The sequence below is a fragment of the Galleria mellonella genome, unplaced genomic scaffold, assembly GCF_026898425.1.
Source record: "Galleria mellonella isolate WM207_F2 unplaced genomic scaffold, CSIRO_AGI_GalMel_v1 utg33, whole genome shotgun sequence".
Taxonomy (NCBI): Eukaryota; Metazoa; Arthropoda; class Insecta; order Lepidoptera; family Pyralidae; genus Galleria; species Galleria mellonella.
This window is the reverse complement of record NW_026442079.1, coordinates 14,038,943-14,183,121: the sequence shown is the minus strand read 5'-3', so window position 1 is coordinate 14,183,121 and position 144,179 is coordinate 14,038,943. Positions and strand designations below refer to the sequence as shown.

General features: G+C 35.7%; 2 protein-coding genes across 14 annotated transcripts in view; one reads left to right on the top strand and one right to left on the bottom strand.

The window, feature by feature from the left end:
* Positions 1-39,162: 39,162 nt before the first annotated feature.
* LOC113518684 (thyrotroph embryonic factor) lies at positions 39,163-113,120 on the top strand. 10 transcript variants are annotated; one of them, XM_052896680.1, is made up of 8 exons: positions 39,163-39,311; positions 45,545-45,583; positions 99,008-99,144; positions 99,545-99,752; positions 99,887-99,990; positions 108,685-108,876; positions 109,788-109,921; positions 110,536-113,120. In XM_052896680.1, exons 1-7 carry the CDS (start codon positions 39,299-39,301, stop codon positions 109,872-109,874), a joined length of 780 nt encoding a protein of 259 aa, XP_052752640.1. In that variant the 5' UTR covers positions 39,163-39,298; the 3' UTR covers positions 109,875-109,921; positions 110,536-113,120. The 10 variants fall into 10 exon arrangements, with proteins under 10 accessions (XP_052752640.1, XP_031767257.2, XP_031767258.2 ...); XM_031911397.2 differs by lacking the exons at positions 39,163-39,311; positions 45,545-45,583 and adding an exon at positions 52,739-53,081; XM_031911398.2 differs by lacking the exons at positions 39,163-39,311; positions 45,545-45,583 and adding an exon at positions 52,759-53,081 and having other exon boundaries at positions 99,887-99,999; positions 108,739-108,876.
* A 3,745-nt stretch (positions 113,121-116,865) lies between these two features.
* LOC113522579 (proton-coupled amino acid transporter-like protein CG1139) overlaps positions 116,866-144,179 on the bottom strand; it is a 43,378-nt gene continuing 16,064 nt past the window's right edge. For 3 of the 4 annotated variants that reach the window (XM_052896618.1, XM_052896620.1, XM_052896619.1), the window contains exons 2-9: positions 136,752-136,831; positions 135,442-135,504; positions 134,358-134,508; positions 131,647-131,853; positions 128,865-129,134; positions 127,547-127,722; positions 124,012-124,193; positions 116,866-123,084 (exon numbers count right to left, since the gene is read on the bottom strand). In XM_052896618.1, the coding sequence (XP_052752578.1) occupies positions 122,810-123,084; positions 124,012-124,193; positions 127,547-127,722; positions 128,865-129,134; positions 131,647-131,853; positions 134,358-134,508; positions 135,442-135,504; positions 136,752-136,831 (1,404 nt within the window). In that variant the 3' untranslated portion in view covers positions 116,866-122,809. Of the gene's footprint in view, positions 123,085-124,011; positions 124,194-127,546; positions 127,723-128,864; positions 129,135-131,646; positions 131,854-134,357; positions 134,509-135,441; positions 135,505-136,751; positions 136,832-139,227; positions 139,402-144,179 lie in introns of those variants that run through there. The other variant, XM_052896621.1, reaches the window with a different exon arrangement.

Here is a 144,179-nt window from a genome sequence, read left to right as displayed (position 1 = left end):
TATAATACCTACATAGATACTATATTATTATGTCTTACAAGTTTCAAGAATCCAATTCGGTTTATATTAATTATAACAATATTGTTATTGTTTACATTAATTTAATGATATTCTGTTACCTTTCAGTACCTGTTTAGTTTAACTACATTTCCATTATCACAACAATACCCGTCGTCAACAATTCCGTACACCAACCAGTAGGTGTCACTCGTGACCTGCCTAAAATGTGAATCATGTGATTTGGCACCAATGTTGGTACCAATACTACGTCAAAGTTACCGGTTATTTTTGACGCCAATTGTACGCTTGGCAACTATATAAACATTCGGTTTGTTTTGCTCGCGCTAGGCCTACTGGCATAGCTCGGCCTGACATGCAGCAGTGCAGGTGGGGGGCGAGGGGGGAGGGGTCTTTAATAGCTACTCATTACAGACAAGTAGTCTATGAATAGAGGTCGCTATTCACCAATTAATGCAGTCCCTTTAGTACACAATATAAACTACTATTTATTTTGTATGTTACCTTAGCAGGTTAACGTAGATATTGCTATTATTATATTTCTCTCAGCTATATATTTATATGTTTTTAATTCTTATGTAGTTATATATGTATATAATAGAATATATGTATATATAGTAACAATATTTATACATATTTTAGTATTAAATGTACCGCCTACTTCATTTTTTGAATTAGAATGAGTCATCCGGCATTGCTATCTCATTCTATCTCACGGACTCGCTAGCTATGTCGATTCCATCGACGAATTCGCTTGCCACTTGTCTAGAGGCCCTGCTTTCATTGCCATCTATCATCCCTCACTGGTGTCCCACCAGCGTATACCGATAGGTGGGATTTCCATTCCATTATCACCCATTAAAAAAAATCTAGATATGTAATAGAGAGAAACGCAAAAGCAGAAGATCGTTTACAATGACAAATCATTAAGAAATACATATGTCCAGATACTGCAATGATAGATAGATAGATAGCCTTTATTGTTACCTCCAAAAGATTACAATAGTAAACTTATTATAAATATAAATAATTACAAGAAATAATCACAGTGAGAAAACAATGGGCGGCCTTATCGCTAAGAGCGATCTCTTCCAGGCAACCTTTGGATGGAGAGGAGTAATTATAAACAATTTGGTGGGAGGCACGATGAAAAATTTTAATAGTTCTAGATATGGGAGATGTAATACATATAATAATATAAAAATTATTCCTACTCATTATATATATATATATATATATATATATACATACACACATGATAATGATGTTTTACTCATATTGTAATAGAACTAATCACAGAGGCTTATATGGGACACAGTTATATGGAGCGTGCGTGCCATTGCTGAACTGCCAACCTTGATGTTGTGAAACTTTGTTTATGGACAATAAACCCCACCCGCATTAAACTCTTCCAAAAATAGCACCAGTAATGTTCCTATTGTCAATAGTGTTTTTGTTTTATACAACTTAAAATGGCAAACAAACTGACGGCCCACCTGATGGAAAGTGGTAACAGTCGCCTATAGACATGAGCAGTACCATGGACATAACAGTACACACACATACTATTTCGCCCATAATACCTCCCATGCGTTGCCATTTCTTAGGACTCAGGTGTTATTCCTCTGTACCCAGTAAATTCACGCCATATCCCACCCTTCAAACCGAAACACGGCCATGCAAACACAACTGCTTTACGGTTGAAACACGAATGGGACAGAGATACCCAAGCAATCGACTTTTGTACAAAATCTCCTGATTGGTTATTTAATAAACATTGATAAACTAAAATATAATGAGATTTTATTAAACTATTACAAGAATTTTGGATTTTCATGACAAAAATACATTATATCCATATTGTTCTATAATTTAGTTCCACTAGACGAACTAAAAAAATCCATTTCATGAGTAAAATATAAAATTTTGTATCATTCTAATGTCTGTACACATTTTAAACGCTCAATCAGAGATGTTGAAAGTTGTTCAATTGTTTTTGAAAATTGACAATTAATTCCGACGTTGCCGCTCTTCGGTAAACTTCGGCAATCTACGACGAGAACGTTGCTAACTGCAATAATAGAATTGTAGTTTACTAGTAAAATTTATTGTTCCGTCTTCACTAATGAAACATGGCCTTTATTTATTTGCACCGATGTCTATTATTTTCAGCAGCGTTCATAATAAATTTAGTGTAATGCCCATATATAATGGCCTATATTATAATTTAGCGTAGCGTAGCACAATACTGTACGCTTTTACCGTCACGATATAATAAGAGAGCAAATTAAATAAAAAGAAAATAAAAAATATTCAAATAAAGTTTATTCTATTTTTGAATAGTTATTTTTTTTATATAAATCTACTACTGCCCAGTATTCAGTTGTTTAGAATTTTTTTTTTACGTGTGTAACCACGAATTAATAATTATATCGTGATACGTTTTACTTCTATATTATATTGCGACGGTATACTCCTAAGATACTGTATACCTAACTAATATTATTATCAGTATTAAAGCGAGTGAAGCTGCGGGTAATAGCTAGTTATAAAACAGTGAATTGTAGATGAAAAAATGGCTGTGTGGTCCTGGGATAGAATAGGCCACCCCTTCCTTTCTAGTGGGTATCGTGAGAGGCGACTAAGGAAGGGCGAAGGATTGGCAGCAGCGCCCCACTTCATCTCCATTAGAACATTCCCAAAGCCTACTGTGGTTGCAAATCCGCCTGCCAAGCGTGGCAACTACTGGCAACTGTACGTCATTACCATATCATACATCGTCACTAATATTATAAATCTGAAAATGATAAAAATATAAATTTGTTATATACTTACTATATGAAAGGAAGATGGATGTAGGCTACTTTTATCCTGCCCAGTGAATATATCCCGGTCATGTGAACGAAGTCACGGGTAAAAGTTAGTCAATATCTATCTATATTAGTACGTGAAGCAAAAAAATTGTACCCGTTTTGTAAGGAACATTGTGCAGACGGAGGAATATGAAAATAACCACACTTATAACAAGAAGTACAGAATGCTAATATTTTTTTTTAAACTTATACATAAAAAATACATTAAACCAATAAAAAAAAATACACACACTACCATGTATTTGACACACACACGCATATATTCTCTCTTTTATTTATTGTTAAAGTCTGTGGTCAAATTGAGTATAGATTAATATTGTTAATTTTTAATATTATTTGTCTATAGTCTCACTGAATGTCTAACATAACCATAATAAAATAATATATTACAATATTTGATATGGAATTTCTACCACGAGGCAACCACTAGTATAAAAAAAAAAGCTGAAAAAGTATTTTCTTTCCACGCAGAGCCGACAACAAAGGACTAAGACCTCATATAGCCGAGGACGATAATTTATTAAAAGAACGTTTGATTTTCTATAATCTCTGACATCGTGATATTGATCGTTCATAGTAAAATGCCACTCATGTCTATTATTGAAATGACCGGCCGCATCGTCTTGTTGTGTACTAGTACAATATGCATCAAAGTGCATTGCATTTTTCCATTTTCAAAAACTATTATTAGAACTATTTTCCTTACAAATTAAACTTTTTTTTAAATGATAATTTATTTTCACAATCCATGTGGTTACCTCCCTTGTTGGTTCCATATTCAATTTCTTAATAATTGAAACTGGTATGTTTCTTTTTACGAAAAAAAAACTGCCAGTTGCCAAGCGAATTCTATTTGAAGACACGTTTCCGCGTTCTAAATTAAAAACTTGTCGTACATAGGTGAGTTTAGTTCGTTTCAAAATAAGAACGGTGAATTTACTGGTTAATTTTTTTTTTTTAAGATAGAAATAGTTCATTTTAGTTTATGCTGCAACACTTATTAATAAAATATATTATTTATACCTTATAATATATGTATGTATGTATGTATATAATAGAATTTTGATTCTGTATACTGAACTGGTCATATTGGGGCACTCTGAGTTCGTTGCACGCGTCCGTGTAGCCTGACTGTAAATTAGTGCTTTGTTTTTAGGCAAAACTATCATTGACTTTGTTACCTATTTGGGTCATTGTGACACACATGGCGGAAACATATTTTTTTTTATCTTTCGTATTTTATTGTTATAATTATGTTATAGTCATAGATGACTTAAATAAAGTTTTTATCTATTTAATATTTAAAAAAATATAACCTTCAAAATTGGCGTGATATATTATAATTTATAGGCAGGTTCTGTAATAAATAAGATCCTACCGCTAGAGTATAAAATAGTAAAAATGTAAACAAATGCATTGGCCTGACCATAAGAGGGACATCGAACAGTAGTACAAATCCTAAATTGATTTTTTACAAGTATATTTGTGATCATTACAATCAAACTTATTTTTTTTTTTGACTAGTGGTCGCTCCGTGGGCGAAATTCGACCATAACATATATTGTAATAAATTAATTTATTATGGTTATGTTTGACATTCAGTAAGACTATAGACAAATAATATTAAATACAAACAATATTAATCTAAACTCAATTTGACCACAGACTTTAACAATAAACAAAAGAGTATATATGCATATGTGTGTAAAATACATGGTAGTGTGTGTAATTTTGTTCATTGATTTATTGCTTTTTTTATGAATAATTTAAAAGAAATTGATTAGCATTCTTTACTCCTTCTCTATATGAACTATAAGTGTGCCAAATTTCATACTTCTCCGTCTACGCAATTTTCGTAAAAAGGGGTACGAAGTTTTTGCTTCACGTATTAATACATAGGTATCTCTAAAGCCTCTGTCCACTACCGTTTCTTCATTTACTCCTCGTAAATCACTAAACAAATTTTGATAGAGGTTTCTCTGTCATTTAGATATATTATTTGACAATTTAACAACATTAGTCATCATTAGGTCCACATTCGTGTTTCTACCGTGAAGCAGTTGTGTTTGCATGGCTGTGTTTCGGTTTGGAGGGTGGGATATGGCGTGAATTTACAGAGTACAGAGGAATAACACCTGAGTCCTCAGGAATGGCAACGTATGGGGGGTATCATGGGCGAAACAGTATACTCTGTTATGTCCATGGTACTGCTCATGTCTATAGGCGACGGTTACCATTTACCATCAGGTGGGCCGTCAGCTTGTTTGCCATTCTAACTTGTATAAAAAAAAGAATTATATCTTTAGTTTTATAATTAAACTTCTATGTACGATATACAAAAAAAATTGATCCTTAAAAATCTAGTTTGAATACCAAAGACCTTCTCGACCTCAATCTCGAATGCGTAGTAACGGATAAGTGACGGATAGGTGCTTTAGATAGTAAATATTTATTACAAGAGATGGATGATAATCCTCCTAAACTATTGACGGAGTATCATAGTCCGCCATGAGTTATTAGGATTGGTATCCACCCTCTCCCAATCCATCCTTCTTGTCACAGATATACTGGGGCTGGATGATCAAAAGGGATATTATTATTGCTGTATTACTTTGTAATCGAATCCGTTTTATTTTGTCCCTCGATTTTTATGTCATCATATTCGTTTATATTTCTAGCTTATATATAGTTTCTAGTTTCTATTCTAAAATGTGTTTTATGTTTTGTTCCAATGTTTTGGATTTTGATAAACACTTTATGCAATATTAAGACCGCCACGGCGCAGTGGTAGATGCGGTGCTACGCCTAAAAGAGATCGTTGTTTCGATTCCCTGTCGAGCCAGTATAGGAAACGGAGTTTTCAGACTTTTGCTCGGACCTGGCTATTAGGCTGTAGTTCAGGATATTCGCCTGATTTCTCGTAATACCCCCTGTATCTTAGCTTGAAAATGAGGCGACTGCTGTGATTGTGAGGCACTCGCCCTCCTTTAGTCGCCCTCCTTTACTCGCAAAGTTTTTGCGCCCGCCAGATTTATATTTTATGTTGAAACAGTAAATAGCTGAGTTACGATGCTTTCATATTAGTTCAAAGTTGTAAATATAGTTTGGAATTTGAAATTGCATTCATTTTATGGAATAAAAATAGAATTTTAAAAAATCTCTTCACTGAATATAAAAACTGAATGAATTTGACTGTGTATGTAATATAAAAATTGCTCCAAAAATATTCTTTGAAAATAGGCAATGAATTATTGCTTAAAAATATAGACGAATTTGGAATCACTTTCTTTTTGTCGTCGCCTAAAGATTTGTGTTTTTTTTTTTTTTTTTTTTTTATGCAACTTAGAATGACAAACAAGCTGACGGCCCACCTGATGGAAAGTGGTAACCGTCGCCTATAGACATGAGCAGTACCATGGACATAGCAGACTATACTGTTTCACCCATGATACCCCCCATGCGTTGCCATTTCTGAGGACTCAGGTGTTATTCCTCTGTACCCTGTAAATTCACGCCAAAACCAAGACCTGTGTGTGTAAGACCAAGAAGTAAGTAAACTGTTTAATTTAAAAAGGAATCATTCTTTCCCTTCAGATTAAGTTCAGAAATATCGAAGATATCGCGAACACAAACAGACACACAAAATACAATCAGCTGAGGGCCTATATATTTTTCTAGTCAAATAAAAAAATGTGACCCGACCAATCAGAGCGAGCAATCAGAGAACGATTGTCCATTTTCAAGTTGCACAATTTCGGTTGGAACTTTTCGAATTTTCGAGAACAAAGTTGCATATTTTTCATTGATATATATGTATAAATATATACCAGTATTATATTTATAGGCCATAGCAATAATGATTGTTTGGCAATTAGATATAGTAGTGTTACTAGCGATGAAGTCTTTTTGGGCAATTGAAATGGCAACTTCGCTTGTTCTAATGCTATATGCTAGCGAGACAACAGTGCTAACAATGGGCAGTTAGACTTCATTATTAACAATCCCTTTCCGTCTTCCGCGGGGAGGTTGACCTGATAGAGCAAAGTGCTGGCAATGGGACTGGTAGTCCCCATTACTATCCCTTTCTCCTTCCGTTCCTTATGTACTTATTAGATTCATTAGTAAATTACTCACGGTCCATCGTTTATAATTGTTTATGGTAGTTTCATTTTTATTCTGAACGCAGTAAGCTGATAGCTCGCCTAATGGAAAGTGGCATCGCGGAAAAGGCGCAATCATCATGGATTCACGACACCTTCGTGCATTTGTGGCGACGTGAGGGCGTTATGTTTTTTTTTTTTATGTGACATAAAATACAATTTTAAATATTATTTCGGTAAAAATAAAATAATACATGAGTAATTATTAATACAACATTAGTATAAATTGTTGGTCAGTTACTGTAATTATTTTAAGAGTGACTGTTTAGTTTCTTTATAATTATTTTTTTTTATCTTAAATCTTATTTTATAATTATATATTTAAATTATTTAAATATTATAAAATTAAAGTATTATGGTGAATAAATTAAAAAATCAAACGGTTTTTGAGTTTAAGCGAGTCTAATGATCGGCTATATATATATATATATATATATATATATATATATATATATATATATATATATATATAAAATAAAAAAAAATTATATATAAAATAAATATTTTTAATCAGAAATAATTTTTATCAACATGGTTAATCCTTGCTTATATTACTGATGTGCAAATGAGTTTGTTTGTTTGTTTGTTTGTTTTTCATTTATTATACACATACTATGTACGATGAAGAAGGATATAGTCAACTTTTTATCCCGGTCACGGCCACGGTACAATAATAAAATATTCATTTGTTGTGATGTTTTACATGAAAAACAACTCTGTGCACGACGGTCACGCGAGTTCAGTGCTTTTTCCCCCATCCCATAAGGGAGCCCAACGTATGTTAAGACGCTTTCATTCCAATTATTTAAAATTATATTTCACAAGAAAAAAAAAACAATTTCAAATGTGGCAATACTGGTTATTATGTTTTTAAAACTATTCTATTTTGTGTACATATAATAAAAATTTCATTGGAACCTTTCAGTAAGATGGAATTCGACAAAATTTCTGACCCCAGTCCTTTCAATTTAAAAAAGAATTTTCCAAATCGCTTTAGATCAGTTCGTAGTTAAGAGGTAACAAAAAAAGTCGGTCCAGTACAAGTCGGACACGAGCAACTAGGGTTCCGTACAAAATCTTTAATTTTTTTAAAGATAATTAACGTTAATTCTGTTTTTGTGAAGTAACCACAAATTTAGGGTTTTAGGATTTTTTTCTTTACTTGTACCCCATGACATTGCGTCTTACCAAATTTCATGATATCAAGTCAAAGGGAAGTTGACTATAGGTTTTGATTCCCTTTGCGAATGTCAAAATATGCGATATAAATGGAACATAAACGGCCGTATCTTTCGATTGTATCGATTTAGAAGCTCGATTTTTTTCACTGCATTAAGAGATTGCAAACCTGAGCATATGATATTATATTTCAACTCGATACCTCCACGCATTCCAAAGTAAAAGCGTCTTGAGAGGCGGACGGATTGGCAGACGGACAATGAAGTGATCCTATAAGGATTCTGTTTTTTCCTTAGCGGTACGGAACCCTAAAAATACAACACGACCGAGCACTTCCTTCATGTTAAAGTCGATTCGAAAGTCAGACGACTCACGAACCTGGTTGCGGAAGTCACTTAGAAAATATGTTTCATCATACATACACGTATATACCGATGTACAATCTTGGATGGGGCACAAATAGATTTTGTTTGCGAGTACTTAACATGCGCGACGGAGCTACGTATTTGTCTATTTACATACAGAGAGACGTCTCCTTTGTCTGCACCGCTCGTATATAGACTATCACGGGCAGTGCTCCCAAGTTTAACCTAATATCGCACCCCGGACGCCTTGTACAAAAGAGGCAACATTCATAGTTGTCGCTACTGCGTAATTAAATGAGGCTTGTATCTGCGCGCGTGTGTGTGCGTGCGTGTGTGTGCGTGCGTGTGTGCGTGCGTGCGTGTGTGTGCGTTTTTTTTTACAACACAGGGGGCAAACGAGCATGCGGCTCACCTGATGGTAAGTGACTACCGCCGCCCATGGTCACCCACAACACCTACGGCATTGCAGGTGTGCTGCCGGCCTTTTAAAAAGGAATATGCTCTTTTCTTGAAGGTTATGTTGTCGTATCGGTTCGGAAATACTGCTGCTGGAAGTTGATTCCAAAGAGTGGTTGTGCGTGGGAGAAAGTGCCTTGAAAAACGCACGGTGGATGACCGCCACTCGTCCAGATGGTTGGGATGAAATTTTAGTTTATGGCGGGTTGTACGATGGTGAAAATTTGCAGCGGGTATCAATCCCAACAATTCTTCAGAGCACTCCCCATTATAAATTCGGTAGAAGATGCACAAAGATGCAACATCTCTACGTAGTTTCAGTGGGTCGAGCCGGACAGTAAGACGCCGATCGTCAACAATTCGAGCTGCCCGACTTGCGTTGTGCATGTGTGTGTATGTGTGTATTTCAAGCTGAAGCTGTCTTACGCACCCTCATTGTAATAATATCGGCCTAAATCAAAAGTGAGTGTTGATGGAATACCAAAAATAAATGAAGTTTGTGTGTTTTACAAAAAAAAAAAAAAACTTAAATTGTGGCAGTACCAGTTATGTTGGTTTAAAACTAAACTGTTGAATCGATTTTGATAAAATTTCTATGGGATTACCTTAAAAATTTATTTCATTTAAGACATTTCATTTATACAGGGATTCCATCCTCACACGCTTGAACCTAAATGGTCACGTACAGTGCGGTTCTAGATATATTTTCTTTCACAAACGCTCAGGCTGTGGAATGAGCAATACGCACGTGACACCCCTAGTGTTGTAGGCGTTCATAGGCTACAGTGACCGTTTACCATCAGACGAGCTATATGCTTGTTTGCCACCTTTGTGGTATAAAAAAAATACATACTTGTAGGTCTACAGTGATCATAAAAATCCCATTATATAATGAGTAAATTGATGGTATACCTGATAGAAAGTAGAAACCGGTTTATATATATATATATAAACAACACCATAAACAGATTACACTGTAATACCCATGGGTACCCCTCATACGTCGTCATTTCTGCGAACTAAGGTGTTTTACGTCCCGGTAATTCTCTCCCTTATCCAACCGACGCGACCCCTCATATGAATAACACTTCCTGTTTTAAGATTCTATTAATTTAAACAATTGTTATATATACCTACCTATATACGACAGTTAGTATAATAATACTCTACCGATGTATGTAAACTAAGGCAAAATATTATAATTAGAAATGCCTACAAATAAATTAATACAGAATTCAATTAAAAAAAAAAACGGTCAACTGTAAATTGAACTCATTCGCCAAGAATTCCTTGCTTAAAATAATCTCTAAAAAAGTAGTTGTTAAAATTGGAATCCTTATATATTATTGTTGATGGAAGATATGTCTGGAAAGCAATATTAACTGAGTAACTTGAGGTTACAAAAAAATATGTGAATGAATCTGACGTTCACATTTTTTTATGCAACTTAGAATGGCAAACAAGTTGACGGCCCACCTGATGGAAAGTGTTAACCGTCGCCTACAGACATAAGGAACACCATGGACATAACAGAGTATACTGTTTCGCCTATGATACCTCCCATGCGTTGCCATTCCTGAGGACTCAGGTGTTATTCCTCTGTACCATGTAAATTCATTGTCTTATCCCCAAGCCTTTCGAACCGAAACACAACCATGCAAACACAACTGTTTCACGGTTGAAACACGAATAGGATAGAGGTGCCCAAGCAATCTTTTGTACAAAGTCTCCCTCTGGTAAAATATTGACACAAACAGCAATCTATCTGTATTTACTGTACAGTATTCCTAAACATAGCAATGTTAATTCAAATAAAACACTTTAATAATCGTTTAGATTTTGCTAAGACAGATTACTGCTTATGTTCTTCTGCAAAAGACATTGGTCCGTATCAAAGAATTGGGACACAATTATAAATTGGATTGGCAAACGCCTCCAAATTATACAACATTAAATGATACAGACGGATGCCATCGCTGACATATGACTAATTTTAAGCTTTGATGAGGTTATTTTTGTTAGGGCAACACAACTACATTGAATAGTTGATATTGTTGTTAAAAATCTATCAGACACACAGTCTAAATTGTTTCAATTAAATCACAGCTTTCACTGTGAAAATGTTCGGCCCTGATTTTTAAATAAAGATTTTTATATTTCAGCCGATTTTTGTGTCACATTTTACGTTCATATAGTCTATGTATTCTCACTTCCTTGTATTAATATTGTAAATATAAAATTCTGCTTATTTGCCGTCTCTTGTCGTTTTAATGGCATATCGTTACGATTTTTAATATATTTTTTTTAAATTTTCATTTATATATTTTATTTTGATACACTAAAATGCAATTTAATTAAAGTTAACAATGACATATATATATATATATATATATATATATATATATATATATATATATATATATATATATATATATATATATATATAAAAGAAAGATAGACCTCTATAAAATTAGAAACAGTATTAAAATAGAGGGCCTAAACTACTTTTAATTAATTGGAGCTAGTCTTATATGTATAAATACTAGCAGTATACAATAGCTTCACTTGTAAGTCCTTGAATCAGTAACTCTCTTGAGTGAATTACATGGGCCTTCGAGACGGCGACCTTGGTTTTTATGAATAGTAACATGTGAAAGATATGAGACACAGACACGACAGTATACACTGTGACGTCTATGTGAACCATCAACTCACCATTTCTGGATCAATAACAAATTCTTTATTAGATGTTTACTTTAACAAATAATAAAACAGATCCTTTTCTCTACATGATAGGCTCAGACAAGTCTTGGAATCGCGTAGGAATGCAAAATTTTGTAGTTATACAAATATACTTTGATAATAAATACATTTTTATATTTTATATTTATTTTATATAAAATTTCACATCATATTTCTACCACCATCTATTTCGATAACGGGTTACGCTGTCAGTACTCTGTAATAATTAACTTAATATTGAATTATACTTAATATTAAAGCAACAACCTTTAGAGAAGCCAATCGTGCTTAGATATCTAAACAGTCGCCCACCGCGCAAACGCAGCTCTCCCCGTAATTTCTATTCTGTGTGTAGCCTCAGGGGTGCCAACAACCCCACCCCACCCGTCCCGGGGTGCAGTGAACCGGCCCCGTAATCAGCTGTTACGGAAAATGGTAGCATCCAAACATACCGCCTTACGTTAAATGACGCGATTCCGATATAAGTGAGCTTACTACAATACTTTGGCGTTCCATTGTTTCTGCCTACCCTAATGGGAGACAGGCGTGACAGATATGTATGTATGTATGTACTACAATACTATGTGAGCCATCGTTTCTCAACCGTGGAGTCGTATCCAGTGCGATAAGGGGTATCGCTATGTATTTAATTTCACATTAATTATATTTGTATTTTTAAATAAAGATTAAGGGTTTTAAAATTTTTTAATTTAGTAATTAAGTTTTTTTTTTTTGTAATAGCCTAAAAAACGATTTTATACAATAGTCGATTTTGTTTTTAATTTAAATGTTTATTGTAATAGACTATTTAAATATTTAGTTACAACTATGGTAAAATTTACCAGAGGGAGACTTTGTACAAAAGTCAATTGCTTGAGTACCTCTGTCCTATTCGTGTTTCAACCGTGAAGCAGTTGTGTTTGCGTGGCTGTGTTTCGGTTTGAAGGGTGGGATATAGCATGAAATTACTGGGTACAGAGGAATATCATCTGAGTCCTCAGGAATGACAACGCATGGGGGGTGTAATGGGCGAAACAGTATACTCTGTTATGTACATGGTACTGCTCATGTCTATAGGCGACGGTTACCACTTTCTATTAGGTGGACCGTCAGCTTGTTTGCCATTCTAAGTTGTATAAAAAAAAGGTTAATAGATTTTGGTGATTACAATAATCCTTACTAATATTATAAATGAGAAAGTAAATATGTTTGTTTGTTTACTCTCTCACGCCTAAACTACTGAATCGAATATGATGACTTTTAGTATAAAGATAGATGTGATCCTGAAGATGGTAGTAAACTATTTTTTTTAATATATTAGAAGGCGGGATATGGGAGGGGTAATTTTAATTTTTGTATGACTCTTTTTAATACTTAATTTTTTTTTAATTACTTCATAAAGGGAGTAAAATGGGGGTAGCAAAATTTATATGGAAAAATCGTACTCAAATGATTATTACGTTTACCTAGTTTAACTCTATCCGTTTACGCTGTTAAAATGTCAAATATTTGATCATTTTATATTTGGTATAAATTCTTATCTGAATTAATTCTATGTTATTAAAATTGTAATTTACAATTGTTCATATTGTTTTGTTTCTACCCATACCAAAAAACGTAAACAAACAGCCCTCTTATAACTAGAGATCTAAAGCCTCACTGCGGCTGCCAACCCGCCTGCCAAGCGTAGCAACTACTGGCAAAACCCCCCAAGGGGGAAGCTTATATTTAGCAGTGAACAGTTAAAGGCTGATATGATATAACAAACAAACAGAATTGTTGGACAAAATCAATATTAATGCGCGTGAAGCTGTAAGTAAAAACTAGTAATAAATAAGACAATCAAAACATTTTTCGTTAAACTACTATTCATATTTAGTTGATTGTGATATTAAAGAGGTTGGGAAATGACTTAAGGACATTACTATTGAAACAGATGCAATCGCATATATTTTGATGCAGTTTTTAATAAAAAATAGACAAATATTAAGCCAAAATATGGCAATTATTATTCGTAAACCTTGTTCATTTTATGTAAAGTGATAGCTGTCGTCTATAGGCATAAACAGTACTGTGGATAAATGCGATACCCCGATACTACTCATGTGTTGCTATTCCTGATAACTAAGGTGTTATTCCCCCTGTAATTTCGCTGCCATAACGGTTTGAAGGGTGGGACCCTTCCCGTCGGAACACGGCCGTGCTAGCTTAACTTTTTGGCAACAGAAACACAAGGGGGCTGTACGCAGTTGCAGACGACATTTTCAAAATTCTAATTCGAAACATTTATTGTACGTTTATGGGTATGTACATTAGAAAAAAATATTTTTTTCTCAAACATGCTTGGAAATATGAGCATTATTTTGACAATCTTCTTCGAGATAAATCAAAATTGCCGTACTGGCCAGATACATGCGGGCAGCGGCCGGCAAATGTTGTATGTAAATCCATATCTGTCGTGTTTTGCGGCCAGATAAATTACTATGTAAACTCATATCTGTCCTGCATTTAAAAATGGAATGACCTTTTACTTCGAAATATGGCTACCAAGGAGGCAACTAAGAAAAGGTTTTATTTAAATTTCGAACTAGCTTGCAAATAGAAAGCTGTTTATTGAAAAAAAAAAAACAAAGGAACATTATGGCGCGTGAAAAATTATTATTGTTCGTTATTCGTCATTGAACTTAAAAAGTAAAATTGTATTTTTGATTTCCGCGCATAGTTTGAGAAAAGTACTATTCTTGAAACTATATTTTTAAATTACAGGACAGATATGAGTTTACATAGTAATTTATCTGGCCGTAAAACACGACAGATATGGATTTTCATACAACTTTTGCCGGCCGCTGCCCGCATGTATCTGGCCAGTACGGCAATTTTGATTTATCTCGAAGAAGATTGTCAAAATAATGTTCGCATTTCCAAGCATGTGTGAGAAAAATATATTTCGTGTTATCTAGTTAACACAAATAGTGTTAACTATGCAACACCTCGTCTCTGCGTACGATATAAACAGTCTCGAACTAATAAGGACGGTGTACGCGAGGTAATCCTCGTGATACTGCAACGACTTACGCGGTACACTTTACTAAATCTCATTAGTTAAGGATACGTAGTCTGAGTGGACTTTGTAACACTAGTCTTAAGGGGGGAAAAGGGATTGTTAGTAATGGAGACTAAGAATCCCATTGCTAGCAATGTGCCTTATTAGGTCGGCCTCCACATGGTTCCTTCTGCAAACCATCGTGAACAATTCTTGTTGAATTCGTCACGATGGACTAACTGACCTACTTCATCCTCACCTATCATCCTTCACTGGTGCCCCTCCGGTGTATACCGTTAGCACAGGCGGGGTTCCATTTTCACCTATCAAAAAAAAAACACTAGCTATAATGTCCCACGTTTCGAGAAATTTCATTTTATTTATAATTATGCATCTTCCGAGATGTTATTCATCATCATCATCATCATATCAGGCCTTTAACTGTCTACTGCTGAATATAAACCTGCCTTGGTTTTGTCAGCAGTTGCCACGTTTGGCAGGCGAATTGGCAACCGCATTTAAGCTTTGGAGATGATCTAAGAAGGGCACTGCTACCCATTCCTAGCCCTGCCTTAGTCGCCTCTTCCGGCACCTATGAGAAAAGAAGGGGTAGCCTATTCTATGCCTGGACCATACGGCAATTAATGTCACTATTATAGGCATTAACGGTTGCACCATTCGTTATGAAATTTGATACCATATGAGAAGGAGAAGGACGTAGGCTGTTCATCTCAGTCATTCGGCATATCGCCGAAGAAGTCGCTATTTGCCAGTTCGTAATATTTGAAGACAGTTGGTCCACCCGCACGTATCATATCAAATAGTCCCGTGTCCCGATAGACTGCGTCGGTTTAAGGAAACTATTACAAGGACCACGGCGTCGAGTCGGCGACACGGCGTCTCGCGTGCCCGACGCCGGCGCGGCGCCGCCGCCGCCGCCGCCCCCCTCACCACCACTTCCTAGGGAGCCAACAAAATAACTTAATTTATACCTACCTATATCAGATCATTGGTCGCGATTAAGCGCTCGTTTGTAAGCTGCCTTTTGTTTCAAATGATATTGTTTAGCATTGATTAGCAAACGATTTAACGTTTAACGAAATTTCGAGTCGGTTAATTAAGTTTATAATATTCACGCCTATAAACAAATGCTGTTGAGATAGCTCGGTTTATCTTGATGCTCTTATTAAAATCCGTGTTGACTTTGTGTCCTTGCTCGCTTCATTTAATACTAGCTTTGACTCGCGGCTTTACTCGCATGAATCAAGGTAAAAGATATATAAGCTAGTATAGTGTTATATTATCTGTGATTTTTTTTTGATGGGTTTAAATTTTTTTTTTTTACAACACAAATACAAATGGTACGGTAACCCCGCCTGCGCTAACGGGATACACCGGCGAAGCACCAGTGAAAGGTGATAGATGAGAATGAAAACAGGCCAGTTAACCCATCATGATGTATTCATCAGGAATTAACCATGATAGTTACCAGGGGGAACCGCGAGGAGGTCGACATGGTTGGGTATATTGCTAGCAATGGGATTCTCAGTCTCCATTATTAACAATCCCTTTCCCCCTCCCCCCCCTGTAATCTCTGTGATATCAGTAAAATTAAACTTTGGTACAGTGCCTCTATGGATGTACTGTACGAAGAATCAATATTGAATCCAAGCATTGAAGTTCCATTGTTCTACGAGTATTGACTGTATCTTATTCGCTGTTTATCTGTCTATCTGTACGGCCTAGATCATCATTTTAACTTAATTTACATTATCACTACATAGTATAAAACAAAGTCGCTGTCGCCGTCTGTCCGTCCCTATGTATGCTTAAATCTTTAAAACTACAAAACGGATTTTGAAGCGGTTGCTTTTAATAGATAGAGTGATTCAAGAGGAAGGTTTATATGTATAATAGATGCGTAATATTGTAGAGAAACATTGATAAATTTAGAGGTTTCCAATATTGATGTCGTAAATAAATACATTTTTTTGCGCTTACATTGCAAACACTGGCTGAACCCCATGAGATAAATCAAAATAATGTGTATATGTGTATGTATATATATAATTATATAATATATATAAATTTAATAATTAAATAATGAATAATAATAATAAGAAAATACGTACCTATCGCGATATAATTTCAATGACTGGATAATATTGTAACAGATCCTTAGACTATTTCTAAAGTGAAAAAAAGTATTGTTCATAATTGAAATGTTATCTAATAATTACATTATGGAATGCAATAAGAAATAAATAAATAAAACAATATTATACATTGTTTATAGCAGCACCCACGGTGAATTATACAGCTTTTGGTCCTTCGAGCCGGATGTACCAGTACCCTATAAATTTGTTGTTACATTCCTTCGAAAAGACAATTATTCCTTCATACTCCTCCCGTTTTATTCTTCCTAGTGATTAATTTCGTTGTAAGATTTATAAGACAGCCTTAGCCTTCCCCTGGGAGTCCAGCAAGCTCGTGTAAGGGCTTACTTCTCCGCTCGTTGCGTCAGAGATTGCTGCTGTAAATTTTAACTTACATTACCTACTAGATAAGTGGCAAATGAATCTATCGATATATGGTATAGCACATCTCTGTTTAACATAAGAGATAAAAAGAGATAGCAATGTCGGATGTTTTGTTCATTTATATTAGATTCGTTTGGTTCTTGTTTAAGGTAGCAAGAGACACGATGTCGTGACAGTAACGAGTCCCTTAAAACAAATAATATAAATTCAACCAACAGGGATTGTTACTGCTAGAAATAGGAATTGGGGTCCTTATTGCTAGCAGTATATTTTATCAAACGATTAATTTCCAAATAAATTGGTCACAATGGATCAAATCCTCTTAAAATCTTTCATACTATCCTGCTAACATTAATGTACAACAGCAGTGCATATTATTCTCAATATCGTGTATAATATAGTATATATCATATATGTGTAAGTATATTTGTTATTCATATATATTTATTCGTTTATATATGTAATTTTAGTAAGTATTTCAATAATTAGTAGTACCGCATTCGAATATTCTGACACTTCCCTATTGTTGACTGGGAGAGAATGCTTTTAGCATTAAGTCCGCCATGTACACATATTTGTACTAATGAATAAATAAATAAATGTATGTGCGACTGCCAATATTTATGGATTGACTTCTATTAGATTATTAACATACGTAAGCCACTAAAAAGTAACTAGCATGTGCTGAGACAAAATTTGCATGCATTTAGATAAGGCGAAATGTGTAACTCAGTTACCATTTATGACCATTTGTACCACATTTCGAGCAAATAAATTATTATTATTTTTTAAACTTTACAAAAATTCACAACTCCTCTCTTAAGGAGAGGAGATGGCAACTAACCCCCGGCAGAAGCACAGTCGGCCGGGGTTCAGGGCCCCAGGGAGAGAAACCGGCGTATTATTTGTATTAATGTATACCAATAGTGCAAGCGAGGTTGCAGGGTTACTGTACACATTTTTTAGGATTAAAAGCCTTAAAAGTGTTTACATAAAGTTCACTGTCTTGATATCAATACTTTTCCGCGATATTTCAATTTGTTTTATTTTCAAGTAAGTAATAATAGTTAGCAAGAATTTTAAAACAGTGGTACCTAATGTTTGAAAGCTCTTGTGCAATGCCAATAAAGAGCTCGTACTGTGAGTGTCTCCAATTATATAAGTAGGTGTTATCGCAGAATGTAATGTAACATTATTATAGTACTTGCAAACAATGGGCGAAACAGTATACTCTGTTATGTCCATGGTACTGCTTATGTCTATAGGCGATGGTTACCACTTTCCATCAGGTGGGCCGTCAGCTTGTTTGCCATTCTAAGTTGCATAAAAAAACCATGGGGTATACTGATATATCTATTGAATATGTAGGCAGTATTATTAAAGGGAAAATTAACTAGTGACTGAAACCACAGAAAAGTAAAAGAACTGTAGCAATGAATATTAGAAAAGGAAATAAATAGAAACGAAGTAAGTAGATTAGGAAAGCTTTATAAGATCTTGGAACTAGATTATTATAAGTGATCCAATCAAATCGTTTAAAATATGATATTAAAATACGAGAAAAAACAAATTCCTAGAAATGTGACGTAAATAAATTAGAAGGTAAAGTTAAGAATGAAATACGGAAACATTTATATTTTTATTACGACAACCTGTTTATAAAGTATATTGAAGTGAAGTGCAATTGTTAAATATAAGTTAAGGTTGTCGCTCTTTCCACTCAAATTGGAACGAAACGTGCCTCCCACCAAATTGTTTATAATTACTCCTCTCCATCCAAAGGTTGCCTGCAAGAGATCGCTCTTAGCGATAAGGTCGCCCATTGTTTTCTCACTGTAATTATTTCTTGTAATTGTTTATATTTATAATAAGTATACTATTGTAATATTTTGGAGGAAACAATAAAGAGTATCTATCTATCTATCTATAAAATGTAAAAATTTTCGACTCACGTTTATTTTTAATGTGATTTGTTGTAAAAATTTTTTGGATCCTTTTTATTGTCTTAAAAGTTTGACAATTTTAGCGTTTTTTGCAATATTTATATGTTATATTTTAACTGTATATATATATATATATATATATATATATATATATATATATATATATATATATATATATATATATATATATATATATATATATATATATATATATATATACAGTTAAAATATAACCTTTTTTTTATATACAATTTAGAATGGCAAACAAGCAGACGGCCCACCTGATGGAAAGTGGTAACAGTCGCCTATAGACATGAGCAGTACCATGGACATAACAGAGTATAATACTGTTTCGCCCATGATATCCCCCATGCGTTGCCATTCCTGAGGACTCAGGTGTTATTCCTCTGTACCCAGTAAATTCACGCCATATCCCACCCTTCAAACCGAAACACAGCCATGCAAACACAACTGCTTCACGGTTGAAACACGAATGGGACAGAGGTACCCAAGCAATCGACTTTTGTACAAAGTCTCCGTCAATTGAGTGCGATTGAATAACAAATCTTTGCGATAACTCTCATTTGTATGTTACGGACATTTTCGAAATTACATTTTGTATTTTCGAATTCGAAACGGATTTGACGTTAGGGAGATCTGAACGCAAATAATTACGAAGGTTAATTGCAAACCATGCGTGTGTAATTAAAAACATTGTTTGTAAATAAAGCGGCTGAATTTGTCCCGGCCTGCATTCATTAGACTTTGGCACATAAATATATGATAGAATTTTAAATTGTGCGCGCACGACCCACGCGTGAGTACCGCACCTGATCTAAACACAGCTTGGGAATGACGATTCCACTTTTCAATTCTTTCATTATTATTATTTTTTTTAATTTTATTACTTTAATATACCGTTTAATAATAGTATTTAAAAAAAACGTTCATACTCCCTTTTTTATTTCATCTGAGCAGTAAGTACTTTATATTATTCTCAATTTCGTGTATAATATAGTATAATTTATATATGTGTAAGTATATTTGTTATTTATATATATTTATTCGTTTATATATGTAATTTTAGTATGTATGTATATCAATAATTACTAGTACCGCATTCGAGTATTTTGACATTTCCCTACGGTTGACTGGGAGAGAATGCTTTTAGCATTAAGTCCGCCATGTACTCGTACACATATATGTACTAATGAATAAATAAATAAATCCTATATTGTTAACAATGGGACTATTGGATCTAATTATATACAATCTCATATCCCCTGGAAGATGAGCAATATAGGATTGTAGCAGTAGATTCCGATAAACGAGTCCCAGATTCGATTCCTAAAAGGGTTTATTTAGAAAACGATATTTTCTAATTTGTACGCAGATTCTATATTGGCCAATTATAAACATAATATTTAAAATATCATCGTTAAATTATTTCTGTAAACATCATCTGTAATCGAATGGAGTGTGGATGTTTTTTTTTTCCGAGCGGCCACGTATCTCTCTGCGGTCGAGATAGCATCTCTGATAATAGACGATTCCAGCCGCCGGATCGCTACTGACAGAACAGTATGACGAAACATTGTACGTATATCATTAATAAAATAAAATAAATCATACAAATACAAGGAAATTGTACGTAAAGGATATCTGTAACGTGGAGTTTTTATTTATTGTACCATCTTTTAACTGCTTAAGATAAGCTTTCCCCATTAAGGGAGTTTCGCCAGTAGTTTGCCACGCTTGGTAGACGGGTTAGCATCCGCAGTTTTTCTTTTATGGGTAAAAATGGAATGGTTACCCCGCCTGCGCTAACGGGATACGCTGGCGGAGCACCAGTGAAGGGTGATAGATGAGAATGAAAACAGGCCAGTTAGCCCATCATGATGAATTCATCAGGAATTAACCATGATAGTTTCCAGGGGAAACCGCGACCTGGTTGGGTATATTGCTAGCAACGGGATTTTTAGTCTCCATTACTAACAATCCCTTTCCCCCCAGCATCTGCAGTTAGGCTTTTAGAGATGCTTTAAGGGAGACGCTGCTGCCCATCTCTCGTTCTCCCTTAGTCGACTCTTATGACACCCACGGGAAAGGAAAGAGGTAGAATGGGCCACGCCGGGACACACGCGGCCGTACTAATATTATAAAGAGCTTGTTTGTTTGTTTGTTTGTAATGAATAAAAAACTGCTCAACTAATTTTAAAAATTCTTTCACCTATAAAAAGCAATATTGTCAATGAGGTACATAGACTATATGTTATATGATTTTCGAAAACTGATTTTCGAAAACCCGTGCGAAGTCCGGCCGCATCGCTAGCGACCAATATTGAAAATGCGAAGTACACAGGAATTATTTCCAGAGTTACACACGCTAGCCCGCCCCAGAAATGTTCGGTATTTCAGGCACTGCGAACGTTTTATCGTGCATCCTTTGGTTCATGTTTAAAGCTTTTAAATGTTAGGAATGAGTAAAACAGACTTTGTATCTTATAGATCGTAGCAAGTACTGTAAATACTCCCCAAGGGGGAGGGGGGCTTATGTTCAGCAGTGAACAGTTAAAGGCTAATAGTGATGATGATGATGATGTATATTAGTATAGATAATTACCAGAAGGAAACTTTGTACAGAAGTCGTTTGCTTGGGTACCTCTGTCCCATTCGTGTTTCAACCGTGAATCAGTTGTGTTTGCATGGCTGTGTTTCGGTTTGAAGGGTGCGATTTTGCAGGGACATTACAGGGTACAGAGGAATAACACCTGAGTCCTCAGGAATGGTAACGCAAGGAAGGTATCATGGCTGAAACAGTATACTCTGTTATGTCCATGGTACTGCTCATGTCTATAGGCGACGGTTACCGCTTTTCATCAGGTGGGCCGTCAGCTTGTTTGCCATTCTAAGTTGTATAAAAAAAATATCCTAACTTCGTATATGTATTTTACTTTTTTATCTATATAGTATGTACTGACATATCTGATATTATAAATAAGTAAGTGAGTGTTATTTCTTTCCTCTAAGTATCTTAACGGCTTAACCAATTGTCTTGTAATCATTGAAGTACACATACTATACGTATGTGATGAAGAAGAACATACCATAGACTACTGGGGGTCTACCATGAAATGAAGTTCCGAATTTTCGGACTCAATTTCGTGTTTCTGTTCGCACCAAAATCGACCCTATAAATGGAGCTTAACATTTCGTTTGTCATAAATCCTACCATAAAAGTAAAAAGGAACGATACTTTAGCATTTTTAATATTTTTAAACGGTATGTATCAAGTAATTTTAACATCAAATTTTTGTTTCGTTCGGATGCGAAATTTCGGAAAACATTTCATGGTAGGCCCTCTGTTTATTTTGATCGTTCAATTTATCCCAATAACGTGGACGAAGCCACGGGTAAAAGCTAGCTAGATAGTAATTTACTGCAGTCTGTAGGTACATTGTGCCAATAGTTGTCTTCCAAACAATACTTTGTTGAGCCTTAAAAAGGCTACCTGTCGTTTTTATACAATATACGGTGAATTCCTGCCTTAAAGGCACAATAATGTTAAGCCTAGTACACACATTTATTTTTGTATATAATTTTTTTACACATTGCAAGATGAACCAAAGTATGTAAGAATTATTCACACATATTAGATGTCTCTCATAAAGAGGGGTATTTTTTTTGATGGGTGAAAATGGTATGGTAACCCCGCCTGCGCTAACGGGATACGCTGGCGGAGCACCAGTGAAGGGTGATAGGTGAGAATGAAAACAGGCCAGTTAGCCCATCATGATGAATTCATCAGGAATTAACCGTGATAGTTCCCAGGGGGAACCGCGAGGAGGTCGACCTGGTTGGGTATATTGCTAGCAATGGGATTCTCAGTCTCCTTTACTAACAATCCCTTTACCCCCATAAAGAGAGTTTTGATAATAGTTGCTATGCTTGGCAGGTGTTTTGGCAACCGCAGTTAGGGTTTAGAGATGTTTAAGAGGGACGCTGTTGCCCATCTCTCGACAATAAAATTCCACTGCTCGCCTCATAAGACGTCCACGAAAAAAAAGGGGAGTCTCATGCCGGTACCACACTGCAATCTTCATACTGTATAGTAATGAATTATGTTTACTATGTTTTAAGTTTTATAAGTTTACTATTGTAATCTTTTGGAGGTAACAATAAAGAGTATCTATTTATCTTTTTCTTGTCGGCATTACTCGCATTTTAATTCGGTATTACCCGATTAGTTTCGAATTTAATGGGAGTCCGAATTTACGATTTGAATAAAATCAACGTAAATTAATTATAATTATAATGGTTTTTTTTTATACAACTTAGAATGGCAAACAAGCTGACGGCCCACCTGATGGAAAGTGGTAACCGTCGCCTATAGACATGAGCAGTACCATGGACATAACAGAGTATACTGTTTCGCCCATGATACCCCCATACGTTGCTATTCCTGAGGACTCAGGTGTTATTCCTCTGTACCCAGTAAATTCACTGCCATATCCCACCCTTCAAACCGAAACACAGCCATGCAAACAACTGTTTCACGGTTGAAACACGAATGGGACAGAGGTACCCAAGCAATCGACTTTTGTACAAAGTCTCCCTCTGGTATTTTTTTGTAAATGGTCATAGACTTCATGCCTCTATTTTCGTATTATAATAAAAATGAGTAAATACTGAATACTGGTAATAGTTGCCTGTCAATTTCACTGCTACATCCCACCATTCAAACCGCACAACTATGTAAACACAGCTGCAAAAAGATAGAAAAATAAATAAATAACCTGTGGACATTTAACACAGATCAAATTAAGCAAAACTTGTACTATAAATGACAGAAATACTATCTTTTTTTTATAAATAGATACATATTATATTATAGATAGAGAATACCTAAACCAATAGAAACAAACAGGGGGGAAAGGGATTGTTAGTAATGGAGACTAAGAATACCATTGCTAGCAATATCCCTAACCAGGTCGACCTCCACGCGGATCCCCCGGGAATCTATCATGGTTAATTCCTGATGGATTTATCATGATGGGCTAACTGGCCTGTTTTCATTCTCATCGATCACCCTTCACTGGTGCTCCGCCTGCGTATTCCGCTAGCGCAGGCGGGGTTAGAATACCATCTTCACCCATATAAAAAAAATACAATCAAACATATATTCACATGAATATAAATTATTGTGTTCTGTAACATTGAATTTGGGACTATTGGAAGATAAGGCGTTATGGTACACCTACAACACTGAGGTCAAGCAGGAAACAAGAATCGAATGGGAGAGATGTACAAAGAAACAAGTTTTGCATGAAGTTTTCCTTGTGCACACATTTAAATTTGTGTAAACTAACCCTTAGACATGACTCAGGAGCCCCTTGACGCTTGCCGTCGCAGAGTATTCGAGCAAAGGGGAGGAAAATGAAAAAGGCACGCGATGCGAAAGAGTTGGACACACTACGTTATGTAGGTCACGTTCGGTGATGCCAACGTTCCACCCACGTATCTCTGGGACTTCTATTTAAGATTGTAATATAAGGATTAGGCGCATCGAATCTTTCCTTTATATATACGTTATAACGTCGTCGGTAAGCAGGGGTCAATATTTACGTAAAACGAAATTGGGATGCCCCAACTCTCTACGTATCCAACATTGGTCTTTTGAGACATCTATTGATTTATTCAATCGATCTTTTTAAATACATACAAATGTGATATAGATCGAAATTCATCACATTTATATATGTGTGTAAGTCACTTGTGGTTTTATTTTACTTTTAAGAAAAACAAAACCTATGTAGCACGGTAGATTTTCTTCGATATTGAATTAAACATGAATAATTTTTATGGGGGAAAATAAAATAATCGTTATCCGTAAAAATTTATTAACAAATCTTTTTTTTTTTATATATATATAATAAGCATGTACATAAAAGACAAAATCTCCCCGTGAAACACACTCCCGACTCGAAATGATTCATATATGGTAATCGATACATTCGCCCAAGAATGGACAAAGCCCCATCAAAGTGTGCTTTCTTCCCACAAAATCTCTCAGAAGCTCTATCAAACTGTTATTTGTTTATCATTATACCACTATTTTCTCGGAATGTTGTTATCTATTGTGAATGTACAAGAAACTCGACAGTTACCCTTTTAAAAGGGGTGTAGGTATGTGGGCAACTTTGTACGGATATAAAAATAACTCCTTATTCTTATAGTATGGAATTGTAGCGTAGTTTATACTTTGTAGGGGCCACTGTTAATTTTATTGTTACTTTGTAAAGTTTTTATTACGTTCCCTTTATTGTTGCGTTCTTTAATTTATTTATTTAACTTTAACAGGAAAACGTACAATACTTAAAACAAATAGATAATAAATACAGCAATATCTGTGAAGTTTTCATAATAAACTTACACATTATAACGGCAAGAGAAGATTGGCCGTGTGGTCCCGGCATAGAATAGGCCACCCCTTCTTTTCCCATGGGTGTCGTAAGAGGCGAATAAGGGAGGGCAAGGGATGGGTAGCAGTGTCCCTCTTAAAACATCTCTAAAGCCAGACTGCGGTTGCCAACCCATCTGCCAATAGTTGCCAAACGTGGCAACTATTGGCAAAACCCCCCAAGGGGGAGGCTTATGTTCAACAGTGGACAGTTAAAGGCTGATATGATGATAATGAGGTTCTAAAAATGTTAAATATTAATAAATATGTTGGTGTATAAATTTGTAAATTTTAAATCTCAAATCTAGTAATCTAAGCTCTAATCCTGTTTAGCTAAGTGGCCCCCATTTCGAAGGAAGGGGTGGCCTATTCTATGTCCGGGACCACACGAGCAATATATATTAAATATAATGTAATTAATTTAATTTCGTCTGTTTCAAAATTGTAACAATATTGTACACCGCTCTATCCGCTGACATTGATGCTCCTCTCCATTTTGGGTGTTGCTGGAACCTTAAGGTTGTCTTGAAAAGATTGCTCTCAGCAATAATACCGCCTGGGAGGAAAGGGATGGAATGGAGATTGACACCCCAATTGTTAGCAATACCCTATTAGGTCGATCTCCACGTGGTTCCCCCTGGAAACCATAGTGAACAATTCTTATTGAATTCGTCACGATGGGCCAACTGACCTGCTTCATTCTCACCTACCATCCTTCACTGGTGCCCCGCCGGTGTATATTGATAGTGTGGGTGGGGGTTACCATTCCGTTATCACCCATTAAAAAAAAAATAAGACCGCCTTACTGTACTTATACAATTGTATCGTTGTGTTTGTAAATTGTCTTGCTTATTTCCTATATTGTATAATGCAAGGTCACATACCTTATACTTTACTTATACTTAAACGAAAATCCATAAATGTAATAGTGCATTGAACTGTGTTAAAAAGTAAACTTAAATACGCAACACTGTGCCTCTGTAGTCTTGACTGGTATGATATTCATGGGCCGGCCGTGCCATATCTATTCCTATGGAAGTGCTTTCTAGCGAAGTCTTCACTTTGTTGTACAGTGTTCTTTAGTTCCATTGTTTTAAAAGTATTTAAGTAACAAAATTATTTAGCATACAGGTAGTTGGAAGAGGTATTTTTTTTAATGGGTGATAATGTAATAGTAACGGGGGGAAAGGGATTGTTAGTAATGAAGACTAAGAATCCCATTGCTAGCAATATACCCAACCAGGTCGATCTCCTCGCGGTTACCCCTGGAAACTATCATGGTTAATTCCTGATGAATTCATCATGATTGGCTAACTGACCTGTTTTCATTCTCATCGATCACCCTTCACTGGTGCCCCGCCAGCCTATCCCGCTAGCGCAGGCGGGGCTACCACTTCATTATTATCATTCACTAGCGGCCCGTCCCGGCGTCGCACGGGTGGACATTTTTACATTTTAAAAAGTGGCCATTAACACACGCGACGGAAGCTTAAAAATAGAGTAACTTCTCCCGTTTTCCCTACATTTTCCTTCACTGCTCTACTCCTATTGATAGTAGCGTGATGAAAAGTATCATAACCTGCCCAGGAGTATGTAAAATAATTGTACCAAGTTTCGTTAAAATCCGTCTAGTAGTTTTTGTTTCTATAACGAACATACAGACGGACAGACAAAAATTTTACTGATTGCATTTTTGGCATCAGTATCGATCACTAATCACCCGCTGATAGTTATTTTGGTAATATATTTCATGTACAGAATTGATCTCTCTACAGATTTATTAGAAGTATAGATTAAAAACCTATGAATCTTCGTAAAATTCAAAAATCATAATATATAAAATGCCCGCGTCATAATGTTCGTTCATGTTGATTCCTGAAACCTCTCAACCGTTTTCATGATATTTTCTAAATGTATATAACACTGTTCTGTAAGACACTATGAATGCATCCACTCTTTTATAAATTAAATTATCACATAGTCCTCTTTTCAAACATTCCCATTACGTTTCTGTAATTCGGCTGCTTTCTCAAATCTTACGTTGAAATTTTTTTATTCATATTTAATTTTAAAATAAAAAGAAAAATCTTTTACATTCAAGTGAACTTTATTATAAGCATTTTTGAATACTCATTTTTTACGATATATCTATCCTCCGATGCGGAATGCAATTACGGGAGAAAAGAACGGACAGAAAATTCAGATGTTGTTTTTTTTTTTTCAAATAAAAATTTGTGTCAACATTCCACTTTACATAATAATATGAAATGTTAATTTCTTTTTTTGTTGCCAACATACTCGGTTTTCTTTCTGCGTCTTCAGGTATTAGCGACTTTTTTTTTTATATAATACAGTATAATCTCGATTACCCAAATATTCGATTATCCGGACAAGATAGGACACATCGGATCCCATACAGTCGTTACAACTGAAGCACAGCAGGGATTTTACTTAGAATGTGGTGGCCGACAGCTTGTTTGCCATTCTAAGTTGTATAAAAAAAAAATGTCAAATAAACAAATATCGCACCCCGTTAAGGGATGAGATTATTAGTAATGCGGACTACCAGTCCCATTACTAGTCTACCCTGTCAGGTTAACCTCCACGTGGTCCCCCCTGGAAACCGACGTGCTGAATTTCAGGTGTATTAATTTTTTTTTAATGGGTGAAAATGAAATAAGGACCCAGCCTGAGCTATCGGTATACACTGGCGGGGCACCAGTGATAGATGATAGGTGAGCATGAAAGCAGGTCAGTTAGCCCACGTGACAAATTCACTAGAATTAACCACGATAGTATCCAGGGGGAACCGCATGGAGGTCGACCTCATAGGGTATATTGCTAGCAAAGGGGTTACTTGACCCCATTACTAACAATCCCTTCCCTCCCAGGTGTATTCATTACGATGGGCTAAAAATGTCCCATCTCGTACATATGGCAGATATGTTTATAAAAACGGAATAACATGCTGTTTGTATACACCAAGGCACCATAACCATACACCATAGCACCATAACCAGACACCATAGCTCCCAAACAAGTATTATTATAGATGGTATCCCATAATCGTAATCATAAACTCATCGTTGGGTCTTTTTTTTAATGGGTGGATAATGGAGTGGTAACCCCACCCGCGCTATCGGTATACACCGGCGGGGCACCAGTGAAGGATGATAGGTGAGGATGAAACAGGTCAGTTAGCCCGTCGTGAACAACAAGAATGTTCAACAAGAATTGTTCACGATGATTTCCAGGGGGAACCACGAGGAGGTCGACCTAATAGGGCATATTGCTAGCAATGGGACTGTCAAACTCCATTGCTAACAATTCCTTTTCCCCCTATAACCGTGGGCTCTTGTTATTTGTATACAGAAAATCTTAAATTCATAACCAATACAAATAAATTTATATAGTAAATGCCAAGTGTTTTTTTTGCGATGGGTGAAAATGGTATGGTAACCCCGCCTGCGCTAACGGAATACGCTGGCGGAGCATCAGTGAAGGGTAATAGATAAGAATGAAAACAGGCCAGTTAGCCCATCATGATAAATTCATCGGGAATTAACCATGATAGTTTCCAGGGGGAACCGCGAGGAGGTCGACCTGGTTGGGTATATTCCCTTTTCCCCCGCTTGCAAATGTGTACTGCATTTGAGAATATACAACGATTAATAGACTTGGAGAGTGGATATCGAATAGTTGCTTGTGTCGTGGTTAAAGAGTCAAGGTCATTACACTGGCGACCGCGGGTGTGCGTAAATATTGACATAATTCGATACGTAGGTGCATGGTACTGTGTCGATCATTACTTGCTCGGAATGGATATTTGTATAGCGTCCTCGTGGACACAAATAAATTCCCTATTAGTGTATTTTTTTTATAGATAATAGTGGAATGGTAACGCTTGCGCTAACGGTGTACGCTGGCGGGGCACCAGTGAAGGATGATAGGCGAGAATAGAATAGAATAGAATAGAAATCATTTATTCAAATAAACTTACATTGAAGCACTTTTGAAAAGTCATTACATTTTTTTTAATCTACCGCTCGTTCGGAAAGCTGTCTCATCACAAGAAGAACGAGCAAGAAACTTGCGTGTTGCTCTTTTAAATAATTTTACTATTACTTTACATTTTTAAGTTTAAGTGTGTGAATACAAACCACCAATTAGCACTAATTCAATTAAATACTCAAAAAGAATGAATGAGAATGAAAAGGCAAGTCAGTTAGCCCATCGTGATGAATACGTCTGGAATTCAGCACTCATTATATATATATATATAATAATGAGTAGGTAGGTAGTAGATAATATTTCATAATTTTTCATCGTGCCTCCCACTCTATTGTTTATAATTACTCCTCTCCATCCAAAGGTTGCCTGGAAGAGATCGCTCTCAGCGATAAGGTCGCCCATTGTTTTGTCATTGTAATTATTTCTTGTAATTATTTATATTTATAATAAGTACTGGTTTACAACTAACAATCTTATGTTAAACGCTAAAAAAACAAAATGTGTTAATTTCTCTCTGTCTAAAAGTTTTAATACTAATTGCAATATTAAATTAAATGACGAATCTCTCGAATTTATAGAATCTACTGTTTTTCTAGGAATCACACTAGATAATAAAACACAATGGGGTGCACAAATTCAAAGCCTTGCAGCGAAACTAAGTTCAGCAGCTTTTGCCGTGCGTAAAGTTAGACAGTACACTGATACTGATACTGCTAGATTAGTCTATTTTAGTTATTTTCATAGTTTACTGTCTTATGGAATATTACTATGGGGAAAAGCGGCAGATATTAAGAATATATTCATATTACAAAAACGTGCCGTTCGAGCGATCTACTGTATGAAGAGTCGTGACTCATTAAGAGAGAAATTCAAAGAGGCAAATATTCTCACCGTTGCTTCTCAATTTATATATTCAAATATCCTATATGTTCATAAAAATCTTGACTTATTTCCAAAAAATAGCAATATTCATAATATTAATACTAGATTTAAAGACAAACTTGCTGTCCCCAAGTATCGTTTAGAAAAAGTTAATAGGTCTTTTATGGGAATAGGTATAAAAATTTACAATAAGATACCAAAGGATATGTTGGAATTACCCTTAAATAAATTCAAAACATCTGTTAAATCATATTTACTGAGCAAAGCCTATTACTCACTAAACGATTACTTGAATGACGAGTGTGCATGGCAATAGTTGTTCATGCACTGAATTTTCATTTAATGTTAGACATAGACACCTATATAAATATACATTGTAAATAAACTGGCTTAAAAAAAAAAAGTAATTCAATTGAGTTTCTTGCCAGTTCTTCTCAATTGGATCTATATACCGAACTGGACGGTAGGGAAAATATAAAATTATAATGTAAAAATTTGACGTTCATAAGCGGCTAAAATGTCCTACATGAATAAATGATTTTTGAATTTTGAATTTTGAAAGTTTACTATTGTAATCTTTTGGAGGAAACAATAAAGAGTATCTATCTATCTATCTATGTTATCTCACTTTTTATATATATCTATATATGTTATAATTTGTGTGCTATAAGTAATGCAAATAAATTATCTATCTATCTATCTAAATGTATGAAAATTTAATGGTGTACCCGTCTATGCTAACGGTATACGATGGTGGGACACCAGTGGAAGGTGAAGCGATGAGAATGAAGTCAGATCACTTGACCCATCATAACGAATAATATAGTAATTAACCATTTGGGTTTTCTGATGGACTAAATGGAAATAGACCTGGCATAGTATATTACTAGCAATAGGAATTTATTAGTTTATTAGAATTGGACAGGCGAAGTTTACGATTCATTCTTGCATGCTATAAAGTCGCGTAGAGTAATACAGAAATTGTCACTAGATGTAAATTGTTATGTTCATTGTTATGTTTGTATTTTATTAAATGAAATAGATTTTTTTTTTAATTAAAAGTGTCAAACTGTTCACGCATGAGTAAATAGTTGAAGTGCAACCTATTGGTATTTTAAAATTGTTGCCTACATTTTTTGATATCGAAATTCGAAAATTGAAAAAGAGATATATTTTTTATATTATTTTAGTAAAAAATAATATAAATCTTATATATAAAATTCTCGTGTCACGGTGTTTGTTACCAAGCTACTCCGAAACAACTTCACAGATTTTTATGTAATTTTGTGTGTATATTGGGTAGGTCTAAGAATCGGCCAACATCTATTTTTCATACCCCTCAATGATAAGGGTGACCCTCCCCAAAAAAAAATTTATTTATTTTTTTGACAAATTTTTCTATTTTTATTTTATTATGATTTAGCATTGAAAAATACATACAACCTCAAATTTTCACCGTTTTACAATTAACTCCTGTTTTTTAATCGCGATTTTTATATGCTGCAATAGGGTTGCAAGATGGCAATCCAATATAATAATTGTAGTAGGATACATTTTCATGTATAGTTCAAAAAATAATGTATATGGTAAAACAACGTTTGCCGAGTCAGCTAGTATATATATAAAAAATATGCACACTATTTAAAAAAAATTATGATAAAATATTTTATCTCTCGCTTCGTTCGCTGTCGTAATTCTTCTCATGCATTCACGCCGTTTACGGAAATTTTTGTCTGTGTGTGAATAAAATTATTTGAATATGCTCCCAACACCCCATGGGGGTGTCAAAGGTGAATCGTTTATTTATATATTTTATACACTTATCCCATATATACTGCCTCCTTTTATGTCACTTTTCCATAAGTGAAATCTCATTTAACATCCTCATACCAGCCGTTAACTCTATCCACTGTTAAAAATTGGTCTCTTACATAAGAGGATTTTGCCAATAGTTGCCACGTTTGGTAACAGTAGTTTAACTTCGATGATATTTTTAAATGGGTCTCTGCTGCCCATCCATCAACCGTTAAACATATATCTAAGAAGCTTTATTAGTTAAATTTAATTACATAGGACAATTGACTGGGCGATGCTCTCTCACCATCTGTGCGCCGCGAAATATACCAATTTTGTAGTTACATTTGAAGTCAAGGGTTTATTCCAAAGTAGATGTCTGATGATATATAGTTTGTTTGCCTCTCTATCTTTATGAGGTAGGCAGAAGGAATCACAAGTGCCAACGGTTCCCATACATCTGTTGCCTCATCCACATTTACCGTTCATACATTCATCTCGGTTCTGTTAGTCTGACACGATCAAGAAAAAAACATCTCAACTCGTCTAGTCTCAAACTGAGCAGAGGTAGTACTGTGGATGTTAAACAGCTGATTTTTGTTGTATGTAGATATATAATTATATATGTAATCAGGTTATAGACTTCGCTCCCTGTCAAGGTTTCCCCAAGCATGGGGTTCTTCAAAAAAAGTGGTAAAGAGGTTTCTTTTAGGTCAGCAACGGTAATGTACCTGGTATTACAGGTGTTCTTATTCTATATATATATATATATATATATATATATATATATATATATATATATATATATATATATATATCACTGCTGAGCCTAAGCTTTCTCTTAGGGTGGTTTTGCCGTAGTTACCCCGCTTGACCCGTATTGGCAATCGCAGTTAGGCTTTGAAGATAATTTAAGAGGGACACTGCTGTCCTTCCCTCGCTCTCCTTTAGTCTCAGGTCAGGTCTTAAGGGGTGACCTATTCTACGCCGGGACCATATGGGAATATATTCCTGTATATGTATATTCCTAAATAACAATAAAAAGACTTAAAATCACTTTTTAAAATTTACGACTTCATTTAAATTTGTATTGTATAAACAAAGCGTACGTTGCTTGTTTTACATATTACTCCTCTTGAGACTTGCCTTGCAAGGGTTCGAGATTTGAGAAGAAAGCAGCGCACTCCCAACTTTCTAATCACAGGGGAATTTCCATTCTCGTACGGCCTTACAAAGACCTTATCGAGTACACTTCACCGAGTTTTCATAACAAAACTTAAATGGTATTTGGGTAAATCAATATATTTAATACAATCGTAACTGGTCGCTGTCTGTACGTGAAAGATAAATATTTAAAAAACTATTATAGGCTTTATAAACGTAATAGAAACTAAAACGACGATTTTTAGAATTTTTGTCTGTTTGTCTGACCATTTATGCTCGTTAATCTCAGTAACGGCTCGACCGATTTGAATGTGATTTTCATTTATTCATTGCAGTTTGCTCCACTTAATATTTTGTGTTTGTTTCATTTCAATCGGTTCATAATTAGAAAAGTTATATCAATCTAAAGAGTCACATATAAAATGCTATAAAATAACCTGATTCAACTAGAATTGGCTAAAACTTTTTTTGTTATATGTATTGGTTTTGGAAAATTCCGGCCACTCGTGCGAAGCCGGGACGGATCGCTAGTTTATAATAAATGTGCTGATATGCCGGATTTATGATAACTGATTTGTTTCAGATAAGTTATCGACAGATACGTGTATCACCATTTAACACTTCTGTAAACTCTTGAATGATTTTTTTTTTAAAATAAAATAACATTTATATATATATATATATATATATATATATATATATATATATATATATATATATTATGGGTGATAATGTAATGGTAACCCCACCCGCGCTATCGGTATACGGCGGCGGGGCACCAGTGAAGGATGATAGGTGTGGATGAAGTAGGTCAGTAAGCCCATCGTGACGAATTCAACAAGAATTGTTCACGATGGTTTCCAGGGGGAACCACGAGGAGGTTGACCTAATAAGGCATATTGCTAGCAATGGGGCTGTCAAACTCCATTGCTAACAATCCCTTCCCCCCTTCCCCACAACATTTATATTGTTACTGTTCTCCCTCATTTCAAAATAAAATAGCGTTTAGGTATGGGGATTAATCATTATTTTTCTTACAAGATTTTCAGGTTTAATTTTACAATCTGATTTAAAACCAATTCCTCTCAGTATTTTTTACTGTAATTTTACATATACTTTTATTTCTAATGTTAACACAAATGCAATTATATTCTTTGTTTTTTTATACAACTTAGAATGGCAAACAAGCTGAGGGCCCACCTGATGGAAAGTGGTAACCGTCGCCTATAGACATGAACAGTACCATGGACATAACAGAGTATGCTGTTTCGCCCATGATACTCCCCATGCGTTGCCATTCCTAAGGAGTCAGGTGTTATTCCTCTGTACCCTGTAAATTCACGCCATATCCCACCCTTCAAACCGAAACACAGTCATGCAAACACAACTGCTTTACGGTTGAAACACGAATAGGACAGAGGTGTTCAAGGAAACGACTTTTGTACAAAGTCTCCCTCTGGTAACTCTATTGTAGTTGTAAAAATCCAGACCAGTTACGATTTTATTATATGTAATGATTAACGCTTATTATTCGTAACTCTAACCACATTAAAATAAACTATCATGGTTAATCCTGATGAATTCATTATGATGGGCTAACTGACCTGTTTTCATTCTCATCTATCACCTTTCACTGGTGCTCCGCCAGCGTATCCTGTTAGTGCAGGCGGGGCTACCATACCATTTTCACTCATCAACCACATTAAAATCTAGAAACCTACAAACTTAATTTAGTACTTCAAAGACTCGGTTCAATTCTACCCAATGACCTTTAAACAATGACTCGAATAATCAAAAAACCAATTTCTTTTTCCGTCGAATATTTCACGTCCTTAAATAGATATATATGTATACGTAGAGCAGAGATAATTTGCCCTCGCAATATTTTTGTACACCCCCAGAACACCAACCCCCTCTTACTCGGCTCCCCCATAAATTACTGCTTTATATGAAAATGAAGCTAGGGGAAAACCAGTGACTGCGCCGAAAGTCAGATGGGCGGTTGCCAATCCCCAGTCTAGACATATCCTTGGCCAAATATTGAAAAAGCATCCTGGCACGTACGCCTTTGTGTGGAGGTAGTAACGCATTGCGTCTTTTTATCTGATAAGATAAATAAAAGAAAAATTATAATTATAAGTAAAGGATAAGTAAGCTGAAGTGGCAATGGGATGGTTACATAGCTCGAAGAACCGACAACCGTTGAGGAAAAAAGATTCTTGAGTGGCGACTCCGTACTGGCAAACGAATTGTAGATGGAGTGACGACCTCAAATACATTGCAGGGAGTCAGTGGATACAGTTGGCTCAGGGCCGTCTCTTATGGCAGTCTATGAAGAGACCTATGTCTGAAATAATGGCTGAAATTATCTGATAAGATATGTCCCGTTTCGTACTAACTTACATTGCTCCAACATTCTAATTACTCATTATGGGGGGTGGGGGGGGGGAGGTTGTTAATAATGCGCACTACCAAACTCATTGTTAGCAATATGCCCAAAAAGGTCAACCTCTACGTGGTCCCCCCTGGAAACCATCGTGCTGAATTTCAAGTGAATTCATCACGATGGGCTAATTGACCTGTTTTCATTCTCAACTATCACCCTTCACTGGTGCTCCGCCAGTATATATATATATATATATATATATATATATATATATATATATATATATATATACCATTATGTATTCACATTATTAGATTAATTAATAACGTAATTATAATCGATCACCAGAGGGAGACTGTACAAAAACCGTTTGCTTGGATACCTCTGTTCCATTCGTGTTTCAACCATAAAGTAATTGTGTTTGCATGACTGTTTCCGTTTGAAGCATGACTGCTCATGTCTATAGGCGTCGTTAACATTTTCCATCAGGGAGGTCGTCAGTTCCTTTGCCATTTGAAGTTGCATAAAAACAAACTTAGTACCATTTATTACACAAAATTTAGAGTTCATTCATAAAATGACAATTTGGTTACATAGTTTTATATAGTCTACAGCACAATATTTAATAACAATATTATAATAATATTTATGTATTTAAATGGTCAAAGTGGCAAAGTGTCACATTTCTTATCAATGCACAGGAGTTAAGTTTACTTTGATATCTTCACAATCACTAATGCCACAAGAATTAATGGCCAACACCCAAGGCCTGTATCAAGAGTTATCTCGTATCAGAACGTTAAATAAATATATTGCATTAAGTAAACAAATTCAGTAGTTTTGTCCTAGCGTCGAGGCGTCTATGTTATCACCTCAGGTTATCACATTTTTTTCTATTTAGAAAATAATTCTGCGCAGTTAGAAACCTTTTTTAATTCACCGTTTATTAGAACTAATAGTACAAGCTAAAAATAAAAATTACAAAGGTACCATACTGTACCATACCATGTCAGCCGTTAATTGTCCACTACTGAAAATAGGCTTCCCTCTATTTTAGTTGCTTCTGGTTGCCACGCTTGGCAAGCGGGTTTTAAGGCGGACGCTGCTACCCATACCTCGACCATTCAATTTCCTTAGTCGCTTCTTACGACACCCACGGAAAAGGAAGGGATGGCCTATTCTATGTATGCCGGGCCCACAAAGCGATAAGCGGTGAAATAAAGTTTAAATAAATACGATAAGATATCGAATTTAAAAAAATGTATACTGTAAAGTAGCTAGGCATTTATGATGTAGATAGTATATATTCTATTTGATATTTTGTACAAAGGCGTATTATAAATTGTTATAGAAAGATATTATTATTTTATTGTGTTTATACTTTTCTCTTGGTTGCATAGATTCATTTCTCAATTTCGTTTATTAAGGGACAGTGGCGGCTCTTAAATGGCACTGTGGTTATTAACCTACTCTGTGACTGGAACACAGAATAGGTATTTAAATATCTTTTTTTTTAAGAGACTAAGCTCAAAGATATAAAATGAAAGATTCTCGTATTTAGCTAATTAGCATGTGAAATTTTCATTTATATATCGTACGCACGTACATATATGTTATAAGAATAAATACCGTGCCTCTGCGAACGAGGAATTGTCGTCGCTAGAGCGTCGACCGTCGACGTCATTATATTACTACAGTGTATTTGTTATTGTGCCCTCGGCCTTCGCGTATTTCCCGCTTAGTTCCTGCAGAGCCGGTACTATACCAATTAATTTATTACTGTCAGTGTAATCCGAGTGTCCCGCTTCGCGATTAATTGCAGTTGCTTCAATTTCAACCCACTTTGAAAATATAGAGTTGCTCAATTATTTGACTGTATATTTTTGTATAGGTATAGTTTTTTTTTTTTTATGTTGGGTGAAAATGGTATGGTAACCCCGCCTGCGTTAACGGGATACGCTGGCGGAGCACCAGTGAAGGATGATCGATGAGAATGAAAACAGGCCAGTTAGCCCATCATGATGAATTCATCATGAAGAATTAATCATGTCAGTTTCCAGGGGGAACCGCATGGAGGTCGACCTGGTTAGGTATATTGCTAGCAATGGGATTTTTAGCCTCCATTACTAAAAATCCCTTTCCCTCTTATAGGTATAGTTACGCACTCTGTTTGGCAAGTTAGTAAAAAATTGAAATTAAATCAAATAATGGATTATTGTATATTTACTAATTACTATTGGACACCAGTAAACTGTTTTAAAGTCGAGCCAATTATCTCTTTGTTCATATTTTTATTGAGTTCCAATTAAAACAAAATATTTTATACTTTGACACTTGACAACTTATTACACAATTGCAAATGAATATAGGAATATTACTGAAATTGAAAATATGTAAAGCGAGCAGGAATCGAACCTATGCATCATACGGCCTGCCTTTTACCAGTCGTGCTACTGTATCACTAGAGCACTAGTCCTGGTATAGCATAAAAGGAGCGGATTCAAACTTATCTGCTCGGAAAATTATTGTCCATATGTCGTCATCATGACGATGACGATGAAAAGAGCTCTTATTTATTCCAAAATCCACTTTATAACATATTTTTTTTTTATTAATTTTTCTTACCACATATACTAAAATAACCTAGGAATTATAAAATGTAGGTAAACTGCACCAGATGTACCTATAATTCATGACAATGATCTTTCTATTTTCAACGAGTTACAAGAACTATAGTTATTACTAAAAATAGTTATAATATTATTATAACTATATAAGATTTAACAAAACAACAAAAGAAAAACAATTTTTAATATATATTTTGTGTCACTCCCAAAAAGACCAGCGACTCCCACTACGTTATACGCATTCACTGCCTATTACGTGAATTATGTCACTGCAGTGTAGTAACAGAGATATCTAATAATCTGTAGTATTTCGTAGAGTTAAATCCAACATTCGACTATGTGGCGCCATCTGTATAATGCTATGCGAGTTAAACGCAAGGCCTTCGCGTTCAGATATCACGTGCTAGCCTGTGCACTGCTTTATCAACATACAGTCTGGCAGCCAATCATAACACGTGCAGCTGCACCGACTCATCACCGTTCACCAATCGCACCAAACTCCGCTGCGGTCACAGTGCGCACATGTGACCGGCGCTATTTACAATTTTTAATAAGTACAAATTATCATTAATTTACTCCTTTACACATATATCGTAATTTGTATCGACACGCACTCTACGGACAACATTGTGAGTCATTTATTTAATAAGTGACAATGAGTAGAAACGGTAAGTTAGTGTAGATATTAGTCGTTTCCATATTTAGCAGCCGCGACCCTGGCGCCATCTTCGGAAATGTTATTTTACACTAGAACAAATAGTGCCACGATCTTCTTAAAGTTCAGAGTATTTGTAATAGATGGCGCTGTTCCTATATTTGTTATGTTTATTTATAATTTGACTCTGAGAGTCTGGTAAGATAAATAAAGATTTGTAGAGTATTTTTAGACACAATACCTATTTAAGAAAATATTATTCGATTTCTCGTTTATTCTGGAGACCTTTTGAATAAATTATGAAATCGACTTAACTTTTTAATAACATTATTCCAACCATTTTTAGAAGAAAAATAGGACTTCATCAAGATTCTAATAAGAAGTGTTTGAACAAATAATTATATATTGAACGTTTAAAAATAAAGTACTCGAATTAGGTAAAAAAAGATGTGATTAATCTGAAGTAATATTTACTTTTTAAGTTACTTGAATAGTTGCGAAACAAACTTTTGTGTTTTGTCACATGTTAATGTCTTATTAAGTTGATTCATTCGTAACTCGCATCTTATAAGATATAAATAATCAAAAAATTAAATTTATTAAACATTTGCATTTAAAATTTTGTTATTATTTGTAACAATATACTTTTTAATAATAAAGACTTTTCAACATCATACCGTTTTTTTTATGTGTAAAAATGGTATGGTAACCTCGCCTGCGCTAACGGGATACGCTGGCGGAGGACCAGTGAAGGGTGATAGATGAGAATGAAAACAGGCCAGTTAGCCCGTCATGATGAATTCATCAGGAATTAACCATGATAGTTTCCAGGGGGAACCGCGAGGAGTTCGACCTGGTTGGGTATATTGCTAACAATGGGATTCTCAGCCCTCATTACTAACAATCCCTTTCCTCCCCTCATCATACCGTTGTCTGTCAACTACTGAATGTTGACTTCTATCATAGACTGCTATAAGGAACCGTCCAGAGCCATCTTTATCCATTGACTCCACGCATTACATATGAAGTTGTTTCTCCATCTAGGAGTGTTGGGGGGGGGGGGGGTCGTCTTACACTGCGTTACGTGTACGGGGTAGCCACGCATAACCTTCGTTCCAAACTATCATGGTTAATTCCTGATGAATCCATCTTGATGGGCTAACTGGCCTGTTTTCATCCTCATCTATCACCCTTCACTGGTGCTCCGCCAGCGTATCCCGTTAACGCAGGCGGGGTAACCATACCATTTTCACCCATAAAAAAATACTTTTATTCTAATTTTGTATGTCAGCACACTAGCTTTATAACATTGATTTGACTTTTGCTGTCACAATGTTGTAATTATTTTTAATTAATAAATAAATAAATAAAAATAATCTAGAACACCGATACTCGCCTACACATTAAAAAATAGACTTGAAATTATCCTGGATTAAAGTAAAAATATATCAAGACATGGATTAAATGGAGCCGAATACTTAGCGTAAGTGTCTAGACTTATTGTTTTTTTATAAAATATGCGTTGGCCTATATAAATTTTCCAGAACTTTCCAATTAAAAAGTACTCTGTACTCTCAGACATGTTTCTGGGAAGTTTAATTCGTATCCTGGTAAACACAGCTCATCCAACACGCCTTCCTTCCATTAAATGAGCCTATGAAATTGTCTAATCGTATTTCGACATATGAATAAAGCTGCCATCACCTAAATTGCCAACACCAGATAAACACGGCCCAAATCCCGGACATTTGGGCGAAATATGGTATTTCCCCGGACACTATTTTGCCGAGCCTTCTTGAATGCGGGTTATTGTAGATAAATTTGTTACTAAGATTTATTTCAATTGAACGCCTATCTATAAAAAAAATTGGATTCCCCCCGACAACAAAAGTGTCCGGGACACTTCAAAAACCCCTGCTGGACGCTCTACAATCTAGGACAAATCCGAGGAATTCCAAACGGATGGCAGCTCTACATATAACTAACTACAATAACTGGTTAAAGGTTAAAAATTAGAACGCTGTATTTGGTTGAACGTACTCTTTTTCAGTGCCATTTTTTAATCTGTGCATTTTGGGTTTTAAATAGCAAGCGTCACTATAATTTATTATTTTAAATATTAGTCCCATTTAGACATTGACAATAAATTTACCTTTAAAGAAACCTCTTTTAACCGACTTCAAAAAGAAGGAAGTTGAAGGAGAAATAACACCCGAGTCCTCAGGAATGGCAACGCATGGGTGGTAGCATGAACGAAACAGTATACTCTGTTATGTCCATGGTACTGCTCATGTCTATAGGCGACGGTTACCACTTTCCATCAGGTGGACCGTCAGCTTGTTTGCCATTCTAAGTTGTATAAAAAAAATGTCACAATTCGGTTGTATTTTTATGTGTATTACCTCATAACTGCGTCAGTTGTGAACCGATTTGGATAATTATTTTTTTATCTGAAAGGATACACTTCCGGATTGGCCTCAAATAAATATTATCAAGTTCCGTTAAGCAGTTCAGTTTTCATATCAATATAACTGGTTTTTCCACAGCGAAGCAGGTTTTTCTTGAAAACATAATATTAAATTATTAAAGTTTTTTTTTTTTTAAAAAAAAGAAAAAAAAAACAATATATGAAATTTACTTAATTTTTGAATTGCAAAATAGAGTCAAAGTTCATTGGTATCTCACAAGTTACAATCTACTAATTACGAAGGGACTTATGAAACCTAAAACTACAAATATAACGAAAAAAAAAAACAACATACCTATTATACATATTTGTCGGTATACCTACTTGAGAAACACTTGTAACTTTAAAAAAACAATAATAAGAATAAATAATGTACGTGTAAAAACGATCCCTACTGGCTTGTAGTACACATATAATTTTTGTAAACATGTATCCGCTTCAAAATACGCAATTTGTTTACAAGTAAAAAGGCATTCAAAGTATTGTAATAAGCTTTATTATTTAACAAGTGTTTTGAATAATTCAAATTGTGTTCCAAATAGCCGACTTCAACTGTGGTAAAATTGTAAACAGTTAATTTTGAATGTTTTTAAAAATCAAAGTACACGGCCTATTTTTAAAAAAAAATTCTAAGTTATCAATCTGTATGTGTTTTCGGATAAAAAAAAAGAGTTTTCCAAATTTGTTCACAACTGACGGAGATATGACCAACCTAACAACCATTATAAAAAATACAAGCGAATTGTGAACCTTGTTTTTTATAAAGTCGATTAAAAAGTGGCTTGAATAGAACTAAAGGCTTCGCACAGATGTACTGATGAAGAAAATGAAACCAAATCTTATATATATATATATATATATATATATATATATATATATATATATATATATATATATATATATTCTATATTGCACTTGTAAATTACATTGTTAATGCATTTATAAATATTGTGGTGTAGCAACGGTGGACTTATCTCTGATAGAGATCTCTTCCAGTCAACCCAATCTGACTCTTTTTTAATCGAAATTATTCACTTTTTCATAAGATTTTTCCAACATTTTTATTTACATACCATACATAGACTAGCTGATTCTAATGAATTTAATAAACCCTATTGCTTAGAAGGTATTTTATTTTGAAAAATATTAAAAGCTAGCTGCTCCAACTAACTAACTATTATTTTTTTCTCTTTTTCACTATAAACAAAGATGTTTGTATTTATTGTTAGCAACTAAGAAAAATAATTCTTAGTAATTTGCATATTTCATTTTTTCATCGTATGTTTTAGACGCTTTGCTTTGTCTTATGTTGGTATTTCCCTTGTATTCGAGTAATTTTTCGTCCGATAATATTTTAATTAACAGATAATATGAGTAGTATGTATGTTAAATTGAATTACAGTATTAATATTAATATTTCACAGTTATAATTTTACCAGAGGGAGACTTTGTACGAAAGTCGTTTGCTTGGGCATCTCTGCCCCATTCGTGTTTCTACCGTAAAATAGTTGTGTTTGCATGGCTGTGTTTCGGTTTGAAGGGTGGGATATGGCGGTGAATTTACAGGGTACAGAGGAATAACACCTAAGTCCTCAGGAATGGCAACGCATGGGGGACATATCATGGGCGAAACAGTATACTCTGTTATGTCTATAGTACTGCTCATGTCTATAGGCGACGGTTACCACTTTCCATCAGGTGGACCGTCAGCTTGTTTGCCATTTTAAGTTGAATAAAAAAAAAATGTTTATTACGTTGCACCGTGAATTATACTTTCTGATACTCCTGTCAACAGTCAACTAATAGATAATTCCATATGGTGTTAAATACGTCATTTACACATTCATTAGATCACCTAGTCTTCTTTTCATTTAAGTGTTTCCTCTTGTCGGTGCAACTAATTCATGTATCTTCTTCCAGCCAGTTCTATCCCAGACCATATCCTCAACTTCCCTAAACGACATGACACCTACTGTCTCCTTTATCTGTCCCATGTAGTTATTCCTCGGACTTCCTCTACCTCTTTTGCCCTCTATTTTTCCTTCTACTATGCTCTTTAAAAAATCGTCATGTCGTATAAGGTGGCCCAGCATTTTGCCTCTTCTATTCTCTATTGTTTTTATTAATGTCTCTCATCCACCCTTTTCAGGACTTCCTCGTTCGTTAGTTTTCTGTATTAAATATAGTACACCTAGTATTAAAATTTGATAATTTTTTTTTAATTCTCAAATGAATTTCAGTCGAGGTGTAAATCTATCATAATATGGATATTCGTCACACACGTTTTGTGCCTGTATAGTATGTTATATGTAGTATATTTATTATAATTTTAATTGTATTGTAGACATTTATTTAAATAATTTGGCTTCATTTCTGTCTGTATGTCATTTAATATATGCCCGGTAATACTTATTTGTTGTAGTGGCACATTAATTCGTTTATAAATTTTCAAACAGCATTACCTTATAATTTTGTCCATTTGCTTAGTGGATACCTACTTATTTATTTATTTCTTATTGCATTCCATAATATAATTAGTAGATAACATTTCAACTTATGGACCCTTAGTACTGCTTATACTTTAGTTATACTTACCTTACCCTTAGTTATACTTACGTTACTATATTTTTTTTAATGGATGATAATGGTATGGTAACCCCGCCCACGCTATCGGTATACACCGGCGGGGCGCCAGTGAAGAATGATAGGTGAGGATGAAGCAGGTCAGTTAGCCCATCGTGACGAATTCAACAAGATTTATTCACGATGTTTTCAGGGGGAACCACGTGGAGGTCGACCTAATAAGGTATATTGCTAGCAATGGTGCTGTCAAACTCCATTGCTAACAATCCTTTTCCCCCTTTACGTTACTATTTAGTTATTTCAATTTTAGTATTTTGTTCATTTTTCAATTTGCGCTCACGTTCGGTCACCATTTAGTGGAATATTTCACTAATATACCTAGGATCATACATAGGATCATAAAATAAAAGTCGAATGACCTACGTTTGGATGGTAGAGTACCAAGAATTAATGTTATTAGATTATTCCTTAGCTATTATTGTAAATTTTATAACTTTAAAAAAGTAATAAATTATCTAAGAAAACTTACCAACATTATTATGTATATATGTTGCAAATAAAATGGCATAATAATGTAAAAAATAGCATCAACAATATCACCTATAAAAAAAAAACTAATGGGTGATAATGGTATGGTAACCCCATCTGAGCTATCGGTATACACTGGCGGGGCACCAGTGATAGATGACAGGTGAGGATGAAAGCAGGTCAGTTAGCCCATCCTGACGAATTCAACTAGAATTAGTCACGTTGGTTTCCAGGGGGAACCACGTGGAGGTCGACCTGACAAGGTATATTGCTAGTAATGTATAAAGGGCTATTTGACCCCATTACTAACAATCCCTTCTCCACTATAAGATAAAGGGTGTGCTGATTGAGTGACCGACCCATATATAAACGCACAGCCGAAACCTTTGAATCTAGAATTTTGAAATTTAGCATATACAGCGTAGATGAACGAGAAAATAATTTTGAAAATCCAACCCCTAAATGAGGATAATTTCCAAAATCTACGCGTACAAAGTTGCGCACAAAAACTAATTATCTAAAAGGTGATTCTATGAATTAATAGCGTCTATATGCAGTTATACTCGTAAAGTGTAGCATTTTTAATTTGCATGACTAGATGTAGCAACGCTTGGACTGTATCATTTTTATTTGCTTTTTTTTTTAATACAACTTCTCGTTATTTACAGATTTCCTGAGTCACGGGGCTAGTTTCAACAAAAAATACGGTTAGTACATCACAATTGCGATACTGTTTCTGTTTTTAATCTTTGCCTGCTATTTCCTTTGTCGTAGAGTACACCCTGGCACAATATAGATAGACATTTGAAATGTTAATGCTGCGCACTAGCGTAGATTGATCCTTCTAGTTAAACTGTGTGTGTTATTAAAGTTACCTAATGTAAAGATAGGCATATTTTGTTAACGTTGAGGCCGAATATGATGCGCCAATTCTTTAAACCTGATAAACTGCCTCTAAATTCAATATTGTTTTTTGATAAGTTCTCGAAATTACTGTTATATAGTGGTCCCTAAACTAAAATTATAATAATCAATTAGAAAAAATCGTTAGACAATTAATTCACAACTGTCTTTCACAATAAACATTTTGCGTGCGATGTCTAATTAGTTTTTTTTATTTTTTTTTATTTTAGACATTGGTTTAGGATAATGGCGTATCTGAATCGAGCACTATTATCACAGAAATACTGCCTGAATTATTAACAATTCGAAACAATCAATTATTCTAAACGGATTTTTTTTTTAAATCGATAATATTTACTCTCAGCTACTTTTGAATTATAATCATAATCACATATACTTAAATAATCTGTTTCAATAAAACTTAATGAAAAAGTTTAACATATTTTTTAACTGTTTGTTTTATTTAATTTCGTAACAATTCGAAACAATCAATTATTCTTAACAGATTATTATATTTTTTACTGTTTTTTTTTTACATTCGAATAAATTTACTCACGCCTACTTTTGAATTATAATCATGGTTACATACAATTAAATAATCTATTTCAATAAAACTTAATGAAAAAGTTTAACCTAGTTTTTAACTGTTTGTTTTATTTAAATTCGTAACAATTCGAAACAATCGATTATTCTTTACGGATTATTATATATTATTACTGGTTTTTTTTTTTTTACATTCGAATAAATTTACTCACGCCTACTTTTGAATTACACAATACTCACGTACACTTAAATAATCTATTTCAATAAAACTTAATGATAGTTTAACCTAGTTTTTAACTGTTTGTTTTATTATTGAACATTACAATAACTGAAATGTATACATTCTTTTAAGTAATATCACTTACAATAACAATACATAGTCTCCCAACGCACCACCTTGAAGCAGCATATCCGAGATTCTGGCAGCATTATTTTTTCTGTAAAACTGTTATGAAACTATAAACGAAATCTTTTTGGAATATGCATAAGAAAAACATATTACGCCAACCTCTATACCTACCGACCTAATAATTAATAATGGGGTAAAGGTAGGAAGATGATAATAATGATTCGGGTTATTTTTTACTACTAGACTTCAGCAGATTGTCCTTTGGACAGGTCAGTTATTCATTTCTTTACGTTGTCATTAAGCTCCATTGAAACAGGTTATAATTACGTTAAAAAAATATAATTAATTTTATTATTCATATTGTTAATATCTTTACTCATTTAATGACATTTAATAATTTAATTGTATTTTAATGTGTATCAAACACAAGGCATGCTGTGGTTGCCTATAAATGTAAGAACAGTTAGATCTAATCTGCCAGTGTATTGTATTGAAATGTTTCGCTGTTTTCTTATGTTGGTGATCCTATAAATAAATAAATATTAATTTATCATATACCCAAAAGATATCGGATATCTTTTGGGTGTTATAGATGAAGAGATCGCTCGAGCGAAACACTTTTCAATTGTCTGAGTTGTTTTGTTTTGTTTTTCTCATATTATTTTTGTAGATCAAATAGCGTAAATAAAGTGTCTACTTAGAAATGCTTCGATAAAAACGATGTAACTTTTATTAAAATGACGCGCTTTTCATAAAGTATAATATTATATTTATCAATTAATCCATGCATTTATAGCACGTAGAGAAGGTCCTACTTGGGGTTTAAGGAAAGAGACAAAAATATAAGAATTATTGAGGTCAAAAAGGAAAAAATGTTAGGACACTTGATACGACACGACGAACTTATGAACATTATAATAGAAGGTAAGTTAGAAGGAAGGAGGGGAAGAGGGAGACCGAGGCATAGTTACATCATGCAGATCAAGGAAAAAGTTGGTGTCGTGTCGTATCAAGAGGTGAAGAGACTCGCTGAAAATCGTAGTGAGTGCCAAGAGCTCCACCGACAAGAATGCAACTCTTAAATAGAAAAAGATAGATAGATCGTATTTTTTTATTTGTTCATTAATTAAATACCACAGACTTTCATGTATAAAAAGAGAACAGGTCAGATGACACTTTGCTGACCATTCAGAGACATGTAGACGCTCCATCTAGCATTAATATTATCTACTCTTTGACGATTTTAATAAGGAATAATTAAATAAATAAAAGTGCTTTACATATTAATTGCCGATTGTGGGGGGAAAGGATTGTTAGTAACGCGGACTACCAGCGCCATTGCTAGCAATATACCCTATCAGGTCGACTCCTACGTGATCCCTCTAGAAACAATCGTCCCAGGTGTATTCGTCACGATGGGCTAACTGACCTGCCTTTTTATTCTCAGCTGTTCTCTCTCACTGGTTCCCAGCCGTTAGCGCGGGCGCAGTTGCCATTTCGTTATCAACCATTGAAAAAAAAATTGCCGACTGTAAACGACTGTATAATTCTCTAACGTTTCCCTTTGTTTCAATATAACTAATTAAAATGGAAAGCGCTAGCAGCGTTTCAGCGCTGGAAAATTTCATATGACTTCTTATTTGCTATATTTAGCCAGTTAACGTGACTCATTTGTCCTGGAGTCACGTTAGTGACTAGTACTTATTAAAGTGGCGTTGGTAAGCACAATTTATTTAGCCACGTTACAGAGTGATGTATATAATTGTACGAACGGCGACAATCTGGACGCATCACGTTACCGACCGAGATATAATATCTTCGTATAAGTTCTCTATGGCAGATCACTAATTGTTTTTTATACAACTTAGTATGGCAAACAAGCTGACGGCCCACCTGATGGAAAGTGTTAATAACTATAGAATTAATTCAAAAAAAAATATGAATATTTAATTTAAACGTAAATTAAGGAATTAAATGTTTATCTCATTTTTCTATAGAAATAAATAGAATAGGCCACCCCTTTTTTTCTTGTGGTTGTCGTAGCGAGTAATGGAGGGCGAGGGATGGGTAGCAGCTTCCCTCTTAAAACATCTCCAAAGCCTAACTGCGATCACCAATTCGCCTGCCAAGCGTGGCAACTACTGGCAACACCCTTATGGGGGAGACTTATGTTCAGCAGTGGACAATTAAAGGCTGATATGTTGATATATGATATATAGGAATGGTGTCCTCTGGTAACAAGTGTTCATAGGCCACGTCATACACAAGAGCTTCTAATATGGCTCATCAGACGACTTTACGTACCCGCCAAAGTAAGTAGGAGGCAATAATCCTTTTTAAATAATCCATCAAAAAAATTGGAAGTCTGTACTTCCATTTTTTTTTTTTGTGTAGGCTGAAATTAGATTTTAGGGTCACAAACAAGTGTTATCCAACTAAACTGTTGACGCCAATAGGAACTATACAAATAAATGTATAAGTAATTTTCTAGATTAATCCATTTTTATTATATTTTTTATATATAAAGTGGAAATATTTGATTCTTTGTTTATAATAGGTGAACTCAAAGATACACAACGGATATTAAAAATTCTTTCACATATAAAAAGCAACATTATTAGCGTAACATAGAGTGGGTTTTATTTTAAAAATAACCGCACGGAGGCGACGCGAGCCACTAGTATTTAATAAACTGACATTCTCGTATCAATTAGGAGAATAAATTTCAAATAATCCGACCGTATTACGATTAGAATAAAGTAGTTTTCTGAAATTAGTAAAAAATTTACTCTTTCTTTAGTAAAAATTATTATTTTGATTTAAATATAATGTTGAAAAATAGACAATGTTTTATTTTTGTTTTTTTTTTTTAATAGTGCTTAATTCCCCCTGTCGCAGGAATTCGTCTGATCCATGACTCACGGGACACTCTGTGTATAATTATATTTTTCCTATTACCGGATTTAAGTTATGGAATTGACATTTTATGTGAAATTTAATATAAAATAAATAATTTATAGTTATTTATTAATATTAAATATTGTAAAAGACATGACATGTACAAAAATTATAATTACCTGTAGTGTGTTGGAGTTTATTCACCTGTAAATTGCAGGTAACAATAAAGAAATAAATAACTTCTGTTAAATCCTATTATCTTCCTCTTTAAGTACTATTTTCCCGTATTCTCTCTTCACCTTTTAGTTTCATTCTTTCCCGTTGTATGTGTGCTTTTAAGTATGTTTATATATATATATATATATATATATATATATATATATATATATATATATATATATTTGTATATATTAGTTTATATATAATAGTGTGCCACCTATCCTTTTTTTCTTTTCTCAATGCCCTCTACCCAAAGGTTGTCTGGAAAAGATTGCTTAGCGACAAGGCTACCTTTTGTATCAATTCTCATTAAAATTAACTGTATTTACTATTTTATAAATGGTGCAATAAAGTGTAATATAATAATAATAAATAAAATTAATCTAGATATTACATATATACAGCACTATCATACCTATTTGTACAACAATTAGTCCATTACCTTAAGGTTGTCTTGAAAAGATTGCTCTCAGCAATAAGACCGCCTTACTGTACTTATACAATTGTATCGTTGTGTTTGTTAATTGTCTTGCTTATTTCCTATATTGTATAATGCAAATAAATTATACTCATTCATTCATTCATATAGTTACGCTTTTTATATCATTTTGAAATTATAATAAAATATTTAAATTCTATAGTCTATAAATCCTGTCTATGAAATAACATTTTTCTACAAAGAAATCCGTTACACAAATACTTGAGTCAATTTAGTAAAGCGCAAGCTCGTAGTAAATTATTAGGTAGAATTAAAAAGGGATCACTACGTAGCTACGAACGTTGCGCTACCGTGCTACGAAATAAGGTCTACGCAGACAATAGACGTAGTGGTGACAAAAATTCCTTTTATGTAAATTATATTTATATCAATATCAATCAGTGATGATGGAACGGTTACGCGGGGTATCAGTGGTGATAAGTGAGGATGAAGGCAGGCCAATTAGCCCTCCTCTAAGCCGTGTTCTTGCACAACAAATCGTGTCTAGAAATTTAGGAGAGAAGGGAATAATTTTTATAATCCTAGTTGTTATATAATAAATTATTTTTTTTTATAACAAATAAAATTAAGAAGCTAATATCTGTTGTTGATTTGTTTTGTAAACCAAAGACGAGAAGACAAGGCAGGTAATGGGAAAATTTGTCGGGCGTACAAAATGTCCGTCGTCAACGCAAACTATTTGACTGCACATTTATAGGGCATAAATAAACATGTTATAGAAACAATATCGACATAGATATCAACTATATACTTGTTAGCTTTTAAACCTTATTTCCCATGCAATAGAACTTGAATTAACTTGATTGTCTGAATTTAGATTTGGAGTGACTATTGAATATTTATGTTAAAATAAAGTTTATACGAATGACAAAAAATATTTTTAAAAGGGTTTAATCATTAGTTACTCGAAATCTTTATGTATGTCTATATTTATATGTATAACTTTATATAGTATCACACTAGGTTCTTTTTTATGCAACTTAGAATGGCAAACAAGCTGACGGCCCACCTGATGGAAAGTGGTAACCGTCGCCTATAGACATGAGCAGTACCATGGACATAATAGAGTATACTGTTTATAGAGTGAGAATAGGTATCTTTACAATGCAGTCTAGAATATCTATGCCTATGACCTGTGATGCTGACTCATCTTATATACACGTGACAGTCATCTTTGAATGACGTTAATAGCATAATTGTAAGGGTTCTCGTTTCCCATAATAAAAGTCTTAGGTTTATTTCTTTTCGGAGCTATGGGACCATGTATAAATTAAGGCACACGATTTTCATGTATTTTTGAACTGCCTCGTCCTTGTCACAGCTGGTTATATTTAGAGGCTCCCCTCTCCCTAGTGTAACGTCCCATATTTGAAAAATACCAATTTGACCAATACTAAAAATTCCTTTCCCCTGGCAATAAGAAATTAAGTAATTAATAACAGTGATTATAATTCATCTATAAATTAGGATAGATCCTAAATATGTGCTAATTTAAAGTGTTTGCTTCCTTAATAGGGACCATTCATAAATTACTTCACACGTTAAGGAGAGGCGGGGGGGTCGACGGAGTGTGGCGTCGTGTAGCAAAGTGTGGGAACACTCATAAGTTTTGTGATGGAACATTTCAAAATCAATGCCTAAGTATAGAATCGCGAAATTTTAACTAATAAAGAAAACTTTATTATTATTATTCCATATTATATATATATATATATATATATATTCTTTATTGCACTAAAACATACAGTAATAACAATAAATTAATAACAATGTTAGCAAAGGCGAACTTATCCTTAAAATTGATTAATGAGATTTCTTCCAGTCAACCTAACACAGTGGCATAGGAAGTAGTGAGTGGGCAGTAGTAGTGCTAAACGGAAATTAAAACAAATATTTACATAAATTTATGTATAATATGTAAATTATTGATGTGCCTATTTCGAATAAATAATGTTGTGTTTCACTGGAGAAAGACCGGCTTGATTTTCCTCTCAAACAATCAATACGTCGCTGTCACAAGGACGAGGTCAAAACTGCAGCTAGTAGATAAAAACACTAACTGAATTTATAAATCCATATACGGTCACATCACAGTTTCAATTGTACATTATTTATTCACATACTCTTGTGATACCTTGATTACAGTACGGGTTTTTTTTTTAACAATATAAACCGCTCACTGTAACCGGCGAGGGCGGCAACAGTCTGTGAACGGCCGTCGTGATCGCAACTCGACTGTTTCCACGTTGAATACTTAATTTTTACGTTTTCGGAAATCGCGTACCGTGCACATGGCACGATTAATCCGTGGACAGATTCGGCTGCTTAATTGTTGGTGCCAACAAGCCGTTCCACCCTCCGCTGGGTGGTGGGTGCGGGATGCTTCGCTACTTCAGTCGCGCGGGGCTACGAGGGGGAGAGGGGCACGTGTCGGCGGGCGTGCACGTTGCGAGTCGGCGTGCCGGCGCGCACGTGGCTGTGAGCGTGCGCGCCTAGCAGCGCACCAGCTCCTTCAATCCTGCCGCGGTTTTCATCGGGATCGGTCGCGTTCTAATTACAACGCACTCTACAATGATCGAGTGTGTCACGCTTGACAAGTTCGGTACGTCCCAACGGTGGCCCGTGCGCCGCTTGGACCGGCACGGCTATATCGATATGGCAGCCGACTCAACGGGCGCCCGTGGCTGGTACGCGGATAATTCTGATTCGTACCACGAGTGTTTCCTTCCGCCGCCGTCCACGCCGCTCGCGGTCCACCACAGGCGGCTGCCGTTGCCACCGCCGCTGTCGACAGGTACAACATTTTGTTGTTCATGTGATTTTCTAATTAGATACAGCAATTATGGTATTATTACTGAATTGTTGAATGACGACTAGAAATGAACATGTTTTAAGGATATTCAAAGTGGTGTCGCGTCTTTCGGAAAGATTGAGGGTAGAGCGGGTTGATTTAGTAAAAAATAAATATATCTGCTTTCATGGCAGATTTCTTATGATTCTGATGATATAGAAAGGATTTTTTTTTAATAGATGACAATGGAATAATAACTACTTGCAGTATTGTTATCCGCAGGCAGCGCTGGTGAGACGCCAGTGAGGGATGATATGTGAGGTTACTCGAAAAGGTTTGACCGATAACGGCCTTTAGCGCGGTATTCTTTAAAGTTCCAATTTAAACAGCATGTATATAGTTGATATAAAATGCTACTTATATTATAAACTAGTTACATGCCGCGGTTTTGCCTGCAGTCGCATCATAATGTTAAATACCTTATAACCTTAAAGGAATGAGCTATCAAATACGTAAAAAAAAATTCAATATCCGATAGGCAGTTCCAAAGATTATCGCGTTCAAACGAACAAACTCTTCCGCGTTATTATATTTATTATAATTACATTCCTATTAATATTTAAAAAAATTGCAAAAATATTTGGATGTTTGTAACTCATTCACGCGTAAACGGCTGAACAGGTTTGGATAACGTTTGATACACAGATAGGTATGTTATATATATATATATATATATATATATATATATATATATATATATATATATATATATATATTGATCCTTAAGGGCAAAATTGCGAGGGGCATCACTAGATTAAAAAAAGAAGCATTTATTGCTCTTACTAGAACGTATAACAATGAAACAACACTTTGGATTATATAGATAGAGCATCGAGTCTCAAAATCGGGTGTACTTTTTGTCAGCTAATTGTTAAAATAGCTGACTCGTTTTTTTATCAGTGTTCTATATACTTACGCACATAATGTATTTTGACGTATCTCTATAATAATTATTTAATAAATAAAATGAGTTTTTACGCATTAAAAAGATAAAAAAAAATTAAAAAAGAAAATGAATATAGAAATTATAAAAGAAACACTCATAATTGTTTATCACGCAAAATTGTATGAAAAAATTGACCCGCTTTTTTCGAAGTATTTGTATGGAAATATTCTATATATACATATAATCTAAGTACAACACAAAATACAAACTCTACATATATCAGTAACTGCTTACAAAACACAAAATGTGTGGGAAAATATCATGAACCACAGGTAATGTGTACAAAAGATGTTAAGTTTATTTTGAACAATCGACTATATTAATTACAGATTACAGTATAGTAACAAACTTTATAGTCAGCTATATATATATATATATATATATAGTCCAGTATACATAAGTTTGATAAGATATCACCAAAGAAAGGTACATCAATGCAATTTTATTTGTGCATGATAAATTGGTGACCCCGCCTGTGCTACCGGTATGCACTGTCAGAGTACTATAGAGAGATGATAGGTGAAGATGAAGACAGATCAGTTGATTCACCATGGCGAAATCATCAAGAATTAACTACAATGATTTCCATTTCCACCCATTCCATTGTCACCTATTAGAAAAACTAGTAATAGGGTAACTAGACGTGAATTTACTGGGTATAGAGGAATAACACCCGAGTCCTCAGGAATGGCAATGCATGGGGATATCATGGGCGAAACAGTATACTCTGTTATGTCCATGGTACTACTCATGTCTACAGGCAACGGTTACCACTTTCCATCAGGTGGGCCGTCAGCTTGTTTGCCATTCTAAGTTGTATAAAAAAAAAACTAGTCTACATTGTCCAACAATGCCTTTCCCCGAAAAGTTTTATTTTGGCTTAAAGTGTAGGATTTAGTAGTGGAATATACCTTCAAGAGAAGAGCATATTCCTTCCTAAAAGACTGTCAAATTCTCTGATATCAATCGCTTGCACCTTTTTTTTTCCGTGTGGAAAATCTTCGGAAAGACCGTCCATGTTTTTAAAAAAAAATACTAAAAAATCTAACCTATTATTAATCTTAATATATACAAATACCGTCTCACTATATTTGTTCCCGTTAATCTACGAACCCTCTCTATCTTAAGGAATATGGTCCTTTTGTCCCGGATAACAAAATTGAACCTGGTGAATTACTGTAAGTAGTAAAACAATATTTGCCCAATCAGCTATATAGTGGGGGGGGGAAAGAGATTGTTAGTAATGGAGACTGAGAATCCTATTGCTAGCAATATACCCAACCAGGTCGACCTCCTCGCGGTTCCCCCTGGAAACTATCATGGTTCATTCCTGATGAATTCATCATGATGTGCTAACTGGCCTGTTTTCATTCTCATATATCACCCTTCACTGGTGCTCCGCCAGCGTATCCCGTTAGCGCAGGCGGGGTTACTATATCATTTTCACCCATAAAAAAAAATCAGCTATATAGTATATATAACTGCGTTATATTATTAATACTATAATTTATTCTATGGTTATTATTATGTATTATGAGGAGTAATTATTATTAATTATTATAATCCTATGGCATGCCATATTGTTGACTGACACATGTATTTATAGCATCAATAATTCTAAAAAAAAAAACCATTAGGTTAGACAGTCGTTAGTCAATCGGTATATATATCAGCCAATTTCCATTGCTATTTAATACTAGGTATAAACCGCGGCTTCGCCCGCGTAAACAAGTACGTAAAGTATTTATCAATTTATTCTTTAATAGCAACAAGTATTGCATCCGTGCGAAGCCGGGGCAATATTTGTTTGTGTAACTTTAAAACTGTTTAAAACTTTAAAAATATTTTAGTAAGGTTGGTATTTTAGCGTATGTGAAAATACTGCACTAATATTCTCTAAGTTTTTTTTTATACAACTTAGAATGGCAAACAAGCTGACGGTCCACCTGATGGAAAGTGGTAACCGTCGCTTATAGACGTGAGCAGTACCGTGGACATAACACAGTATAGTGTTTCGCCCATGATATCCCCATGGGTTGTCATTCCTGAGGACTCAGATTTTATTCCTCTGTACCCAGTAAATTCACGCCATATCCCACCCTTCAAACCGAAACACAGCCATGCAAACACAACTGTTTCACAGTTGGAACAATTTATTTTTAACATAAAAGTTATTGTTATGGCTGAGATATTGAACTTAGATATGTTACCTGTGTCCTCAGGAAACGGCATGGAGGGTATCATGGGTGAAACATTATTCTCTTTTATATCCATGGTACTGCTCGTGCCTATAGGCGACGGTTACCACTTCCCATCAGGTGGGCTGTCAGCTTGTATGCCATTCTAAGTTGCATAAAAAAAAATTACATGAAAGAGTAACGTCCATCAATAGATTCTCAGAAACTTACGCGTTTATAATAGTACCCAGTAGGGTACTGTGGCTAGACAATAACATATTGAATTTGTAAATAACTAGCCACTAGATCTCGCTTCGCATCGCTTTTTTTTTAATTAAAATTCAGTCCTCTTTCCTTACCAATTATATTTTTTATACGACTTAGAATGGCACACCTGATAGAAAGTGGTGGTGCAGTGGACATGAGCAGTACCATGGACATAACAGTACACACACATACTGTTTCGCCCATGATACTCCCCATGCGCTGCCATTCCTGAGGACTCAGGTGTTATGTCAGGTGCTGTACTCTGTAAATTCACGCTCTGTAAACAACATTTAAAATATATATCTATTTGTCATTAAATATATCAATATCTGGCTGCTGAGTAATCAGAGAAATGAGCAGAGAAATAGCCTGATAAGTGGGAGCAAACTTTACAGAGAAAGACTCGAATCTCTTCTCTTTATTATATTAGTTCAGACAAGGGAAGACGTCATTAGATTGATATTATTTGTCCTTTTTGTTAGACAATATCTCTCTGGTCAAAGCGCCAGAATGATATAGCGTCTGACCGTTATTTTACTTCGAAACGAGGAATTTTGCATATTACCAACAAGTTTTTGCTTTTTTAAACGCGCTAACTGATTCGGCAAACTATCTTTTCTAGCCAAGATAAGTTGGTGTGACCAATACAACTCTAACGTTAAAAAATCAATTAAACAGCTTTGGAGATTAGCGTGAACAAATATTGTGATACGAGGAGAAAGGGATTGTTGACAATGGAGTTTGACAGCCCCATTGCTAGCAATATGTCTCCTATTAGGTCGACGTCCACGTGGTTCCCCCTGGAAACCATCGTGAACAATTCTTGTTGATTTCGCCACAATGGACTAACTGACCTGCTTCATCCTCACCTATTATACTTCACTGGTGCCACGCCGGTGTATACCAATAGCGCGGGTGGGGTTACCATTCTATTATTACCAATTAAAAGAAAAAACATTATGACACGGGGTTTTTATTTATTAAGATTAAGACTTCGAGAGGGTTTACACCCTCTTAGGTTTCATATTTATTTTGTCACAATTAAATTCGTTATTATTTACATACCTGTTTATTATTATTTCAATACAACAATTAATACATTCCATTTAATAGAAATAATAAAAAAGAAAACGTCGAAATAATTAAACCAAAACACATGTCAAACTGTCCTACTATTTTTATATTTAATTTAAAGGATTTGAATAAAATTTCGTATAACAAACTGAAATAACCTAACCGAGTTTATTTCATGACTTAAAATATAGGATACGTCATACAAAGACTAGCACAAGTAAAGCCACGGGGTAGAGCTTGGCAACTATACCAATAAGATAACAAAAGCTGTTGCAATTCTAATTTCCCACAATTTTATTCGGAACGGATGTGTAAATACAAAATAAGCAAAAACGGATACTGATTATATTGTATTTCAATAGTGCAATTGTAATAAGCGAATACACGATGTATTCGGAGACATACAAGCTTGCACTGTAACATAACACACACACGATAAGGGCTTTAAAGCTTATACTCATTAAATAATCACTGTTTAGTTATGTAAGAGATCGTCCGTTAACCACTTGATGTTTTTAGTAACTTTAGGGAGGGAGTTAGAATTACCTTATAAGGTGAGGTTTTAAAATAAAACCCAAAATCATGTGTATTTTTTATGGTATCGAGTGATCTTAAATATTTTCAGCATTATCTTTAAATGAAAGTAACGTCGTATCGTCATACCAGCCTTTGACTGTCCACTGCTGAACATAAGCCTCCCTTTTGGGTTTGCCAGTAGTTGCCACCCTTGATCGGCGGATTGGCAACCTCAGTTTGGCTTCGGAGATGTTTTAAGAGGGATGCTGCTGCCCATCCCTCGCCCTTCCTTAGTCGTTTCTTACGACACCCACGGAAAAGGAAGGGGTGACCTATTCGATGATATATATAGATATATATATATATATATATATATATATATATATATATATATATATATATATATATACACTTATATTATATATATATATATATATATATATATATATATATATATATATATATATATATATATATATATATATATATATAATTTATTAATTTATTTATATAACCAAATGTCTTTTTTTTCAAATGAAGCAATTTTTAAGAAAATGTACGAGAAACTATTATTGTTTTCATTACATAATATCTTATTAAGAGATTTATATAAAATAAAAATATACATCCCACGCTCGGATTAACGCTCGATAACAAAATAAATAGTCCTTAATACTTATAAACAAAAGATTTACGTGTAATTTTAATTTTATTATTAATTCGGATATTTGGATTTCCCTTCGTTGCCATGACAGAGATGAGCGACATTAATCCATGTTATCAAAATATTGATATTTCGACATAATTATTGGTTTCTCGATCTACTAAAAGTGCATAGAAATATTGCATCATGGGGACTGCTCTGAGGAATTGTTCGGATTGATACCCGCTGCTGATATTCACCATCGTACAACCCGCCACAAACTAAAGTTCCATCCCAACCATCTGGACGAGTGGCGGTCCTCCACCGTGCGTTTTTCAAGGCACTTTCTTCCACGCACAACCACTCTTTGGAATCGACTTCCAGCAGCAGTAATTCCGAACCGATTTCGACATTATAACCTTCAAGACAAGAGCATATTCCCTTTTAAAAGGCTGGCAGCACACCTGCAATGCTTCTGGTTTTGCGGTTGATTATAGGCAATGGTAGTAGATTACCATCAGGCAAGCCGCATGCTTGTTTGCCCACTGTGTTATAAGAAAAATCTTCAGTATAAACCCGTGTAGTTCAGTCAAAATATCGACATTGTGTTGATTTGTTTCGTCATCTCAATCGAATCTGTACTGCTATTGAAAATCAGCAGATTGTCTTATGTCTAGGTCAGTGTTTTTCAAAGTGTGGGTAGCGACCCCTTGGCGGGTCCCCGAGCCTCTACAAGGGGGTCGCGGAAGATCGCGAAGCAGTGAAAAATCAACAGTTCCGAAAATACATTAGTCAATCAATAATACATAATGAAGTATCTATAACAGACATCGATTACATGTTTGTTTTAGATACTTTATTATGTATTAATTATTTTATTTTATCGATACCTAACTGTAAATATAAATACTGTACTGTACGGATTTCATAATTGTACTATAGTAAAATTCATACGAAAGGAGGAAATTCGCGGAGGGTAGGTAGGTCGCAAGATATTTTTACATAATAAGGGGGTCGCGTCATGAAAAAGATTTTTTTTTATACAACTTAGAATGGCAAACAAGCTGACGGCCTACCTGATGGAAAATAGTAACCGTCGCCTATAGACATGAGCAGTACCATGGATATAACAGAGTATACTGTTTCGCCCATGTTATCCCCCATGCGTTGCCATTCCTGAGGACTCAAGTGTTATTCCTCTGTACCCAGTAAATTCACGCCATATCCCTTCAAACCGAAACACAGCCATGCAAACAACTGCTTCACGGTAGAATCACGAATGGGACAGAGGTACACAAGCAATCGACTTTTGTACAAAGTTTCCCTCTGATAGATTGAAAAACACTGGTCTAGGTCAACTGTTTGTTTGTTTACATTAACATTAAGGGCTGTCGAAACAGACTATAATACCGTTAGAGCGCTCGGGCGTGCTCGTCAATATAGATTGACAATATAAGCGAAGTAGTAAACATTGCTTGGGCGGAAACGCGTATTACAAATATAATCCAAACTAATACCGCAGTGTAAGTAATAGTGCTCTAATCTTAGATTATATAGATGGAGTGTCTCCGTACAAACGCTTCGCTAAAATTAGGTCAACTTTATTATATCCGTGCTGCGTATAGGGTTGCCATAATACACATTTCTTACAAACTGTACGGATGAAAGTAAATTGAAAAATAAATATGATAAAATGTTTCTTATTCGAAACAGTGCTTAGTATAGGAAAAATAAAAATGAAAGTCGAAAAAATTGGTGTAAATTTGAAACTTGTATTAATTATTTATTAGATTCAGATAACTTTGTAAAAAAACGTCCAGAAAAGTGGGATCGAAGGAGTATTTCTAGGGTTTTAAAGGTAAAAAAAAACAGTTTTCGCAAAATTCTAAATCTCTTAAACGTTTTTAAAAATATTTAAAGAATGAATACATTGTAACTGAAGTAGTTCTGCATATTTTGGTGTTTTTTTTTTTCAATATTCTAAGTGAGAAATTTACCAAGGTACGATAATTTCAAGATAGAGTATTTTTACCCATATGAATTTTCTTTAGTTGACGTTTTTTTTATACCACTAAGGTGGCAAACAAGCACACGGCCCACCTGATAGTAAGTGGTTACCGTAGCCTATGAACACCTGCAATACCAGAGGTATTACGCGTGCGTTGCCGACCCTGAAGAAACCTCTTTACCCCCCTTTTGAAGAACCCCATGCTGTAGTCTCTTGGGAAAAACCTACGTTGATGTTATTTTAAAGTGCCATAATTTTGTAATTTCTTAACATTTAAAAAAAATAATCACTACTCTAAAATGAAAATATTAAACTGTATAATAACGTCAATCTAAAACTCTGTGAAAAACACTGTATTTCAAAAAATATAATTGTAAAATTTTTTTTCGACATATCTAATTTTTTCTTTTTTTTTTACAAAATCAATACTTAAAATAAATTTATTATTTTGGGCCCTATAAATCATTTAGTCCTAATAAATTAATGATAGGTTTTATTACTAATAATATTCATTCAGGTTTTGTTACTTAATATTTATATTTTTACTTATAAATAGATTTAAAAAGAGCTCTTTAGTTAAAATGTCAAATAACTGTATTGAACTTTTATAATAGAGCGTTACTAATAAACGTTCAATAACTTAAATAGGTTTATTGGAGTATTTACGGTATTATGTTGTAAACTTGTCGAGTTCCACAGACCATAGACTATCAGCTGCAGTCAACTGTTAAGAACTTTATATGTTTTTAATAAAAACCTTGATAAATTACAAGAGGGAGACTTTGTACAAAAGTCGATTGCTTAACCTCTGTCCCATTCGTGTTTCTACCGTGAAGCAGTTGTGTTTGCATGGCTGTATTTCGGTTTGAAGGGTGGGATATGACGTGAATTTACTGGGTACAGAGGAATAACACTTGAGTCCTCAGGAATGTCAACGCATGGGGGGTATCATGGGCGAAACAGTATACTCTGTTATGTCCATGGTACTGCTCATGTGTATAGGTGACGGTTACCACTTTCGATCAGGTGGGCCGTCAGCTTGTTTGCCATTCTAAATTGTATAAAACAATTATTAACAAAATTTTTATAACATGTCTTCAGGATGGTTGCGTTCATAACATGTTATAATAATGTAATTCTTTATAATTAATCGCTGATTTTAAACTGATTCGTATTTTAAATCACAAAAAAAGGAAGAATTTACATTGTAATGTATAAAATAATATATTATTTTAATTTATTGCTATTAATTTTGAGGTTAAAATGTTCTTTTAGTAGGCTTTAGTCCGTTAAAAGTTTTAACGGACTAAAGCCTTTTATAGGATCGCTATTTGACGTTATCGCCATATTGGCTTGTGTATAGTGCCGATTATGAATAACACTTGTTGCTATTACAGGTTCATGATAGGCTTACAGTGCATCTATATGTGAAGTCGCTGTTGAACAGTAATTGCCGAGTTGTAGTGCATTTATGAATGGAGATTTTTTTATAATCACGTTATTTCCTTATTGTAGAGGGCTTGTAAAGGGTTGATATTTTATATTAAAAAGACGGTTATTCTATATTATAGAATTAAAAATATATTTAATTTTTAAAAATATAGAAAACACTCTTAAATTTTAACAAATGTACTAGTTGAAAATCAATTGTAAATAAATAAAAAAAAATATATATAAAGACACGGGAATCGACGCAAATGTAAACTCTGTAATAAAGTAGAAATCATACTGGTTTGGCGAAAATATATTTGACATTTAGATAATAGTAAAAAATACGAAATCTGCCAATACTGATCAAGGTTGTCCCGACCTCCTGCGGACTCACAGCAGGATTCACATAGGGCGCCGGCCCAATGAAGTTCGATGACATTTATTACCTCGTCTCATTTCCTACATCTTCTTCCTGTCCGTGCCATGTCATGGCACAGGCTTATGGGATTATTTTTATGGATGATAATGGAATGTGATGAATACACCTGGATTTCAGCAGAATGGTTTCCAGGGAGGACCACGTGGAGGTCTTATTGCTAGTAATGACACTAGTAGTCGCATTACTAATAATCCCTCCCCCTCCAGGCTTATGGGTTAGAATAAATCATGCAAGTAGCCCAAGACTTGTAACTGCGACCTGTAAGTGTTTTACGGGCGATCCAATAATATTCAATCAAGTCCATTGATCGAAACCAATTAATTAACTCCAATGCGGTTTATACACGTCTACTCATGTAGCAATGAGACCTGCCTACTAAGAAACAATTTTGTTTTGCACAAAGTCAATACCTTGCAGCTGATTTATATGAGTTACCTAGGTACCTACATCGAGAAAGTGAAGGTCGTGCTTTCATGTTACTTTTCCTTCTACATGTAGTGTATAAAGTTACACCTAGATGGCGCTGTACCTATATTATTTTATTGTTTTTTTTTTTACTTTTCATACTAAAAAAATAATGTAAAGCAAACTTTTTCACTGGCAATATAATAAAGAACAGTAAGTAAAAAAGTCTGCTTTAAAAAAAAAACATGTAACATTATCATATTTTCTTTATATTTTAATACACGTGGTCATAGATTTATTTACACAGGCTACTTTTGTACTGAGTCTACCTAGCTGTAAACCGAGGTGCGCTGATGATCGGAATTGAATAAACACAGGTTGCGGAACGCTCTCGCTTAATAAATCAATGTCAAATAATATTCTTCGTATACTATTTTATTATTAACTTTTGTTCATATCTAACGAACACGTGTTCGAATAGGTATAAAAATTTCAATTACAGGTATTTCAGAACCATACTTTCGCCGTGTTATCTTGGCATAGAATAGGCCACCACTTCCTTTCCCGTGGGCGTCGTAAGAGAGGACGAGGGTTGGGCAGCAGCGTCCCACTTAAAACATCTCCAAAGCCTAACTACGGTTGCCAATCCGCCTGCCAAGCGTGGCAATCCATAATGGAATGGCAACCCCGCCTGCGCTACCAGTATACACTGGTAGAGCACCAGTAACGGACAATAGGCGATGAAAGTAGGTCAGTTGCCCCAAAATACCATCCTATCGTCTTTAAAAAATTTAAGGGCTTTTTAATGGGTGATAATGAAATGATAACCCCACCCGTGCTATCGGTATACACTGGCGGGCCACCAGTGACGGATGATAGGTGAAAATGAGGCAGATCAGTTAGCCCATCGTAATGAATTCCACTAGAATTAATCACGATGGTTTCCAGGGGGAACCGCGTGGAGGTCGACCTGATAATCCCTTTCTTCCCAGAATTTAGGGGTTAAAAATGTTATATTTCAATCGTAATACAATTTCATATTAGTATACATCATTCATAGTGAATGTTATGGACACCATGTAGATTGAAAACAATCGTAGCTGTGAAATTGATTTTATATCGCCAACCGTTCATACAAAGCAGCCCTCCTAGATTTGGCTAATTAATCTAGATTTTTACGAGAAAGCAATTATAAAGTAAACACTAAAATGCCAATAAAATGTCGAGTGTCTCGCAAATTTAGCGATGAATTCCAAAAATTTGCGGCCTTTTTTTCCAATCAATTGAACAGAACGGCGGTGAAGTGAAAGCTAACGGTATCACACAAAAAGATCAGGTGGTTAGGAGTAGACGCCAAGGTCGCGTCTTCTCGCTTTCAAAAATCTGCACAGGCTTAATGATTTTTTTATTGATATAATTTTTTTTATAACTAATGAGTCAAACTAAATGTGAACATTACGCTCTATCCGGTTTCACTCTAACAGTATATATTATACATACGTTAAATATTTTCACTGAAAATATGCCTTTTTTTGCAATAAAATGATCTGATACTGTTTTTTTTTTTTTTTTTACACGAGCGAAATTCTTTATGTATAATTCAAATGAGATTTATCAAAGATTTTACGTTTTTTTTTATACAACTTAGAATGGCAAACAAGCTGACGGCCCACCTGATGCAAAGTGGTAACTGTCGCCTATAGACATGTGCAGTACCATGGACATAACAGAGTATACTGTTTCGCCCATGATACCCCCCATGTGTTGCTATTCCTGAGGAGTTAGGTGTTATTCCTCTGTACCCTGTAAATTCGCTGTCATATCCCGAAATATACTCTGTTATGTCCATAGTACTGTTCATGTTTAAAGGCGACAGTGACCACTTTCCATCAGGTGTTTGCCATTTCCGTCAGCTTGTTTGCCATTCTAAGTTGCATGACAAAAAAATGTTGTTATAAACTTTTTTTTTAAAAAAGCAACAGCTGTGTTTCTTGCCTGTTCTTCTCAGCTGAAATTGCATTACGAACTGGACGGTAGATTCATAAAAAAAAGTAACTCAAAAATGCTTATTATAAAGTTTATTTGAATATTTATTATTATTAAAGTCATACAGATTGATCTAAAAAAAAAACAGTCTATATCCTTCAGCAGAAATACATACTATTCGTACTGGGTGCCAAAAATCATGATCATTGGTCGAGTTATTAAGGTGCCAAGAGATAACACACTCACTTTCACATTTATTATATTAATAAAGATTTTCAATAAAGAAATTTATTTTATTAATTAACTCATTGGAAAATTTAATTTAAATTTATAATGTAATTTATATTGTATTGTTAATATTTAAATTTTATACTATAATATGCGCAAGTATTATGAAATTGTATAGACTAGCCGTTGCCAGCGGCTTTGCACGTAGTGTAGTGTTTTTACATCGAAATATGTATTTATAAAATTTTTTTTAGCGGACCTATGTTCCAAATATCGGCTTTCTAGACTTAGTAGTGTTGGCTATGTACTGATAGTCCGTACAAAAAAAATATAAGTAATGTATGTACGTAAAAACTTTGAAGGTTTCTAAACGATTCGAGCAATACTGTGAAGTTCAACCAATTAAATTGAGTTGACGCCCTTGTTTAAAGGTACTTCTAAAGATGGCCTGTTTAATTAGCAGATGGTTTATGAAATTAATGGTCGATCCAGACTGTTTTGAATGTAACACATGTGCGTCTATGCACCTGGCCGCCTCGCCGCTGTTAATAGTATTATCCTATCAAGACCAAACACAATGGGCTCGATAACATCCAGATAAGTGGCCCGTGACATTGGACTGTGGTAATGTTAGTGGCAGCGTATAAGTAATATATGATGTCCATGTTGTGGTGGAAGACAGTACAGTGGCCGTTTACCATCGGACAGATTACATTGTTTCCTATATTTGTGATGTAATAAAAGCACGTAGTTTACACTAATATTATAAAGAGGAAAGATTTGTTTGTTTGTGTATATGTTTGTAATGAATAAACTCAAAAACTACTTTGCCGATATCAAAAATTCTATCACCATTAGAAAGCTACATTCACCCCGAGTAACATAGGCTATATTTATTGCTAGAAAAGATTAGGGATCCTTACTAAAACTTTAGTAAAACTCAAGGTGTAAAAAATACTATATCTTTCGTCGCGTGCGCTGCGGAAACTATTGGTGATAGAACAAAAGTATGTTCTACAATATTAAAGAAAATATCAATAACTATAAAAAACTTAGGGATACTATATGTTCAACTATTATCGTTATGTCACAAACACCACTTTTCAAAATGTTATAAAAATGTCCTCCCGTGCGAAGCCGGGACGGGCTGCTTGTTAGATATAAAATTTATTGCATTATTTAGCACATAAATAACAACAGACAAAATAGAGAAAAATTAATTAAAAAAAAATGAAAATACATAAAAGAAGTAACATATTTTTTTATCTATGAAATGTTACACTCATTCCTAGATAACGTAATGTGTAACTAAGGGAAGGGAATCATAATTCCTATATGTAAACGATGGGAAACTTGAAAGAAAATCCTATATAAAGCATACATAACAAGAGCATGTTAACACACGTGATATTAGGCTGCATAGCTAGCCTTATGGGGAGTCTCCAGTAGTGGGATATTAGTGGAACATTTAGATACAGGTTAAGGGCACCTAACCTATATCTTGTGTTTGGGGGGAAGGGATTGTTAGTAATGAGGAGTTTAGACCCCATTGCTATCAATATACCCTATCAGGTCGACAACCACGCGGTTCCCCTTGGAAACTATCGTGACTAATTTATCATTGAATTCGTCACAATGGGCTAACTGCCTTTTCATCCTCACCTATCACCGCTCATTGGTACCCCGCTAGTGTATACCGATAGCGCAGGCGGGGTAACCATACCATTTTCACGCATAAAAAAAACCTATATCTGGTATCACCCGTTAACACTCTGCCGTTAATCCACTGCTGAACATAGCCTCCCCCATAAGAGCGATTTGCCAGTAGTTGCCACGCTTGGCAGTCGGGTTAGCAAATTGTATCTACACGTAAATATAAAGGATTTGAAAGTGCCGCACCGAATTGGATGCCACGTGTGTTTTCCTGCAGGTCAAAAAAATGTTTGCAAATTTTGTCACAAACGCGGCAGCACTTAATGTGCGGTTGTAGCCCAATCATACATAAACGATGTATCTCCTTTGGAAATAACACTCTATATCCTGAAGAGATAAAAAATATTGCTACAAAAAACACCTTAAATTTTCTATCATTGATAGGAATTAAAAGCGAACTTTAATAACGGATGAACACAAAAGATCATGGAAAGTTCGCGGTGTCACAGGTTTTTCTGCTTGAAAAAAGCTCGTCGTTCAATAATAATAGTAACATAATATCTGATGTATGTTTATTCATAATATTTCATAGGATTTTCTACTTCCGAAATCCAAGCGTACGAAATATTGAACAAAAAGCCAGTCTGTTATACAAATGCCTAAAAAAGTCATAAAAACATTAGAACCCGTGTTCCTTAAGGAAAGTTGTTTAGTTTCGCGAACACAATTTCGGGCGTGTTGTGCCCGTTTCGTTACACGCTATTTATTATATTTCGAAACGTTATTTCCAAGTAAATCGAACCAGAGTCCTTAGCAGTGAAAGTATCGGCAGAATGGAAACGCTCTCGGAAACTTACCATATATTTGTGTCTATACCTACAGTGCTATATCTACACAATTCGAGATATTCAATTTAATCACGTACCTTTGCGTACCAAAACACTCGTGACGTTTACAGGTACTTTTATAATTTACCATAGTGTAATACGACATCGTGGTGTTTTATCGTCACGATATAATATGGAACAAAAATATCAAAAAAAATCATATGGTCCTATGCTATCGTCACGATATAATATGGAACCAAAATATCAAAAAAATCATATGGTCCTATGCTATCGTCACGATATAATATGGAACCAGAATATAAAAAAAAATCATATGATCCTATGCTATCGTCACGATATAATATGGAACCAAAATATCAAAAAAATCATATGATCCTTCAATCATACAGTTCGCATTTTTACACGCAGCCTATGGGTTGGTTAGACGTAGAGGGCCTATAACGCTCTTCGCATTCACTATAATAATACTTTTAGAATCTTAGTGGAGCTCCTGCGATTTTGTAGTGCTTCAGGAATATTTGTGGAGGTAGATACGGATGCGTCTCTATAGTGTAGATCCGCGGGAGTGCCAAAAGTATCCTAAAGGTTATTTCAGAGAATTCGGCGTATCCACTTCGGATGCACTGTCAACTGGATCGAATGCAATTAGTTTGGACAAAGATTTGTATATGAACTGAATGCACATTGTCTATTACTAATCAAGTTTTCTATATTTTCTGCTATCTTTCTTTATTATTATTATTGTTTTGCTGTCGATTTCTTCTCGCTAGTGTAGAAGATTGGATTTATTTTGAGTTAGTACTCAAAGCAGGTACATTGCCTAGTTACAATGGCTATAACAAGCAGGTGTTGCCAAATTGATAAGCATTGTACAATGCGACAATGCCACCAGTCTCTAGCGTACTGCTCTTAAACAACTATTGTGAACATTAGTAATGTTTGGTTTGTTTTTGTTTTATTTTTAAACATTACATTTACTCTCCAATCAATCAATTATTTTCATAAATGAATATACAGATAAATGTACCTATATGATCATATTAACTGTCCACTGCTGTACATAAGCCTCCCCCAAAAGGGGGGTTTTGTTTGTAGTCAGCATGGCTGGCAGGCGGGTTGGCAAACGCAGTTAGGCTTTGGAGATGTTTTAAGAGGGACGCTGCTGCCCATCCCTTGACCATTAAGCTGCCTTAATCGCCTCCTATGCCACCCACGGGACAGAAAACTGGCTTATTCTATACCGGGATCAAACAGCTAATGCTAATGATATAAAGCGCATTATGCGTAGTGATATTACACTTATATCTACATTATGATTTCCCACTATGAAATTGTTAATCTTTTAGAGTCAAATGAGATAAATTGTCAAAAATCATCAGAAGTTGAAATTTTCATAGAACTAGTTCAGAATGTCCACAATATTGTGCTGTGTGGTTCCGGTATAGAGTGAGCTCTTTTCTTTCCCGGGGTGTCGTAAGAGGTGACTAAGGGAAGTTAATGGTCAAGGGATGGAAGCGTTCCTCCTAAAACATCACCAAAAGCCTGACTTCGGTTGTCGACCCGCCTGCCAAGCAAAACCTTATGAGGGATTATGTTCAGCAGTGGACAGCTAAATTTAAATATAATTAATTAATTATGATTAATAATTAATATAATAATTATTCATTCGCTAATATATATATATATATATATATATATATATATATATATATATATATATATATATATAGCGAAGAAAAAAAGTAGTATGTAATTGTTCAAGATGCTTTTATTCATAACATCGACTAGAATTTAAAATAAATTTTCAAACAATTGTAGTATTACTTTTTTTTCGAATATTTTACTATCCTATTATAGCGTGACGATACAATTGTACGGTACCGTATCGTGCTGGGGTGAATTATAATTATGTGTGATTCTTAAAAATATCAAAAACATCCAAAAATTACAACGAAATGGGAAAAAAGAATTCCATATATATATATATATATATATATATATATAATGTTTATATTATACAGAAAGAGCAAATGTAGCGACATCCAAAATTAATGTTTTTTAAACTCCCAATCTAGTGCTGGCTCTTTCAATAAGCCTTCAGATCGCTATAAAAGTGAAAGTAGGAGGATTTGGATAGCATATTGATATAAAAAGAACGACAATGAGAACGCTCTCGTTTTCATCATTATATACAACGTACACTTATATATATGTACGTATATGTATCATTATATAAAGGCACATCAGTAGGTCATGATCATAGGTAGACATAATATATTAACTGTATATAAAAAAAACAAATAATTATTTAAAATTACATCAAAACATTCCATTTAATATTTAATTCGAATAACTGAAATTTGGCCATTCTAAGTTAATTGAAAATTCTATAAATATTGTATTGTATTTAATGTTTGTTATGTGTGTGTGTGTGTGTGTGTGTGTGTGTGTGTGTGTGTGTGTGTGTGTGTGTGTGTGTGTGTGTGTGTGTTTTGATGCAATATGCTGTTGGTGTTACTATAAATAAATAAATAATCTTCGTGAAGGTTCCAGTAAAAATATTTTTATTCTCAAAACGGCCATATCTTGATAGCGAAGCGATGTTCCGCCACCTCTACACAAGCAGGAATACGGATGAACCAACATCACTGTCATGAGTTAGTCATAATTTTCGTTATAAACATCTCGCATCGACAAGCGCCAACGACAGTGAAACCGAAATAGCATATCTTTTATGCGCATTAAGTGAACATTTTCTCGTTGGTTTCGGCAAAGGAGAAAGTGTTCGTGTTTTTAAGAAAGGAAAAGTAGCTTATATATATTTTTTTTTGTGGTAAGAGGCTATGGCCGATCGTAGTCGGGTTCAGACCCGCCCCCCCCACCAACTGGGCCCCCACCACGCGGCGCCGGGCCCGGTGAAACGCACATGCAACTTTGAACTGTTACATTTGATGGATATTATGCGATTCTCAGTGTGGGTTACTGTAATAACAAAAACAAATATGCTACTTTTCTAAGATAGTTAATAATACATTTAGAAATAGAGGCAGTTTTTATTGGGTACCAGTGTGGGGTTATGTTTGGGCGTGGCGAAATAATTAGGAATTAAACGCTATCATTACCAAGAGAGCCGCGTGGAAGTCCACTTGCCATGTATATTGCTGGCAATGAAAACTGTTCTCCCCATTACTGACAATCCCTTCCACTTAATTTCAATTTTTTTTTGTCAAATTAGTCGTCAAGTAAGGACGGTGTCCGACAGAACTGTCATGTGGGTAAGCAAGGTCGTAGTGATATTTTTATAGATGGGTAACCGGTTACATTAGATATTTACGTTTGTTTATAATATCATAATCACACGAATAATATATGCAATAACTATTTTAGACTTTAGAAAAAGCCTTATTTACTAAATTTATGATCACTTCTTTGTACGCGTGGATTTCTGATGAAAAAAAAAACCAATGAAATTAACTGTGCTGTATCAAGTTAAAACGTATACTAGTTTTTTTAGTTTGGTCTTCAGAAATATAGCTGTGAGAACCGCGTTCAATTTGATGTATGAATTTTTGTATGTTTTAAATATACATACAAAAAGACAGATTTCTATATGGTCCCAGCATTGAATAGGTCACCCCCACCTTTCCCGTGGGTGTCGTAGTCGCCTACTAAGAGAGAGCGAGGGATATGCAGCATCGTCCCTCTTAGAACATCTCCAAGGCTTAACTGGAGTGACCAATCCGCTTGCCAAGCGTGGCAACTACTGGCAATATCCTCCAAGGGGAAGGCCTATGATCAGCAGTGGATAGTTGAAGGCTGATGTGATGTTAATGATGATGATATTAGAAGGATGTGATGTGTCTATATGTAAAACAAAATATAGTCACCACACGCAATATTGAATGTCACAATGATAAATATAGTAATAATTCAGAGAATCTATGGCTTTTAACTTTTTTTTATACAACTTAGAATGGCAAACAAGCTGACGCCCCACCTGATGGAAAGTGGTAACCGTCGCCTATAGACATGAGCAGTACCATGGACTTAAAGTCTCCCTCAATAAATAATTAGACCAGTATATAAAGTGTTCTATGTGCTAAGATAGGATATAACCTACTTGTGTACTAAATTTCATTCAATTCTGTTCAGTAGTTATTGCGTGAAAGAGTAACAAACGTTCATCTATTCTTAAAAGGATTTATAATATTAATGGGATAAACAAACGTCGTGTAATTAAAATTTTATTGTAATAGTAAAATAGTAAAATTTGGATTTAAAAAATACAATTAATAAGTGAGTTTAATAATAAACAAATTTGTTAACAAAAAAGTACCACGATTAAACCTTTCTCGTATTGTTTCGCTTACATATGGCTTCATGGACTTTCGTTAACTTTATCCTTTAACGAATTGCTTTCAAAAATTATGGTTTCGATAAACAAAACGGAATAATATCGGTCTTATGTAAATCTTTTCTATTTAAATACTCATGAGTTTAAAAATACCAGATAAAATATATAAATATTTAAATGAAATTTTAATTAACATATATGTAGTTAATTATAGCAGATTGTAAATAAATGATTAAAAATAATGTTTATTCAAGTAAACTTAATAATAAGCATTTAATATTAGTATTTTTTTTTATCTATCGCACAGATAGGAATGTAATTTCTGCCGAGAAGGACGAGCAAGAAACACAGCTGTTGCTTGTTATCAAATAAGAGTTAAGTGTACAACAAAAAATTAATAAATATGACCAGATAAAATGACTATCACAAACGTCGTATTGATAAAAGAAAGAACGCTACAATGCCACAATCAAACACAGTATTCTCGGACAGACCAGTCCCTACTAGAAGCACCCGTTCACGAGTATGACGGATGATGAAAATTAAATGTTTCATTACTGTTTTCTTGAATTTTCTCTTTCCTCTTTCACTGTACAGAAAGATCATGCTTTCTGTACTTCTGTAGTTGCATGATTATAGTTATTTTCTCTTAAACTTACCGTTTCATTATACTAAACAGGGATATACATACATACAAGAGTTGATAATGCCCATTACTAACAACTCTTTTCCTTCCAGTAAGCCTATATATAAAATAACCACAATAATTTACTGTAGGGTCCCCATCGAGGTCGACCTGATAGCCAGACAGAAGCTAGCTTGACTCCATTATTAATAATTCCTCTCTTTCACAACTACTCCTCATGTATTTATGTACTAGGGCTGTCAACTTTTTTTTACAAGAAATAAAGCTCTGAGAACAATATCAAAATAATATTTTTAGAAAAAGGGATTTAATGTTTTACTCGTAAATACATATTTTTTAGAGCTTCTCTCGTCACTTATTAATTTACAATGATTTTTTTTTTAATTGCGGTAGTGGCATATGTGTCACATTTATAATTAAAATTAAAATAAATGACGAGCAAATTTTTTATTAAATTAATCTGCACTGAGTGCCCCCTGATTAAATAAAAAAATATATGTGAACGTCTAAGTCTAACACTTATAGTGTTAAGCATATTGATGCTGAAACCAGTATTTTGTACACTATATTTTTTTGGCTGTTTCGACGCTGAAGAAACGGCTGCTCACGTAATCCTGGAATGTGAGGCTGTGGCCCATCAACGTTTAGAAATCCTCGGAACGGTGAGGTCGCTCCGTGAAGCCTGTGAAGAACCCAGGAAGCTTCTGCGCTTCTGGGCGGAGCTAGGTTGGCTGTACTAGCCACGACTCATACGCACAACGGCCCAAATGAGAGGCTAAGCGCGGAAAACCGAGTCTTTCTAACATTAACATTCACACTATATTTTTGTTTAACATTAAAAAGTATAATGTAGTGAAAAAAAGTATAATAATGTTATATTACCAGTATAGTTGGCAACCCTAGATGTACTTACGTTTGGTTTAAACGCTGTGTGAGGTGTTATAAATTCCTGCAAACCGTGAGTCAACGCACACCTGGTAGAGATGTTGGCGCCTTACGCGCAGCCGCTGACTCGACGTCTATTGTTGAATTATCAATCGAAAACAAACTGCCTGACAATGAAATCTAAGCGTTGATTTAACATGTAAAGAGATCAATTACTCGCAAGTAAGTGTTCAGTTACACTTAGTGAGATAATGAGACGAGACGTGATTTGTTTGTAAAAAAACATAACTGTTCTTTCTTAACTAATATTAATATTATAGTTTTGTAAGGGAACAGCAGTTGTGGTTTTAGAACTGGGCTTCTAAATAGGTTAATATAATAACCTGTGTTAAGGGGCCACAGCCCCAACCCCCTTTAGTATTTATGCAATTTAGAATGGCAAACAAGCTGACGGGTCACCTGATGGAAAGTGGTAACCGTCGCCTATAGACATGAGCAGTACCTTGAACATAACAGAGTATACTGTTTCGCCCATGATACCCCCCATACGTTGCCATTCCTGAGGACTCGGGTATTATTCCTCTGTACCCTGTAAATCCACTCCCTTCAAACCGAAACACAACCATGCAAACATGACTGCTTCACGGTAGAAACACGAATGGGACAGAGGTGCCCAAGCAAACAACTTTTGTACAAAGTCTCCCTCTGGTAAAAATTACTATTTTCTGACCTTAATTTAATTGTTACTTCTTTAAAATGTACCTATTGTTAGTTTGGGACTTAGTCACGCAGTTTACGTATTAAAGACTTCAACGCGCCATTGCTGGGGAAAATAATGGATTGTTAAAAATGGGGATTAGTACTCCCATTGTTACACCCTATCAGGTCGACCTCCTCGCGGTTCCCCCTGGAAACTATCGTGTTCTACTTCAAGTAAATCTATCACGTTAGGCTAACTGACCTGCCTTTATCTTCACCTATCATCCTTCACTGGTGACCCGTTAGTGCAAGCGGGGTTACCATTCCATTACCATCCATTTAAAACAAAACGCGTCATTGCTGGGTCACACGTAAATAGACCACGCAGTCTCAACATATTTCGTATAAACTCTAATACTCCTTAACTCCTTCAATTTTAAACATTATCACCACGTCATAGTTCTACTTTACTAATCATACAGTTCAGCCGTGTAGTCCCAGCATCGAAACGTCTCTCTTAAAACATCACCAAAGCCTAACTACGATTGCCAATCCTGCCAAGCGTGGCGACTACAGACGTAGCCTCCCAAGGAAGACACCTATGTTCAGCAGCGGACAGTTGACGACTGATATGTAGGATCATACAGTTTGAACTTTAAATGCAGATTAAAAATAAATGCTTAACCATTCATAAAGGTGAAATATTTATATATTTAAAGGTTTAGCATGTGAAAACGTAGTTATTAATGGGTCTACTTATCCTATATGTATATTACAATAATAACCGCGGTGTACGTTACAAAGATAATGTAAAGACATGGTCTGGTCATGCGCTATTGTGGCCTAGTCGATAGCTTTGTTTACGTGCGAAAGGAGACACGTGTACTCATATGTACACATAACACGCGCGACGACCAGTAATCAGTTATCGGCGGCGAGAGTGATCGTGCATCGTGATTATGTCACTGCAATTAAAAACTATGCCGTGCGTGCAAGGAAGGAAGTAGCGGAAAGCTAGGTGGCAGCAGGTGGGGTGGGTGCGGGTGTGGGGGGGTGGTGGAGGCGTCCGCGGGAGGGAGGATGCACGCGTGCCGGCGCGCGTCCAGCAGTCGCGCGAAGCACGACGGACGCCGCGCACGCACGCCGCGCGATAACGCCGCGCCCGCGCCGCGATGAGTGATCAGTGAGCGAGCGCGTCGCGGAGCGCCTCGACTCTACCACATGGAGTACCAGCACCAACCGATCCAGCCGCTAGGCCCTCCGGCGCCGCCGCCGCAGCTATTGCCGCCGGCGCCGCCGCCTCCCTTACCCTCGTTACCACAACTGCAGCACGGTCACACGCAGGACGACGACCGGTGGAGTCAGTACCACATCTGGAGGCAGCACGTCTTCGTCAACGGTCAGTCGCGCCGCCCTATTGCTTTCCGCCATCAGGAAGCGCCCGCGCACTTTCTCCGCAACATAACACTTGCGTTCCGTGATTGATGTTGCCCCAGGGCGCGAGAGAGTCGTGAAAAAAGAGAAAGTGCGCGAGCGCAACCCGGACAGAACATTTCGGTTGATCGAGAGCTCTTTGTTTCGGCGATTTGGGCCTTTCACTGGCTCCGGAGTTCGGACATCCTAGTGCGTTTTTCCGTACGTCTCATCCCCTGCACAGTAACAGCAGTGTTCCAGATAAGTGGATACGAACACTGCAGCAAATATCGCTCATATCGCGCGCGTTATTCAAAAGTCATATACGCACGGAACTACGCGGACATTTTCTGTAATTATGTGCTGCAATTTCAGTTAAATATACCTTTAGTTTTCCGTGGCACAACACGTGCCATCTCATACGCTTGCAATTTTACTTTTCCTCTTAATGTCAACGGCAGCATAATATTATGTAAATTTTATTAATTAAAGCGAACAGTCGAACACCCAAAACTAAAATAGGTCAACATTACCGGATTCACTTTTAAACAGAATCTGTCATTGCCTGCCTGGTACCAAGGCCTCTGTCGTCTCACGAGAAGTATAAACATGCTTTAAGATAATTAGATTCACGTTTCAATGTGTGTGTTCACTTGTGTTTATGTGGGCGCTTATAGTGCGGAAGGTTTCGCGGCAAACGCGATTAGTCGGGACGCGGATAGAAGCCATACAAAATGGTCCAAGCATCCAGAGACCTTCTGTCTGTGACTTATGTCAATATCATCTAAAATCTATCATCATAAAAAGATCAGAAATATTTTCTGTTACGACTAAATCACGTATCTATTGTAAAACTATAAGAGCTTGTAGAAGTAGTTATAAAGATCTTTAACCCAAGAGTTGCAATTTAGAAGGAAGATATAAAAGAGATTAAATCTAACAACATAGAAGTACAAATTTAGGATATAATAATAATAACTCGCTTAGTATCCCATCAAAATGTACATACATATATGCAACGAATACAAATACTTCCTATACGTGTTCAGGATAAAATATTTAATGTTATAGGATTATGGGTTAGACGTTTCTCAACTTCAGACATTTGAATGGCTTTGACAAGCGAATTTTTTCAATACACGTACAAATCTGACATTTTCAATTCATCGTTTGTTTTGGCATCTTGTGTACTTAGTATATATTTATTGTTTTCAGATATTCTTAATTTTAATACTAAGTCTTTTGCTTGTTTCACAAATTATAATGTTACACTTTTACTAGATGCAGACTTTGTACAAAAGTCGTTTACTTAGGCATCTCTGTCCCATTCGTGTTTCTACCGTGAAGCAGTTGTGTTTGCATGGCTGTGTTTCGGTTTGAAGGGTGGGATATGGCAGTGAATTTACACGGTACAAAGGAATGACACCTGAGACCTCAGGAATGGCAACGCATAGGAGGTATCATAGGCGAAACAGTATACTCTGTTATGTCCACGATATTGCTCATGTCTATAGGCGACGGTTACCACTTTCCATCAGGTGGGCCGTCAACGTGTTTGTCATTCTAAGTTGCATAAAAAAAACGTTACCCTAAACTTCTGTATTTTATTTTATTTCATTATTTCGATAGACTTTACCTCGTGACTGGGTATACTGGTCGAGGGCGTATGTTAGCGACACATCTCAACAATATTTAGTCTGTTTTGAACTGTCGCCAGGTTAAAGTACTTCAAACTAATCATCATATAATGTAAACAATTTTATGCTCAAAATTTCAATATACTTATATGTTTCTTTTTTAGTTTAGTTTGTGTCTCCATCCTGCAATCCTAAATTGTTATTAGACGCTTTCACATCAACTTTCAAACTTGGAATTCTTTTAAATTATTTATTTATACTTTTTAAGGACTTATATCGACTTTATAAGCAAATATTTATACTTTATAAAGTATCAGAAATGATCGATCATATATTTTTAAAACTTGAATGACCAATAGAAATTAGAAAAAGGCCGAAAGCTTTTAACTCTAAAAGATTATAACATGCTTAAGACTTCCTTCACAGTACTTAAACACGACTGCAAAATAATAATTGATCGTTCACCTATCTAAATGGCGTTAAAGTTACAAATGATATTGGAATCAAAGTAATCTCTTTATTTTGTGTATAAAATACCAAAATAATGTACGTTCGCATTCAAATACTAATATCTCACATAATTTACTGAGACCTTTCTAATCATTGAGGCAGCTCGTCGCCCCTATTATATTTTATAATATATTACGAGACGAAATTTGATTGCCACCGGTCTTTATGGTAGGTTTATTTTATGGCATAATGAATCAGAGTACGAATATTGTAGGGACGCTTCAATAAGTGTATTTTTTTTTTATTATCATCAAAAGGTGCAGTGATTTGTTGCATGGTAACCGACTTCATTCAATCCCTAATATAATGTTCTTCTAATTTAAGTTCCAAATTCAAATCTTGTGTAGTTGTAACCATGCAGTATTGAATCAGCGTGTAATGATTGCGTGTCATTAACGTAAATACAAATGCTAGATATGCAAGTTTGACAACAAAAAGTATTTGCATCTATCGAGAACAAGGATGAATTAGTAGCACAGTGTATCCCGTAGTTTCCTCATCGGTTGTTTTTGGTCTGGCCTGTTGGATTTTACAAACGCTAGTGCAAGATTATTTACTTCCGGCTTTATTTGTTCATATTCATTTCAATATAATTTAAAAAAATAATTTGTTTAATTAATTTCAAAATAAATTATTAGGTTTCTTTTAAGAAAAACTTCAACATATCTATACGTGTGTTAACATTGTACGTTATTTTTATTTTATATTGGCACCCGAGTAAACTCGAAATCAATATAGTAAATTCCCGGTTTGTTTTTTTTTTTTTTCATTTTTATGTAATTATTATTTACCGTTTAATTATTGTGTTAATGATAATTTTAGCTCAGAAATATCATATAATCTTACAGTTAATCCTGTTAAGGACGGAAGTTTTAAGGTTACATATTTGTATGATCGCATCGAACTCTTTCTCAATAGTTGGACTATATTCTCTCGATGTAAGCGGTAATTGCTGTACAGTCAGGTGAGCGGGATGCGTTGACAATAAAACACAAGTACGTGTACAATTACGTCACTCGGGAATTAAGGTCATCCTCGTGATGCAGTAGTCTGATACGGTACCGGAACAATTTCCCCTGTCATCCACATTCGTTGATCAGTGCACGCAGTTGACAATACCAGTCTTCTCACTTTATGACCCTTAATGGCATATATATATAGGATACTTTAGTACTCATTGGTGTTATCGTTCAATTAATAATTCGACGTTTCAAATCTAATTAAGGTAATATAAGGCAAAGGATAGGTTACTGAAATGCTTTTATTAAAATGCAGTAAAAAAGAAGGTCACACAGCAACAATGGAACATAAACTTTCGATTGTGAATATTGAACTTAATATTCACAAACTTTGAAGTGCGAACTGAATGTGGCAACTGGCAACCCGGAGCATTTGCGGCACACCGTCACAGCTACTCCTTTTTTATCAATTCGAGCGTGCAGACTTTCACTTCGAATATTTGGAAAAAAAGTGGCGACCTTTTCGCGACTTTCTCCCCCCTCTGCCCCCCTCGCCTCCGCCCCCCGGCACGTGCTTTCTTCCGCGTGCGCGTAGTCACCGCAGCGTCTACTTTTACTTTTTATTCTTAACACTCCGAGATTATATCCGAAGATAGCAAGAAAGTTGCCAGCTCCGAGTGCTCGTATGTATACTTTTATTTATGAATGAGAAAACGAATTGGTGATTATATTGTATTTTAATTTCCCATGCTAGCAAGCGTTGAGGTTTAGTTAATTCTATACTTTAATGTTGTAACGTTAAATATTATATCCGTCTGTCGATATGCAAGCTAAAATTTTAGACGAAACCCATTAGCAGTGTTGGCAAAGATATCCAAGGGTCTCTATTCCGGGGTATTAGCAAGTATTATTTTTATATACTCATACTGTACCCACGAAATGTATATTTTAAAACTCCGTACACAATAAATATTATTCTCTAGATGACCTTTGGATACCTATGGCATTTCAGAGTCAATGTCTCTATTCTCGGAAATATTATTGACTAATTCTATCTCAACGTTAGTAAAACAACTGATCATAAATGTTTCATGTGCTTCAGTTTCCTCTACTGTTTTGGTTATTTCAACATTTTCTCAATCATCTGTAATAATATTGAGTTTGTTAGATTGATTTAAAAGACTGTATTAAGTTTTATCAATCTTGCTAGTATAAACTTCAACACAAAAATTCGTAACCCAAACTGACTCGTTAACAAGCACTTTTTAATTATAATTTTTTTGTCGTGGCCCGTGACAGTTTTAAAGTACTGTAATTCACGGAATAATTGTAAACAAATTATGGAAAGTTGTTGCCTACCGAGAATAATTTAGGTAAAGGAAATTTATCATTCACTTTCTCAAAATATTCTGTTATACGTCTAACATATAGATTATATCAAATATTCCATACGTGATAAAGTTGTCTATGTTGACCCAAATTTTACAATCATAATCTTTAAATCCTTAATAAACCCTTATTAAATCTGTAATAACCATATTTTTCTTACTATTTACTTCTTCAACTACTTAGCCTCGCCTCTTCTACATGGGTTCAACTATTATAAATATACGAAGTTAAATGCTTTCTATGTATTTATTATACATCCATATAAGTCTGGTATATATTTGTTATCCGCATAGTTTACGATCAGTTACATTCTCTTCTTTATCGACCAGTAAACATACTTCTTTATTGTTGTCATCTAGTCTGTATAGTTCATACAAATTTATCCTTAACTCTACAAGTTTACCAGCAATAGATACAACCTTAAAACTGTCCTTTATGTACTTAATATGTTACTATTTGTTTCTTTTTATTTCTAAAATAATCACTATGTTTAAACAAAATTACCACTGTGCTGATATTACATATGTACATTATACCTAACATTGGCACAATTTAATTATTTCTTACTGAGAGACGGTGCAGTGATAATATTAAGTTTTTGTTCTTGTATATCGTAATTACTCTTGACCTGTCTGTCTGTCGTGTATCAAAAAATAAATAAACATCAAATGTTACAATCTGCAGATAAAGTATGTCACATGATGATTTCATAACTGTATCATCACCCAATACATAACTGTACATCACATATCTGTTACGTTATATGACATTACATGTAATACAATACATGATTTATTTATAAACAATACCAATGTATTGAATGGCATACACAATTTTTCAATTATTTCCAAAAATGGAGGATTTTAATTCTCTAATTATTTCTTCTTTATTTCAACAACTATTTGTTACTTTTTATTTCTAAAATCATCCCGAGTTCGTTAAAATGTTAGTCTTTTCCATCTCGGGCTCTATCGTCGTAAGTTCTAACAATAAAATAACCAAATCAATTTGGAAAACACCGCAATATTTTCTGCAAATCATCTTGATTTCTTTTAGAATCTTCACAGAGAAAAATAAGCCTCACCCTCGCCCTCCCTTAATCGCTTCTTACGATACCTATGGGAAAGGAAAAGGTGGCCTATTCTATGCCGGGACCACACGGTTTAATAGTAGTAGAATAATAAACTAAAATATAAATAGACTGATCGTGCTAAATGTTAAATAAAGGCTAGTGTAGACGACTCGTAAGTCTCATATTTCCACTTTTGTATCGTCACTTTTTCATCTAACATGCATAACCTGACAAATATATAAATGCCAAAATTTAAATAATGTAATTGAAGATATACATATATTGGTAAAATAATAATCCACTTTTGTTGTGATAAAATTTATAAGTATGGTACTAACAGGAGAAGAAAGGAATATCTAAAAATCACTTCAGAATTAATGAAAGTAACTTATACACAAAAATAATGCTGCATATTTGGAGCCTGCTCATTTTTTAAATAAAATAATAGACAGAAGATATTTTAAATAAAATTTTAAGACCTCTTTTTTTTTTAAATAATTTGAAAATATTGACAGTCTCAGTCGATTTCATATTAAAAAGTGAGACCCTTTTACAAATCATACATATATAATCTTTTTCACTAGCCTACTTGACTAGTAAATCTTGGTAGCTGAGTTTTAAAACATAGGTTTATTTTATAGCGTAAGCATCTAAGCAAAGAAGGAAGGATTTTTGAAAATTCCAACATAAGGGATCACATGACACCATGCGTACAAAGCTACGGGCAACAGCTAGTCGAAAACACGATAATAAACGACCTTTAGTGAGTCGAGTTTAACTACACCGCCAATCATCATACATAATAGTGCATGTGGAAGATTGCGCACGCGCAGTCTCCGTCATCGTCATCACTTACCGACGTAGAGAGTAAAAGTAATCTTTCATTAGTTTCCGCATGCCCCCCACAGCTGGGGGCCCCACCTCGCGCCGCCTTCCGACTTTTACTTTCCCGCTAACCTGATCCCCCCCTGCCCCGTTCCCCTACTACAACCCAGCTGATCGCTGCATACTAGACTAGAGTTACAGAATGCATAGTTGCATAAGTTAAATATTATGTTGGTTGTACTATATAACCTACATAAATAAAAATGTTACAATGTCATTATAATAAGCCATGTAATGTAGGTAGCGACTGAAATTTGCTTTTTAATAATTCAACACCATCTTAATTAGTAAAATTTATTAAATTTATATTTTTAAGAATACATTATTGTATCATAAACTCATTTTTTTACGTTTTAATATAGCCCTGCTACTGCTAATCTACCTATTATATGCACTTTAGTTAACTCTACATGCATTAATAAATTTTAAAACAATATAGTTAAATATATTACTAAATATACTCATTTAATATGTGCAAATTATATTTAAACTTGAGAGTTGTAACGTTACAATGAGATAAAAACAATATTAGTGTTTCATTGAAGAAATCACATTTTGTTATTTAAATGAGGATCGGTCTTACGCAGGTTGAAGTTCAACAAGTGATTTTTACATCAAATTTTTATCTACACATTTTAAATGGCTGGCTTATATTATTTTCGAGAACAAACTACATGTGTCAACTTCAAAGTGCGTTTATATCTGAATACCTACCATGCAAATTTGTCATACATACATACGACAGACAGTAGAGTAAAATTATATACCAAAATTTTACCATTCTGTAAAATGTTGGTCCTCCTGTCAATTGTGACAGCGTTTAATAACACAAAAACAGTTCTGTATACGAGCCTACGATTTTATTTTTTTATTTTATATATTTATATTTTTATTTATACTTTATTGTACACAAAACATACATTTTTATAATTTATATTAAATGAAGAGGCACAACAGGCGAGCTTTACTCTGTAAGAGTTCTTTTCCAGCAAATCAGAAGAAACAAAGAAGTGGAAACAGTACTAGTACTTATTATTATATATTTTATTATCTATTGATTAAAAATATATTTATATATTAATAACATTTTACGTATTGATAAGTTCAAAATAATGATTTCAGCATGAGAATACGAACGGATCCAACGTCTAAGACAATTCCATACCATTAATATATTACGCTCAAAGGTTTTGATTAAATATTTAATATTTATATAGATAAATTATTTATTATTAACAATAATAATAATTATTATTATAGATAAAAATAAATAATAATAAAAAGAGAAAAGAGATCATTTCATTTTGCTGGTTATAAGAGCCGCCTCAGCTGTTGCTATGTATGCACACCTCCAGCGAGATGTACCTATATTATAGCGCTGATTTTCAGGCGGCCTCTTAACTCATTTAACTTTAGCATTTGTGCGAATCGCCAATACCCATTTTTCGGATGAGAGACTCAATACACTGATTTAAATAAGTACCTTATGGAACCTCAAATATTTTGCATTAATTTTTTCCTTTTTTTTTCTTGTTTAGTTATGTATTTTTTTTTTATTTAATTTCAAATGTATTTTAATTTTCGAGTACTTAAATGATAAAATTGTACAAGAAGGGGTCTGTAAATGGCAATAAATATATACTAACTTAATTAGCCACTCACTGACTACTACGATACAGGTCTGCGAGCCTAGTATAGTAATCCCTGTATAATAAATTGTATACCCGATTTTTAGCTACAATAAAGTTATAATTATTATTATTATTATTATTATAAATAAAAAATAAATAAAACCAATATAAAAAAAGAACATTTAAATCAAATCCATCCATATTTATTATCTGTAAACTGTTAAATTTATTTGGTGATTTTATTTAACGAGATAAATATTGTGTAGTCCATACACCAGACAGAATCAGAGACAATATTAGGAATATAATTTTAAACTAACATGTCGAGATGATGAGATCTCGAATCTGAACTCGTTTATTCAAGGTCGTTAAAATTGGAAAAAAAAAGCAGTTGTGACATGCAGAACACAAATATTGGAATATCAATAATCAAACATAAGTCTTGGATGTTAAAAGCCGACTTTAAGCAATAATTTAATTTGAACTCACAAGTATTTAGGCATGGGTTGTGTTATATGTACATACCGCTCCCGTATCTACATATGTATGTTTCGTTCATCTGGTCTGTCATTTACTAAAGGGAGACTTTGTACAAAAGTCGATTGCTTGAGTACCTCTGTCCCATTCGTGTTCCAACCGTAAATCAGTTGTGTTTGCATGGCTGTGTTTCGGTTTGAACGGTGGGATATGGCGTGAATTTATAGGGTACAGAGGAATAACACCTGAGTCCACAGAAATAGCAACACATGGTGGGTATCATGGGCGAAACAGTATACTCTGTTATGTCCACAGTACTACTCATGTCTATAGGTGAAGGTAACCTCTTTCTATCAGGTGGGCCATCAGCTTGTTTGCCATTCTAAGTAATATAAAAAAGTCTGGATACCTATGACGGAAATACACCAATTTCATTATAACATACATCAGTTGGATTTCTGTATTAATTTTGGTCAGGTTTTTCATTTCTATATTTCATCATCATCATCGTCACACCACTTAACTATCCACTGCAGAACATAGGCTTTCTCCACTGAGGGGGATTTTGCCAGTAATAACCAGGCGGGTGGGTTGACAACCGCGGTTAGGTTTTGGCGATGTTTTAAGAGAGGCACCACCTATTTTTTTTATACCACTGAGGTGGCAAACAAGCATACGGCCCGCCTGATGGTAAGCGGTTACCGTAGCCTACGAACGTCTGCAATACCAGAGGTATTACGCGCGCGTTGCCGACCCTGAAGAAAACTCTTTACCCCCCTTTCGAAGAACCTCATGCTGTAGTCTCTTGGGAAAACCTCGGCGTACCTACCTACATACGTACAATATTTCATACTATCTGTGTAACAGCGAGTGGAATTCTTGTAGTATCGTATAAATAGGGAATGTTACTAATGAGAATGCATAATAGTCCCCTCTATCTACCCTTAAAAATGGCTAGAGAACACGAACAGTGGGCTCAAAAGATTCTCTATTTTACGTGAATATTCTTAAAGATCATTTTACCTTGCCTCTAAAGTTATCTTTATAGCTACGTAGAATGTAATCAAAAGCAATCATAATATTAAAATAATCATTATTGTAAAATAAGTAAAATATAAACATGTTACTCCTTGCAGCAGATTGCTTACTCGTGATTGATACATTTACTTCAATCATCATTTTTATTCGCCTTGTTAATTATTTTAAATGTTAGAACCATGTCGTACGACCTTGCAGGTACCTCAAAATACACAAAACAATATTATTAAAGATATAAACAATAGTATTTCCATATTTTTTCTTTTGATGGGTGAAAATGGTATGGTAACTCCGCCTGCGCTAACTGGATACGCTGGCGGAGCACCAGTGAAGGGTGATAGATGAGAATGAAAACAGGCCAGTTAGCCCATTATGATGAATTAACCATGATAGTTTCCAGGGGGAACTGCGAGAAGGTCGACCTGGTTGGGTATATTGCTAGCAATGGGATTCTCAGTCTCCATTACTAACAATTCCCTTCTCCCCAGTATTTCCATATTGTACTGCTGTAATATTTTATCAATATTTGACACAATTATTATACAATTTTGGTAGATTTTTTTTTATGTAACTTAGGAGGGTATATGTAGCATGCAGCTCACTTGATGGTAATCGATTACCACATCCCATAGGCACTTGCAACATCACAGAAATTATACTTACGCACCTGCCTGCCGGCCTTTTATATTATTTTATTATTAGATATCTTCTCTTTCCTCCCTAGAGTTGAAATTTCAAAAATCCATTTTTAGAGGATATTTTTGAATCTAATAACATTTATTGAATCAAACTTTTATATAAAATATTAATAAGATCTCCGTACGCCATTTTTCTTATCTGTGACGGCGTCGGAAAAGTCAGCGGCCCGAAGCGCGCCGTCAGCTCGCGCTCGCGTCACTGCCGCTCAAGATTAAGGGTTCCGAATGGCGCCGAAACTAGTCGAACTTTTTATATTAAAATATTATATATAACAATAGTAGGTTCGACATTCTTGGGTTCTGGGGATGGCCTGTGTTATTAGGAACCGGGCAACGAACCACAACATCCAGACCAGAGTCGAAATCAGGGGAGTTCGTTTTTTTAAATTGACCTAACTGGGAATCTAATTAGGGTCGTCAATTACTCAAATTAACATACCTACCACTGCGCCTCGGAGGCAATAAAATTTCATAATATAACCTAACATTTTTAGGTTTTCAGGTAAGAAGTTCTTACCTATATTTTAGGTGCAACACAGTTCTCATGATAAGTATATCTTCAACATTTACGATGCATTTTGGAACACTAAAATGCGTGAAAACTACAAAACTAACAAACTAAAATGCAAAAAGAATCTTTTTTCTATCGGTAAAGTATTCCCTTATTGGCCTTTACCTTAATCAGACATTAAAAAAAGCCAATCGGTCCAGCCTTTCCCACGTGACGCGCTTGAATAACAGTCATTTAATTATACATAGATATTGGGGGGAAAAGGGATTGTTAGTAATGAAGACTGAGAATCCCATTGCTAGCAATATACCCAACCATGTCGACCTCCTCGCAGTTCTCCCTGGAAACTAACATAGTTAATTCCTGATGAATTCATCATGATGTGCTAACTGGCCTGTTTTCATTCTCATCTATCACCCTTCACTGGTGCTCCGCCGGCGTATCCAGTTAGCGCAGGCGAAGTTACCATACCATTTTCACCCATCAAAAAAAATATATAGACTTTTTGAATAAATTTCCTGGATGAAAATAAATAGAGCACTAATATCTCCTCTTATAGGACATTAACGATGTTATAAATAACACATAACCGGATTTATCACTTGTTAAATCATTAAATCGATCTATATAATACATTAAACATGATTCGATCGATGCCCCCATAATCATTAATAACATTTAAAAAAAAAAAAGAACAATTTGGTACGTTCAGTTAATGATTAATATGTGATTGATAAAACCTTAACCGAAGCGAGCGCTTTCTAGCTCACTTTCGCTCAATTCACACGTTTACGAAAATGATCGCGCGACGCCGGAAAACTGCTTTCACTATTGCGCAAGAGCAGTCACTTCCCACTCCCCGCTCCTCCCCCGGCCGCCCCCTCGCCTCCTCCCGCCCCACAGAACCGCCAGTCGGCACTCCTCACCTATATTTCCTGAATAGGAAGTGAACGTTACGCAAGACTAGCTTTCCACGTAGTGCCCACGGCATGAACAAGTTTTATTAATTTGTTTATTCGGAAAATATTATCAAAGCATTAATCGTAAACAAGGTATGATTCTCACAAATGAACAGCAAGCGATGGTAAGTGGTCAAGAAATAAGACAACTTATAGACACAGATCTGTCGAAGTTGGTGAGCGCATTACTTGAGAATGCTTGGTGCGAATTGAATACTTTTATGTTTCCTTTAGAATCTACATAATGCATATCCGCTTAATTTATATCACAATTTATTCATCACCATATGAGCCTTTAACTGTCCACTGCTGAACATAAGTCTCCCCCTTGGAGAGTTTTTCCAGTAGTTCTCACGCTTGACATTGGCAAATGCAGTTAGACTTTAGAGATGTTTTAATAGGGACGCTGCTGCCTCCCTCGCCGAGCCTTAGTTGCTTCTTACGACATTCACAAAATAAACTCTTATTAGTTTTAAAATTTTTTTACCCATTTACAATTTTTTTTTAAGTAATATGCAATATATATATATATATATATATATATATATATATATATATATATATATATATATATATATATTAATATGCAATAATACAAGAAAATTAATTATATTATTTAGTTTATATATATTAATAGTATATTATTAATATTTACAACATAAATATATCTAATTAGAAATGAATTAAACTTGGGATTTAGATAATATAGGTCATATATCTAATGATACGATACGGGAATTGAACTCTGCACTTTACTTGATAAATAACCAATGAGATCGATAAATTTGATCAAGATAAATCGGACAGTTCACTGATCTCTGCTGAAATAAGATATCGTTATAAAACTATTCAGAACAATACACATCCTAATTTATGCCTTCCATTACTGGACCTATGTCTTTCCATATAACAGGAAGTACTACAACATACCAATCCCAGTGATCAAGCAGCTTGGTACAGGCATAAGATTAAAGATTAATTCTTATGCCGTAGGTTTTTGAGCATAAAATTGGACGGTCACAATATGCAGATTATTTTTTATTGAAAAAATTGAGATATGGTATATAAATTACAAGGTACCAAAGCATAACACCATATCAATAAATAGCGCATGAGGAGTATCATGGTAAATGCTGCTCGTGTCTATAAATGATGGTTACCACTTTTATCTGTTATACTATTAGATTCTATACCATTCTAAATACACTAATGCATCAAGCTTTAACCATTCCATCCACAGTTTGACTTTAGACATAGACAAATCGGGTTTAAGTAGAAATTTCATAAAAAAAAACGTCTCATTTGCGATCCCAATTCGATTACGTCAAAATTCACCCCGCAAATTCTAAACGAGGCGGTAATAGAAATTTTATTACACAAACAAGGCTGAGACGAGCCGTTGTCGGCACGGAAGTGCGTCGTTATGTTACAAGTCAGTGAGGCATCGCGCGTCATTATGTGGCCAAAGGAGAGTTTGGGCACCACTTTCTAGCTGTACGGACAAAGTGAGAGTGCTTCTGGACTGGTCAGTTTCGGACGCTTTCACTTGGACGGACACGTGGACAAATGGAATTCAATGTCGCTTATGCCTTCTTACGGTCGTTACGGCCGTTTATTGAAGAAAATTAATACCGTTGTAATCAAATTTTTTCCTTACCTCCAATCTCAATATCGATTTGTCGGAATAACAACGAAAAATCAACAATATCTTTAAATTTTTGCTTTTATTGTTGTGATCAAACAAAAACATGATTTAGTTAGTTTAATATTTTTTTTTTACATTTAAACATGACAGATATGTTTATTTGTATACATAATAAACAGAACTAAAATAGAATTTGCCGAAACCAAATAACAAGTTTGTATTATGCGGAACTGCAACCTGCAACAATTGGAAGTAAGGCTGTATATTAAACCGCTAAACCATCACGGACATTTTCTTCTTATTTTCCGCGTTAAAAGAAAATAGTAGCCACATGTGAAGGCTTTTGATTGCCAATATTTAATTAATAAATAAAAAAAAAAAACTCGAAAATTTTAAATTGTACCATGAACATCTTTAAGATCTTCTTATGGCATGTAAATATCCAAAACACCAACAGTTTGTATAAACAAAAACACAAAAAAAAAAATAAGAAAATTCTTTGTTTTTATGCAACCTAGAACGACACAATCTGACGACCCACCTGATGAAAAGTGGTAACTGTCGCCTATAGACATGAACAGAACTATGGACATAACAGAGTATACTGTTTCGCCCATGATACCACCCATGCGTTGCCATTCCTGAGGAACAAGTAGCTATGCCTCTGTATCCTGTAATTTCATTGACATATCCCATCTTTAAAACAAAAATGAAGCTATGCAAACAAAACTACTTCACAGCGTAATGGCCGACTTTTGTTCTCGCAACCAAAACTTAATCGAATCTAAATAAATTCTTTTTATATAGGTTTAACTTTTTTATAACTGACTAGTCAACATTCATAATTTATCTTTGTTAACAACTAACAACTATGAATGCAGTACAAATAAATTCTAACACATTACAACTTCCCTGTTTCCTTTAACAGTCTCCATTTATCGTGTTTCCTTAAACAAACACTCGCTTTCCTATTATTTATGTAAAAAAAAAGCGCAATGAACCATAGCGAACTATTTCTGTGTGAATATTATTAAAACGAACATAAAAGTGGAAACAAAACTCTTTAAGTTATGGACTTTGTTTTCCAATAAAAAAAAGTAATTGGTAATTTAAAAATTCGAACACTTTGAACAACAACTTTCTCGTTGAATTACGAAAAAAAAATAAATGGTCGCCAGCTCAATAATAATAAAGCAAAGGAAAATTTATTCGGCTTGATCATTTAAAAATTGTAATTTGAACATTAGTATTCAGATAAATAAAATCAATTTTCTATCTCTCTCTCTCTTTCCTTATTTAAAAAATCTAGCCACTAACAATTTAAACTCGATGTCTTATTTTATACAGTTTAGAAATAGTATAACTGCAGCTGCTAACTAAATAGATAATTATAATGATCGAAGCATTGCCGGTCGTGATCCGCCGCGCATAATGTTGGCGTTGTCGTCATCGGAATAGCCCACGGAATAGACTTTCTCCGCCGAAAGTGAGAGTCCGCGACAAGTGTGCGCAAGCGCACCCAACGTGAAGTTGCATCACAGCGCTCACTCGATTTCGGCTGGGGTTATTCCTTTTATCCGTTATGCCCGCGAATATTCGTTGTAGTGAATTACATCTTTTATTTATTTATTTACTACATTGGTACAATATATTTACTTATAGTATAGAACATAACTATTTTGACACGTTTAAATGTATAATAAGAAAATTAGCTAACAAATGAATTAGAATTTAAGTAAATTTTGTCATTTATACAATATTTGTTTAGTTAATTTATTAAGTTATCGATTTTAACCTTTTTAATGGTTTAAAATAAAAAAAAAAATGGCTTCCTAAAAAAATTTCGTGGTTAAACCAGTTGTTTTGTTTTTAAAATTAAACTACTGAATTGGTTTTACTAGAGTTTCTTTGGGATCAATCTAAAACTATATCCTTTAAGGTAAAAACCAATTTTCCAAATTGGTTTACAAATGACGGAGTCATGAGGTAATAACCTCCCCGTTTTTTGAAGTCGGCTGACAATAGAAATGATTATAATCAATTCATATAATGATCTTTATTATGTACAAAATGTGCCAAGTATAGAAAAAAAAATTATCATGTGTTCACATAAAAAACTAATATCAAATATAAAAAAGTGACAGAGTTACACAAAATTTACATTTAAATATTACTAAAGTAACACATTAGAATGAATGCAAAAATTTGATAGATCGCACTACACTTCCAATAGTTTTTATCTCGTGTTGTCAATGTTGAGTGTGGGGTAATTTATGTTTACATAATTTGTTTGTTCACCTCAAGTTTTCAGTGTTCGACAAATACTGTAAATAAATATTATATTGCGTATGTGGTTGTGCAACGTGGACCGGGCTGGTTGTTTGTGTGCGTGCCGGGCGGCGCACGCGCGGAACGCGAGGAAAGCGTGGCGGAGCATGCGCACGTAATCTAACAAGTGGGTTACTTCCCGCTTCCTTTACCCGCTCCCACCGCTGTCTTCTACCCCCACTAGCTAGGGTTGTCGACGTACAAAATATTTTTCTTTAGTCTCTAAATTTTTTTTTTTACAATGTCTTTAAAGTTTACTATACAAATGGTAGTGGTGATTATAAACAAGTAAAATTCTCCTTATGTCGTTAATTCGGAAAAGAACATTTCTTCTTTCCAGTTTTAATGGGAAATATTTTAAATCTTAGTTAAAATAGTAATAAAATAAATTATTACCAGAGGGAGATTGTACAAAAGTCGATTGCTTGGATACCTCTGTTCCTTTCGTGTTTCAACCGTGAAGCAATTGTGTTTGCATGGCTGTGTTTCGATTTGAAGGGTGGGATATGGCATGAATTTACTGGGTACAGAGGAATAACACCTGAGTCCTCAGGAATGGCAACGCATGGGGGGTATCATAGGCGAAACAATATACTCTGTTATGTCCATGGTACTGCTCATGTCTATAGGCGACGGTTACCACTTTCCATCAGGTGGGCCGTCAGCTTGTTTGCCATTCTAAGTTGTATAAAAAATAATAATTAAGAATCAGTAATAATTTACAATAGTATAATGTAAATTATTACAGATGCTTTTCAAAGGTTGTGATGCATATCTTTAAAGAGTAAATATTCTCATAAGGAAGTTCTTCGTGTAATTAATTAATAGACTTTTAAGGTATTTCTTAATAATTCTTGACATTGACAACTCGTGTCAAGTTACCTATTGATGTACTGTCACAGATTAATGTCATGTATTATATCATACTATTAAAATAAGATCGTGCACAGAGTGATAATATCTTTGTGTTAAAAATACAGGGAATGGAAAATTAGGTCAATTACTAATCTAAGAAGTATTGAGGTTAGCAGGGAAAAAATGTTAGGACACTTGATACGACACGGCGAACTTATAATATTGTAATAGAAGGTAAGATAGAAAGAGGGGAAGGGAGAGACCAAGGTATAGTTACATCAGGCAGATCAAGGAAAATGTTGGTGTCGTGTCGTATCGAGAGGTGAAGGGGCTCGTTGAAAAAACAAAAGTTCCACCGAAAAGAGTACAAAATCATCATTGGAACTGTAAATTGATACATTGGTTTAAATATTACCCTAGATATTTGATAATAAAATATAGTTATAATCATAAAAATTAATCCATTAGTGTTTGGCTGACAAGTCGCTTCCTTTAAAAAAAAATAATAGTGTTTATTTACAAAAGATCTTTATTACACGGAAACAAGGAAAGTAATTCAGTTTGTTGTGCAACTAAAAATTACTGATTCGCAATTGAATTTTATATAAAATGTAGATTTGGCAACCCTATACCGGTACTTTTTCAATAGGAAACAATATGGCGGACAATATAGCCGCATCGCATACTGTTCCCACGGTGATTATTGTGTCAAGACTGTACACGAAGTAAACAGTAGGTACGTACTCGTGCGAGCGCGCAGCTGGCTCTAGACTGCAATATTGAAGGATGGAAAAATAATTATTTATTTATTTATTTACAAAAAACATACATTCACACAATTATAATCATATAATATTGTAAATGCGAAAGTTTGATGCATGTTTGGATATTTGTTGTTATGTCATCCAAAAACTACTAAACAGATTTGAATGAAATTTAGTACATAGGGTACCTTATGGACTGATTCACGCGGGCGGAGTCACGGGATACTGCTAGTTTTAAATACATATATTTTAAACCTTTTGTTTCTCATACAAATATAATAACTCACCGCAACAAATCCATTTATTTAAAACTAATATTTAAAATTTACTTCATCATCACCATATCAGCTTTTAACTGTCCACTGCTGAACATAAGCCTCCCCTAGGTGGGCTTTGCCAGTAGTTGCCATGTTTAGCATGCGGATTGGCAACTACAGATAGTCTTTGGAAATGTTTTAAGAGGAACGCTGCTACCCATCTCTCGTCTTCCCTAAGTCGCCTCTTGAATGGGAAAGGAAGAACTGGCTCATTCAATGCCAGGATCACACAGCAACCTATATTTCCCATAAAAGAGTCCCTAATCTACTAGCAACCCTAAATTTATTAGTAAATTTGTATAAAATAAAAAAAAAGTAGTTGTAATGAATTTTTTTTAAATCGATCTATATTATAAAAAAAAATCCGTTCCTCCATCTGCATCACACTTAAAGCAATATTTTAAGAGAAGGTAAATAATTATTATATATAAATAATGACGGACAAGCTATGCAAATGCACCGGCTTGCCTTGGATCACGGCAGACGTCGCTCCTCATTTCAATCTATGTGTATTAATTATAATTAATAAGTTATACAGACGCGAATTTTAGATTAACGGAAAATATTAGGTACAATCGATAACGTTTTAAATAATATGGGAAAATAAATAAAAAATTAATCTCCAAATTGGCTATTTATTTTATATAGAAACTAAATATGTCGCCAAATCTGCCCTGTTCTTGTTATCTTTTTTGTAATTAGTACAGTATGATCCTGTTATCCGCCATAAACTGTCCACTGCTGGACATGGGCTTCCCTCGTAAGGGAGGTTTTGCCAGTAGTTGCCACGCTTGGCAGATTGTTTGGAAATCACAATTAAAATTTTATGATGTTTTTTTTAAGCGCGCTGCTGCCTATCTATCCAGCATTAAGTCGCCTTAATCGTCTCTTACGTCACCCAACGGAAACCCCATTCTATGCCGGGACCACACAGTTTTCATGTTGCTTCTATATTAAGTTCGTACTGATCGAATTTACCAATTTTCAGAAGTAAGAAAAAATCCTGATTATTATGTTAGAAATCAAATCTTATAGACACACAATACCTCATTTTAAATTCGAATTGTGGGCGTATTTAAATAAGGGGCCGGATGGGCCCGTGCCCACCCCAGAATAGTCTAATGCCCACCCTAGGACACGACCAATTTCGGAAAGACATTCTTGGAAAATAATGTTAAATATATCGTCATCGATCAAAGCTTTTAGTTATTTAAAAATAAAAATTGTGAGCTTACTAACGACTGATGGCGTTTTTTGCGAAGCAAAATCGACTTGTTACTTATTTTACGATACAAAAAACCGTAGCTAGTAACTGTGACGTAAAAAAGTAGTGGTTGTATAAAAAATGATATTGTACAGATAAATACGTTCATTCGATGTACTCACGGTGTGAGCACATCGACTAGCATAGAATAGGCTACCCCTTCCTTTCGTAAGAGCCGACTAAAGAAGAGCGAGAGATAGGCAACACTATCCCTCTTAAAACATCTCCAAAGCCCAACTGCGGTTGGCAACCCGCCTGCCAAGCGTGGCAACTACAGGCAAAGTCCTGTAATAAGTTAGACGCGTTATAAGTGATACTGCTACTTCTTTGCTAGTATTTCTTTCGTTTCTATTGTTACTCTAAAATATATATATATATATATATATATATATATATATATATATATATATATATATATTTACAATATTAAAGATTCTGTGTATTTCATTATATAATAAGGTACTTTATTATTTAAAATGGGGCAATACAAAATTAGTTGCTATGTTGTTATAAAAAATATTTATCGACTTCAAAACCCTCTTTGTAATCTCTTCAAGAATTTCACCTGTAGTTGTTATTATTTATATTGGTAACATCACGATCGCCCAACTGATTTAACTATGTAATCTAAATAATTGTAATACATAATATGTATTTATTGTATGTGTATATTTATTTAATATATTATGTGTATGTTTATATTATCTGAATTTATCAAGTATTGCTTTATTTTCCCTCTATTCAATGATGCACCGCCTACGTATTTCTCTGTTTGCCTAATGGTTGACTGGTAGAGAGCACCGTCCGGTGTTAAGTGCCGCCAAATGTACATAGAATTTTACTGTGCATTTAAGTTTAAATAAATAAATAAACAATATGTATGTAATTCGAATATGTAAGTAAAACTGATATAAATCATAAATTCAATATGACTCGCACCAGATTGCCTACTGTTGTTTTTGTCGATTCCCAAAACATTTTTCAGTGGAGTTCCGCCACCTGTTCAAATCCACGTCTATGCTAATAAATCCCCAAAAGAATAACTTTAATGAAACCATTGATATAAATACAAACAATAAATTTGAAAACAATATAATCTATTTCTGTCCAGTTAACTCGTTGTCACGTTGTGGGAGCGAGGTGGTCGCTGTACCTGCCCGCCCTTGGTCACTGCGCGCCCTAGGCTCTCGCGTCTAGCCACGTGACGCCGGTCTCGATTACTCCAAATCTGTTCCATATCTGTTGCTATTTGTTCTAATTGAAATAAAACGTCCGTTTCGAATTTTTTTTTTCCATCAAACAATAAGAGTATCAATTTTATATATTAATAACCTTCTTATAATACGATTGCCACTTTTCATTACCAGGTCAACCTACTCTTCAATCTTGTATCGGCATCGATAAGTATAGGCATGTTTAAGCGTCGTCTAAAGGAGCATTACTTATCACTATGCTGACGTATTATGTATATGTGTATGTATGTTTGTATATATATATATATATATATATATATATATATATATATATATATATATATATATGTGTGTATGTTTATAGGGTTTATGTATTTTATGTAATTTATAATAAAAGTGTAGTTTGTATTATTCTTCGTGTATCTTATGTGTTAATACAATGTATGCAGATCGTATGACAGCCTATTTTTATTTTTAAAATAACATACAATTTACATGAAAAGGTTTTGCTGGAAGAAATCCCTTATTAGAGATAAGCTCGCCTTTGTACATTATATTTCAAATGAACTGTGGTTAACATTATATTTTGTATACAATAAAGAATATAGAATCCAATTTTTTGCCAATTATTAGAAAACAATTTTGTACTGCACTCATGAAAGAATTAGGAATTAAGGGATCGAAATAGTTTGCATAGGCAAGGTACACTCGTCCTCATCCTTTCAGCCGTTAACTGTCCACTGCTGAACTTAGGTCTCACCCATAGATTGCCATAAGGAACGGTCTCGAGTCACCTGCATCCACTGACACCCTGCAATGCGCTTGAGACCGTCGCTTCATCTAGGACTGTCCTACTCTACCTATACTTGATTGCCAAACGAGAACCTTTCTTCCCCATCGGTTGTCTATTCTTCGAGCTATCTCACCAGCCCATTGCCATATCAGTCTACATACAGTACAGTCACTTCAATTTATTATAAATATTTGTCTGTGAATTAATAAATGTACATCTAAGTTTTTTTTTAATGGATGAAAATAGAATGGTAACCCCGCCTGCGCTATCGGTATACGCTGGCGGGGCACCAGTGAGAGGTGATAGGTGAGGATGAACATAAGTCAATTAGCCCATCTATGAGAGTTAACCACGATGGTTTCCAGGGGGAACCGCGAGGAGGTCGACCTGATGACGGTACATTGCTAGCTGTACATCTAAGTTATAGTCTGTTAGTAAGGGGATTTGTATAAATTTGTATAGAATCTTCCAACACTAAATTCTAAAAGGAATCATTGCATGCCAATGTATATTCGGAATTGGCTAAACTATTACCTAACCTAAAAAATGCAATCAGCTTAGAACCTCCAGTAATACGTTCTGTTACTTTAAAGTCAACGTTATCGCATTGATGCTTTACCCCTTTTAGCGATATTAGCCTCATTTTAAAATTTTTAAAAAATATACCTTATGTAGATTAGTATAAATTTTAAAATGGCTAATCGAATTCATTCTTAGGTTAGGTATATAGTAAAACGCGTTCTTAACTTGACGAGCTGTTTTTTCAACATTAGAACTAATTGTTGAATGAAATCGTGTTCGAATCGCCTTACACTCGTGACGTTAGATATGCATATCAGGTTTTATTTATAACCAACTGTATTTTTATATTTTTATTTTATGTCAGAAATAGATAAGATAGTTATGTTTTTCTAAGCAAGTTTTACATAATTCTGTACAACTTATTCGTCATTGTATCAAAATTTTTCCAATAGATATTAATGGAATGGTAACCCCGCTTGCGTTAACGGTATACGCTGGCGGGGCACCAGTGAGGCATGTTAGGATAGGTGAGAACGAAAAGGCAGGTCAGTTAGCCCGTCGTGACGAATACACCTGGAATTCAGCACGATGGCTTCCAGGAGAAACCGCGTGAAGGTCGACCCGACAGGGTATACTCGTATTGCTAGCAATGGGACTGATAGTCCGCACCACTAACAACCCCTTCCATCCTCGTCTTTGTATCAGTCGTTAAATATCCACTGCTGAACATAGGCCTCACTCATAAGGGAGGTTTTACCAACAGTTGCCACGTTTGGCAAGCGAGTTAGATTTTTACGATGTTTTAAGAGGGACTCTGCTGCCCGTATCTTGATCATAAGTAACCCTTATTCGCCTCTTATGACACCAACAGGACAAGAAGGGATGGCCCATTCTATGGCTATCACCACCTTATTGCTCTCGAACAAAAACATGAGATCCATCGATACTACATTGATAGATGACGTCTATACACATGCAACTTTGTGTGTGTATCTAAAATTGCAGTTCATTTGATTTTCCAGCGATTACATCCAAATTGCAAAGAGGGTAAGGTCGTCTCGAGAGTGGGGCAGGGATATACTGCGGCAACCTACTGATATAACTGACGTAGTAATTTATTGGAATACTAGCTAGCCTATGTCCAGCTAGCTCTTCGCTCTCTACTCCATACGCGTGGATTGCAAAAGGAACAAAATTACCGGAATAAAACTCTTCTAGATAGCGTGTTAAGATAAATCTTACATCAAATTTTAAATTAGACCTTCAAGTACACAACTGTGATCCAATTTGGTGCAGCAGTTTTCGTATGATGCTGGAACAAACGTACAGACAGACAATATTTCAGAAAAATATTGTTTTAGCTTCTATTTCTCTTCTCTTTCTAATTTCTCTTACCAGCTTACTTATTTCATTTACTCAATTACTATTTTGTGTTTTTCATTTATATGCAATTGCGAAACGAAAGTCAGGAGTTTGTTCTTTGTCCGTATGTATTAAACGCTCAGCGAACTGTGTATTCTTTACTCGTGACAATATTTCATACGATCCTATAGTATGTTTGCGCGTAAGTCACGTCTATCTCAGGATAATACTGACAACAACAGTGCCGGGCAAATGCTTACATGCCGTGTGCACGGGGCCACAGTGCCGCGCTTGTACGATATGCGAGTCCTGCTTCACGTTCTGGGCAAGGCCGCATAGAAGCTGGCTGGCGCCGTTGCGTTGTGTCAGTGTTAGCCTGCGCGGGCGCACGCGCGTGCCGCAGCCGGCCCGCAGTCACGGCATCATGCCCTTCTTGTTGCAGGCAAGTCGGTGAACAGTAAAGACGCACTCGAGGACAAGAAAGATGACAATGAGCTGTGGGACGCGCAGGCCGCCTTCCTCGGCCCAAACCTCTGGGAGAAGACGCTGCCCTACGACCCTGATCTCAAGGTACAAGAAGTCAGTAATCGCCACTTTATTACCTACTGCGTGTTGAGTGTCGTGTGCGTCTCTCACCGGCTTCCTAACCGCTGCCACCCGCACTAGGTAATAGAGTTGCTTTCGCGTTCCCACCCATCGTCCTCGCAATCCATTCGTCGCTTACCCCACCATCATGTCCTGTGTTAGTATTATATTGTAGTTAAGTTTAGATTAGACTTAAATTTTGCGAGCGAACTGCCACTGCGACTGTTACCATGATATCTTGCTGTGCATGTACCATTTACTGTCTGTACCGTCACACGCACTAATGTTCTGTTATCGCAAAGCATAAGCGTGTGCTGTACATGCGTGGTGCGGGTCGCGCCCGCGGACGGCGGACGGCGGGCGGCGTGTGACTTTGTCCTTTGTTGGTTTGCAGTACGTGGACCTAGATGAGTTCCTGTCGGAGAATGGCATGCCGGGCGAGGGGCTGGGTGGCGCGCACCTCGGCGGCTCGGCGTTCGGGCCCGGCGCGGGGCTCGCGCTCGGCCTCCAGGCGCCGGTCACCAAACGCGAGCGGTCGCCCTCCCCCTCCGACTGCATGAGCCCAGACACCATCAACCCTCCGCTCTCGCCCGCAGACTCCAGTAAGTATTCACTCCATTAAACTGTCACAATTCGTTACTATTACACGTTTACAAGAATTGATTAAATTACAAAATCATTGACTTGACATGGAAATTCAGAAGTATACCAATGATAAGCTGATATGACGTTACAGCATTTTCAATGGCGTCGTCGGGGCGTGACTTTGATCCCCGGACGCGTGCTTTCTCCGATGAGGAGCTGAAGCCGCAGCCGATGATCAAGAAGTCCCGGAAACAGGTAAATGAAGTTAGTGCGCTGATCATTCCTAGCGGCATGATGCGACTGCCTGCGGGGAGCGGCGATGTTCGCACATACACACACACACACACACCTCCACACACTAACTAGAGCCACAGATATGGATTTAAATAGATGTCGCAACTGCATGTGATTAACATATTGTTTTTTTTTTTTGCTCAAGACATTTGAACTCCAGCTCAAGTTCTATTAGGAGTTCCTACAGAGGACAAGGACATTTTAAAAAATTATTAAAAACAGTCTTAAGAATAGTGTTTTCGAAAAGCTTTGATACTGATGGGAATTTGCTAACACTAAACCGCTTATGTAACATCACAGCATGGAAATATAGAGGTGGCATGCTTAGTTCTCATATAGTTTCAAACATTTGCGTCGTCTATCTTTATCTGTGTCTATCGTTAGTAGAATCACACATACATAAAATGATGACCACATCAGCATTTTCTCCAGTCACTTTCTATTTAACGAGTTTCTGGGATTTCATAGTTTTGCTTAGTTTATTAAAAAAAAGTAATAGAATCTGCAATCTCACGTGTTCCATCGCTTGACCGTCTGAGATTATTTTTCTCTCACGTTTTTCCTGTTATCTCTAGAGTTTTTTTTTTTTTAATTAATCCATTGACATATTGCAAGCGGATCGTCTTTACATGCTGAGAGAAACAATAATCTTATTATTGGATTCGTTATAAATTATCAACAAATTTTGTCACGTTTTTTTCGAGACAATTCGGTACTTGGTTTGGTTGTCTTCTGATTTTAAAAAATAAATATAACTTTTCATAGAATAATGAAATATGACAGTCGTATAAATGAATGAGTATACTTTATTTGCATTATACAATATAAGGAATAAGCAAGACAATTAATAAATTTAACGATATAAAGTAATCAATCTAAAATAACAAGCAATCTTTAAACAAATACTCGACAAACGGTACATGCAACCTTATCTCTTGAAAATAAAGTTTCTATTCGCATCTATCTGGCTTTGCTTGTTTCCATTGAATAGTACTAAATAAATAAATAAATAGTAGTAAACTTAAGGCGTACAATACTAATCCTAATTCAACTATATGTAGTTTAATTCGATGTGTTTGAAAATAAACTCGTACGGAGTCAGGGCCGGTGAATAAAAAAAGAAAACAATGTGAAATAGTGTAATGTTTTATTAATTAATTTTTTTCTCTCTTTACGTACTTTATTTATTAGTATCGACGCAATAAAGTCTGATTTATAAAACACTTCTAACTCGTAAACTGAATAGCATACACTGTACTGGAGTGGACCAAATTCTCATATTGTAAATGTTGGAAACTCAGCATTTGCACGACTTCCAACTCGCCTTTGTCTTTGCTTATTTGGCATAGAGTATAAATTTGTTTACAGAATAATAATAACAAGCTCTTAAGCGCTAAAAGCAATCTCTTACGGACAACCAGAATTTACTATGCATAAAGACTCAGTGAAATAAAAAATAAAATAAATTTAAATACCAATGTGACTAAAGCTCGTGCTGCTTGGTTATGTTAGTCGATATAGGGAAACAACAAATTTATTCTTATACGACTGTCCAAAAGAGTAGTATAATCAACATTTCAATCTGTAACTGTCCACTGTTGAACATAAGTATCCCCCTTGGGGGGGTTTTCTCAGTAGTTGCCACGTTTGACAGGCGGATTGCCAACCGCACTTAGGCTTTGGATATGTTTTAAAAGGGACGCTGCTGACCATCCCTTGTCCTCCTTTAGTCGCCTCTTACGACACCCAGTAACGGCTACGGTAACCACTTACCATCAGGTGGGTCATATGCTTGTTTGCCACCTCAGTGGTATAAAAAAATACCCATGGGGAAAAAAGGGGTGGCCTATTCAATGCTGAGACTACATGGCTAAAAAGAGGAGTATATTGGTGCTTTATTGTTCCATAACTTTTAAATGCTTGAACAGATTCGTTAGAAGCCTTACATTGTATCGAATGACTATTTTTTTTTTAAATAATTCGTTTTACGGCAGTACAGTCGTGTTTTTTTTTTAATTTACTAAGCCAAATGTTCTTCTACTGAATCAAGTACCATTTTGTGAAAATCTATATTATTGTTCGCTTCAACAATTTGGACAAAGTCCAAAATATAGGAAAGTTTATGGTTAATCGTTCTATACAAGAAAGTTTACTCCACACGTGATGCTACGTCATCAAGCTTCTAACGCATTTAGAGCGCTTCCATTTTTGGCTTTTTCATTTCCCAAATTTTGTCGAACTGAAAGCACAAGGTGAACGAAATATTGGTTTTTCAAATAAAAACTGGATGAATTCTAAATTGTTAGTTCCCTTGAAGTATTTTATCGGAGAAACGGATTATATTTTCTAAAGAAACATATTTCGAAAAGTGACGAAAAATCTTCTGTGTTCTATACCAAGTTAGTGGCTAGAAGCGTAATATTAGCGTACGAGGTTCACAATTTCATCATCATCATCTTCCTACCCTTATCCCAACTATCATTTGGGGTCGGCGTAATATGTTTTCCTCTTCCATTCTTTTCTATTCCCAGTCATTTCCGCATTCACTCCTATTCTGGACATATCGTCCCTCACACAATCCATCCATGTCTTTTTAGGTCTTCCTCTCCTCTTATAGCCATCTACTTTCATTCTTAATACTTTTTGCACCTGCGCGTCGCCTCTGGGGTACGCCCTAGCCTAGGTTCACAATTTCATGTCATTTCTTAATCCATACTCAGTTTAGTTTTACTGGTAGAGCACTCCCAAAACAGAGTTTGTTATGTGACTGGATGTATATCTGAAACTGGGAACTAGACTGTTACGATGTTTTATGTATGTGCTGATTGAAACACCCAATATCGAATCACTCTACACATACGATGTTTATATCTTGGTTTTCTTTAAACACACATACACACAAACATACACACCACGTTTAGGTACAGTTTTCACATAAAGCTGGATTCACATATTATATTTCATATCCTTATATATATAAAGCTAAATCAAAGTAGAAAACTAAATCATTAAATCATGCATTATGGTTCAGCATCGTTATAAAAACTCATCTACTTCCCACCACTGGGCTAGATTGTAATCCCACAAAACAGAGATTATTATCTCATTCTCTCCGGCCATGGTATTATTTTGACATAGTCTCTTAATTTTTCTCTTATGATATTTTGGAATGGTTTTTTTTTTACTTTATAGTATACTTCATTTGGCATAATAACTACATTAGCATAGCAAACATGCTTGTAATTGAATTTGTGGCTGATTTCTACTAAATTCACTTTAAAAACCATGCACTGGGTCCTCATTTGAACAGAATGGATATCCCATGTATTGGATTCCGAAGAGCTAAGTGTTGGATTTTTCTTTTACTGCCTGTATCATACCTGTACTTACAATTAGCAATCGATTCTTTTATAATAAATCCATAAACGTTTTAAAACACCCGGTATGTTGGAAAGTAATCAAAAATTCAATGATTCATACAACTTGACAGTCTTCGCCTAAAGAACCTATGGGAACTTGTTCGTTAACATTGTTAATTGTTAAATTGTTTCTAGTTTTAGATTCTTGGCTAAAACAATATATGAAATTCATTGAAATGAATCTGTAAACGTTTAAAAACATCCGGTGTGAAGGATCAAAAGTCCAGTAACCAATGGAACTTGAGAGTCTTCCCCGTAGGAACTTTGCGGTGAAAATTATGTAATTGTTGAATTGTTCCCAAGTTATTAGATTATTGGGTCAAAGTAACCTTACGATTTTGAATGATTTATTCATGTCTATTTTATGCCTTTTTCTGTACAAAAGTTCCTTATTTATTATGTACGAATATTTTTTTGTTACACAAATATCATCATTATCATTCAAGCCATTACCCGTCCACTGCTGGACATAGGCCTCCCCCATAAACTGCCATAAGGAATAATCCTGAGCCACCTGCATCCACTGACTCCCTGCAATGCATTTGAGGTCCTCCATCTAATGGAGGAGTCGTTCTACATTACGTTTACCCGTACGGGGCACCACTCAAGAACTTTTCTTCCCCATCAGTAACCGTTTCTTCGAGCTATGTGACCAGCCCGTTGCCATTTCAGCTTGCTTATCCTTTAGGCTATGTCGGTTTGGTACTTTTGCGGATATCCTCGTTTCGGATTCTATCACACAAATATAGAAGTCCCTAAATAAATGTATGCAATGATTGTACAGAATGTGAATCTAGCTTGACACAGCATGGCACCAGCTTATTAACGCTTCATCAAATATATACTAACATGTAGTTATTAGAATTTGCCATGTATACATACATATGCATATTGTACAACGTATAAAAAACACTTCATTCCCAGAACCTGAGTAAACGAGAGACTTCATATTCCCAGAGAATAAAATGTTTCTTTATGTCAACGGAGGTTTCGTATGCTTTTATGCCTATGAGTATGAATGAAATCGAAATTATAAAGAAATGTTCTAAAATTGTTACTTAATATTTTTCCCAAAAAATCATCGGGTGATAAATACGACGAGAACGTAGATCCTTCTGTACTATCACAACGCGTCCAATTGCTACTTCAGTATGTGAGGATCCAAATATATTTATTTTTTGTATGTTTTTTTTTATTTTGATAAACGAGAGGATTGTCTCTCGTTTGCACAGGCCTCTAAAGATACTTACTCTGTAATTCGTCTTACTTCTAAGAGATGGCGTTAGTTGTTATCACCTAACATTCAATATAAAGGCGTGTATTTACTTAAAGCATAATTTTCCTGCACTGAAACGTATTTCTTAATGTAAAGAGATTTAAGGGTGATTTTTGAATTGTGTCATTCGGGTAATTTCGGGATTTCTATCGGTGAATACGCGCCCTTATATTGTACCAGTAACTACAGTTGTCATCAAATTGTGGATATAATATGAAACTGAACAAACGGGGATTCTTGGAAACGATACTGTTGCGATTACAATGTATGTAATTCGATTACACGTTGATAATCTCCCATAGTCCATGTATAAACTCTTCCAATTATATAAAATTGTCCGAAAAATGATATTTTTGTTTACTAAAGCTTCAGATAACGAATGCTTGAGTTCACTTTTAAATTAAATAGATTGTTTTAATTATTTACTCTCGGTACTTGCAATATATAACTCTACAATGCCACCTCTCCACTGAACATGAAATACAGAGTAAATAATTAAGTAACAAATAATCGATTTTTCAATATTCCTACAAAATAATATTTTTTTTTTTAATAAAACACCAATTGTTTTAGTGAATGAACAATTATTAGATATTCACTTGTATTTTATTAAAATTGCATTTTATTTCTCTTTTGTTGCAAATAAATTTAAATTAAGAACGAAAATATACAATACCTTCACTTTGTAACTAACTTCATTTTGAGTTACCACCAGATGCGGTTTTGAAATTAAGACTCAAGTCATTCGAAGTTTAAATCTTTTTTTTATTTTTCGAATTTCTCATGAGGGCATGTGTTATTTTATCTTAATTTTTATTTAATATACAAACTCTGTTAATATGTATGACTAATGTAATTGATTTAAGTGATTTAAAAAAATTTAATAAGTAGATTTAATTTAAAAACTGACCGTTTGTTGTTCCACATTTAAATTGCCCTCCAACAGTGAAATCGAAATGAAAGAAATATTGCACTAAAAAGTTTAAAACGTTTGTAAATATGCCTTAAAGACTTGGGTACAAGTGAATGAGATACAATTTTGTTAGTACTCATAATGCAAATAAAAACAACCGTTTGCTTACACATTGACTGTCTAATATCGATATATCTTATAACAAAAAACAATTTAAATCCCGCGGCTTCATCCGTGATCATACAAAGATGTTAAATAGTTTATAATCATATAAAATAATAATAAAAATTGCAAGATGAATTTTTCAATTGGTAGTTTCAGAGATTAGCTTGTTCAAACAAACAATCTTTTTTGCTTGTTTATATTAGGGTTAAGATATAATATATATAAATATATTTAAAAAATAAGTTTTAAAAATTGTTTAAATATGTAAATTTGTTAATTGTTGACACAAACTATTATATATCTAGGGGGACTTTACCTGGGGGTCCACCACGAAATTAAATTCCGACTTTTTGGACTCAAATTCGTGTTTTTTGTTCGTACCAAAATCGGTCCAGTAAATTGAGCTTAATATTTCATTTGACATAAATCTTACCATATTAGTCCAAAGAAACGATAATTTAATATTTTTTAAGATTTTAAACGGTATGTACGAGTATTATGTAATTTTAACATCAAATTTGTGTTTTATTCGGCTCCGAAATTTCGGAAAATATTTCATGATAAGCCCTCCGATGTCTGGATCACGGACGTGAAAAACAAATGAAGTAAGACGTTTGATAAACAATTTGCAGCAGGCAGTTACAAATAGTTGTTTGCTAAGCATTTTTTCGTATTATACGACCTGCTTATCCTGTATACAATCTGATACTATCCATCTATTTTCTCCCTCGAAGCAACAGCAAAACACGCATTGTGTTTGTAACTTTAGGAGATAACTTATCATTAGGATATTTCAAAATTTGAGAGGTTTAGTTCATACGATACCAATTTGCAGGACAACTCCATTTTATTTATAAAACTGTTAGATTTAAAACAAACATTTTAAACATTTGATTCTATTGGTGAACGATATATTATATATTTTGATGTTAAGTAAATCGTTTCATATGTAAAGACGATGGTTACTATTTTTTTAATTTTTTTTTTTTACTTTACTAAACGAAAAGAAAAAGGTAATACCGAAAACTCAATATTAAAATGTCGATTGATAAAATTTTATAAATGTATCATTGGTATAAAAAGGAAAACTATTTACGCAATGTATATTTTTACATCGGAAATGAGATTACGGTGTACAAAAAAGGCAACGCATAGAGGGTATCATGGGCGACACAGTATACTTTGTTATATCCGTGATACTGTTCACGTTTAGAGGCGACTGTAATCACTTTGTATCAGACGAGCCGTCAGCTTGTCAGCCATTATAAATTGCGTAAAAAATATTGTAACTAACTCAGAATACCAATTTTGGTGTCTAATTTGATTTGGCATCTAAAAGTTTCGATTCAGTTAGTTTTAACTAAATAAATTAGTACGACATTAATGAAACGTAATGATGAAAGTATAAAATAGAAGAAAACAAGTATTGGAGAAGCCTTAAAGATATTTATCATGATCAAATAGACCACAAAATGGCGCCTTTTGATTATGGGATGAGTTATAAAAACAAAAGAGTTTAGATATAGTCAGGCTTACTTCTTATTCTTTCTCTTATTAAATTTTATACGCGTATTACACTATTTTTTTATGGGTGTAAATAGAATGGTAACCCCGCCTGCGCTAACAGGGTACGCCGGCGGAGCACCAGTGAAGGGTGATCGATGAGAATAAAAACAGGCCAGTTAGCCTATCATGATAAATTCATCAGGAAATAAACATGATAGTTTCCAGGGGGAACCACGAAGAGGTCGACCTTGTTGGGTATATTACTAGCAATGGGATTATTAGTCTCCATTACTAACAAACCTTCTCCCCCCCCCCCCATATTACACCATTAAATATATATCGAATCTGGACCATATTAATTCATGAAGCATATTAAATATTCTTTCCCTTTGATAAATGGCGGACTAATTGATCAATAGATATGTTTTCGCTATCCCACGTATGATTTATACCGGGATAGTAGTGATTCTTGTTTTTATCATCGTATTAACCAATACTTAATCGTTTATTTCCTTTTTAGTGGTTCCGCGTCTATGATTCTAAAAATATGTTATAGATGTCGGTCGTCATATAAAATTTGTAACATTCGATTCGGCATATATCTCTTAAAAATACCATATTTTGATATTTTTCATTCAAACGATTCAAATACATCAAAAAAAAAAGCCAAAGAAAAACTAAAATCGCTTAAATAAATAAATTCTTTTCGACGGGGTTCTAATAATATTAAATAATCAAATGAGTCAATTATAGGGTTCTTATAATATCAAGTAATAAAAACAATCAATTATAGGGTTCTAATAGCATCGAATAATAAACAAAGGTTATAATAGAGTACTTTAATTATATTTATATTTATATATTTAATTTATCTAGTAATAAAGTCATTATATACGATTTTACTAAAAAAAAAAAGATAAAAATACGGTCAATTATAAGATTCTAGTAATGTCAAATAATAAAAACGATTATTTATAGGGTACTCATAGTATCGATTATAAAAATTAGTCAAATTATAGGGTTCCATTAATATCAAGTAATAAAGACAGTCAATTATAGGGTTCTAATAGCATCGAATAATAAACAAAGGTAATAGAGTTAAAGTAATATCTAGTAATAAAGTCATTATATACGATTTTCATAAAAAAAAATACGATCAATTATAAGATTCTAGTAATATCAAATAATAAAAACGATTATTTATAGGGTACTAATAGTATCGATTATAAAAATTCGTCGAATTATAGGGTTCTAATATCAATTAATAAAGACAGTCATTGTGTTCGTATACTGGTGGTGGTATCTCACGTCACGTGTAACCAAGTGGGTGGTAGCACTAGCCGTAAACGCCTATTGTGTTCCACTGGCGGGTGAAGGGTGGTTTGAGTGTGTGGCGCGGCGTCCTAACCCCATATCGACGTCGTCGGCAGTTCGTGCCAGACGATCTCAAAGATGACAAGTACTGGGCGCGCCGGCGGAAGAACAACATGGCGGCGAAGCGGTCCCGCGACGCGCGCCGCATGAAGGAGAACCAGATCGCACTACGGGCTGGCTACCTCGAGAAAGAGGTGAGGGTTTCACCTTAAAGTGCACCAGAGGGAGACTTTGTGCAACGTCTGCATGGGACTATCTCGTTCATTTTTGTTTCAGTGAAATAAAGTACTAAAACTCAAGATTTTTACGACACTTACACCTGGTGTAACAGTATTCTTGGACTGCGGTGACCAATAAGCGAATATTTTTTGCTGCCACGAACATTTACATCAAGCAAATATTATAATTTGTAGTTCATCTAAACGCCATTAGTTTTGTCTTAAAATCTTACTTTATGCTGAACTTTTATTTTATAATGAAATAAACCTACAGACTACATATGCACAAGATCTCCCTCTTTCGTATTTAGTCATAGCATTCAAGTTACGATCTGGCCATGTTCCACTCGACAAAATTTTTCACCTTATTAATGTTAAGCAGTCACCAAATTGTACATACTGTAATAAAATAGAAACTCTTTTACATTTTCGAGTGGAATGTGGTCGGGTTTACAACTTGAAACAGAGAATTCAAGACGATAGTCATAGCCAACCTGGCAGTTGCAATACTAAACGCCCATATATGTGGGCAAAAGAGTCTCTGTCTAACTGATCAGTCCTTACATGCAAACACTCTATGAAGCTAGCACAGTCACTCGCATGTACTGAAGCCTCAATAAAAATTAGAATAAAAACTCCTTTTGATGGTTTAGAGTTTATTTGTACTTGTTATATAGGATTCCAGATAAACTAACATGCTGATGACTATATTGGGGTCACTAGTAAAAGACATTTGCCAATTATAACGCTCGACCTATCCACATTTCGCTGATCATATTAGAAATCAACGTAGCAAAGGACGAGCCTACCGCCTTTACTCAGATCGATGTGATTCGTTACCATTATTGTCTATATATATTATAGCAATTTACTTTCAACGTTTTCAGAACATGGGGCTGCGACAAGAAGTAGAACTGCTTAAGAAAGAAAACCACATTCTCCGTGAGAAGTTATCAAAGTACGCGGACGTATAGGCGGCCCTTCCCAATTACCCGCATAGCACAAACACGCCACACGACATGTGAGTATTCCTTGTTAATGGATGAGAATGGAATAGTAACCCCGTCTACACTATCAGTATCCGCTGACAGGGTACTACTGACAGCAAAATCAGGCCAGTTGACCCATGGTGATGAATTCATCAGGAACTAACTACAATGGTTTCTAGGAGGAACTGTGTAGAAGTCTATCTGATATTATATAGGAGTTTTATCCGTCGCTGTGTGATTCCTGCATAAAATAGGCCACCCCTTCCTTTCCCATGGGTGTCGTAAGAGACTAAGGGAACTTAATAGTCGAGGGATGGGCAGCAACGCTCTTCTTAAAACATCAAGGACTAACTGCGGTTGCCAATACGCCTTCTAAGCCTGGTGATTACTACCAAAACTCCCCGACAGAGGGACGCCTATGTTCAGCAATAGGCGATTAACGGCAGATATAGATAAGGAGTTTTATAATCCATTACTGGTAATCCCTTCCCCCAACATATTATTATGACTTAATATTGAATGGCAAAACGCTCTCTTATGGGATAGACCTGTATTCAGCAGCGAACAGTCAACGGCTGATATGATGATGATGATGAATAGTATATAGATAATTCAAATGAACTAATTGTCCAATGTGTTGGTGCAGGTCGCGGGCGCAACACTGGCGTGCGCGCGCGGACCCCTCCCCGCGCCGCCCACCACCTCCGGACTCCGGACACATTGCTCTACTTGTTTCATTATCGCATAATTTTAAGAAATCAAACTGATGTTACTTTGTAATGCTATACGAATTTGTTCGCACCCATCAGTACGACAAGTTCTGTCGCCCCCGTCTCCGTCTCCGTCTCCGCTGGTGGCTGGCGGGGTGTGCCGCCGTCGTTTCGCGCGCCGCACACTTCGCTCGTCCGCAGCCACCTCCGTTCTCTTGTAAAACTATCGATTTGCTGAATATTGTTTCGTTATACGTTATATTGTTTAATGAACGTGATAATTACTAAATATATTATATCGTGTAGTTATGCTGCTCATTCAGCGAATCGATAAGTGTACACGTGACGCATGTTGTTCATAGATAGGATTAAAGATATCGCAGTTACCGTAAGTTTATCTAATTAGTTTAATAGGTAAATCTTAACCAAAGTTCCGCTCGAGCTTTGATCTGTCGTCGTCTCTAATTCCTTCACTCGGACTCAGTTCGACACTCAACAGGGTTAGTCAACGACGTATGGACCAAATTTTATGGAAATTGTTATTTTTGAATGGTGATTGTTGTGTCCCGTCCCAAGCGTGCGCCGCGTCGCCGTCGCGTCCGTGTCGCGTCCGCGGCGACTGTCCGACCCGAGTGCGGATATTGTAATAAGTTAATGTTGTTGAATATTTATATTGATACCGGCACCGGTGGCAGCAGGCCGCCGCACGCAAGTTTGCTCAAGTGGCTCGCGTACGCATTCGCAATATGTAGTGGCTGCGTCTGTATATAGATAGATTTAATAAGGCGTCGGGGCGGCCCCCGGCCGCACCCCGGACACTCGAACCTACTCGAAATCTGTATTATAAAAAACGTCGCTGTTGTAAACTCTGTCCCCGTCCGTCCCCCTCTTCTGGAACTTCTCCTCTGAGCCGTCGGTGGCCGCCGCGCCCGAGCGAGCCGTGTCCGGGGCCGCGCCGTCGGTCCACGCCCGCGTCCGCGTCCGCGCCCGCGCCATCGCCGGCGCGGCCGCGTTTGCTGCTCCCTCGTCCCTCTAGCTCGCTTCTTAGGACTGCTCCGTATGAGATTAAATCCCAAAAGGGACCCAGGGCCGCCTCGCGCGATTCCCTACCCCGTTACATACCCTCTGTCGTTTCCGTAGAGAGCGATAACACTAGTGTCGTTTCAAATTTACTTAGTGGATAGTTTAAGTAGTACGTAGATTCCGTAGTGTAGTCGTTATTAGTCTATTTTTGTTATGGCTGTAGTTGTTAACGTTTTTGAAAGTTTATATAATTTTTTTTAGTTGTAAAGAGACTCGCGTTATTGTATCGATATGGGTAGGACCCGCATATAGAGATAATCGGCGCCCCGCGTCTACACCGCTCCCAGAGAGTGAGGCCGCGCTCGCCCGCCGGCGGCTGCGCGCGGCCACGCACGCTGCGCTGCGCAAGCGCTGTGCGCGGCGCTGCGCTGCGCAGGCGCCGGCGGCCGCGCTCGCCGCCACCGCGGACAGGTCCCCGCGGCCGCGTCCTAACGCACTGACTACGTCTCCTAGACGTTTCCTCCGCACTCTATTTGACTCGTGCTATTGTTATAATATATTTTTGTAGGTTTTTGTCGTTGATAAATGAGTCAATTGAATGTTTAATGAATTGAAGAAAAATTAATGTTTATAACTAAGACTAAGAAGTTGTTGCATTTGAAAGTATTTTATGGATACAAAGCGAGAACAATAAAATGTTTTTTCTATAAAGATTTACATGTGAGGGATTCTACAAAGGTGTGAAGGTTAAATTTGGAAATGCACTGTTTCATATCAAACGATATTATATTATGTATTATAACTTAATGTTAATCGGCTGCGCAGTGCGGCATTTGATATTCCATCTTGTTTGTTAAAAAATATACATTGGATTATGCAATTTGTGTATATTGGTACCTATACATACATGATATAATTGTTTCTCCGAAAATTGTAATATGGGTATAATGATGTAATATTATATTATTAAGGTATCGTGATAAGAAGGAGTCGTATGTAAGAACATTGTGGTAATGTATACCTAACTTTATGAGTGAAGTGTCTGTGAAGTGGTTCGGGCGGGGCCGACGCGGCGCCTGCGATGTCGGCGCTCGAGCTCGAGCCGCGGCCGCGGCCGCCGCGCGCGCCGCCGTCCCCTCCCTCGCCCACCCGCCGTCGCACCGCTCCCGACCTGACCCGACCCGACCCGACCCGACCCGACCGCCCCATCCCGCACCGTCCCGCCCCGCCCCGCCCCGCCCCGCCACACCTCGCCCCGGCCCAGCGCCCGGTCCGCGCCCGTCGACCGCGCCTCACTCCCACCTCGCACCTCTCCTCTCTGTCTCCTTATTTATTACTTATTTATAAAATGCCCTCACCGACGAGGTCATTAGCTAATGTTAACATCTCTAAATTGCAACAACATAAAACCATATTGATTTAATGTACGAGTAGTATTTTGTTTGATTTTAATTTATATGGTTCTATGGATTGAAATAAACGTTAATTGTTGTATTTATGTTTAGTTTTTTTTTTTATGTGTGTGTGGGATCGCGAAGGCGCGCGGCCGCGCGGTCGTACGGTCGCGTGGTCGTGTGTCCGCGTGGTCGCGTAATGGCGTGGTCGCGTGGTCGCGCGTCCGGACGGCCGTGCGGTCGCGGGGCCGCGCGGTCCGCCGGCGGCCCGCTAGCTCGTAATATAACATGGACTGTAGTTACCAGTAAGTACTTTATTAAAATTAACGCTGGATGTAGCGGCTAGCGACCTCATGGCCTCCAGTAGGTGTTCTCAACCGCTGATACCTTTTCTCGATCGGTGTTTAATGTAATAAATCGTGGTAAAAGTACCTTGCACACAACATGAAGTTTTCATTTCCTTCACCCACTCCAGCGTACAGAAATAAGCCACATATCATTACATCACCACTACTTGCAATACATGAATGGCACACTTTGAGAACACATTGAAAATTGACAGCTTCCAAATAGACAAGCATGGTGCCTGTGGATTCAACTGTCCTATTCTGTAAAGTTCCGCACTTCATTTCACTGCTCACTTCACTTACTTTATTTATATATTTTCACGTCATCAAATTTGCATATTTTCATGTGTAGCAAAATTTAGTAGTATATAGATAGATACTCTCTATTGTTTCCTCCAAAAGATTACAGTAGTAAACTTATTATAAATACAAACAATTATAAGAAATGATCACAGTGAGAAGACTAATAGTGGCCTTATAGCTAAGAGCAATTTCTTCCAGGCATCCTTTGGATAGAGAAGAGTTTGACTTGAAGCACGATTAACTGTTCGTTTTTTAAATATATATAGAGATATAAGATATATAGAGGTATATAGGGAGGTAGTAGTAAGCTTTGGAAATGACAAGTGAAGTGTATTGAGTTTTGAGAAGTACGTTCGTAAGTATAGCGCCATATTTACTCCAGTGCACCGCCATTTTAACAAAGTGGTACTTACTGTCTTACTTGTCCACTGCTGAACACAGGCCTCCTCCTATTAGGGGGTTTTGACAGTAGTTGCCACGCTTGGCAGCAAGGTTGTACACCGCAATTAGGTTTTAGTGATGTTTTAAAAGGGACGCTACTGGCCATCCCTTGACTTTTAACATCCCTTAATTGCTTCTTACTACACCCACGGGAAAAGAAGGGGTGGCCCGTTCTATACCGGAGCCAAGTGGCAACTTTCTTACAGAATACAAAATGTAGGTACTTAAATCACTCGCGAATACACCAGTAAAATACGAGTTTTTTAGGGAATAACACTATAGGCTCTCTAGACAAGTGGCAAGCGAATTCGTCGTCGAAGTCGACATCGCTAGCGAGTCCGTGAGATAGCAACACCGGATGTCTCATTCCAATTCACGGACTCGCTAGCGATGTCGATCAACGAATTCGCTTGCTACTTGTCTAGAGGGCCAGTTCCTCTGCCTTTTTTTTTATTATTTAATATAGGGGGCAAACGAGCATACGACCTACCAGATGGTAAGATTACCGCCGAGCGTAAACTTTTTTATACAACTTAGAATGGCAAACAAGCTGACGGCCCAGTTGATGGAAAGTGGTAACCGTCGCCTATAAACATGAGCAGTACCATGGACATAACAGAGTATACTGTTTCGCCCATGATACACTCTATGCGTTGCCATTCCTGAGGACTCAGATGTTATTTCTCTGTACCCTGTAAATTCACGCCCTTCAAACCGAAACACAGCCATGCAAACACACACCTGAATCAGAGAAATGTCGGATTAAATGAACCAACGAAATAAACTTCGTCAGCAAGAGTAACAGCCGACAGTATAGTGTTAAAAGTAAGTTAGTTTTAACAGAACTGAATGAAAAGGTTAGCAAGTTTTCTTTTAAATTACAATAGAAACAGTCTCTGAACGAAATTAATAACAAATCGAAACACACTAAGTATAACTATGTAAAATGTATAACTTTATATCGGTACTTATTATAAAATCAGAAAGGATTCTGTAAACTGGTAAATTGCAATAGTTTAATAATACATTAATATTAGTGGCGAGGGGAACTTTTAAGGATATTAAGGATATATACAACTGTGAATAATTGTAGAGGACAGGATAGAAAAATAGGATTTAAATTTCCAATGTCGGTTCCACACTCGCATATCTACAATTATAAATCGAGCAATGGTTGCTGGAGAACAGGCATGATGATATTAAATTAATTTACTGACCGGTATAGGACACGTATGGCGTGAATTTACTGGGTACAGAGGAATAACACCTGAGTCCTCAGGAATGGCAACGCATGGGGGAAACAGTATACTCTGTTATGTCCATGGTACTGCTCATGTCTATAGGCGACGGTTACCACTTTTCATCAGGTGGGCCGTCAGCTTGTTTGCCATTCTAAGTTGTATAAAAAAAAAAAAAACGTATACCAAATTTCATATTTATTTATTCTTTATTGTACACAAAAAATTACAACATATAATATATATAAAATAAAGATGTACAACAGGCGAGCTTGACTCTGTAAGAGTTCTCTTCCAGCAAAACCTGAGTGGAAAGGAGCATTAATTACTAGCGGGCAGTGTGCGTACAATAAAAGAATTAACAGAATAATAATAGAAATTCATAGTGATCGCTTAAGCCATTTTGGTGCTATAACAAACAAACTCGCTCTCACGTTTATAATACGCTACCTCTTATCCCTTATATACGCAGCCCATCAAACTAAGCACAGTGGTGACCCATACGTGATGAAGGAGTCCAGCTTGCGGCTCACCTAAGATGTCGCATTTTTTATAATTCACGGCTGGAATGCCCAATAATATTATAAACTAGCGACCCGTCCCGGCGTCGCACGGGTGGACACTTTTACATTTTAAAAAGTGGCCATTAAAGCTGCACACGCGACGGAAGCTTAAAAATGGAGTAACTACTCCCGTTTTCCCAACATTTCCCTTCACTACTCTGCTCCTATTGATAGTAGCGTGATGAAAAGTATACCATAACCTGCCCAGGAGTATGAAGAATAATTGTACTAAGTTTCGTTAAAATCCGTCGAGTAGTTATTGTTTCTATAACGAACATACAGACAGACAAAAATTTTACTAATTGCATTTTTGGCATCAGTATCGATCACTAATCACCCCCTGATAGTTATTTTGGAAATATATTTCATATACAGACCTCTCTACAGATTTATTATAAATATAGAAGATGTTAGTTGTAAAGATGTTTGTTACTCAATCATGCTGTCCACCGCTGAACATAACCTCCCCCTATTGGACGGTTTTGCCAGTAGTTGCCACGCTTGGCATGCAGGTTTTTTTTTTTAATTGATGATAATGGAATGGTTACTCCACCTGCGCTAATGGTAAACACTGGCGGAGCACCAATGAGGGGTGATAGGTGAGAATGAAAAGGCAGCTTAGTCAACCCATCGTGATGAATACACCAGGAATTCAGCACGTTGGTTTCCAGGAGACACTACATGGGGGCGACCTTATGGCATATTGCTAGCAATGAGACTGATAGTCCGTAATACTAACAAGCCCTTCCGCCTACCATGAGGGTTGCCTACCGCAGTTAGACTTTTGTAATGTTTTAAGAAGGCCGCTGCTGCTCATCCCTCGACCGTTAACCCACCCACTGGAAAGGAAGGGGTGGCCTATTCTATGCCGGGACCACACGGCGAATATAACACATAGGACATAATATAGAACAATTAATATCGAATGAAAAATACTAAGAGAAATGAAAGCAACAGTAAGCCATATAAAGTGTATTTAAAGAACAAAATATGTCAAAATCGTACAAATCAACAATGACAACAAATATAATTAAACATTACAATACAATAATATTGAACAACTATTTACACAAATAAAGTGCAGTATTGGCAAGTGTGTAAACCTGCAAGTCCAGTATTCGAATAATGTCAAAAGAGGGCGACTACGACGCCATCTGTAATATGAAGTTCAAGTCATTAAGTTTCATATAATTGCAAACTGGTATACCTCGATAGATGGGGTTGATCATAGAGGACTTCTCATGTTTTACCATCCATTGTTACCTATGTATCACAATTGAAATAAATAAATAAACATATAGTATTTTACTAGATGGCTAAGGTGTAGATGAAGTACATAAATTCAAAATTAGTCCAAAATAACATAAAAAATACAGATTAATTTTACAATTTAAGATTTTGATAGATATATAATTTATTTGCATACGCAAGAAAAAAGAAATAAAAGAATACATATAAAAAAACGATAATACAAAAATTTTGTTTAATAAAAAACATCGAGTTTGATTAAAATTCTATGTTAGATAAAAAAAAAAGAATTTCCCAACTGACGAAGTTATGAAGTAATAAACTTAAAAAAATATCATCGAATTGAGGACCTCTCTTTTTGAAGTCAGTTTAAAATAGTACCTGGCATTCCCTTTCTACAGTCTAGTATGAACTGTATAAAGATTGTGACTGTATTAAAGTTGGAATTTGTAAATTATTTATTTAAATATTCCTATAGGCATTTAGACAATATTGCTATGAAAATTTTAACAAAACATATATATTTTTCATTACATTTTATTAAAACAGATTACAAACAGTACAATTCCTCTTGTAAATAAATCTACCAGCCATGTGTACCGAATTGTCATGTAATCGTCAGGGATGTTAAATATATTAATAATTTTATAGTAAACACATTAAAATGAAATTATTATATTATATATAAAAAAGATTCCCAAAGAGGGTTGACGTCAGGCAGGTGGCCGGTTGTAAAACTAAAAAACCAAATCTTTTTGTAATATGGACAAAATCATATTACGCCAACCCCAAATGGTTGGGATGAGGGTAGGAAGATGATGATGATATATAAAAAAAAATATAACCATATAAAACAATAATAACCATTCCTCATTGCCTCTACAATATATGTATACATACGAGTAGGTACAAAGCGTTTTTTAAAACGGGTTGCCATCTTCTGAAATTAAAATTGTGCACTTGTGCTAATATTTACTTTCTATGAATTAAATTTTCCTTACAGTTTTATGTGAATACATAATAATTATAGTTTATATTGTTACAAGAATTCGGTATTTAAAATAGTTTTGGTACGTATGTATGAGTACATACAAATACATATAGCATTGTTGCCACCCTCTGTTGATAAGACATTTTCGAATTCAAATTATAAATTTGCAGGATTGCTTTCTTAGTACTAACCAGTAGTTCCTTTAAAAACGTTTGCGGTCTTACTACAAAAATAAATTTAAAACACTATCTAATTAAACAAAATTATAAATGATTAAAGATTGTTAAAAAAAAATTGTTTTATTCAACAAATTTTGTTTTCGACATTTCTTTTAATTTACCTTTTATTCGTGTTTATAATAACACAATAAGATATCAAACGCCCTTTTGTATCAAGACTTCCAAATATGTATTTAACATCTATCTAAATATGATTTTAAACTTTTTGTAGTAAGACCGTTACAGATTACGACTTCTTAAGAAACTGCACGCACAAATTGCGACCGGTTTGCAGCTCTGAAAGCGTTCACCTATATTGACAACATAGATCATACACATACTTCTAGATAGAACGTCCAAAAAGTGTCCAAAATTGTTCAAATAAAGGACAGCCTACTGTTGCGTCGCTTGTTTTTTTTTTTGACAAAATAAAGCGCGCCATTTTTAGGTGTTGCCAGTAATAAACAATATTTCGATATCTCTACTCAATGCTTACAATGATGAATCACGTAATTTTACGTATGATCTGTCATAAAAATTCACTCGCATGACAATAAAAATATGGCTGTTTTCGGCGAGGCGTTCGTAGAGAGCCGACCTATCTAGATGTTGACCTAAGATTGACAATAGAGAGGTAGTTATTGCTGTAGAATGATGTGAAATAAGATAGTTATACCTACACCAAACAACTGTAAATTATCTAGACAGACAGTCAGTCTCAAAAAACTGGATAACGCATGATATGGTACAACTACCCTCATTTCGAATATATATATATACTTTTTAACAAATGTATATTAAAATTGCAGTAAAATTACAATTTAAAATATAATAACTACAACAATACTGTTTTTCTAAACACTATTCTAAACTACAATGTAAGCCTAATAAATACGTTCCGACAATGATTTCTCAATTTAACTTGAAGACAGTAATATTATTTTATGATCCCCGTTCGCGTATATTTAATTCGTTTTTTTAATAGTTCCCGTCATAGTGAGCAAGTTGTCGCGTACTCTCATAAAATATACATTATTTTTTTAGATTATAATTACGTCATTAGAGCGCACCTATTAAGGCCTTAATCTAATTACAAGAACAAGCAACAAACGCCTGTTCCATTATTTATACTAATTTCTTCCCGCGGCCAATCCGCGGCTTTGATCACGTGTGCTCCAGTTGCCACTACAAGATGAAACAATATACAGTGTACCTGCATGCAACGTGTTTAGTTTCAAAACGAATTCATTCGTATCTCTTTAAAGGATTTTCCATAAAGTAAATATTGGAAATTTTCATGGACGAATGATTTGAACAGTGGTTGATTTACTAGCAGCCTTAGCAAGCTGGTGTCCAAGGCGACAGATTTGAAAGGCTTGCAAATTTGAAGTCAATATTGTTTTATCATAAAGTTACAATTTCACAGATAAAATAATATTATATATAATCAATATAATTGTAAAATAGGATATCGATTTGTAGAAGATGAGGAGTGACAAATGTGTAAATCCACTACTAAATTTATTCCCATAAATTAAGGATAGAGTCCTTTCTGCGTTTAGAGTCACTGTTGAGTCACGCTTTAGTATCGTAAGTTCAAATATTTTGTTCATTATTGTTCCATATCTTTCAATTTTCATTCTTTCTCTCTTCAATAAAACCACACCATTTGAATTTATTAGACAGAGAACCTATATTTGTAGGTTTATATTTTTTCCATTTATTCAATTACCTACATTGTATTTGTTAACACAACATTGTATTTTGTTTCTTTAACTCTTTATTACACAAGAAACATAAAAATATACTATAATAATATTGAACAATTCAGGTGAATTACATGAAATACAGATTAAAATACGTATAAAGGTAGAAAAGGCGGTGTTATCGCTAAGGCAATATCTTACAGACAACCTTTGGTTATAGGGGAGTAAATAGAAATGGGTCAGTGGTGCAAGAGTGTATTTATTATTATTTTTGTATTTTTCTACATAAAAACTATAATTGTCAATAGGTAAAAAGGTTCGTTTTAAACACTAGTGTTAGAATTAAGGCGTGTCATCATCAATCTCGGTGATTCGCGCTCAATCTCAATCGATCGCTCAATCAATAGATACAACTGTAGCATGAAATGTCTTCTATTTTTATCAATTTTGGGACAGCACGATATTGGAAAAACACTAATTACATATATTGTAATTAATCTGGTAACAATACGAAGACTTACTAAAGCACTTATCTAAGTTGGATTAGGTTAGAATTTTAAAGACACTCCAAATTTATCTTTTGTATTTTTAATAGACCACGAAAAAGTCGATGGCCCATGTACCATTTACAATTACACCGTATATACTAGGCTAGGCAGTAAGATAATCTTTCTAATATTCTGTCTACCATTTTCTACGTATATATTAAATCTTATAGTAAATGTTATGGTAAATCTACGTGCTGTATTCTATTATAATAACAAAGAATTGTAACAGGTCAAAATTATTTATTCTTTGAAAACTGATATTGACGTCCGATAACCCGACAGATGTTATGTTTAGCGGAAGAACAGAACTACATATAAATCAAGCAATTATTAACAAGCCGATTCACTCGATTCCACCTTTTCCTTAAAGGTACATAAGGGTGAGGCCAAGCCCCCTAACTTTATACCACATTTACGCAGAAAAACCAACTTAATTTTTTTATACAATTTAAAAAAAATTCTACTCATAATTATTTTCTAAGAGGTAACCCTATATTAATTAATAATGAAACAAGTAAATTACAAGTTGACGATTAAATTTTTTCTTTTAATATTTTAAAAGCGTCTCGAACTCTGAATGTCCAAGGATCTCTAACATGGTTTGATCTCCGTCGCAACAATGAAAGCCTTATCAGAAAAATAAAATTCTAAATTAAAAAAAAAATGCTAATAGTGTAAAAAAAGCACTTGCCTTCCTCAGATTGAGAACTTGTTCTATATTCGAAAATACTCTTAACGCTCACGTATTTGTTCTAAGTATATTTTTTGCCAGCTCTTTACCCGTTATTTCTTAGGCGAAAATCAACTATATTGTCTACTTGTAGAGGGCGTATCAAGAGAAAACAGATCATGTGAGTTACTCCTGAAATGAATTCCAATAAATCGATATTGAAATTGAGACGTTTCACCATCTTGAATTGCAACACTAGCGACATAATAGTTACATATTGTTCTTATAGATGCATATTAGTGCAACTTGCCAATGCGAACCATTGTAAACCGATCCCAATTTTAACTTAATTCCGAACTGTAGTTACACGAGTGTAGTATAAAATTGTCATTGGCAATTGATTGGATTAATATTGATATTAGATTCAATAGTAGACTCAAGACTAAGTTGTTTAAGGTAGACCTTTAGGAATGAAACAGTGAATATTGCATCCAATTACGTGCAGTGTATTTTTACTTTGTTTTGGCTTCTGTTAGTCTTATTATGACCTATTTCTTCCTAAAAATACCCCATGTACAGACAATTAATAATTACAATATTATTATATTACCAAATTTAACTCACCTTTTTTCTAACAAATTTTTGTACGTACCATAATGGCGGTTGATATTCATTTTATGAAAAATGAAGTGATTAAAATCTTTTTTAATTAATAATATTTCATATACAACAATGTGAGTGTATCTGCTATTCGAACTATCATCATTACATTTGAATATCAGCTGGTAAATATCTTAAATGAGTTAAACAATAACTCCCCGAAACTTGATCTGATAATGTAACAGTTATCGATCGGTTATCTTAAATTCTTTTTTTTTTATACAACTTAGAATGGCAAATAAGCTGACAGCCCACTTGATGAAAAGTGGTAACCGTCGCCTATAGACATGAGCAGTACCATAGACATAATAGAGTATATTGTTTCGCCCATGATACCCCCCATGCGTCGCCATTCCTGAGGACTCAGGTGTTATTCCTCTGTACCCAGTAAATTCACGCCATATCCCACCCTTCAAACCGAAACACAGCCATGCAAACACAACTGCTTCACTGTAGAAACACGAATGAGAAAATCACCACATTTTGAAACACAAGAACGACGATATGTCGTTTTCATAGCAACGATACTTGTAACAATAAAATAATATAAAATAGGATCAAATAATATATAGCAATATATATATATATATATTGCAGTTACAATAATAGATATATTAAATATTGGTTAATACAAATAAAGAATCCAATCGAAATGAACATAGACTTATATAGGCGAAATCAAAGTGAGTGTTAACCTTTTCCCCGCCATCAGTGTTCATCAGAAAAACCCAATATATAGGTATCAGAGCGATACTGATATTAACAATAGCTTATATAAAAGTAAACCTTAATGCGTCGTATTAGAGCGTGCTTCAGTATCCATACCGTGGCGATACCGTCCCACTGGCTGCACTAACAGTCTAGGCGTGTAGAGGTTGGGCTTCCGTGGGTTGCGGTTGGAACGATCTTATTATACTAAGCAAGGCCGTGTAGGTGCCAGCAACGAGGCCCACAATGCCGATCAGGAATAGCAGCACGTCCTTAATGAGTCGTATGCGGCCTGGCCCGAACTTGTCCGGGAAGGAAACGCAGATCTCCATGATGGCTGGGAAACAGATGCCCAGCGCGGACAGGCACAGTGCACCGAAGAGGGAGATGAACAGCCCCAACCGTGGAATGGCGATGGCCAACACAACTGGAAACATAATTATGTAACAATTAGGCTAATGTCTGGTAATGTTCTCAGCAGAAGATTGGTTTTGAAAAACGAATTTTGTCATATAAAGTACTTTCTTATATGGCAGTCACGTGGTACGCATGTGGCTACCTACTCCAGTCTGGAACTGACTCATCATTGACCTTTTTGTTATTTTGAGTCACAGCATCCAGTATGTTGTTATTAAACGATTTTGCTATTTACTTTTAGTAGGAGATTTCGTTTACATTTTTCTCATACAAATTTCATCTTGCAAAATAAATCAGGACCGTAGCTAGGCCCAAGTTTAAGGTAGCGCAAAAGAACTTTTTGGTAGAGTACAAGCCATAATTGACTTCGAAAAAGCAAAAATCTTAAATTGTCTTGGGGCCTTTTATTTTAAGATCGAGCATTGGGCCTATATAGAAGATATAGCTTCGGCTTATGATATATTCACCGATTTCTACCAATTACACAGCACCCATAGTTATTATTACTAGCAATATACGCAACCAGATCGACCTCTACGATCGACATCGACTCATCGTGGTAAATTCCAACATCTCGATGGGCTTACTGACCTGTCTTTTCATCTTCACCTATCATCACTCACTGGTGCCCTGCCGATGTATACCGATAGCGCAGGCGGGGTTACGATTCCATCATCACCCATTAAAAAAAGTACAAGCTCTGCTTATGCTCTGTATTATAAGTAGATTGAAGGTTTATTTTTATAATAGCGCCACATGGGACCATACAATCCTGAGCGACAACAGAGACAACACGATCCAGGAATAAGATCAAGCGTAAAGAAAACGTTCTACTCTCCAGCTCGTTTAATAGTTTTCCTGGGTAAATATGAAGGATCCGAAAGGGTATGAAGGGGACGTATCACTGAAAGGCCATTTCACGATGTGAAAAACTTACAAGTGATAAGACAAAGTGAGATCCTGAGTGCGTACTCCCAGAGTCGCAGCCTCTGAGACCCTGAGCGCTGCAGCCACGGTAGCAGGTACCCTCGCCACACCACTTCCACGGGTACGTAGCAGTGCAGCCCGTAGCTGATGAAGATGGCGATCGCGAACATTGAAATCACGCTGGTCGCTAGCCTGCAACATTAATAACAATATTAATAAGTTTTTACCAGAGGGAAACTTTACACAAAAGTCCTTTGGTTTGGTACCTCTGTCCCATTCGTGTTTCAACTGTGAAACAGTTGTGTTTGCATGGCTGTGTTTCAGTTTATAGGGTGGGATATGGCAGTGAATTTACAGGGTACAAAGGAATAACACCTGAGTCCTCAGAAACAGTATACTTTGTTATGTCCATAATACTACTCATGTCTAAAGGCGACGGTTACCACTTTCCATCACGTGGGCCTTCAAATTGTTTGCCATACTAAGTTGTATATAAAAAAGTCTTGCAGTTACACGAATCGACTGGTCCTCAAGCTAGGATGTCCTGCGTTATAAGGCACCAAGCAACATACATCTGGGAACACAACTAAGAACAAGATTCGAGCCAATTTAGAAAAGAACACATATACATCGCATACACTGTGATGCTCATGGCCTTTGCTGATGATTATAGTATTATGCCATGTTATGTTAGTAGTTATTGCCGTATGCTCCCATGTGCGGGCATAGAATAGACCACCCCTGCCTTTCCCATGGGTGTCGTAAGAGGCGATTAAGGGAGAACGAGGAATCGGCAACAGCGTCCCTCTTAAAACATCTTCGAAGCCTAACTGCGGTTGTCAATCCGCTTGCCAAACGTGGCAACTACTGTCAAACCCAAGGGGGAGGCTTATATCCAACAGTGGACAGTTAAAGGCTAATATGATAATAGTGTTATACCACTCCATGCCCTATAATTTCACTGCAATAATCCACTTTGGAAAATCATCAAAACCTAACTGCGATTGCCAATTCGCTTGCCAAACGTGACAACTACTAGAAAATCCCACCAGTGGGAAGAGGCCTATGTTCAGAAGTCGACAGTTAAAGGCTGCTATTATGATATGTCGAACCCATCTATCAAAACGAAATACAAGATTTTTTTTTTATTTATTTATTTATTAAATACAAAAAATTTACAACAGCGAGTACATTGGACCCCGCACTAGGAGAACCTGTATCGCGGGAGTCCATATGAGATTACCAGGACACGGTGATTTACAAATATAAATTAAATTAAAATACTAAGCCAGTTTTACGAAAGCAACAAGTTAAAATGAAGTGCTTCATAATACCATAAATACGGGTGAACAGACGTTCCCATGCAATTTGTATGCAATCTTTCTGTGGTAAAATGACCATAACATACTACAACTGTACGGAGTACGGGACAAAATTCAAAATTCCATATGCAGATGACTGTTACATAGGAGTATTACGTTTATTAAAGTTAATAGGAAATAGGTCAGAGAATTAAAAGGCAAATAGCCGTAATAAGTAGGGCTCATGGTCGGTGCTCGGACTTCGCTCGGACGTACTGTCGTTTATTTACAACTATCCTACGGTAATTACCGATGGTATGCGATGTATGAGAGGGCACGGAGCGATAGCCAGGCTCACAATGACCGCGGACAAAGGGACATTGTATTATTACTGTACAGAGAACGCATTTAAACGGCACTCACATGAGTAGACACCACGTACGTATAAATAAATAAATTACTTCAGTAATAAAAAAATATTACAAACTATAGCATTAACTTGATTAGAAGTGGTATATGTAATTAATAATATAGTTTACGGACTATATATAATAATCAGAGGGAGACTTTGTACAAAAGTCGATTGCTTGGGTACCTCTGTCCCATTCGTGTTTCAACTGTGAAGCAGTTGTGTTTGCATGGCTGTATTTCCGTTTAAAGGGTGGGATATGGCGTGAATTTACTGGATACAGAGGAATAACACCTGAGTCCTCAGGAATGGCAACGCATGGGGGGTATCGTGGGCGAAACAGTATACTCTGTTATGTCCACGGTACTGCTCATGTTCATAGGCGACGGTTACCACTTTCCATCAGGTGGGCAGTCAGCTTGTTTGCCATTCTAAGTTGTATAAAAAAAAAGTTATTTATTATATATGTACATCATAATGCTATATCTTTGTAACCATAAACTATAAATATTTAAATAGAAGAGGTAGTTAATCTAGATATACATCTAATTATATTTTAAACTGCATTCTTATTTGTATGATATACTCGTAAGTTATGAACTTAATTTTATAATATTACTAGTTTATACCCTTGGCTTTGTCTGCATAACTGGGGCATTTTGATTTTCTGAAATAAATTTAACTTATATCCTTCTCTAACCAAGATACTAAGTGTACCTATGCCAAATTTCGTACCCATCAATTGTATCATTAAAATACCTAAAGATAACATAACAAATATACTTTCATAGGGGGGAAAGGGATTGTTAGTAATGGAGACTAAGAATCCCATTGCTAGCAATATACCCAACCAGGTCGACCTCCTCGCGGTTCCCTTTGAAATCTATCATGGTTAATTCCAGATGAATTCATCATGATGGGCTAACTGGCCTGTTTTCATTCTCACCTATCACCCTTCACTGGTGCTCCGCCAGTGTATCCCGTTAGCGCAGGCGGGGTTACCATACCATTTTCATCAAATAAAAAAAAAACTTTCATATTTGTATAAATAGTGCAATACTGTTTTCCGCGATAGCTATTTGACAATAGATGGCATTGTTGAGCAACACTAAGAAATATCTAAATATAATTTCCGAAAAACACGATTTACCAAAAAAATACCGAGCAAAGTTCAGTTATTAAGGTACTATTATTTACTATACAGTAGAGTTAAGGGGCCATCTGAAAATCAGCGCTATAATATAGGTACATCTCGCTAGAGGTGTGCATACATAGCAACAGCTCAGTCGGCTCCAGCAACCAGCAAAATGAATTGTTTTCTTTTTATTATTGTTTTTTTTTTTTACCTGTAATTATTATTGTTGGTAATAAAGACTCTATCTATCTATCTATCTAGGTCAGGGGTTCCCAAACTTATTTTGTCTACTGCCCACTTTGAGAATAAATTATTTTTTAGCGCCCCCATTTTTTCACCTACTTAAAAACCACTATTACTTCAAATTTAGACACCACGCCGGCATACACAGACCAACAGTGTAGGCCGGCTGCAAACCCAGCGACCCGGAGGTAGTCGCCTCCGGAGTAGAAACCGGAGTAACGCCCCGAGGCCCCTACATCACCCGCCCACACCTCATCTGGCGGGCAAAGAGAAGACCCTGTTGTTGTTTGTTACTTCAAATTACAAATCACCCCCAAGCCTCCACACAGCGCCCCCATTTTTTTTAAGTCCCTTACCGCCCCCCTTTAGGCCTGCAGCGCCCACAAGGGGGCGTTATCGCCCATTTTGGCAAAGGCTGATATTAGGCTACATAATAAACGTTTCCACTAATACTTACGGGCCTTGTGGAAGATCAAGTGTGACCGAGTCGCTACACTCTGACACGCAGTATACGTATCCTAGCGCGCCCACCGCCACATACAACACCACTATGATGCTCATCCCTGTGTTCAGCACCCCGCAAGGACTGCCGAATGCTTTTGGAGTCTTCATATTGTTCTCTAATGCTATTACCTAAAATATCATCGCAAATTTAATATCACTTTCTAGGCCACATATCTTATTCTAATCGCCAAGCCAGTTTTTATGCAACTTACAATGGTAAACAAGCTGACGGCCCACCTGATAGAAAGTGGTAACCATCACCTATAGACATGAACAATACCACAGACATCATCGAACACCCTGTGTTACAATGGCATACGATCTGACGACCCACCTGATGGAAAATGGTAACCATCGCCTAAAGATAAACAGCAGAACATTCACAGAATGCCTACGCTTTGATGGTATCCTTCAAACATTGTTATTTCTAAAAAACTACGCTGTTATGCCTACATATATATAGGCCACACTTTTCTTTCCCGTGGGTGTCATAAGAGGCGACGACGAAGGGAACTTAATAGTCAAAGGATAGGCATCAGCGTCTCTCTTAAAACATCACTGAAACTAATTGCGCTTGTCAATACGACTGCCAGGCAAAGCCATTATTAGCATAAACCCCCCAATAGAGGAAAAGGCATATGTTTCGCAAAGGACAGGTAATGGCTTGATATAAGTATTTCAAACTTTATACTAAATCAAAAATCAATCACTGTCGCTTCACGGCAGAAATACGGGTAGAACAAAGATATCCAAGCAAACGATTATTATACTAGAGGCATTCTATTGATAAACTTAATATACCTAAAGATATTTTAAATCACAAACAATGTAATCTTTCATCAAACTTGGAAACTGTCGGTACACTCATTGGCAAATAGTAACTATTACCTTACAACATGAGCTATGATTAACACACAATACACTGTGATGTCTGCGGTACTGCGCTAAAGACTTTAAGGTGTCGAGTTAAATTAGAAAGTAACTGCAATTGATAAAATTGCTTCTTAAAAAAAAAAAATTAGCAACATGGAAAATAATTCGCCAATGCACAATCGTATAGACCAAGTTTTGTACGCATTACGTAAAAAAAAAACATAGGAACAATAAAAAAACAATCAGAAAAGATGTAAAAATATCTACCTTAGACACAATTTGCTGTATTGCAAGTATACTGTATTGCACATTCGCATAGCAGACGCATTAAAACAATTACACAATAGTATAATATCGCAATGCATAAGCTATAATAATGCACATTATTATTCACTCACCACGCCAACAGCTGTCAGTGCAAAGAGGATGGTTCCAAAAAAGAGCGGGAAAGTGGCAGGCGAGCCCCACAAGTCCAAGGGTTCGTTAGATTTCTTTCCAGACAGCAAATAGTACACCACAATGCCCAGCCCTATGAAGGTCAGCACGTTGGCCAGGGCTGAGAACGGAGCCAGTAACTTCAAACTGGGTATGAGGTTGAACGCCAGCAGTGGTATTAGTATTATCACCATGTGGATTTCGATGCTCATAACGTAATGTGGATCTACAATCTGTAACAAGGAACAAAAACTTGATTAGTCTTATTACATCTGTGGAAAGTACTAAGAAGATATTCATCAGCATCAGCCTTTAACTGTCCACTGCTGAACAGAAGCCTCCCCCTCAGGAGGTTTTGCCAGTGGTTACCACGCTTTGTAGGCGGATTTACAACCGCAGTCAGGGCTTTAGAGGTGTTTTAAGAGGGACGCTACTGCCCCCCTCTCCATCTCTCGCCCTCCCTTAGTCGGTTCTTACGACACCCATAAGATAAAAGGGTGGCCTAGTGATGCCATGATGTAGACTTACAGTACATAAATAATAACATATATAGATAGACATACACAACAAAAATAATACCTATACAGATAAAATAGTACATTACTGCAGCGGCCAACAACTGAGGCATTGATGGACGAACATGCAAATGTGGGCCGAGGCGTAGCCGAGGCACATATACGTAAGTCCATCAATGCCTAGTTGTGGCCAAGGCTTGTATAGTACGTTTCTCAAACAATGCGCGGAAATCAAAAACATAATTTTACTTTTTAAGTTCAATGACGAATAACAGACAATAATAATTGTTCACGCGCCATAATGTTCATTTGTTTTTTTTTTCAATAAACAGCTTTCTATTTGCAAGGCAGTTCGAAATTTAAATAAAACCTTTTATTAGTTACCTCCTTGGTAGCCATGTTTCGAAGTAAAAGGTCATTCCATTTTTAAATTACAGGATAGATATGAGTTTACATAGTAATTTATCTGGCCGCAAAACACGACAGATATGGATTTTCATACAACTTTTGTTGGCCGCTGCCCGCATGCATCTAGCCAGTACGGCAATTTTGATTTATCTCGAAAAAGATTGTCCAAATAATGCTCACATTTCCAAGCATGTTTGAGAAAAGAATATATATAAAAAAAATAACAAAAATTTTCCTTTCGTGCGTGTGCCATAGTAACACACAAAATGGTCACTACTCAGTTTAATGCTTTGCCATCGTAACACAAAATGGTCACTACTCAATTTGCTCTGCCATCAAAAGAACAAAATATTGATTGCTTTCCAATATTATTTTGTTCTCTATATGATTTTATGACTATTAACATCTCAACTTATCTTCTTTATTCTCAGTTGGGGTCAAAGTAATATACGATCTTCACTTCGACTCACCAGGAAAAATCTATATGTTAATGTTATAATTAAATATATAATATATATAATTAACTTAGATTATAAAGACAGAGCATCGAGTCTCAAATATAAAATGGGTCAACATTTTGTCAGCTAACTGTCAAATTACATTACAGAGTATACTGTTTCGCCCATGTTACCACATATGCGTTGCCATTCCTGAGGACTCAGGTGTTATTCCTCTGTACCCTTAGGTGCTCCCGCTCCTAAATGAGTTATCGTTCATAAATTTAAATTAAAAATATACTCAAATAAAGATAAAATAAACTCTACAGATGGCGAGAGGCAGTAGAAATATGCCTGAGACTCGATTGGTACCCAAGTAAACGACAAATCTCCCCATGTGTCACAATCGTTTAGACACAACGTAAAATTGCGTCACCCGTTCAGAGGCGATGACAAAGTGATTAATATTGACATATCGATATTTAAACACGCCACGCTCCTCTCAATTAGAATGAAACCAGAATAGATACGACCACTCGAGCTATTTAACATTTCATTCATATTAAAATTTAATGGTAGAATAACAGCCAATAAATCAAATAACTACAGACAGTTTTATAACCTTGGTGGTATAGCAATTTAACACACTGTCTTTGTCTTTTCAATGATCCGAGTTCGATTCCCGTCGTGTGGTCCCGGCTTAGAATAGGCCACCCCTTCCTTTCCCGTGGGTGTCGTAAGAGGCGATTAAGGAAGGCGAGGGATGGGCAGCAGCGTCTCTCTTAAAACATCTTCAAAGCCTAACTGCGGTTGCTAATTCACCTGCCAAGCGTGTAAAACCCCCAATAGCGGAAGGCCTTTGTTCAATAGTGGCCCATTAACTGCGGGATCCACGTGCCCCCTTCTGGAAAGCATCGTGTTGAATTCCTGGTGTATGCATCACGATAACAGAGTATGCTGTTTCGCACATGATACCCCCCATGCGTTGCCATTCCTGAGGACTCAGGTGTTATTCCTCTGTACCCAGTAAACTCACGCCATATCCCACCCTTCAAACCGAAACGCAGCCATGCAAACACAACTGCTTCTCGGTTGAAACACGAATGGGACAGAGGTACCCAAGCAATCGACTTTTGTACAAAGTTTCCCATCATTGCTAGCAATATACCCTCCACATTGGTTCTCTCTGGAAACCATCGTGCTGAATTCCAAATGTATTCATTACGGTGGGCTAACTGACCTGCCTTTTCATCTTCACCTATCCTATCATTCCTCACTGGTGCCCCGTCAGCGTATATCGTTAGTGCAGGCGGGGTTACCATTCCATTATCATCCATTAAAAAAAACTATACTAGTAGAAAAATATACACATACATATAACATACCTTTTTAATATTGTCTGCTATGAACACAATATAAACACAGCAAATGCCCAACTGGTAAACGACCAGAAACACGTCAACTGTGATGGCTGAAGGTCGTCCTAGTCCACGGAGGGACGAGGGTCCAGCAGACAACGAGGCGCTCATTGACTCGGGGTACGTGAGAAGAGGAACACGGCGCATCTTGCACGCCGCATACTGTGACCGGACCTGGGAAAATAATTTACATTTTTGACATATTCAAGAGGACCGGATGACCATGCTCAACCCAGAAGTGCTAATGGTGATTACAGTTTTCATCTATGAATAAAGAACACATCTAAGAGTACATAATTGCCTTCTGTAAGTAACTTTAACATAAAGACATTAAGTAACTGGTAAGTGAAAAAATTAAATGAAAAAAGTACTTAAGTATTATTTTCTTTTAATGATCATTTTATCTTATACCAGAGGGAGACTTTGTACAAAAGTCGATTGCTTGGGTACCTCTGTCCCATTCGTGTTTCTACCGTGAAGCAGTTGTGTTTGCATGGCTGTGTTCCGGTTTGAAGGGTGGGATATGACAGTGAATTTACAGGGTACAGAGGAATAACATCTGAGTCCTCAGGAATGGCAACGCATGGGGAGTATCATGGGCGAAACAGTATACTCTGTTATGTCCATGGTACTGCTCATGTCTATAGCCAACGGTTACCACTTTCCATCAGGTAGGCCGTCAGCTTGTTTGCCATTCTAAGTTGCATAAAAAAAAAGCTGCTGTTTCTTTAGTCACCTTTTTCGACACCCACAGGAAAAGTAGGGATTATCTATTCTCTGCCGATTATCTATTCTCTACAATTTTTATATTTAGATATAAAGCCAATAGAATTATTAATACTAGGTATGCAATATTAATAGTTGGGCAAATAAATACTTTAAATTTTTTTTTAATACCACTGAGGTGGCAAACAAGCATACGCATACGCATACGCGAGTACGCGAGTAAACTCGCAGGAAATAACTAGATGTTAAATAAATTATTTCCATTGTATTGTTGTATAATTAATTACCACTAAACATATGTTTAATTCCCCCTTCCCTTCCTGATTGTCGCAAGAGGCTTAACGGTCGAAGGGTGGACAGCTGCGTCTCTCGTAAAACATCACTAAATACCAACTTTTTTTTATACAACTTAGAATGGCAAACAAGCTGACGGTCCACTATCAAGAAAGTGGTAACCGTCGCCTATACACACGAGCAGTACCATGGACACAACAGAGTATACTGTTTCGCCCATGATACCCCTCATGCGTTGCCATTCCTGAGGACTCGGATGTTACTCCACTGTACCCTGTAAATTCATGCCATATCCTATCTGCCAAGTGTAGCAAATATTGGCCAAACTCTTTTTTATGGTGGGAGACCTCATCTGTTCAGTAATAAACAATTAACGACTATGATAATGATATATTTAACTATTGATAAATGGTCAAATCAAACTACACTCAATACTTCCAGTCTCGTCCGCATTTGTAGCGTAGGAGATCAATTGAAACATTTTATCTCGCTACATTGTAATTCCTTACAATTGCCTACGTCAAACTGTCACATCACAATTTGCGTCGCGTTTGATTTATTCATAAACAACTCAAAGGGCCCCGTTAAAAGCAACAGGCGAGCTTGTATGAATATTAATGTAACGTGGTGATTGCGAAAGAGGCCTATTTGGATCGGCGTCTGGCATACTATTGTTACTACCTACCCTAAAAAGAGACAAGCATGATTTTTTTTTATACAACTTAGAATGGCAAACAAGCTGACGGCCCATCTGATGGAAAGTGGTAACCGTCGCCTATAGACATGAGCAGTACCATGAACATAACAGATTATACTGTTTCGCCCATGATACCCCCCATGAGTTGCCATTCCTGAGGACTCAGGTGTTATTCCTCTGTACCCAGTAAATTCACGCCATATCCCACCTTTCAAACCGAAACACAGTCATGCAAACACAACTGCTTCACGGTTGAAACACGAATGGGACAGAGGTACCCAAGCAATCAAGTTTTGTACAAGTTTACACTACGACTGTTTTACTTGTCTATGTTATTATTTATTTACTTCAGCCGTTAACTGTCCACTGCTGAACATAAGCCTTCCCCATTTTGCCAGTAGCTACCACGCTTGGCAGGCGAGTTGGCAACCGCAGTTAGGCTTTTACATATGTTTTTTAGAGGGATGCTACTGCTTATCCCACTATGATATGCTCCCTTAGTCGCCCTTTTACGACACCCACGGAAAAGGAAGGGGCGGTCCATTCTATGCCGGAATCTACACGGCGACATTGTCTGTGGTGCGTAAAGTAGGTCCCGGCTATGATTACTGGTCGGGTCGATTTAGGAAATGAACTTGTCTGGACTGATTCCGGTTTGTGTGCTTTGGTTGTAATCCTAGAATCTCATAAGACAGGAAATACTTGAGGACTGATTTGGTTATGCTAGCTTTTAGTCGCGACTTCATCCACGTGACCGGAATATGTTTACTGAGCTAGAGAGAGAAAAATAGCCTCTATCCTTCTCCATCCCATACAGTACGTATACGTCAAATTTCATAGTGATTGGTTAAGCCGTTAAGGCGCTATTAGGTAACAACAAACAAAATCAATTTCTCATTAATAGTTTTAGAAAATATAAAGGGTTTTCTGATAATTTTAATTATTTAAAATAGGTACTAACGAGTACGTGTAGGCAGTGGGTGACAAGGGCCCCCACCAGCACCGTAGATATGATGGCAGTGACAAGGCCAGCCCTCGCGAACGCCTGTGGCATAGCCAGGATGCCTGTGCCTAAACTGCACTTCAGCAGATGCACCAACGTCTCCAAGTTACTGGAAAGAAATACCTCATTATTAATTATAACATAACTATTGAGATATCAATACACATAATATTAATAATAATTCTTTCTTGTTTTTGTCTAATTTATTTTATCATTCCTATTTAAGAGCGGCGCTCTTGTCGGTGGAGCTCTTGCCACTCACAACAATTTTCAACGAGTCTCTACACCACTTGATACGAGACGACATCAACTTTTTCCTTGATCTACCTGATGTAACTATGCCTTGGTCTCCCCCTTCCCCTCCTTCCTTCTATCTTACCTTCTATTATAATGTTCATAAGTTCGTAGTGTCGTATCAAGTGTCCCAAGATTTTTTTTCCTTTCTGATGTCAATAGTTTTTATAATCCGTCTCTTTTCCTTAAACCTATGTACTCGTAAGACCTATCATGTTTGTCCTTTATATAATTACAAACATTGAAAGCTACTAGTACTAAATTACAGAATTTATTACGAATATTCTCTTTTGATTTAAGCGTTTCCTCTTGCAGTGCAACCAACTCATGTATTCTCTTCCAGCTACCTCTATCCCATGCCATATCTTTGACCTCCTTATACGACATGACACCTAGTGTTTCCTTGATCTGTCTAATGTAGTTATTTCTCGGTCTTACCTTTCCTCTTTTGCCCTATATTTTTTCTTCTAGTGTGCTCTTTAAAAATCGTCATGTCGTATAAGTTACAAATATGAATTTCCAACTGGTGAACTACTATATTTTAGAGATGAACTATATAGTACAGTATAGTAACTATACAGTGCATACTGTGTAATTCCTCTCACAAACTAATATCAGTTACCCACTCCAATGAAAATAATTAGCTATGCCACAATCGAAGTCAATTTTTTTTATGTACACAATCTTAAATTATTGATAAAAATTTTGTAATTCTAATAAAAAAAAAATTAAAGAAAAAAACACTCACTTTGTAGGTGCCGTGACTTGTCGGTAGAGATGTGGATCGTAATCTTCATTATTGGAGCCATCCCTGGTAACAAATTGGACATTATAAAATGTACATTTTGAACTTTCTTATAAAGAGAAATATAAAGTTATAGGCACTACTGTACTACGCTACCTACACCAATATTTTATGATACATAAAAATTAAAACTACCCACTAACACTCCGGTAATAGAAAACACTGTTAACAAACCACATTAACCCAAACAACGGCGGTAGGTTTATGTGTCGAATTACGTTGTATTCAAATTTTTTTTTACAACTTAGAATGGCAGTCAAGCTGACGGTCCACTTGATGGAAAGTGGTAACCGTCGCCTATAGACATGAGAAGTACCATGGACATAACAGAGTTTACTGTTTCTCCCATGATACCCCCCATGCGTTGCCATTCCTGAGGACTCAGGTGTTATTCCTCTGTACCCTGTAAATTCACGCCATATCCCTCCCTTCAAACCGAAACAAAGCCATGCAAACACAACTGCTTTACGGTTGAAACACGAATGGGACAGAGGTATCCAAGCAATCGACTTTTGTACAAAGTCTCCCTCTGCTCCCTCAAATATGCTCAGCAAAGTGCAGGCTTCTTTAGTATTACATTCACTGCAATGATATTAGTCGAATATAGCCCTGACTTAATGGCCGAGGGATGGGCAGCAGCGTCCCTCTTAAAACATTATTAAAAGCCTAACTGCAGTTGCCAACCCGCCTGCCAAGCGTGGCAAGTATTAGCAATACTCCCCTTATAGGAAAGGTCTATGTTCAGCGGACAGTAATGGCTGATACGATGATACTAGCCATGTGTTGCCAGTATAGAATAGGCTACCCCTTCCTTTCCCAAGAGTTTCGTAAGAGGCGACTAAGGGATCGGCAGCATAGTCCCTCTTAAAACATCTCCAAAGCTTAACTGCGGTTGCAAATCCGCCTACCAAACGTGGTAACCACTGGCAAAACCCTCCAAGGAAGAGGCTTATCTTCAGCAGTGGACGGTTAAAGGTCGAGATATGATGGTAATGATGATATGATGATAGTTTAGACTATTCCAACAGTGATTATAGTATTTTTTTTTTCATTTTACACCAACAGTTATGTGAAGTAACATGATTTTTACTAATAATCTCGCTATTCAAAATTTGAGATACGCAATTAATAAAAGCATATATATGTTCCAAGTGATCGAAACTGACAGTAGCCACTTTCCATCAAGACACCATTTCGTTAGCTCCCGTGTCTATCTGCTAATAAAAAAAATATATATATATTTGCTCGCTCACTTGTTTGCTTCTAGCGAGTCCGGCTGCGTCACCGACTGTAGACACACCGTCTCGGACTTGCCCCGCTCCTCCATTTCAAACTGTAACAATAAATCATTTATAATTTCTAAATTTAAAATACGAATATAAAGAACTGGCCGTAACTATTTATCTTCACAGATTTTGCCGCGTAAATTAGATAAAAGAAAATTCCCATTTATTAACCTCGAATACATTATACATACATCGAAGGGCTTTTCAGTAATACGAACTACTAGTCGCGTTACTAGCTATATACCCTATCAGGTCGACCTCCAAGTGATCCCCCTGGAAACCATCATGTTGAATTCCAAGTGTATTCATCACGATGGGCTAACTGACCTGCGTTTTCATTCTCACTTATGATCTTTCACTGGTGCCCTGCTAGCGAATGCCGATAGCGCAGACGGGGTAACCATTTCATTGTCATCCATTAAAAAAAAAACCTTGAATATATTGTATGATTATAGATGGATAAAAGGTACCTGTTAATCTAGGATCTAATATAATGAATAATAATATAAGGAACTAATATACTGAAGCGGAAAAAACTTCTTTGAACACGCTAATCTCTGAAACTATCAGTTGAACTTGAAAGATCCATCTTACATTTATTTCCATTGGTGAACTAACAGAAGAACAGAATGGGCGTCTCACCCCGAATCTCTGTTCTTGGGGAACCTTTGACCGCCTCCATTTTCCTTACCCATATTCTATGTACACTTTATTTCAGTCTAATTTAAACTTCACTTGCAAGATTTTAACTAAATGTTAATTTAGTTCAAATCTCGCAAGTTTCATGTTTATAAACACTTATACAAATATGAACTTATTAAAAAGCTTGTAAAATTAAATCAACTTCTTGAACTGGTGACCTCATTTGCCGTCAACCTCTGCGTGCTTAGTCCGCCATTGGATAGCTCATTTCTTGAGAAAGAACATTTGTCATAGAATAACACACACCTGACACGTCCAAACTGTACAATCTTGCACATTTATGATATTAATAGAACGTAATAAATTATTTTTTAATGGGTGAAAATTGGATGGTAACCCCGCCTGCGCTATCGATATACACTGATGCGGTACCAGTGAGAGGCAATAGGTAAAGATGAAAAGGCAGGTCAGTTAGCCCATCGTGACGAATTCAACGATAAATTAGTCACGATAGTTTCCAGGGGGAACCGCATGGAGGTTGACCTGATAGGGTATATTGATAGCAATGGGGACCAACCTCTCCATTACTAACAATCCCTTTCCCTCCCCCACCTCCACATAATTAAATTATCCATACGGTGACAATATCTCCATGTGATCCCGGTATAGTATTCTATAGACCACTCATTTCTTTCCCGTAGATGTCATAAGAGGCAATTAAGAAAACTTAATGGTAGACAGATGAGCAACAGTGTCTCTTTTAAAACATTACTAAAAGCCTAATGACAGTTGCCAACACGCCTGGCAAGCGTAGCAGCTACTGGCAAAAATTCTCCTTATGGGGAAAGCTTATATCCAGCAGTGGACATTTAACAGCTGATATGATGACGACGATTTGGCGATAATATACTATGAAAACTAAGATTTAAGGTTTACTTTTGTCCTCAGGAAATCACGAGTTGACTGGAGAAACAAAACATAATACTTATACGAGAGAGGAAACCTTGAAATATGTCTCTACCAGCATCGTTTAGTTTTATAATAAAACGAGTCTCATTTTACAAGAAAAGTTCCGTGCCCATCAGATTCGACACTTCCCACCTTTACATTACCCCACAACAGCTGACACTAGAATCGGACAACGCTCGACTGTGATCCAAGGATCTTAAAATCCGATCCAAGCCAAAAGTTCGGAATTGTTTAAATTCATATTTGGACCGTTTAAAAATGATTATCACTTGTGTTATACTACGAGAGCACATAAACTATTCTTTTGTATAATAAATTAGCTGTGTCCCACCGCTTCGTCCATGATCGTATCAGGATATTCAAACTTCCTCGAGAAATAAGTTATTAAATGAAAAAATATTATTTCAAATCCGACTAATAGTTTCTAATATTGGCCCGTTCAAACAAGCAAATTCTTCTACTTTCGCTTTGTACTTGTATATTTGAATAGCTTTACATATACTAAAAACTCTTATAACTAGAAAGCGATCCCCTGACATGATTATGGCAGGGTATTGTCTTCAGATTAAGTTATATTTATGCAACTCCGACGTGACCCCCCTCTAGATAGAGTGACGACCACAAATGCATTGAAAGGAGACACTGGATGCTGGTAGCTCAGGATCGTTCCTTATGACAGTCCATTGGGGAGGCCTATGTCCAGCAGTGGATAGATTTGCTGAAATGATAATGATGTAACATAGAATGGCAAACAAGCTACCGGCCCACCTGATAGAGAGAAAATATTTAATGACTATATCCAATCGATTGACATATAATTCTAACGACTTACCTGCCAAAACTACAGTAGAATAAAAAAAAATCGTTTTAAAAGAGCTTTCTTATAAACCTACTTGAATTAAGTTTACTTTGATTTTTATTTTTAATTTCACCTATGATCTTCTGTAACACTGTATTTCATTCCTAGATGTATATACTGTACACTAGTCACGTCGAACGGAGGCGTCATATGGCAACTATCTCAATCGGTTTAATGCCTCGATGGGCCACATCCTGATACCAGCGAGCACCCACGCCTCTGCAACTCGGATGTCAACAACGAGACTAACTTAAAAATAGTCCGTGGGTACCAGCTATTTCGGCGTCCATAATGCTCATGTGACGTAAACACAATATTTTCTTTTCGGAACGCATCGGGTTTAAAATCTTTTGAGAAATTCGAATGCATGATTCAATCGCGTAATGTATTTGTAATCTAAATATCTACTGCCTGATTACTTAGGTCATAAAGACCTACGTACATTCTCATTGACGTTAGAAGATGTACTAGTATATGTAACACAAGGAACCTTGGCTTTTTTTAATTTGGGAAATCAGTTTGAGCAGAGACAACTATAGAGTTTGCGGGAAACGACACATGAAGCTAATCCGATACTCTGAACAGTATGCATATTTTTTACCGACTTAAAAAAGATCTGAAAGGATACGCATATAGATTGGACTCACAGAAATTTTATTAGTAGGTTTAGTAGTTTAGTTTTTAAATCAAAATTTTCTGGTCTTTTCTCAATTGAAGTTTCTTTTTATTGTGGAATACAATTATTAATTTTTGCATCACTTGTAGACAATGGGTCCATATTAGCAATGAAAATCTGCGCTGCAAAAAGTTCTATATTTGCATAAGGAATTGCTATTATTATTAAACAAATATATATTCATATAGGAATGACCTATTTCAACCGTCATGTGTTCATAAATACTAAGGGTTCTTGGTTCGAATCCAGGTTAGTTTATTTAACACGCGTTATAGCTTCCAAATTACAAATTTTCAAAAACATTACCTGAACTATTGTGAGCGTTAAGGAAAATTTACAAAGTAGAATCACCACTTCTCTGATGATGCAATTTTATTACTAAAGTGCAGCATTTATTATAATTTATTCTTCAAACATCTTTAGTTTTGCTAAATTCAATTTCGTTGTTGCATTCGTGGTCTTATAGAACCCAATGCACGCTGCAAGCATAAAATTTCTACCTAATAAAAAACATAGTCGCTTCTCGCCGTCTGTAAGCTTATATCTTTTCAAATACGCAAATCCGTTGCGAATCTAAGCTTACATACTTACTTAGTTACTTTTGATAATGCTTCATTAAAAGATAGAGTAATTCAAGAGGAAAATTTATATGTACAGTATAATATTGTTTTGCATTAGTTTGTTAAAATTAGACGATAATTACAAGATGTCGGAAGAAATCAAGTCGACTGAGAGATTTCATCGAAAATGCTAAAATATAACAAAATAATGTATAATGGAATTGTTCCCCTTGATTAGAACTACAAAAAAATTGGTATTCTTTATTATACAGATAGCTTTATATAATCATTTTTTAAAAAAAATATGCATATTATCTGAAATTTGGAAAGCTATTTAAATGGATACAATAGTAATATTATAAATAACTACATACTGACACTACATCGTTTCTACATTGCCCCCGCGCAAAGCCAGGGCGGGTTGGTAGTAAGCAATAAGTAAATACCACAAGCGGGACCATGAAATACCAAAAAGGTCCTTGACGCCACATCTCTGTAACAGGTTTTGCTAATCATGTACAGTCGATACTGCACGACACGAAGTTTCAGCCGAAAAAAACATCCCGAATGATAACGCATAATTAACTATGTAAAATGAAGTGTAGTTAAAGTAAAAAGAGTAAAGGCAAAAAATACTATTTCGATAATCATAACTATTAAACTTGTACACTTTTAAAGTATGGCAATAATCATAATTATTAATGATGCACCGCCTACTTATTTCTCGGTTTGCCCAATGGTTGACTGGTAGAGAACATCGTCCGGTGTTAAGTCCACCAAATGTACATAGTTTTACTGTGCATTAAAATAAAATAAATAAAATATTAATTTATCTTAAACTATACTCGATTTACTCGTATTGTTATTTAAACTTTTAAATATTATATAACTATGTGTGTATATGTATTTTAATGTGTTTGTATTGTATCTGCTACGGCTAACAACTTTTGTGTTCTCCGTTTGTATGTATTATCATAAAATGTTTCACGCCAGGGAGGGGTCCTGGTGCCTTGTGATACGGGTTCTTTGGATACCCAGTTCAGGCACCAGTTCTCTACAACTTTGATGTATCTATGGTATTATTTTAAATGTTTCATTGTACTCAAGAAAGTTGTGATATAAAATAAATAAACATTATTATAAATTTGAATTGTTGCAATAATACATCATTATTATTACCATATTGAATAGAATAATTCAAAAATAAATAAATAAATAAATCAATGCAAACAACAACGACCTAACCTACTTTGTTGGGGGGAAAGGGATTTTTAGTAATGGAGACTAAGAATCCCATTGCTAGCAATATACTCTCTTAGGTCGACCTCCACGCGGTTCCCCTTAGAAATCATCGTGGTTAATTCTTGTCGAATTCATGATGGTGGGCCAATTGACCTGCATTCATTCTCACCTATCATCTTCCACTGGTGTCTCGTCGGTGTATACCAACAGCGCGGGCGGGGTTACCGTTCCATTTTCATCCATAAAAAAAAACCGATTTTGTTTTTTGTATATTAAGGGGCTGCTAGTCCCCGTGATTGAGAACTCGTTCCCCCGTCCTACGGCGGGTAGGTGTGTTACTGTTACGTTACAACGCAGCGGTTATTTTTGGCGTCGTGCCGTCAGCGCCCACGGTCATTGTCGTAATCGTTGTGAAAGCTCACCAGACAAACGCCGTATCTCATCTTTTGCGTGAAACTGGGCCGTGCAATTCGGTTCGCCGCTGCTTTACACAACTCAAACGTCAAATAAAGAAGGGTACTGTTTTTCGGACGTGCACATGAACGGATTTCTAGCGCGTCGCCGTACAAATTAGTTTATGATAATTTAACATCTTCCTCAACATATGTTGTATTTGTTAATGAAGGTTTATTATTAAATTAAAATATATATTCCTCCATTAACTGGCCATTGCTGAACATGTTTATCAGCAGTTGCCACACTTGGCAAGCGAATTAACAACCACAGTTTGACTTTGGTGATATTACCACATTCACAAGAAAGGAAAGGATGTCCTATTCGATGCCAGGACCACACGGCTAGTTTAACATGGAGAATACCAGTAAGCTTTTCGAAACTCACGATCGTAACCTTCGTTCTAGTAATACTCTCCAACTATCTATCCCCTCTCACCGAACTGGTTTCGCTTCAAATTCTTTTCTCCTACATTCTTCACGTCTCTGGAACGCGCTTCCTGATGCCATTAAGAGACTACCGACTAAACCGTCTTTCAAAAAAAACGTTCACGCTCACTTTTTATCTTTATCCGAGCAGTAAGTACTTTATATAATTTTCAATTTCGTGTATAGTATAGTATATATCATATATGTGTAAGTATATTTGTTATTTATATATATTTATTCGTTTATATATGTAATTTTAGTATGTATGTATATCAATAATTAGTAGTACCGCATTCGAGTATTCTGACACTTCCCTATGGTTGACTGGGAGAGATTGTTTTTAACATTAAGTCCGCCATGTACACATATTTGTACTAATAAATAAATACGAAAAGGAGTTTCGCTAGATTCATATTTATTATAGAACCTAGGTAAAAACTATATAAACTTTACAAATATTATATGAAAGTGAGTATATTTGTTTGTTCGATACCTTATATCTCCTTAACAGCCTTATCTGACCTAACATTAACTTACACCAATAGATAAAGCTTTTCTTTTAACTACAATATTGTTATATTAATATAACATTGGTTCATTAACAATACCGCGACAAAAGAGGAAGAGGAAGACCGAGGAGTCACTACATGTGACAGATAAAGGAAACACTAGGTGTCATGTCGTATAGGGAGGTCAAGGATATGGCCTGGGATAGAGCTGGCTTTTTTTTTAATCTACTGTAAGTTTTGGAAACGTGTTATCTGTTTAAAAGAGCCCGCAAGAAACTCAACAGTTACTCGTTTAAATCTCTGTTAACATTATGTGTATTTATTTAAATGTACTATGTCTATTGTATGGTCGTTAAAAGCCTGTACATGATCAACTAACATCATGCACATTTGTCGTTCAAGTAATCGTTTAGTGTGTTATATATATCATTTATTCAATAGTTTTTTTTAATAACAGTTTTAAACTTATTAAAAGGCAGATCCAAAATATCCTTCGGTATCTTATTATAACATTTAATGCATGATTTTGATACATGTTAAACAGTTTTAACGTATTTAGCATTAATATAAACCTACGTTGTTTCTGAATGCTAATGTAACATACTTTCTGTAATTTTGTATTTTTGTGTTATAAAAATAAATAAAAAAAAAAAATACGCATTCCTATAAAAGACCTATTAACTTTTTCTAAACGATACTTCGGAACAGCATTTTTATATTTGTATCTAGTATTCGGAATCGTATTATGAATTTTAATACCGATTCCTACAAAAGACCTTTTACTAAATTAATAACTCTATTCATTTGAAGGAATAACATAACATAATATTAAGTACCAAGCGCTGTGGCCCGATTCCTTAAATATTCCAGCTGGATATTTATTCGACATTCATTACTCCCGCGCCACCTTGAAGCCAAATTGATGGAATTGATACTGGCTACCATTAGTCCCAATAAGCGGAGTACCGCTAACGAAGATGGGACAGCGACCCCGGTGTCACAGACTATGTAACTCCATACATTAATATACATGGCCATTTTGCATGGACAATGATAT

What these genes read in the sequence shown, in the direction of transcription:
- LOC113518684 (XM_031911397.2), top strand. Translation starts at nt 52,859, where the DNA reads ATGATCGAGTGTGTCACGCTTGACAAGTTCGGTACGTCCCAACGGTGG. An exon ending in GCCACCGCCGCTGTCGACAG is followed by an intron (nt 53,082 to 99,007) that starts GTACAACATTTT and finishes TTCTTGTTGCAG; the next exon opens with GCAAGTCGGTGAACAGTAAA. An exon ending in CTGATCTCAAGGTACAAGAA is followed by an intron (nt 99,145 to 99,544) that starts GTCAGTAATCGC and finishes GTTGGTTTGCAG; the next exon opens with TACGTGGACCTAGATGAGTT.